General features: G+C 40.5%; 1 protein-coding gene across 3 annotated transcripts; it reads left to right on the forward strand.

Annotated features, from left to right (window-relative positions):
- The first annotated feature begins 23,107 nt into the window (after positions 1–23,107).
- Positions 23,108–77,012, forward strand: VRK1 (VRK serine/threonine kinase 1). 3 transcript variants are annotated; one of them, XM_048855202.2, is made up of 15 exons: positions 23,135–23,242; positions 24,002–24,232; positions 30,397–30,558; positions 32,452–32,507; positions 39,229–39,298; positions 40,086–40,173; positions 44,737–44,845; positions 44,979–45,071; positions 46,125–46,257; positions 47,824–47,944; positions 50,545–50,603; positions 52,187–52,365; positions 62,068–62,173; positions 62,464–62,539; positions 75,595–77,012. In XM_048855202.2, exons 3-15 carry the CDS (start codon positions 30,402–30,404, stop codon positions 75,680–75,682), a joined length of 1,335 nt encoding a protein of 444 aa, XP_048711159.1. In that variant the 5' UTR covers positions 23,135–23,242; positions 24,002–24,232; positions 30,397–30,401; the 3' UTR covers positions 75,683–77,012. The 3 variants fall into 3 exon arrangements, with proteins under 3 accessions (XP_048711158.1, XP_048711159.1, XP_048711160.1); XM_048855201.2 differs by lacking the exon at positions 24,002–24,232 and having other exon boundaries at positions 23,108–23,242; XM_048855203.2 differs by lacking the exons at positions 23,135–23,242; positions 24,002–24,232; positions 62,464–62,539.
- The last annotated feature ends 67,167 nt before the right edge of the window (positions 77,013–144,179 follow it).

Below are 144,179 nucleotides of genomic sequence, written 5' to 3' on the forward strand. Positions count from 1 at the left end.
TTGTGTGTGTTATGGTACATCCGTCCCCTATACATCTGCATCAATGCCCACCTAGCATGCTAGGTTTACCCTGCACTCAGAGGCAAGTGCTGTAGATGGGCCATGCACTAGGCTCTTCAGGCTCCAGCCATCACTTCCAAGAACATTTGCACATTTCAGATGAGAAAAAGGGTTCCTTTACAAGGGCTGCTGCTACAAAAATTGCAAGTACTCTACACAGAGTGCCTTTAATGGTGATAAATTAAAATGATAAACCCAACAATTCCCATCCCTGTCCCTGGGGCCCAGCCAATCTAGGGGTGTAAAAGGTAACAACAACCTCATGTAACTCTTCTGCAGTGACCTCTCATCTGCAGGATGCAGCCCTGTATCTTCCTGCTGTGGCTACCGCTGCCCGCTGCCAGCAACGGGTGTGTCTCCATCCAGCTCTCAGGCCCTATAGCCCCAGCTCTCAGGTCTCCTACTTTCCATCCTCAACTAGCTGCTTCTAGCCTGTTGCTGCCGCACCACCACTTTTGCACTGGCAAGTGTCATGCGTGTTAAGTCTCTCTGCCTTCTTGCTGGAGTATGGTTTGGGGTTTAAGATGACAATCAGAAGCCAGGACCAGAATGGATTTCCTCACTCATGTTGCAGCACTGTGCTGTTTGTTAAGGGTATTATGGAGGGTTGTCAACTTCCTTCAAAGTATCAGCAGCAACATTAACCATAGGTCATAAAAAGACACTATAATACAGTGGTTTTCAACCAGAAGTCCAGGGGCCCTGAGGGGCTGCAAGCAGGTTTCAGGGGGTCCACCAAGCAGGGCCAGCATTAGAGTTGCTGTGGCCCAGGGCAGAAAGCCAAAGCTCCACTACATGGGGCTGAAGCTCTGGGCCCTGAGCCTTGCCACCCGGGGCTGAAGCCAAATCCTGAGCACTGTAGCTTCTCTGGGGGTCCCACACAATTGCCCTGCTTGCTACCCCCTAACATCGGCCCTGGCTTTTATATGCAAAAAACAGTTATGGCACTGGCGGGCCATGGAGTTTTTGTAGCACATTGGGGGGGGGGGGTTCAAAGACAAAGGTTAAGAACCCCTGCTATAGTAGATGAGGAGGGCTGGTCCAGTAGTTAGGCTCCTAGGCTAGGCCTTAAGTAGAGCTAGGTTCAAGTCCCTACTCAACCACAGACATCCTGTGTGAAGTTGGACAAGTCACTGAACCCATCTTGCCTCAGTTCCCCATCTTAAAATGAGGTTGATAGTGCTTCCCACCTCACTGGGTTGTGAAGATAAATGCATTAAACATTCTGAGGGACTCAGATAGTATGCTCATGGGGGCCATCAGTACCTTAGATAGACAGGCCAATAATCTAAGATGGCATGATAATTTCCCATAGTGTTGGGAACACTGGGGCATGGCCACTAGGTAACTCGAGGGGATGGAAGACCACGAGTGTCGATGAAGCCCCCTCGCACTAGGCCCCGGTGTCCTTGCACCCCCCCCCCTCCTGCCTGGAGGCACTCGCAGCAGCTCTGCGTGCTAGGCCCAAGTGTCCTTGGCCCCCCTGCCTGGAGGCACACACAGCAGTTATGCTGAGAATCTGCAACAGTATGTTGCAGAGTCAGACTGCCTGAAACTAAGCAAGGCCAAACAGGGGAGATATGGAAGAACAATGCTGAATAAAGCAGCTTTATGTATAGTTTAACAAATGATACAGAGAATCAAGGAACTAGCTGGGAACTGGATTGGCTGGCTATATGGATACTTGGAGCAGCTTGCTGTTGGATAAGTATGCTGGGAAAAAGGATGTATAAAAGCCTGTGTAACTTCCTGCTCTGTTGTACAGGATTTGAGATTCAAATCTCCCTGTACCTTTTTGAAGCTTCAAATAAACTTTTCTGCTTCTCCACCCTGTTGTGATTATTGGGTGTAGCACACCGGGTAACGAACCAACTCAAGCTGTTGTTCAGCCTCTTGGCACTGGGTGCCGGCAACAATAGGTATTGGCAGGTGTGTAGATTTAGCTACATTCTGTAGTAGTTAGGCACAATGGTTATACACACGATAAAAGGTGTCTGATTATTTGACAAAGTAAATAACACTGCAGGCCCCATGGAACAATTTACCAAGGGACATGCTGGATTCTCCATCACGGATTTGTTAAATCAAGATTTGATGTTTTTCTAAAAGATCTGGTTGAGGAATTATTTTGGGGAAGTTCTCTGGCCTGTGTTATACAGCAGGTCAGACTGGATGAACACAATGGTCCCTTCTGGCCTTGGAATCTATGAATATATCACCAGTGAAACTCTAACAGCAGAGATGAACTTGGCCTCAAATATTTACACAGCCATTCTGAACCTATAAGTAATAAACAGATATTTCAAAAGACTAATCGCTTTTATTTTGTGGAGGACAAAATCTACAGTTTCAATATTGGCCTCACTCATTGTCATGTTGCCATTGTTTTTATGGAAGCAGTCATTAATTAGTAGTTAAACAATGGGATAGAAAACAGAACTGCTTGGCTCCATTACCCACATTGCCACCTTAAACAAACACCAATTCTGCAACTGTCTGGGCAGACGATTGCACCCACAGGGTGCCCCACTGAAGTTAATGAGGGTCCATGCACACAGAGGGGGCTACCCACAGAGATTGTCACAGCAATAGTTACTGTAGGTGAAATCCTGGCCCCACGGAATTCAATGGGACCACGATTAATTTCACTGTGTGCTTAAATGTTACTACTTCTAAAATGGAAAGCTCAGTTAATTAGGGCTGGGGTCTGCAAATAATATTCCCCTTAAGCAGTTCCTGGCACTGCTCACAGAGTAAGGATCTACTCAGGCCAAGTTATATTGGCAAAATTTAGCCCTTAATATATATAAGGCAGTTCAACATGAAAGATTTTCCTGGGGTCTGTTAGCTAAAGAGTATCCAGAATTAAGGTTTACAAATGAAGTTATTTTAATAACTCTCAAATTGGTTATCACCATTTAGTCATCACCAAATTAGAAAGGCCATTAAAACATTGTTAGCACAGTGAGGTGAAAGAAAACAATGATAACTAGCTCAGTGATTTGAGCATTGGCCTGCTAAACCCAGGGTTGTGAGTTCAATCCTTGAGGGGCCCATTTTGGGATATGGGGCAAAAATTGGGGATTGGTCCTGCTTTGAGCAGGGGGTTGGACTAGATGACCTCCTGAGGTCCCTTCCAACCCTGATAGTCTAACCCTTTGCCCTACACTAGCACTTTTTATTATTCTAACATGTACCTCACACCCCAAGAAACAAGACTTTACTTAGGCACTTGCTTTTTATAGTACCTCTCCAGGAAAAGGTGGGCCCTGTTGTGATCTGGATGGAGCAATAACTCTAGTCCTCCCTGGACACTCCCTTATATAAATGGAAAGTCAAGCAACACCTGCCCCTAAAGGGAGCTTTATGTAGTGTTTTAGTTATACCACTCCCCAAACACACCCATACCTTCCCTCTATAGGGAAGTTCTACTAGAGCACCTGAACTTTTTCTTTGTCTGAGATAAGATATTAAGTGCTGTAACTTATCAAGCACAAAGTGTTATTGTTATTTGCTTATGTGTTTAAGTGAAGGATTTAATATTTCTCCCAGTGTAGCAGTGATGAAGTAATTCTTGGCACCAGAAGTGGTTTCTTTTGATAGATAATAGACTTGTTGTTTGTAACTAGAAAACATTTCCTTTCTGGTGATTGTTAAAATTTTCTTTCTCAGGGTAATGGGTAAGGGGATAGCGGTTCTGTTATACATTTGTCTGTGGAAGCTGATGCACGCTGAGGCCACTCAAAGGGGTTAATTTTATTTAAGCATTCAGAAATTAATATCTAATTAAACTTTGAAATGGAATGTTAAAAGCAGTGGGTGACAGACTGTCTGTAGGCGTGTCCCCTGAGGTGCTCCCTGTTTCGTGCTAACAGTCTCTTCTTTGCCTGTACACAGTCTGGCTCTAGCCAATATCCTCACTATTACAATGATTATTTTGCTCACAATAATTTTTTTTAATCTCTGCTCAGTTCTTACCCTGTTCAAACTCTCACTTGTTGCATCTCTGCTTCTGGTGTGTGTATCTGGGGAGATGTATCTCTTACTATTCTATCTGACCAGATGCTTTACAGTAGCAAGATAGGAACTTTGACAAAAGCGAGGTGACTTGGAGGTACAACAGCCACTCCAGACTTAACTCAAGCTGTCGTGAAATGGACTTCTAGGAATCACAGAATAGTATATGATGCCACCTATCATATGTCTAGAAATACCTAGCCCTAATGGAGTGAGTTAAAGACAGAGTGACAGCTTAAACTTTGATTTCCTTTTGGTATCTTATGTTGAAACCCAGGGCTTAATACTACTTTTTGATACAGATCCCATCTACCTTTGTGATAGGCACTTTCAAAATGCCTGTGGATGAATAAACGGCTGTGCAGAGCTGTATCTTGTAAAATCATTTCGGTCTCAATCCTGTGAGGGACTCAGTGTGGGCAGGCTCCTGTTAAAGCTAATGGGCATCTGCATATATAGGAGTCTGCCAGCATGCAGTCACTTGCAGGACTGTGGCCTTAGTGAGCTTGTTTTAATCACAAGTGCCTCTGACATTTCCCTTATTGTAATTTGATCATACATGATCAGTCACCAGTGGTGAGTTCCTTAATTTTTCTTTTGCACTTGATCAGCTTGCATCAGTATTGTTTCCATTTGCTTGTTGTTTTGTTTTAAACTGTGCTCTGTATGATATCACGAGGAAAATCACAGGCACATTAAGAATACTGTAGAGATAACAATGAAGGGGTGGCCATAAAAGCTGCTTTGACATCAGGCCAGAGGATTCCAAAATGAAGCTGAGGAGTGATATCCCAATGTTAGAGCAGTGAATAAAGCACTTTTGATTCTGGCAGAAGTGAACCTCAGAGGCATTAGGAAGCATGACAGAATAAGGCAATGAGAAGCTCAGAATATGAATTTTATTACCTTTTGAAGAGAAGGGAATTCATTTCAGTTAACAGAATGGACCAGGATGCTGCTTGCAATCATCATTGTGAGTTAAAAGCTTGTTCTTTTCTATTAACACAGTGTCATGAGTCACCCTTTAGGATTAGGAAAGTTCAGCCAGTACTAGTGCTCTGTTCAGCTGTCCACTAAGTATTTTATGATGCAAAACAGACAATGATGTGAATCTTTTATATAAGGGACAGGACTGGATAATTGTGTTTTAACATATACACGCAATGGCCTGTTCATTACAGTGTATATACCACTAGCTATCCTGCTAATGGAGATTCTCTGGTACCCCAGGCCATTAGGAGACTCTATGTCAGGCAGAGATCTGCATTCTCTCCTGGTGTTTATATGAAATTCCAAGTTGCTCAGGGAAGCCCTAACTGCCCGTAGGTTTGTTACGAAGTTCAAAAAAAAAAATCATGTGAATTTACTCTTTATGAACAGTTTTACTGACAACCCTGTATAATGAGGTCCTCTCTCCAGAAAGTCGGTACAGCGTTGTGAAGCAGCAGTGCTATTCTGCAGTGTGCCTTGCCTCTTGACATGGGGAACAGCCTTTTGCGATGAGAGGGTAATTCACTCATTGCCCACTAAGGGTTTGTCTACACAGAATTATTCAGGAACAGCTCCATGTGTAGATGATTCTGGAATAAAAGCACCTTGTTCCTGTTTAGTTTAACCCAGTGACCTACAATAGGAAGGAGAGTTTCTATCTTCTTGAGCCATCCAGTCCCTTTGGTCTTTGGACAGTAGTATAAAAAACCCGCCACCCTCCCCTTTGTTTCCATTAACAGGCCCTTCAGGTCCACAGACCAAGAACAATGTGAGCTGGATTGTTCTGGTGTCATCCTCTAGTCAGGATGCAGTATCCATACTGTGTAATGACATGAGATTCCATTTGCAGGGAGTCTCCTGTTGAATGCATAATGAAAATAATAAGCATTAGTGCCCTGCATCGTAAAGACACTTTTGGAGCTTTTGTAGTGCATTGTGTTAATATCACTTTGGATCTGAATAATAACAATATGAAGCCTTTATAGAATAGATTTCATTCCACTACACAAGTTCAGCACCATCTTTTCGCCCCCCTGCAGAGAGAGATGACACTGAAATGTTGTAACAGACAATAGTAAGTCAAGCTTGAAGTACACTGGCAGAGTGGTGTGGTAGCCAGAACAATCCCCGCCTACAATATACCTGGCCATTAGTTTATTTTCATAGACTACAAATTCACACCTTAATTTTCTAAAATATATATTAGCCATTGTTTATCATTTAATGCATAAAGAACTAAAACATCACAATAACAAGAGGCAGATTTAGCTGGTGCCAAGTTTGGCACATACTGCCTGGTCTCCAAATAAGCTAAACAAATTTCGCTGAAGAACACCTCTGACCCTGGAGCTGGTGAATGTCTCCTACTCTTCTTTGTCAGCTGGGAAGTGCTTAGATACTACAGTGGTAGTAGTAGAAAGTCCTTGGAAAAGATATTGCCTCCTCTTCCTGGTGGCACCAATCTCTTCCCCTCCAGTGATGATTGAAAGAGCCTCCTCTCTGTTGATCTGTTCTTGTCTCCAGTAATTGTGGATCTGCTCTCCTTGTCCTCTCTGGATCCTGTTCCATCTTTCTGCTTTATGGCTTCCCATTGGGTCTCTCATGCCCAGGGAGACTAAGTGCAACTCTTCTCTCTCTGACACCAGACTGATTCCCTCAGCTGCCCACTCCTACCACCTGTCTTTTCTTTCACTCAGCTGCTCAAGAGACCCAACCCAGACCTGCCTTTGGTGTTCTGTTTTTGTACAGTGCCTAGCACAGTAGGGTCCTGGTCTCTGACCTCAGCACTACGGTAGTCTAAATATGAAATAATAATAGGCAGATCTCTTTTGGTTCTTTTTGTGGAGCTTCTCCCATGAGTTTTGTGAGTGTTTTTCATATGTATTTACAATGTTGGTTTTGGACTTTGTGTGTTCTTCTGTGACTTTATATTTCTGAGGGTTGGAATTTATGCATGTTTTTACAAGTATTTTACAGGGTTGATTCTCGTTATGTGCTTGCTTTTATCCTATTTTTTGCATTTTTTACAAAAGATACCCTGTATCTTGAGTAGAAATTTACAATAGGTCAAAATGGAAGTAATATGTTACTAAATCAATGGTAACAATTTACACTCGCTGGGTAATCACTTTGTCTTGGTTTAAAGGACCACACAACGTACAGCTAAATAGAGAATTAGGCCTTGTTTCTTTAAGCCATGTTGTTAATTTGAAAAAGATTCACTGAATCCAGTGTGGTGCATTGCAAGTAATTTGCCAAATGCCATGTAATACAAACGGTGAGAAATGTCTTTCATATCCACTGCTGAGTGGCTTACACTCAGTGGAGGGATCAGAACTTTTTTTGGGTAAACAGAGCTGAGAGTTACACATTCTGCTCTATTGAGCAAACAGAAAAGATCTGCAAGTATTTCCTGAAAATTCTCCATTTTGAGGTTTTGGTAACTAAGACGATATATCAAATATAAAATGTTTCCGAATCCACAGCACAGTCCAGTTGCTGGGAGGTTTAGTGGCCCTCAGACCACAGGCGTGTTTGAAAGATTGTTCTTGGAAACATTTTGAACTGTCAACTATGCCCAGCCAAACAGGCACTGCCAGAGCTACCTACACTGACACACATCTGCAGCCTCCTTCCCTCCCCACGTAAGATAGGCAGCTCCTTTTCCTTCACACTCCTGGAAAATATGAGCTGAGTATCACAGCCTTTCTAAGGGACAATACTCAGCATTCTGCTCTGGGCAGCTGCAGAACTGGGCTTAAAATACTGCCTGTGTAAAAAAATAACTTGGTAAAACATAAGTAAACACCAAACATTTAGAAAGAGTTGTCAGCTTTAAGTGAATAAAATGTTTTATTTAAAATACCCAGGAAAGGTGAGGTAATCTAATCTTTTTCCAAGTAATTGTTTCCTCTAGAGCCTTCTGAAGCTATCAAAACAGGTGCACTGCAGGCACTAATTTGAGGGCTTTGCTGGTAAAATATCCATTAAAATATTGTTATTACTTTAATGGTCATTCTCAAAAGGCCCCAAAAAATCAGAAGCAAAAGCAGAATTTACATTGGTCAAGGGTAAAGGATATAATTACGACAGAAATCTTCAAGAATAAGTTATCTAAAAGTCATGAAACAGGAAAAATTTACTTTTACACATCAACTTCAGGCTGGTTAAGTTAAAAGCCTGGTTAAGTTACTTTTATCAGGAGAGACGGAATACTTTTATACTCATAGCCTCTCTAGCAGTGAATATACTATTGACTATATTGCAGACAATGTAGTCAGTGTGGTGATGAGATACTATGATTTTTAGAAGCCTTCATTAGGTTTGCAGTGAAATGCCATATTCTCATATTAGTCATCTTCACTGCTTTATATGTTAGAAGATACATTTCAAACTGTTTTTAAAGTACATTATTATTATGCTGTTCACCAATATAGACCAATATACATTATAATATGTTTACAAAGTGGCAGTCTTACAAATTCAACATTTTAAAGCTTACATTCCATTCCAAGATCACTGCAAAATTGTTTCAAATGGCTGTGCTCACTTTTTGGAGCAAGTATTTTTAAATGAAAAGGTTGATGGCTGAAATTTGATTATTAACTTGGACCTAGAAGGACCTAGACAAATTGGAGGATTGGGCCAAAAGAAATCTGATGAGGTTCAATAAGGATAAGTGCAGGGTCCTGCACTTAGGACGGAAGAACCCAATGCACAGCTACAGACTAGGGACCGAATGGCTAGGCAGCAGTTCTGCGGAAAAGGACCTAGGGGTGACAGTGGACGAGAAGCTGGATATGAGTCAGCAGTGTGCCCTTGTTGCCAAGAAGGCCAATGGCATTTTGGGATGTATAAGTAGGGGCATAGCAAGCAGATCGAGGGACGTGATCGTTCCCCTCTATTCGACATTGGTGAGGCCTCATCTGGAGTACTGTGTCCAGTTTTGGGCCCCACACTTCAAGAAGGATGTGGATAATTTGGAGAGAGTCCAGCGAAGGGCAACAAAAATGATTAGGGGTCTGGAACATATGAGTTATGAGGAGAGGCTGAGGGAGCTGGGATTGTTTAGCCTGCAGAAGAGAAGAATGAGGGGGGATTTGATAGCTGTTTTCAACTACCTGAAAGGGGGTTCCAAAGAGGATGGCTCTAGACTGTTCTCAATGGTATCAGATGACAGAACGAGGAGTAATGGCCTCAAGTTACAGTGGGGGAGGTTTAGATTGGCTATTAGGAAAAACTTTTTCACTATGAGGGTGGTGAAACACTGGAATGCGTTACCTAGGGAGGTGGTAGAATCTCCTTCCTTAGAGGTTTTTAAGGTCAGGCTTGACAAAGCCCTGGCTGGGATGATTTAACTGGGAATTGGTCCTGCTTTGAGCAGGGGGTTGGACTAGATGACCTTCTGGGGTCCCTTCCAACCCTTATATTCTATGATTCTATGATTCTATGATTAACAAGTGAAAGAACACAGATAGGAATGATATTAAATTCAGTATGTTGATATTCCATGGCGGATGAAAAATGGTTAGTGGACAGTTTCAGTGTATTGCCAGTGAGTACTGTGTCATAAAAACTGCAGAACTCACTTTTTTATTTATTTCATTATGGTGGGCTTAGTCATTTTAATGCCCTCTAGGACCTTGTCCTTATCAAGAAAATTAACTATTTTAATAGTGAGTGTCAAACTGCTTCCTCCTTGCCCTTCAAGTGGATGTAGACAAGGTCAATAGAGTTTGACACCTTCTGTAACAAAAGGTGCCCGATACCTATTCTACCAGGTATGTAACATGCTTTGCTAGAATGCACGTAGAACTCTTGACCTTGTACAGCGCAGAAGGGCAATTGTTTTCAATAAACATGGGAGGGAGGGAGATTGGAGCAGTTCTGTACACCCGTTCTCACAAACTACTCATTTCCTAGTGTAGACACCATCAGAATCTCTACATGCACTTTCAGTGAGTAGCAGTCGCACTGTGGCAAAGAGCAAAGTTGATTGATCCTTGCTTCCTCATTTGCTATTCATGTATTAATTCATTAAATGCCTCAAGCAGATGTCTGTACACACGGTATGGACAGGGCTGGCTCTAGGTTTTTTGCCGTCCCAAGCAAAAATTTGCTGCTCCAAGAGCACAACTGCCCAAGCAAAAACAAACAAACAAACAAAAAAAATAAGGTGGCCGGAATGCTGCCCCTGTAATTGTGCCTCCCCAAGCATGTGTTTACTTTGCTGGTGCCTAAAGCTGGTCCTGGGTATGGAAACTCGACAAGCAATAACAGAGTTTACAAATAGGGTTCTCAGGAGGTGAGATAATTGCCAAATAGCACTGCCAGCAGATCGAGGGAAGTGCTTATTTCCCTCTATTTGGCACTGGTGAGGCCACATCTGGAGTACTGCATCCAGTTTTGGGGCCCCCGCTACAGAAAGGATGTGGACAAATTGGAGACAGTCCAGCGGAGGGCAACGAAAATGATTAGGGGGCTGGGGCACACGTCTTACGAGGAGAGGCTGAGGGAACTGGGCTTATTTAGTCTCCAGAAGAGAAGAGTGAGGGGGGATTTGATAGCTGCTTTCAACTACTTGAAGTGGGGTTCCAAAGAAGATGGAGCTAGGCTGTTCCCAGTGGTGGCAGATGACAGAACAAGGAGCAATGGTCTCAAGTTGCAATGGGGGAGGTCTAGGTTGGATATTAGGAAACACTATTTCATGAGGAGAGTAGAGAAGCACTGGAATGGGTTACCTAGGAAGGTGGTGGAATCTCCATCCTTAGAGGTTTTTAAGGCCCGGCTTGACAACCCCTGGCTGGGATGATTTAGGTGGGGGTTCGTCCTGCTTTGAGCAGGGGGTTGGACTAGATGACCTCCTGAGGTCTCTTTCAACCCTAATCGTCTATGATTCTATGAAAACATTAATTTTCTGAATTGTGCCAGCATCAGTTTTAGTTAAAAGCAAATGTCCACAACATAAAAGCTACCACTATAGTTGGCAAAAAGGGGCTTCCACGTGTTGACAGTCTCATCTGAGATGCTAAGAATGTAATGGATGTTGACAGGAGACTGATCACAACTACAAGAGGTCTCCCCAGGTAAGGGATGGTACAGTATGGGGAAGGCCTGCAAAGTTTTATGCCTATTCTATGGCTTGATAGAGGACTGTCAATCTAGCACCTCTCTAGCACTAAAGTCACTTAGTTTAAAAGAAAAAAAAAATGTAAAGAGAAGATAATTTAGCCTTACATAAGAGATGAAATTATTCATATACAATTAGATTAAATGATTTTGTTGAAATACTTCTCTGGAACTACCTAGATAAATTGGTTTATTAAAGTGAATTGCATTGCTCATGTGAAAGGTGCTACGGCTGACAGTGTTGCGAACTGAAATCTTCTGTTCTTGTAGAAAACTTTTTCAAGCAACCTCCAATGCCTCAACAATGTACCTCAACCCTGATTTTAGGAATAAGAGAGTACTTCACTCTCCAATCTGATCAGTCCCTGGCCTCATTGCTGAGTCTGCCTACAAGTGTGATGACCAATGCCCATTGTGACAGTTGTTTCTGGGAAGGGAGACATCTGTCCGCATAGAAAGTGGACTGGGACCACAGACTCATTTCACAGAGCCCACCAAAGAATCATTAGATGGTAACAATTTCTGGTCATTACTGACTTATTCAGGTATGAATTAATATCCAGCAATTAAGACTCCATATCTTGTTACCAGTCACCTGAGCCAGAGACATTTAATTTGGAATTAAATGAAAAAGTTTCCAATCCCTAACAGATGGGTATCCTTCATCAAGCACCTCCTACCTCTATATATAGTTTATGTGTTTGGAAGTGTAATTTGAAACATAAAAAAGTGACCTCTACTGGACCCCAAAACAAATTAGTATTCCTGAAAAGAATGATCAGCACATGTTATGTGAGTTTCATATTGAGCACAAGACATTTGCAAATCTCTGATCTGTCTGTTCCAGTATAGATGTCCAATTTTTCAGTGTAAGGACCACCTCAAAAGAGTTCCCCTCCTTAGCCAAGTCCTTTCCCAGCATCCCATTTCCTTGCTGCTAGGTTCTTTAAATGTTTTCTTCATCTGCTAGGCTATAAACCCAGTCCATCTAAAGCAGGAGCTCCCTACACAAATCATGCTAATTAAACAAAATATAGCCACAGAGGCCTTTTAAAAAATTGACATGGACAATGTTTAGGCATTTAAAGAATGACAGGAATAAGTATGTCCTTCAGTGAGTGGGCAGGCAGTTATATTAACTCTTGACAGTCTACCTAATGTAACATATTTGCAGGGCAAAACCATTAGCAGTTCAATGTTTCTTTAATTTCTGTGCAGAAGCATCAATTTTTTTTGTCAGATCGCATTTTGCAACACAATATCAGTCTTGCCATATCCATGATTTAGACGGGCTGCAGTGATTCTACAGTAATTATGTCAAAAAAATGAAATATTTCAAAATGTGATTGACAGGTTGATTACAATAATGCATGTGATTAAACTCAGGGTGTGCTTGTGTAATGAAGGAGAGAATGTCAGTGGTAATTAACTGCATTTTTGTTAAATTTTGTTGAGAATTTCTTACTCTTAGGTTGAAGTATATTGTAACCAATGGGCCACATAGTGGTGGGGCTACGTATAGTTCCTTAGAAAAAAGTGGTGCTATTGGGGACTGAGAGGGAGACAGTTTTTATGTAAATTGTAGATTTTTATTAACATTATGTAAATTAGTATGGCCATGAACGCCAGAAGTATGCTGTAGATTGGTGTAACAATGACAGCTTGTTAGGTTTGAGTACAGGAGAGCAGCAAGGAGTGTTGCTGTTCTCCTGGCAGTTCTACTTAAGGTCTGCCAGGGTCCAGTAAAGTGGGGATTCCAATAGCAACAGGGTATAATGTTACCATCAAGGTGAATGTTTTTGCCATTGTATGGGTAATATCAGGAATATCTTAAATGGAAGATGACTTTTTCACTAAATGGAAAGTTTGCATGGTCAGCCAGTCTGTCAAACATGCTATTTGGTTGTATATTGTATTGTGCATCTATACTGCATCTACCTACCCTCCATCTGTTTTTCTTCTTGGATAGTAAGCTCTTTGGGACAGGAACTATTATGTCCTGTGTCTTTACAGTGCCTTGCTCATTTTAGGGTGCTACTTTGACATAAATGAGAGGGGGAAAGTTGCCTTTACATAGATTTGTCTGCTCTGGAGTTCTGCTTTTTCTTCCTAGCTTTTATTAAGCAATCTGATAATACTGTGATGTGAGCATGAGATTTCTTGAACACAACTATAATGTGTCCTGCCACAGTCCTAGGGGCATGATATAACACAGGATCAAAACAAAGATGTCTCTTATTGTGTTCCCTCCTCTATCTGCCAATGATTAATAGCCTTGATGTTCTGTTTGTCTACTTCTCCCACAGTGGTTGCTGTGCTTTTCCATATGTGCGCCCTACAACTGGAACATCCTTTCCAGGCCAATACTCTCCCCTCTTTCAGCCCTTACTTCTGTTGTCATGAAAATAAAAAACGGAGTAAACAGAAATATTCATTTACAGTACTTTTATTTATAGGTGGGAAGGGGAGGAATCGCAGAAAGTCTTGGAGCTCTTCATCTGGTTTCTCAGGGACTATGTCTTCTTATCTGTGATGTACCTACCACACTACTATTTATATTATGGTACCAGCATAAAACAACAGTAATAAGCATAATATAATAAACATAATGAAGTGGATATACATTAAAAATGAGGCAGGGGTGGTGGTGGTGGTCTGATTTTACTAAAGGGAACCTCAAAGGGATTGGAAGGGAAGGTAACTGTACTTAAACAGACTTTTAAAAACTGGGAAAGAACAAGATTCAGATTTCAGGCAGAGAAATAAGGTCTGTACTGTAAAACCCACCATGGCAAAACCATGATCGCCTGCTGACCTCAGATGTGATCGAGAGATCCTTAAACAGCAGGCAGTGTGGGAGTGCAGATACCAGTCTATTTACATAAGGTCCTGCAAAGCCTGGGGCTCTGCTTGTTTCTATTAAATGAGGGTTTAAAAAAAATATACATCTTTATTCTTCGCTGCATTTTGCTTGAGCCTATTTACCTCAAGAAGTCACTATTTGATCAGTCAGTGTACCACTAAAACCAAACTCACTTCATTCAAGAGATCTGTGTCCTCTAAGCTACAAAGCATGGTAAACACAAAGTTTATAGATTCTTGGTTTCTTGTTTAAATAACATGTATTGAAAACACTGCTACCATTTAGTAGAGAACTGTTTAGAGGTATGCTAATGGCCACAAGAAAATTTCAAACCTCCATAATGTGCTTTAATCACCAGCTGGAGATCAAAAGCCACCATGTGATTTTATACATCATGGGCAGCTTCCAGAACTGCCTTACATGGAAAGAGATCAATGGTAAAATTGGTAGATACAGCAAAGCTTTTGCAATAAAAGCGTTTTATGTATCTTGTTCAAAGCATTTAAGTGCCTTTTAGATCACTGATTGAACCATAGACATTATAAAGTGGAACCTTTTAATACCAAAATAAATTTCCAGAGAAAATTCCATTATAGGAAAAAGTGTTTCACTGCAACAGGATAGATAATAATTCTTTCACATGTAATGGGATATATGAAATGTTTGATGATAAACAGAAGTTCTTTTTACGATTGCAGTAAGACCCCATGTATTGTTTGTGTGTATACTATAACACATCTATTGCATATGGTATTCCAGAGAGAGAGAGAGAGAGAGAGAGATAGTGTGTGTGTGTGTGTACACACACATGCACCCTATAAAAACATGTCCAAACTAAGGTGACTGAAACACTTCACTTTAAGGTAGCTAAATGAAAGTAAAAAGTGTTGCCACCCATATAAACTTTGGACTGCAACCAAAGTAAACATACAAGCTCTTAAAAATAAAAAAAATCACGAAAGCCGATTAATTTAGTGCACTTCAAACAGACTCTAGTCTTAGAAGCCTCATGGTAGTTAAAATGAGTCACTAACAACTTCAAATCATCTGTCTGTTAGCATCACAAACAGGAAAAGAGAAACTTTCCAAATGGTCTTTCTTTAGCAGCTTTTCCACACCAGCATGGTGGTAATGCAGTAATGTTCTCCCTCCAGCACCCCAACCCCTTTTCCCCCTTCTTTATTCACTTGCTGTATGTATCCTAGGCCATACTCTGACTTCAGTCATCCTAGTGTAATTCCACTCAAGTCAGTGAAGTTAGTCCCCATCTTTACATATACTCTTCCCACTTAATTTCTCCCCAGAAGAGATTCACCTCAGTGCATGCTACACAAGCCTCACATAGTACTTCAGCCCAGAAGGTGTAGGGTGAATTTCATTCACTGTTTAAATACTGACTCAGAATATTTTAATGACCTACTTAGTATTTTATTTATATCTACAGAAGTGGTATATATTTATATTTCCCCAACCATTTAAGAATAATTTGATGTTATAATCATTAAAATTAATCATGTTATTGTTTTGTAAGGTTTTTGTAAGAAGTAAAAACATATTTTTGAAGTAGTGTACCAACAATGCTGCAGAAGAACCAAATCACAGAAAAAAGGGTAATGCCCCCTGCCCCAAAAAAATAAAAATAAAATCATTTCAAATGTATGTGAGGAAAATTGATTCAATTTTCTGCTCAATATTTTTGGAGATTGCTGGCAATTCCTGACTGTGTGTATTTGCTTCAGATAGCAGAATGAAAAACTTAACAGGTCACTGAGGACTATGATTTTTGTATGACTTTAGTCTAAAACTGAAGATTTATAGAATTTTCCAGGAGATTATTCTTGATTTTTCAAACTGACTTTTGACTCATCCATATCTTTACTCAGTTTTTTACTTTTCATTTTCAGAAAATTTTACTTGATCATAATAAAATAAACACTCTGTTTTTAGCATCCATGTGCAGTTTTGCCAGGAATAATAAGCTGTGTGCGAAGAACAAAAAGGAATTTGGATATTAATTTTTTTAATGTAAATTGTGCTTGGATGACTGGCTCGAGTTGGAGAGACATTCCTTCTTACCAGAATATGATACGTTTTTTGGATACATTGTTTGTTATATAATCTCTTTTAAGCAGATCCTAAAAAGAAGCCAATTAAGAATAGCTGAAGTCAGCATCAAGGCAAAACTATCATTAGTACTAATATTGGAGCCTCATGCTGCCTACCTGCAGATAAACCCACAGAAGGAAGAAACATGCTCCCCGGTTTGATACTGGTGGATATAAACTGCAACATCTCCTTGGGCAAGGCGTTTAGTCCTGTGTGGAAAGGGAATACATGTAGTCTTTTAGAAATCCATGCAGAACAGCAATGAGATACGATGGGTGCGATATAAAAATTTAGATGGAGGTGTGGATAGAGGGAGTGATATGGAAACACTAGCCTGTCCCCATGAAGGGCTCTATTCTCTTCAGAAAAGGAATATGGCTCCTTTAATTCTGCCCCCTGTCCAACAGCAGGGCTACTGCTGGAGCCAACCTGCTGCTTGCTATGGCCCTTGCAGTCTGCCCTCCTTTTTGAGAGGAGTCATCTCTGTGGAAGGGATTCATTACTGGTTCTAGAGTAGCAGCCGTGTTAATCTGTATTCGTAAAAAGGAGTACTTGTGGCACCTTAGAGACGAACATTTATTTGAGCATAAGCTTTCGTGAGCTACAGCTCACTTCATTGGATGCATTCAGTGGAAAATACAGTGGGGAGATTTATATACATAGAGAACTTGAAACAATGGGTGTTACCATACACTCTGTAAGGAGAGTGATCACTTAAGGTGAGCTATTACCAGCAGGAGAGCGTGGGGGGGAGGACCTTTTGTAGTGATAATCAAGGTGGGCCATTTCCAGCAGTTGACAAGAACGTCTGAGGAACAGTGGGGGGTGGGGAGGTGGAATAAACAAGGGGAAATAGTTTTACTTTGTGTAATGACCCATCCACTCCCAGTTTTTATTCAAGCCTAAATTAATTGTATCCAGTTTGCAAATTAATTCCAATTCAGCAGTCTCTCGTTGGAGTCTGTTTTTGAAGTTTTTTTGTTGAAAAATTGCAACTTTTAGGTCTGTAATCGAATGACCAAAGAGATGGAAGTGTTCTCCAACTGGTTTTTGAATGTTATAATTCTTGACGTCTGATTTGTATCCATTTATTCTTTTACGGAGAGACTGTCCAGTTTGACCAATGTACATGGCAGAGGAGCACTGCTGGCACGTGATGGCATATATCACATTGGTAGGCGTGCAGGTGAACGAGCCTCACCAGCCTTAATTTTTGCATGGATTTCTGGTGGGAAACCAGTTTCTGTGGAGGAGAGTATGACTGGTGTTCTTTCATTGCCTGACCCCGAGAACACTTTTCTTGACCTGTGGAGTCACAAGCTTGCAAATCTCACAGAGAGTTTTCAGTGTTTGAAGGAGACAAAAAGTATGCTGCAGGGGTACAGCTCCCTACCTGCAGATTTAGGGGTTCCCCCCCATTTTGCTTCCCTGCCCCCAGTTCACCTAGCAGAGTAGAATATGTGACCCAGAGGAAAGCATTTGAAAAACTCATTTAATTTGTAGTGGGATGAAGTCCTGCAGAACATTTTCAAACAGTTATAAGAGCTGTCTTCCTCCCTCCATTAGCATTTTAATTGTAAACTCAATACACTTAGAGTTGAGCTATTAGAATGGTCTTGTAATTAGGATATAGGATTGGGAGTCAGGAAATTTGTTCTTTTCCCTGTTCTGTTGCAGATTTCCTCTGTGAACTGTGGCAAATGTCTGAACTGTTCTGTACCTCAGTTTCTTCATCTGTAAAATGGGGATAAGTGACTTAAGCTTCAGCAGGATGTTGAAGCTTAAGCCACTATTTGTAAACTGCTTGGAGGAGCTTGAGTCGGTGGTGTTAGAGACATGAAAATTATTCATTTCCATCATTCACTTTCCTTTGAAGGAAAATATCTTTCATTATGGGTTAAGGGCATTAGCACTCTCACCCTACATTTTTTTTTTTTTTTGGTAGAGTTGGATAAAAACGTTAAACTGTTGTCTAACATCTGTTTACACATCAATTATCTTCATCCTCTGCACAACGTTTTCAGTTTCCTCTGGCTTCTCAATCACTGGAAACAGTGTTCTTCACCTTGTAAAAACTTTAAGTTCAGATATAATCAAATGCAATAATTTGTCTACTTCACTAGCTGCAGCTAATGAAAGGAAACATGGGGAAATCCTTAAACATGTGGCAGGAATAATTTTGTTTCTAACTAGTTGTTAATAGCATTCAGACACAATAGGATATTGTACTGACCTATTAATATATACCTTGGATGCATCATGAGGGCTGAGGTTACTGGGCAAACTGCCTTACATACTCTTAAATTGTATACTAATGAAACAACAAAAAGTCTTTGGAGTGTCCTGTTGCTATTATACTATATTTAGTCTTGGAAGAATTAGATTTATCGGTAAATGTCTATTTTACCGTACACACACAAACTGAAGAAAAAATATTTAATCTAATATTGAAATTTTGGATAGGCAAAGTAGTAAGTTCTCAAGCAGCATTTATTCTTAGTTTGCTTTAAGGATGTTTACTTTGTATATTTTGTGTATTGACAGTTTGTGTTTTAACAGTTAAAGCTTTATAACTTTTTGAACCACAATTTCAACTGTGATTAAATTGTCTGATTCCTCCATCATTTCCAACAACTGTGAAAATTTAAATAAGAATATTTTCTATTTTTATTTCAATAATTTTGCACAACTGTGAAAATTTAAATAGATAAATCTAAAAAAGCTTAAAAATAAACATTGATATTATGTCAGAATTATAATTTTAAAAAATCCATTGAATTCTGCCAAGCCTAAATATAGTATGATTATTATTCTTTTAAAAATAAAAATTAAAGTAACTGCTTCTTGTATACATTCTTTTCACTGAGGAAAACAGTATAAAATGGAAAGGTGAGAAAAAAGTAGAAAAAGAGTGCAGTAAGTGCATTTTTATAGCATTAACAAAACCTATCATAGCTATGAATGGAAGCATCATATCCTGAAATGCAGTTTGAATGCTCACAAGTGAGCTTGAAAAGCCTGGATCTACATGCACGGGTACACGGATCTGCATACACTATGCAGTGCAGACATACCCAAAGTAGCAGTGCACTTATTGGAAAACTCTCTGGGTGTGAATGGCAGTGCTGTGTTGTATTTGGCAGTTAAGATTCACTATCACTGTCTTCTCACAAGCCTTGCTCGCACCTCTGAGCTAGTTTTTCGGCCAGGATTATAATCCTATCTGATCCAAGCCATTTTAACAACATATTAATAATATCTTTATAGTACCGTACAGATGTCATTCTAGCATCCCTGTGAGATATGTAAGAACTGTTCCCATTACGAAGATGGGGAAAGTGAGGCAGAAAAGTTAAGGGAATGGTCCCAGGTGACAGAGGAGTCCAATGGAACCAGTGTCAGGAGTTTCCAGCTCGCAGTCCTGTGCTCAGACCGTAAGACCACATGTTTCGCAAGAACTTTCTCAAATTCAGTTATGCAAAAATTAGAGATGGACCAAAATTTGCATTTGAGGTGCCACACCTTTGAATTTCAGGAGGAACAGGATTTGGGGTCAAAATGCCACTCACTGAGATTTGGCCCATCCACCCCTCCGTCATAACCATAAGAATGATCTTATGGGCACAGTGCTACAGTGTGTAGCATCTTCTGCTTTCTTTACCTTTATTTTTCTGATTTTTCTATGAGCAGGTTGTAAGATATAGAATTTAAAGCAGTAAAGGTTATTGAAAAGCAGCAGAAATATATTATATGGGAGCAACTGAGTATGTGGGGTCAACCTAGGTTTTCAAAGGGAACAGGTATCTAGGTACTATAATGATGGGCATATTACAGTTTGATTGGTCTTAACACATTCTAATCTTTGCTTGGCATCCCTAAGAAAGGAACCTCTTAAGAGCACCCATCAAATCATCTCTCTGTTTAAGAAATCATTGAGCTGAACCCCCATGCCCCCCCAAACAAAGCAGTTTCTTCCTCCCCCTCTTGGCTTTCCTTACATTCCAATCTTCCTGCTATGTGTCTCTCTAAGTTCACAGCTTGAGAGAAGCAAGTGTGGGTGTGTTTTGATTTGTCTCTGACAACAAAAGAATGAAATGTAGTGATATCTGCTGACACCTGGATCAGAGCTCCCAGGTGATCAAGATTTGACTCCCACAAAACCAATATGTGGTGAGGAGGACAAATCTGCTTTGACCCTATAGAAGGTCTGAAAGGGGGCAAACTAAAATGTTTCCTTTGCAATTTATCCCTTTATCTCATTCTGTAACTGTATAATTAATTCTATAAAGTGATTTGACATATATGAAAAATATTATGTAGAATTGGTATTTTTTTAACACGAACTGACTTTAAGATTGAATGAAAAGGTTCCTCAGCCCAGCAAACAAATGAAACAATTTACCATAATTATTTTTTGTGAAATTCTTAGAATCACAGGAGCTAAAAAGATCTGTTTAGATTAACTAGTGTCCAGTTATGTCATGAAATTCATCCATGTGCCACTGCAGAGCCTGGTATTGGCATGGAAGGAGAGGAGAGTGGCATTTGGCCTTGACATGGGTTAGGGCAGCCCTGGTTGGTAGCCTAACTTGTTTCCTGCTGCCTAAGGCCCTAATGGGGGGAATAATCAGGGTGCAGTACTGCCTTACTTCCTTCTATCTCCCCTGACCGTACCTGACTTGCTCTGTAATGTGTCCTGTGCTGGAGTCCAGTGGCTCTGCACCTGACTGGCAAAAACTGTATGCTGGGAGATAATCCTTGTGGAAGCACTGTGTTCTGCAGCCACTCTGCACCAGCATAGCTGACACAAATGGCACAGAGCAGCCATGACTTGAGCATATAGTTTAGCTCAGCCCAGTTTTAACACGTTTCAAGGATGTGTCTTCCACTACCTTTCTGTTTCAGCCCGAAAGCTCTTGCTGTAAGAATAAGGATGGCAGTGTTGCCAGCTCTTGCAGGTATTTCCTGGTAACTGGTGCTTTTTTTTTTTTTTTTTTTTAAAGTTCTGGCTCCAGGAATCACATGATTACATGAAAACAAACAAGGAGTACTTGTGGCACCTTAGAGACTAACATATTTATTTGGGCATAAGCTTTTGTGGGCTAAAACCCACTTCATTGGATGCATGCAATGGAAAATACAGTAGGAAGATATATATACACATAGAACATGAAAAAACCTACATGCCTCCAGCTTTACCAGAAACCTGCTGACCGCTATACTTACCTACATGCCTCCAGCTTTCATCCAGACCACATCACATGATCCATTGTCTACAGCCAAGCTCTAAGATACAACCACATTACTCGAATCCTTCAAACAGAGACAAATGCCTACAAGATCTCTATCAAACGTTCTTAAAACTACAATACCCACCTGATGAAGGGAAGAAACAGATTGACAGAGCCAGAAGAATACTTAGAAGTCACCTACAACAGGACACGCCCAACAAAGAAAGTAACAGAACACCACTAGCTTTCACCTTCAGCCCCCAACTAAAACCTCTCCAGTGCATCATCAAGGATCTACAACCTATCCTGACGGACGATCCCTCACTCACAGATCTTGGGAGACAGGCCAGTCCTTGCTTACTCACAGCCCCCCAACCTGAAGCAAATACTTACGAGCAACCACACACCACACAACAAAAACACTAACCCCGAAACCTATCCTTGCAACAAAGCCCACTGCCAACTCTATCCACATATCTATTCAAGGGACACCATCATAGGACTTAATCACATCAGCCATACCATCAGAGGCTCGTTCACCTGTACATCTACCAATGTGATATATGCCATCATGTGCCAGCAATGCCCCTCTGCCGTGTACATTGGCCAAACCGGACAATCTCTACGCAAAAGAATAAATGGACACAAATCAGACATCAAAAATTATAATATTCAAAAACCAGTTGGAGAACACTTCAAACTCCCTGGTCACTCAGTTACAGACCTAAAAGTTGCAATTCTCCAACCAAAAAAACCTTCAAAAACAGACTCCAAGAAACTGCAGAATTGGAATTAATTTGAAAACTGGACACCATTAAATTAGGCTAGACTAAAGACTCGGAGTGGATGGGTCATTACACAAAGTAAAAACTATTTCCCCATGATATTTTTCCCCCTTACTGTTACTCACACCTTCTTGTCAACTGTTTGAAATGGGCCATCCTGATTAGCACTAGAAAAGTTTTTTTTCCTCCTCCTGATAATAGCCCACCTTAATTAATTGGTCTCGTTACAGTTGGTATGGCAACACCCATTTTTTCATGTTGTCTGTGTATATATATATTCCTACTGTATTTTCCACTGCATGCATCCGATGAAGGGGGTTTTAGCCCACGAAAGCTTATGCCCAAATAAATTTGTTCCTCTTGAAGGTGCCACAAGTACTCCTTGTTTTTTTTTTTGCTGATACAGACTAACAGGGCTACTACTCTGAAACATGATTACATGAGACTCTCAGCATTCTTCTTTAGAAAAGTTTCCAGCCCTCATTCTTCCGGAAAATCTTAAAACGTGATCTTTAAATGCTCAAACACCAGCGTGGGTGGGGGGAACCTCCCATTCAGTGTTTAAAATCTCATGCTTTTAAGCCAGTCCCAGGATTTGTGAGTGGGGGGGGGGGGGTTCGGCAATTCTGCAGATGCATCCTCCCTGGCTGTATTTTCCACTTGCCTCCTGAGGTTTTACTCATTAGGTGGATGGTGGCCGAACTGGCGTTCCTGAACACGGCTGCTCCTTTGCACGGCTGCCTTCGCGCCCCCCACCGTGCGGCTCGTGGTCCTTTCGCTCTGGGACAGCACAGGCTGGCGCTGCCAAGCCAGCAAAAACTACAACTCCCAGGGTGCACCGGGCTCGGGGGTGGGGCGGGAGCGACGGTGGCCGGGGAGGTGCGCGGCTGGCGCTGTTCTCTTGTAGGCGGGCTCTGTCGGGTAGGTAGCCAATAGGCTAGGGCGATAGTGGGATATGCGTAGTCCGGCGGGCGGGCTGCCTGAGGGTTTTATGCAGTGCGGGAATTTCGGACGGGGAAGAAGGAGCGGCTGGGTCGGGCCCGGCTCCTGAGACCCAGCAGGTATTTGAAGCTGGGGCTCTGAGGAGGCGGGCTCGGCCGGCTGGAACCGGCCTCAGCCCGCCCCCTCCCCGCGGCGCAGGGCTCCGGCCCGGGAAAGGGGCGGGAGAAGCTGCTGTGTCGCGCTTTGCCCCGCGAGCCCCCGCGGAGAGAAGGGGTTTGGCTCCACTCGCTCCCCGCCGAGGAACGGTCCCGCCAACCCCCCCCCCCCGCCCGCGGGCAGATCACGGCTCGCTCGGCGCGGGGCTCACTCCTTCTTCGAGGGCTGCCCGGGTTCCCCAGGGGCCCGTTTCTACCCGGGGAGACGTTACGGAAAGGTCTCGAGGTTCATCCCGGCCCCTTAACCTCGGGCGGGGCCTGCCCAGCTGTGGAGCCCACAACCCCGCAGTGCCCGGCTTCTGAACCTGCCCCCTCCCCCCGCCGCCGTCAAGCGGCTTTTGATGGCCGTGGGGTTGGACGCGGGTAATGCTGTTTACTCCAAGGTGTGAGTCATGGGTGGGGGAAGCCAGCCCAGCCCGTGCAGAAAAGAGTGAAGTGTATTTCTCATCTCTTGGGGAGGAGAAGTGTCACGGGGAGGTGGAGGGCAGGGACCATTTGAAATCCATCCTCACTTAGGAGGATGAAGATGCGAGAGAAAATAAGTTTTACCTTAAAAAAATGTATCCTTAAAATCCTGCCTAAATGGGTTAGGCTCGGGCAGGTCCATCCTATTGTGACCGGGATTGTGGAGATGAGTTGGCTCCATTTTTCTACTGTTTATAGGACTCAACTTGCACAGGTGTAGCCTCAAACCTGTTGTCTCCATGGATTTCGAAGGAGAGCACTTCAAGGCATGCCTCACGTTCTCTATCATTCATCAGGAATTTTTGAGTCTCTTCTGCTGGTGATAAAGGTTTTTGTGATGTTTGGAGACTTAGTCTTGGTCCTGATTAAGTTTCCCACATTAAAGTCATCGCTGTTTGACACGGACTTTGAGATACCACTTAATTCTTGGTGAGAATCAGCATTGACTCCCCAGGTCATAGAGTGCCCCAAATGAATATCAAAACAGCAGTCCTCACCCTCTGCAAAATCACTTCAAATACCTCAAACTTAAGGACTTCCTGGTTGTCTTGTAGGTGTCTATTGCTGGTCCAGAGATGTAGAGATTTGGGGGTTATATCTGGTCTGGCTTTTGGACATGTTCCCAGATAATAGAAATATATGAAGGGCTTTATCAGTCTGAGAATTGTATGAATGAAAGTTAGAAAGTTGAAGAAGATTTTAAATATAATTGAAGTACAAAGTGTTAATGATGGCTGGAGAAGATAGTTTAAACTGGTTTAAAATTAATCCAGAATCGGGGAGGTTGCCTCTAGAAAGAACTAGGCTTGGCAGGTCTAATTCATTCTGCACTGAGGGATTCAAAAATAAAATCTCTTTCCCTCTATGTGAAGAGGTCTGTGTCCAGTTTTCCCAGCTTTCTGCTTGCTTGACAAAACATTATAAAATCCACCAATATAGGTTCATCCTGTCTAGTTTGAACATAAATACTGAAAGGAAAGAACTTTTTAAATAGCTGTAACTAAAGCAATTACTTTGCTACCTATTGATTTTTAATAACTCCAGTTAATCTGAGATGTGTGGTGTTATTCTAAACATGTAACAGAAGGCCTGAAGGAGGGAAAAGACTTTCTCGCATAAATTGCTGTAGAAACTACCTGTTTTGACACTAGAAATATCTGAAATATCAATGGCCATTTTGGTGCCTTTCTCTCTGAAATGAGCAAAATTGTGTCCATTGTTTTGAATAAAACCAAAACCCAAACCTGCAAACAGTTTAAAATATTTTTAAAGAAAGTCTTTTTGTGGAGAGGAGGAAGGTATTTTTTTCTTCTTTGCTGGCAGACTTGGAGAGTTCTGCTATGAGTAAGGATTATTAATGACACACAGATTTCATGTTTAGCTGGAACTGCCTATTGACTGAAAGGATCACAGGTCAGCAGCACTGTCCTCTCTCTTCTGAAAAATAAAAAGCAATCCTATTGAGATAAACAATCTAAAAATGACAGTTTGTAGAAAATAAGAAAAGAACCAGGAAGGAATTCAACAGCGTAGTCATTCTAGAATATCAGGGTTGGAAGGGACCTCAGGAGATCATCTAGTCCAACCCCCTGCTCCAAGCAGGACCAATCCCCAATTTTTGCCCCAGATCCCTAAATGGCCCCCTCAAGGATTGAACTCACATCCCTGGGTTTAGCAGGCCAATGCTCATTCTGAATGGCCCCATACAGAAATACTTCCTTAAAATGAATTTGATTTATATTCATGTGACTTTTATTGAGAATGGAAGAAAAAACAAACTGGGAAATGTCTACTCAAGCTTATTTAAGAGTACAACAGCAGTAACCAGAATACTGTTTCAGATTGCATTTATAAAGATCGCTGATGGGGAAACTGAATTGCTAAATTGTGTGCATACCTCAAGCATAGCATGTGGAGAAGCAGACAGTCACCTTGTACTCACTAAAGAGGTTTTGGAGAAGAGTTCAGACAAATAAACCTCTACTTCTGTTGTAATTTTTCTCTTTGTTAGGAGCAAAATCTAAACTATTCAGTCTATGCAAATTCTGAGTAAACAGCCCTATAAAGTGGTGCAACCATGCACCTTAAAAATATGTTCCTGTCAGTAAGCAGGGTCAAATCTTTTCAGTACTTAAGAGAGAGTATATTATTTGACATCTACATAGCACCCTACATTCAAGGATTTCAAACCAGTTTGTGAGCACTAATTCAATTAAGCTTCACAATACTGTGAGATAGAAAATATTTCCATTTACTGATTGGGGTGAAGTGGGGAGTGGTAACACACACACAATGATGAAGTTGCAATGACTTATGATGGAGAGGGAGAGAGACTCTAGCATCTCCAGGCGATAGACCATCTCTCCTCTCAAAAGGTATGTCTACGCTAGAATAAAAGGCCCGTGGCGCAGCTGTGGCTGGCTCAGGCTCACTGGGCTCAATCTGTAAGGCTAAAAATTGCTGTATAGATGTTTGGGCCCAGGCTCTGGGACCATCCCCCCTGATGGGAGAGTTCAGAAACTATAAAAAATGCTACGATGTAGGTAATTTGAAGTCTTCTAAAGCTGTACTAAATGTATGCCCAAGTGTGGTGTTAGTGGGTATTGTGGTTTTTGGATGAGAGATAAAACTGATGTTCTGTCCTTAGTATGTATTGTGCAAGAGGAATACTGTTAGTGCTGGTATTCTGGCAAACTTCTAATCTGAGTAAATTGTATTTGATTATATCTAAACACTCCCCCATCACTTTCATTTTGTTATAATCTTAACTTCCTGCCCTATAAATTCTGTTGGTACTATATTGTAAAATAGCTGCAGCATTCCTTCCTAGAGATGAATGATTTTTGTGTATCATTTTGTAAAGCATTTTAAGATCAGATGGAATGAATGTTTATTTTTTAATATGAAAATATTAGCTGGTGGTTAGTAGTATCCCAGTGAGAAGTAGGTGCTTTGAAACAAGGGACATCCTCCAGATATGGAGAGGGTAATAGTCTAGTCATATATCTAAATTAAAAGGTAGTGGTCTACAAGGTTTAACAGACCATTCAATCTTTGGGTGGCAAATTATGTACAGTAACAAAAGTAGCAATAAAAGGTTGTCTTTTCCTTCCTTTTTTTGCTGTTTACCTTCTCTTCAAATTTCATTGTCTTAAAAATGTGTTTCTTGTGGGCAGCTACAACTGCTTCCAATCCCAAAATCTTCCTGTTCTTATACTGTGTGGCTTCTGAGAAGGTACATATCTGAACATATGATCTCAAATGTGAAAGCATGGGGAGCCAGAGCTTCAGTACTTCCAGAGGACAGGTTTTCTGCAAAAGAATGCTTAGCCTTGAGCATGCTGCCCTTTTAAAACTATAATTGCTTAGCACCTATGGCCTAGTGATAGCTTGACCAACTTGTGGCACAATGCCATCCTAACAGATGGGTATAATGTAGACAGTCAAGAAACCATGTATGTGTATCTAGTGTATTTGTTAAGGGCAGGATTCTCAGCTGGGAACAGTCAAACCTCTGCCCATTCTGAGCTTTCACTTTTATGGTTAAGGGTATGTCATAATTAATTCATTTATTGACTGAGTGTCTGCAGGAGTGTAACTTTTGACCATGTTGGATAAAGAAAACTGTGGGAGGGGGGAGCACTCTTCACTAACCCCTCTTGTGGAGTTAGTTGAAATGAGCTGGTTTGTTCCCTGTAAACAGGTTTGTCAGCAGCAGATCTAATGGTGAGGTTACCAGGGTGAAGTATATCCATAACTCTTCATTAATAAAACTAATATATATGTTGAATATAAACAGTTCAAGTCTTGTCTCTGGTTGATAGCATTTTACAAAGAATAATCCCAGGAGATGATGTGGCAGCACAGGTCAGTATAGCATTTTCTGAAGTCAGATATATAGTGGTGGGGAAGAAGCAGTAGTTCCTGGTGTCTGTGGACCTCTCTCTCGCTCGCTGACTCACTCAAGCTAGCCAGGCTAGTTCAAGGAACATTTGAATTTGTACAAACCACACAAGTCAGATTTCTCCGCAGTTATAAATGGAGGAAAAACTTTAACCTGAACCTGATGCTATTGTATCTCATTAAGAAAAACCTGAAGTGTGAAGAGAAACATTTCAAGGGGACCAAGTGCAAATTATGGGTAAACTTTGTTTCATAAATTTAGATGAAGTGTCTCAAAGCTGTGTCTGGATTTTATATATATAAAAAGAAATTTTTATCTTACAGTAATAGCTAGAAATATTGGAAAACAATTCAGAGTTAAAATAAATCTTTTTGCGTTTTGGATACTGGAAGGTTCAGATGTGATCGGTGTGGGTAATAGTATTTTAGAAATTTTAAAGGTACCTTTCTCTTGAGGTGGTGATTTCATATTTGTTCTGCTGCTGGTGTGCCTACATCTGCTATGAGTATTCAAGTGTAGTTCTACCATCTTATGAAACTTTGCACATTTAGGAGGCTCTTGAAGAGAGGAACAACATATTATTTCTTTTACTTTGGGGGTGGGTGGGGAATGAAAGCATTTTTTTTTTTTTTTTAATATTTTATTTTTCATTCAGGTGACGCATTCCCTGGCTGCAGACTTATTAGATAGGGGGCACATTTGCCAGGAAGTGGTGCTGGCAGCTGGTGGGAACATGATACCTGTTGTCATGTCTTCCAGGAGAGTGTTGCAGACTCTGGCATGGCAGGGGGCTGCTTGGGGGAAAAGCAGTGGCTATTCAGACCAGGGAGCTGCGGGGAGGGGGCGCAGTGATTGCGGCTGCTGCTAAAAAGTTGCAAGGCCCTCTATCTCTCAGATAGAGGGAGCTGGAGAGGGTCCCAAAAGTGGATAGCTGCTAGGAGGGGAAGCTGATAAGTAGGGAACAGAAGTTCAGCAAGACCAAGAAAGGAAAATACAAGGAAAAGGGGGGCACTGGGGAGCCAGAGAGGAAACTGCAGAGGGGTGGGGCAGAAGGGAGCAGAAACAGGCCAATTCAAGCAATTGTTTCAAGCCTTGCTTCCCCCACCCTCTCACTGCTCCTTCTTTGTAGTCTTCACTGTGTGTTTGCCTTTCTCTGGTCTTGCTGAGTTCCCACTTACAAGCTTTTCCACTCAGTGGCGTATTGTCCTAGCTTTAGTGCATATTAGGGACCTCTTCAGTCCTTTTCTCCATCTCCTCCCATAAAAATACGGAAGTGAGCAGTAGCTCTGGCATCCCTTTTAATTCAGCGGTGCCTAGTTTGAATGGCGATCAGTATCCATTTGCAGAGGCCCACCAGATGAGTCCTGGAGAAGGGCAATAGGTCGCAGTTTCTCCCCATTTGCTGATCATCTTCAAAGGTGTCACTTTCCACTTCCTGGCAAACAGTATATGGCTCCTACATCATGGGAATAGTCAGGAACTGTGATTACATAGAAGAAATAAAAATAATTATTCTGCTGTTCAGGAACCTCCCAGATTGAGCATTGTTAGGATTAGAAGACTCAAGGCTAACTGTACTTTTATAAAAGTAAGCTCTGTGTATGGTTATATGGTTTTCTTTTTCTTAGGGAAGAGACAAAGCTCAAGTTCTATGTAAAACAAATTAAGAAGGCCTTTCACATGAAAGATGTATATGCATTCCTTGACATATCATGCCCAAACAATCTAGATAGAAAGAATTGATTCAGTGAAAATTTGGTTCCTGTCCCTGTGTTGGCGAACCCAAAGGGGCTTATTATCTAGTGAAGATCTCAAGTCATTCTGGAGGGTGACATATTTATTTGACTGTGATGAAGCCATTAAGTTATTAGTTTCAAAGTGTTCTCTTCGCAAGCTGGAATTTGAAGGTCAAGAGGCAGAAATAAGATATTTATTCAGCACCTTGAAACAGGAGGTTATTTATTGTGCTGTTGCGGTTTCTGGATTATTTTAAATGCTGTCCTGGGATACAGTAAATCCACTGTTGCATTTCTGTTACATACAGATTTGTGGGAGAACATTCTATGACTACTTGAACGGTTCTGATAGGTGTTTGATCTTTTTGTGGCATCATGCCAATCACAAACTTAACTACTGCAAACATGATTAAAGAGAAAGTTGAGAGTTCTTTTTCAGATATATCTAGCTTCAGGACTCCAGTTTTTAAAGACATAGACTATATGAAACATTTGTAAATTTAACAGGCTTGATAAAGCTTATTGTATCACAGCTAAATATATTTTTCATATTGTCAGATCATAATTAATTATCAAATGGAATAGATTCTGTAATTCTCCAGTATGTATTAAATTATGCAAAGCCTTCTAATACAAAATCTTTTGTTCTGAAGCTTCCTTTTTTGCTTTTTATCAGATTTTTCTTATAATCAGCTGAGAAGTTTTTTTTTTTTTTTTTGATCCCTGAAGAAATATGTATTGCTTTTCACCTAGGATTCATGCCAACAGGATTACCTTGCAAATTTCTTACAAAGTATTTTTGTAGTAACAATTTGGCAATTTAAACAACCCATGGTTGCTGTGTAGAAGTCTGTCATGAGCAAAAGAAAGCATAAAAAACTGGCATATGGAGTAGAATAAGGATGTGAAAGAAAATCTGCTCAGTTTATAACCCTGGCATTTACTTCTTATAGTGAAAATGCCATATATAAAGAAGACATCTGGAAAAAGAGGTCCTGTGAAGAGGAAGCTTGCGGAAGAGTTTGCTCCTGGAGAGGTGTTAACAGACACATCAAAAAAAGAGTGGAAATTAGGCATGCCTATAGGGCAAGGTGGCTTTGGATGCCTATATCTTGGTAAGTTTGTGTGACCCAAACTACAACTTTTTTAAATGAGTCTTGAAGTGTCTGTCCTTCCCCGCCCCCCAATAAATAAATTGGGGGTCCTGTTGTCTTCAAATTAACAACAGTTTGGTTAGAGCTGCTGTTTAGTATTTTTCTTTCTTGAAGAATTGAGAAGTGTAGGTAGAAAATAGTTATTAAAGGCATTTAAGATACAGTCCTCAATACGCTGTATTTGGAAGCCCCTCCTGGTTCTTACTCTAACCCCAACTACTTCATATGACCGATCATATTTTTTCTTAGCTGAAGTGACATTCTTTATTCCCATATAAATCATCCATCATCTTTATAATAGCCCTCAAATGTTTGTAGACAGATTTCATAATTCCCCCTTTCTCATATTTAATTAGTTTATCATCTTAAAGGTCATTCATGCACTTTTTAAATTTAAATTTAGTACTTGTGAGAGATGCCAGATTGTTGGTGTGCCCACCAGCACTTCAGGCATCATCCCCACATTGCCTTGCCATGGTATTTCAACTCTGACTTTGGAGGACCTACCTGTAGAGGTGAGAGGATAGCTCAGTCTCCATGCTAATTTGATCTTTGGTCTCTGTTCTGATGGTATTATTTGTCATGAGGATACTTGGCACCTAAATTCTAAACTGAGACTATTGACTCATTTGATATAGGATGCTGATCAGATGACAGCTCTCCATATCGTCTCTGCTGGGTTGCATTTGAACTGACATAGTCAAGTGCTCGATATTATATAACAAATTCCTTGCAATATCTATCAAGTCCAAGAATTTCATTGTCAGGATATCATTACATTTCATTTTGTAGTACTATCTATTGAGTGTGAGAAAACGTGTGAAAAATAGTGCATTTTTTCTTTAATACGGCACCTAATCCTTAAATGTATCTGTGATCTGAATAAATGGGCAGTGTGAAGGTGGTCCTATCATAGCTATCATTCTACACACCAATGTTGAGGGGATGGAACTTTAGATGAACATTCTAGCTAAGAGCCCTTTTGACTATGTGGTGCCTTCATCCAAACTGTGTGACAAGATGTCCTCCCTCTCCTCCCAATCTGTGGCATGATTGCATTGAATTCTGTGGCATGCAGTCACTTACTGATTACAAAATCATTAGGTAAGCCTTAGTGCTCTTAAAATGAGCTAGCAACAGTAGGAGGGGATTAAGCATTGTACTGAAAGAAGGTAGCTACCAAGTGGGGTTTCTAGCCTTGCCATGGTAGCCCTCCACTCCTTCATGTTTTTGCCCATTCAACTTGTAACCCCACCGGAGGTGGAACTCTGCTCATGTTATGCACCTGTGCATATTAGTAGTTACCTTTTCAGGAAAGACTAACCTTGTTCCCGCTCAGAGAGTGCTTAAGTGCCTTCTCCCACTGGTACAGATGTGTGCCCTGGCTCTCTGAGTATCTGGTATTTTAAAACTGCCTGCCATGGAATCCCCCCTTAACACATCTCCTGTGGAGTTTCTAAAATGGCAGTCAGACAAGCTGAGAGCTGAAAGATAGAAAAATATTTTTTGGATATATATGGTATCTTCGTAAAAAGGTAAATGATGTCCTCCTGTGTGTAAGCCATGTTGTAAATTAGGCCTTCTCTTTAAGTCACTTGAGAAGGTACTGTTGAATGGCAAGAGGGTGGGGGACTCTTTTATCATTTAGTAAATGGCCCCATTCGGAGAAATCAAGACTGGAAATTTAACTTGGTTTTCTGCATAATTCTGCCACCAAGCTACTGAACGTTATATTCATTTTAATATTTAATTACTTTGTAGAGTAGCTAACCAAGTGACATAACAAGTAGTAGCTGTATGTGTTTTACAATAGTTGCCTCTCATTCTACTGATAAATGCTTCATATTTTAACAGCTGATGTTAATTCTTCAAAATCGGTTGGCAGCGATGCACCCTACGTTATAAAAGTGGTAAGAGAAATTTTGAATCTGTTTATTTCAAGATATCAAATGACTTCTCTCATATAGCATGTATAACGTTGAACATCCCCTCAGCTAGAATTAATAGACATATAGTGCGAGCTTCATTAATGTACATTAAATAATAATTGTGATAATACCTAAAAGCCCCAATGTGGCTCAAGACCCCATTTTGCTAGGTACTGTACAAACATGTAAGACACGATCCTTGTCCCAAACAGTTTACATGCCAAACACACAAAGCGATATATGAAGAGAGGAAAAGAGAAACAATCACATTTGTGCTGTAGGGAGACTAGAGAAGGCTAGGTTTCTGTAACAAGACAAGAGATGTCAGAATCTGAACTAGAGTTTTGGCTGTCTGGACAGAAAAGTTGGAATTGAAAATATTGGATAGGAAGGAATGATAAGATCTGAACACAGCCTGGGTGTATGGGGCAGTTGATGAGAAGGAATTGAAAATGACCTGGAGGTTATGGTTCTGAATGACACTCAGAACGATGGTGTTATTAAAAGCGACAGAAAGGAGGGAGAAATGAGTATTGCAGAGGGAAGATCAGAAATTTAGTTTTGGCCATGTTAAATTTAAGTTAATGGCAAGACATCAAGAGAGGCTGAGACATGAGTCTAGATGAAAGGCGACAGATCAGAAGTGGAAAGGCAGATCTGAGAGTCACCAGCATAAAGTTGGTAGTTGATGCAGTGACTCGGATCATGCAGCACAGTTGTTACTTTACACCACTCAGGCAGCACAAACTGGATTAAATGGCTATTGGAGAACTTCTTTCTGGTGTAAGACTGATATAGGCAGTTCCTGTGCCAGTTAGCCTCTTCCTCCTCCTGGTGGCAGGAGTAGACTGGGTGAAGGCCAGGGACATGGCAGAGCACAGCTTTTCTACACCAATTATCCACTAGTGTAAAGTCCTTTAGGAATTTTATGGTGGGTGTAAATTAGAGTAGCCCCCTGTCTGCACCAACTAATGTTAGGGCAGAACTGATGCTGAATCAGAGCTTTAACTGACTCCCCTATGGGTCCCTGCCCTATGCCACGATGAAACTCAGACATAGGAGAACTGAGCCTAGTATGAGCATGTAACAACAAAACACCTTAGTTTAAATACTGAAGTTTAAGTGTACATCTAAGCTTTGTTGAATCAGGAAATTGTTGCCACTTAGTTTTTTACCTAGCGATGGGAAGGTAAAAGAAAAAGTATACATTTAATTACATTTGTTTTAATTGCTTGCACTAGAGAAAATAGGCTATATATTAGTTAATGATAATAAATTCATGCAACTATTGGCCAGACTTTGTAATATGTATTGCATTTTAAATTTTTTCCAGTTTAACATGTTCTTTTCCCAACCTTGTTGATATGTAGGTTACATTTGATTACTTTGAATGTGGCCCCTAATTTGGGTACTGACTTTGAAAAGTAGCTCCAGGAACTACTTGAGAAATTGGGAACATAGTAATGGACATACTAGATCAGACCAGTGGCCCATTTGGTAAAATATCTTGTCCATGGCAATGGCCAGGACCAGATGCTTCAGAGAAAGGTGCATGACCTTTTAGTGGAAAATTTTGCAATAACTTGTTAGTATGGACTTTTGTTCCTGAGTCTAGCTCTGAAGCATGAAGGTTTATATCATGCTTTTTCCTCTATCTGCTCATTTGTTCAGCAGCAGTGAAATCTACTGCACTAATAGTTGGTCCTCTGTGAAAAATATAAATGTTACAGTAGATTTTTATTCCAGTTTAAAGATCCAATTAATTTAGAATAAAACAGTCTGCTCAGTGTATCACTTTGGAAACTGACAGTTTCACATCATATGAACTATAAAATATACTTGTTTTTTTGACAATTGGTGGTGAGCCTGTTGTTGGAAATGATCATTTGCTGTGAAGTGACCTTTTACATAAGAAATAGAAGGTATTGTAACAGATTTTTGTCGTTCTGTAATAATGGAATTGCCTTTTTACTGCATTTTGTAGTACCTCTATTGCTAAGCTCCCTGAAAGTTAATTCATCTTTTATTCCTGTCTATGTATTCAGGATGTCTTTGCACCAGTATGAAGTGCTTTGCATGCCAGTTTTTGTACTGCTGTTTTCTTCTCTACTTGTTAAGCAGTTAGTGCTCTTCTTTCTGCTCTCCCAGTCCATGCATTTTGACTTCCTCTTCAACAGATATGTTATACCTACGTGAATGACCCATGACTTGTTGCTTCCCCTCTCAACTGGATGCAACTTCTAATAAGGGTCTGTTTTTGATGCTCTGAGAGCCAAGTTAACTCACAGCAGAGATAAAGAGGTTAATAGGTGAAGGATTATTAATGTTCAATAGTTAAACAAAACGTTTGTTCATCCAGCAATGTTCTTCAAATTGTTAGACTATTAAAGCAGGATAGAAATTGGCTTAGTCTTCTGGCATAGAGTTCTTATGGTTTTGGTATCTAATCAGTATAAAATGAATAATTGTAAAGTTTTTCACAATTTTTTCCGAATGAAGAAATGCTTCTTAATGTATGAACTTTCAGATGCCTCTGGGCAAATGTGGGTGCAAAGTTTATTTAATGACATTTCTTATCTTTTTTAGATGGGACAATTTTAACAATATTTGAAGAATTAATGAAAGAAAAGAGTGGCAGATATGTCTTGAGTTTTGGCATATATAGTGTAATGGAGGAGAGTGGTATTTCCTCTCGTCACATTTTAGTTTCAGTTTCTTAAAGCTTGGGCATGAACTTCTAGAGTATGTCAGGTTTGAAATCTAAGTATTTTAAAAGGTGCCAATCACTGTGGTATTGAACATTGTTATTATAATACAACATCATGTGCTTTCATCTGTGTTTAGAACACTGGTCATCAACCAGTAGATCGCGATCAAGTAGTTGATCCTGGAGCCTCTTACAGTCGATTGTGATCCGGCGGCACTTTAGCGGGGCTAAAGCAAACTCCCTGCCCCACGCCACTCCCAGAAGCGGCCAGCATGCCCCTGCGGCCCTGGGAGTGGAGGGAGATGTGTGTCTCCACGCACTGCTGCTGCCTGCAAGCACCGCCCTGCAGCTCCCATTGGCTGGGAATGGGGAACTGCGGCCAATGGGAGCAGTGGGGACAGTGCTTGCAGGCAGGAGCAGTGTGCAGAGCCACGTCCCTGCCCCTTCCCGGGGCCATAAGGGCATGCTGGCCGCTTTTGGGAGTGGCGTGGGGCCGGGGCAGGCAGGGAGCTGCTTGCAAGCAGCTCCACTGCCTGCAAGCACGGCCCGAGGTAAGTGCTGCCCGGTGGGAGCCCGCACTCCAGCCCTGAGTCACCTCCCGGAGCCAGCAACCCATACCCCCTTCTGCACCCTGAACCCTGTCCCATGCCCCAGCCCTCAGCCCCCTACTGGAGTTAGCACCCTGTACTCCCTCCTGCACCCCAACACTCTGCCCCAGCCCATAGCCCGCTCCTGCACCCAAACTCCCTCCCAGAGCCCGCACCGCACACCCCCTTCTGCACCCCAATGCTCTGCCCCAGCCCCGAGCCCCCTCTTGCACCCCAACACACTGCTCCAGCCTGGAGCCCCCTCGTGCACCCAAACTCCCTCCCAGAGTTTGCACCCCTTACCCCCTCCTACACCCCTGCCCCAGGCTCAGCCCAGAGCCCTCTCCCACACTCTGAAACCCTCAGCCACAGCCCGATGAAAGTGAGAGAAGGTGGGGGAGAGCGGGCGACAGAGGGAGTGGGGGGATGGAGTGAGCGGGGCAGGGCTTCGGGGAAGGGGCGGGGTAGATCCTGGGTTGCACTTAAATTAAAAAAGTGATCTTGTGCGTAAAAAGATTGGAGACTACTTGTTTAGAATTAACTTTATTATGGACGCAGCTCCATAGTTAAGGCTGAATTCTGCTTTACACTTAAAGCATGAATCAACCTCTGTTATGAAAAAACACAGTGTATGCTTAGCAAATTCATGGCACTTACTCTGTACAGAATATATTTTCTGAGAACTTATAGGTAAATCTGTTAGTTTGGGTTAAAATGAATTTTAAAATGTGTGCTTTTAAAGAATTTAGCATCAGTCAGCCTTTTTTGTTCCAAATGATCTTAGTAACAGAATAAGACTCTCTTCAAGCTTCCTATATAGTTGCAGTTAATTGAAATCTTGTACATAGGCTATATTTGAAGAAATTGTTATAATTAAGCTTAATTATTGTATTTAATAGTTATGATTATATAGGCAAATATGTGGTCAGGTCAGCAGCTCAGGTGACTGGGGCTGCTGCGATATCCTAGATAACTCAACCAATCACCACTCTTATTCTACAGCAAATTTGCATGTCACTGTTCTGTTGGTTATAATGAGCATGATGTAAAGAAGACTGGATGAGTGCAAAAGTTCTCAGTAGTAGATTACTTGGCCCAGCTGTCATTGCTCTTTAAAAGTTCCGCAATCACCTGCTAGCCTGGGTATCAGTACTTGAAAAGCTACCCATAGCACTACTGCTTTGGCTCTACTGTAAACCAAGGCAGTACTACTGGAGGAACTGAGTTAAGGACCATTCGAGAAACCCTGAAAGTGCAGGAGTATTAGGACTTGGGAACAGGACTACTCCTGTCCCATTCTTCACATAATGACGATCTTAACAGAGCTCTAAATCAATAAATAGTTGCAAATTAAGGATCTGATGAAATTCATCCTAGGGTACTTAAGGAGCTAACAGAAGCAATCTCAAAATTGTTAGCAATTATCTTGAAGCACTCGTGGAAGATGGGTGAGGTCCTGGAGGACTGGAGAAGAGCAAACATAGTATCTATCTTTAAAAAGGGGAAACAAAGAGGAACTGGGAAATTGTAGACCAATCAGCCTAACTTCAGTACCTGAATAGATACCGGAATAAATTATTAATCCTTTTGTAAGCATCTCAAGGCGTATCTAGTGGGGACCCATAAGGGCCCATCTTGGGTTGAGTACAAGTCAGTATTTTCATTAATGACTTGGATAATGGAGTGGAGAATGTGCTTAAAAATCTGTGGATGACACCAAACTGGGAGGGGCTGCAAGCACTTTGGAGGACAGGATTAGAATTTAAAATGACACTGACGAATTGGAGAATTGATCTTAATTCAACAAGGTAAAGTTCAATAAAGATAAGGACAAAATACTACATTTAGGAAGGAAAAGTCAAATGCACAACTACAAGATGGGGAATAACTTGCTGGATAGTTGTACTGCTGAGAAGGATCTGGGGGTTATAGTAGATCACAAATGGAATGAGTTGTCAATGTGAAAAAGCCTAATATAATCTGGAGTGTATTAACAAGAGTGTTGTGTGTAAGAGTGGGAGGTAATTATCGTGCAGTACTTGGCACTGGGTGAGGCCTCAGTTGGAGTATTGTCTCCAATTCTGGGTGCCAGACTTTCAGAAAGATGTAGGCAGTTGGAGAGAGTCTGGAGGAGAGCAACAAAAATAAAAGGTTTAGAAAACCTGACTTATGAGGAAAGGTTATAAAAAAAAAAAATGTAAGCATATTTAGTCTTGAGAAAAGATGATTGGGGTTGGGGACCCAGTAACAGTCTTCAAATATAGTAAGGGCTATTATAAAGAGGACTCTGATCAATTGCTCTCCATGTCTGCTGAAGAAAGGACAAGAAGTAATGGGCATAATTTGCAGTAAGTTAGATTTGGGTTAGATATTAAGAAAAATTTTCTAACTATAAGGTTAGTTAAGATCTGGAATAGGCTTCCAAGGGATGCTGGGGAATCCCCAATATTGGAGGTTTTAAGAACAGATTGAACAAATACCCATCCCAGATGGTCTAGGTCTGCTTGGTCCTGCCTCAGTGCAGGGGGCTAGACTAGAAGACTTTTTGAAGTATCATAATTTAAGGGTAAAACACATTACATGTAGGCATACCTGAGCTACGTGTGTTTGAGCTAGCTTGTTAAAAATTGCAGTGTAGTTGCAGCAGCATAGGCTAGCCACCCAAGTTTATTCCCAGGATCCTGGATGGGATTGTACTTGGGTGGCTAGCTTGTGCCGCTGTCTATGCCACCATGGCTACACTGCTGTTTTTGTGAGCTAGTTTGGATAGGCTTACATGTGTTGCTGTCACACCGCCAGATGGCAGGATGGACATACCCTAAATATCTTATTCAATAGGAAGAGCTAATACTAACAGGCATTATCTTGTAAGGACATACAATTGTAATAACCCAGGGCTTCAAGACTTCTAAGGGGGATATACTCTAAGCAAGAATATTTAGAGATCAGTTCTGTATACTTTTCAGTCCAACCATTTCAAGAGTTGAGATTTTTATTAAGAGGACAATCTGTTGTAACGTTGGGGTTCATAATACAATACCCTTAATTCAGAGAACCTAAAGATGATGACAGAAGTGTATTTAATAATGCCTGCTAAAGCATTGCTGTAAACAGTTCATCATATTTTCCGTTAACTTATTCTTTAATTGGTATTGGCTGTGGTGGAGGGATACTTTCCTGATACTCCCAACACTAAGTACTTTCTAAACAGTCTCTGGACTTAAAGCCATTTTTAGTACAGAGGGAATGAATTCTTTTTGAAGTATTAAACTGTCCAGAGTTGGGTGGTAAAGAGTGATATGCTTGTTATGTGGGTGTATATCAGCTTATATGGATTTTTAGAGCTATACTTCTTGATAGCTAAAAAACGGCAGCTAAAGCTAACTAATTTTAAATTACTGTTTTAAAGGAACCCAGCCAGAATGGACCTCTTTTTACTGAATTAAAGTTCTACATGCGAGCTGCTAAACCAGAGCAAAGTAAGCAGTCTATCAAAATGAACTAAAAGACCATGTTTCCTTATAAATAATAATTTGTTGAGTTTTTAATAAAATAAAGGCTAAGTGGTAGCCTTTAATGTTAAATGTGTTGGTTGGTTCATCAAGTCTGTTTAGATCAGTTTTTTAAAAAATGACCTTATGTTCATTTACATTTCTTAATTTTATTCCTTAATCATAAGTTTCTTTTTACAATGACACAATTTTTTTTTCTAAATGGATAGTTACTGAAGCTAATTGTTTATAAACAAGAGTCACTGAAGTAGAACCATTGCTCTTGTCCTTTCTCACACCTAAGGTCATAAACCTTTGAGGGCTCAGCCTGTAATGTCACCGGAACAAATAGGATTTTCTTAGTGTTTAAAGCCAAACAAGATTTTAATGAGATTAGAAGAAAAATTAGTAATTTGAAATAAATTAAATATAGTTGAGGCATTATTTGGAAAAAAACTGAATCTGCTGTATTAAAATGTAGTCTTGCAGTTACATTTTTTGGTATGTAGTTTTCTATCAGTAGTATTAGTATCAGGATTCATTACAGTTGGATCTCCTTTATCAAATAACTGTTCATGTTAGGATATATTTCATTATCAGATTTAGCCATAGATAGAAGAGCCTACTTGTTGTCTGGTATACTTGGTTCATGGTTTCTCACTATCAGATAATGATCAGATCTTTCATGCATAAATTTTAAATGATTTATAAGTAATCTTTTCCACAAGACTCCTGCAGTACAAACTCAAAACCTTGTTTTTATTTATATTTTTAGTTCAGAAATGGACTAGTTCCCATAAACTGAAGTACCTAGGTGTACCGAAGTACTGGGGCTCTGGCTTGCATCAAAAAAATGGAAACAGGTAAAATACAACTTGTTTAAGACATATTAATATTTTCCCACCCACAACCACTACTTCTTTTATATCCATCTCAGAGTCCAGCTCTTAATTTATAAATCTTGACCATTATGAGCTGAATTTTTGTTTTAATTCTCCTGAACATATGTGCAGAATTAGTCTTTTAATTCACATATATAAAGAAGGAAATGCACTTTTTTACTATACTTTGCCGCCTTAACTTCAGTTTGTTTACTCTTGGGAGAGAGTCTTTTTATTTAATCTGAGAGCTGGTATAGACAGTCGAATTCTTATTTTATTTCAAAAGTTCAAGGCTAGGTTTTTATACAGTTTCGTGTGAGATTGAGAAATCCATTAGCTCAGAGATATACTGACTTTACATGCATTTATGGCTGGTCTGTAATAGCACAGAATCAGTTCTGTATGCCGTCCCTTTCCCCCACACCAGAGCTTTGGGGGTGTTCTGGATGTGGGAAGGCGCAATAGCTTGGGTGATTTTGTGTCCTGGCTATTTCCAGCTGCTGCAATACCCATAGGGTATTTAATATAGCTGCCTGAAAGTATACCCTTTCCCAAAAGTGGAGTCACAGGTGTCAAATCAAGTCCATAGAAATAATGATGTGGGATATACTAAGCAGCTGCTGTATCTCTCTGACTGTCCTTCCTAGCATCCCAGTATTAGAATTGGAAGAAAAGGTGGGAGAGTTCAACCAGGAAACCATCTTAAAGGGGTTATGTGGCCATTGCAGTTGTATGTGGCTTACAGAACAGAGCCTCTCAAATAAGGAGAAAAGAGGAGGCCCATTAAGCAGAAGACTATCTTTCCACTTCTATATCCATGCCAGTTGTGATGAATGGACAAGAAAGGGACAGCTTATACATTGATCTACCCCCCCCCCCCCCGAACTGATGATCAGGGACAGAACCCCCGCCCAGCACAAAAAAAAAAATTCCATCTGTGATCTTCCCTTCAGCGAAAGCTTAGTCTTGGAAATTTTGGAATTACAAATGGGGACCTAGCTGAGAGCTAATGGAGGTGGGATGGGGATGGCTAACTCTTTGGCAAAACAGTAATGGTTACTCCAGCAGGTTATATGACATCAGCAGGGAAAGGTGGTAGAGGAAGAGAGATCCATGCTAAGCGTGGAACTTGTAGAATCAAAACAAAAAGGAGTACTTGTGGCACCTTAGAGACTAAGCAATTTATTTGAGCATAAGCTTTCGTGAGCTACAGCTCACTTCATTGGATGCCTACTGTGGAAAGTATAGAAGATCTTTTTACACACACAGCGTGAAAAAATGGGTGTTTACCACAACAAAAGGTTTTCTCTCCCCCCACCCCACTCTCCTGCTGGTAATAGCTTATCTAAAGTGACCACTCTCCTTACAATGTGTATGATAATGAAGGTGGGCCATTTCCAGCACAAATCCAGGATTTAACAAGAACGTCTGAGGAGGGGGCGGGGGGTGGTAGGAAAAAACAAGGGGGAATAGGTTACCTTGCATAATGACTTAGCCACTCCCAGTCTCTGTTCAAGCCTAAGTTAATTGTATCCAATTTGCAAATGAATTCCAATTCAACGGTCTCTCGCTGGAGTCTGGTTTTGAAGTTTTTTTTGTAATATCACAACTTTCATGTCTGTAATCGCGTGACCAGAGAGATTGAAGTGTTCTCCGACTGGTTTATGAATGTTATAATTCTTGACATCTGATTTGTGTCCATTTATTCTTTTACGAGGAGACTGTCCAGTTTGACCAATGTACATGGCAGAGGGGCATTGCTGGCACATGATGGCATATATCACATTGGTGGATGTGCAGGTGAACGAGCCTCTGATAGTGTGGCTGATGTTATTAGGCCCTGTGATGGTGTCCCCTGAATAGATATGTGGGCACAGTTGGCAACGGGCTTTGTTGCAAGGATAGGTTCCTGGGTTAATGGTTCTGTTGTGTGGTATGTGGTTGCTGGTGAGTATTTGCTTCAGGTTGGGGGGCTGTCTGTAGGCAAGGACTGGCCTGTCTCCCAAGATTTGTGAGAGTGTTGGGTCATCCTTCAGGATAGGTTGTAGATCCTTAATAATGCGTTGGAGAGGTTTTAGTTGGGGGCTGAAGGTGACGGTTAGTGGCGTTCTGTTATTTTCTTTGTTAGGCCTGTCCTGTAGTAGGTGACTTCTGGGAACTCTTCTGGCTCTATCAATCTGTTTCTTCACTTCCGCAGGTGGGTATTGTAGTTGTAAGAATGCTTCCCTCCGCAGGCCCTACGCTACCAGCACTCCCAGCTACCTTCGAGACACCACTGACTTCCTGAGGAAACTACAATCCATTGGTGATCTTCCTGATAACACCATCCTGGCCACTATGGATGTAGAAGCCCCCTACACCAACATTCCACACAAAGATGGACTACAAACCGTCAAGAACACTATCCCCGATAATGTCACAGCTAACCTGGTGGCTGAACTTTGTGACTTTGTCCTTACCCATAACTATTTTACATTTGGGGACAATGTATACCTTCAAATCAGCGGCACTGCTATGGGTACCCGCATGGCCCCACAGTATGCCAACATTTTTATGGCTGACGTAGAACAACACTTCCTCAGCTCTTGTCCCCTAACGCCCCTACTTACTTGCGCTATATTGATGACATCCTCATCATCTGGACCCATGGAAAAGGAGCCCTTGAGGAATTCCACCATGATTTCAACAATTCCCATCCCACCATCAACCTCAGCCTGGTCCAGTCCACACAAGAGATCCACTTCCTGGACACTACAGTGCTAATAAACAATGGTCACGTAAACACCACCCTATACTGGAAACCTACTGACTGCTATTCCTACCTGCATGCCTCTAGCTTTCACCCTGACCACACCACACAATCCATTGTCTGCAGCCAAGCTCTGCGATACAACCGCATTTACTCCAACCCCTCAGACAGGGGCAAACACCTACAAGATCTCTATCAAGCATTCTTACAACTACAATGCCCACCTGCGGAAGTGAAGAAACAGATAGGCAGAAGTCACCTACTACAGGACAGGCCTAACAAAGAAAATAACGCCACTAGCAGTCACCTTCAGCCCCCAACTAAAACCCCTCCAACGCATTATTAAGGATCTACAACCTATCCTGAAGGATGACCCAACTCTCTCACAAATCTTGGGAGACAGGCCAGTCTTTGCCTACAGACAGCCCCCCAACCTGAAGCAAATACTCACCAGCAACCACATACCACACAACAGAACCACTAACCCAGGAACCTATTCATGTACATTGGTCAAACTGGACAGTCTCCTCGTAAAAGAATAAATGGACACAAATCAGATGTCAAGAATTATAACATTCATAAACCAGTCGGAGGACACTTCAATCTCTCTGGTCACGTGATTACAGACATGAAAGTTGCGATATTACAAAAAAAAACTTCAAAACCAGACTCCAGTGAGAGACTGTTGAATTGGAATTCATTTGCAAATTGGATACAATTAACTTAGGCTTGAATAGAGACTGGGAGTGGCTAAGTCATTATGCAAGGTAACCTATTCCTCCTTGTTTTTTCCTACCCCCCCCCCGCCCCTTCCTCAGACGTTCTTGTTAAACCCTGGATTTGTGCTGGAAATGGCCCACCTTCATTATCATACACATTGTAAGAAGAGTGATCACTTTAGATAAGCTATTACCAGCAGGAGAGTGGGGTGGGGGGAGAGAGAACCTTTTGTAGTGGTAAACACCCATTTTTTTCATGCTTTGTGTGTATAAAAAGATCTTCTACACTTTCCACAGTATGCATCCGATGAAGTGAGCTGTAGCGCACGAAAGCTTATGCTCAAATAAATTGCTTAGTCTCTAAGGTGCCACAAGTACTCCTTTTCTTTTTGCGAATACAGACTAACACGGCTGTTACTGTGAAACTTGTAGAATCAGGTATCTTGTAGATCTTGCAAAGTAGTACTAACTTTCCCTGACAAAATGTAACTGTCTCAATCCAAATGAGCTTTCCAGAATTCATGTGCAGAGCTTTTATGGGAATGAGCTTTTATACCAAAGTCAAACTTTGGTGACCTTAGAGATGAATATTAAAACATATTTGATAGGGGAGCTTCATTTCAATAAGTAGAATGCTCATTTAAATCTTAGTAATATTACTTTTAAAGCAGCCAAGTTGTGAAAGTAACCACTTAATTAAAATATAAACGACTTTTGGGAAAAAAATATTGGTCTTAACCAGCAGTTAATACTTGCTCTTTCCTGTTGTGAATGAAACACCATAGTACTTTCTGAGATGGGCGCTTGTTTTACTGCATAACTAGCTGGATCTCAGGAACATACCTTTGATGGAGGACGTTTGCTTTAGGTGATACAAAGCAAACAAAACAATAGGGTTGAAGTACAGTACAAAAAATTCTAGTGTTCATAAATATTTGTTTGCCTGCATAACTGATTTTTATTCTAAAAATAAACATGCTTGAATTCAGTAATTAGTGCAATGGGATAAAATACATGGGTAAAATACTGTATGCATTTTAGTTCAGTAACTTTTTTCCCCCCTGATTTGAATTTCAGCTATAGGTTTATGGTAATGGACCGATTTGGGAGAGATCTTCAGAAAATTTATGAAGAGAATGCAAAGCAGTTTGAACACAAAACTGTCTTAATATTAAGCTTGAGAATAGTAAGTAATAGTAATTCCTGAAACATTTTTAAAATGTAACCTTTTGCTAAAAGGCAGTTTATGCTGAATAGTGGTCCTCTGCTGGCTGGAGTTGAGTACTACGCTGATACTCCTGTATATTGTGTTTTGTTAGCTTGATATTCTGGAATATATCCATGAGCATGAATATGTGCATGGAGACATCAAGGCCTCAAACCTTCTCCTGAGCTACAAGAATCTTAATCAGGTATTTGTGATATCTCTGCTTCATTTCTCCTATTTTAATCCTCTTTGACAACAAACTGAGGTGCTTTGAACCTGTGAACATTAGCAGAAGTCTTTTATTTTTAAGAATGAATACAGTGATATTTCTGCTTGACATTTATATTTAATATTCTACATTTTTGATGCAATTTCCTGGCAGTTTATCAAGTTGGCTTTCTGCCCTAAATAATATTCAGGAGGAGTGCTTGTGATACAAAATGAATTTCAAATAGCTATTTGGGGGTGGAAGCTTAAAATTATATAGTACACCAGTAAATTATGTTTGCCTGTCTGCTTTGTCACTTTTTGTATTTCCTTTGTTCAAGGATCCATCAAATACAAGTGTTCTGTTACTTGGAAAATTTGGTTTCTTCACATGTTGATTGTTCAAATCAATTGATTTACAGAAATATATTTAGTTTTCTAATTTTTTTAAACCCTTTAGAGTTTGGAAAATGTGCATTTCATTTCCATAATTCTACAGATTCCCTGTCCAAATAGTTTACCTTACAAAGTAGATTAACTATTGCCAGTATATTTAGAATTAGCCAGGGGATAATGAAGACTACTACCTGGCATCTATTCTTTTGCAGTACTCCTTTTGTGGTAATAGGACAACAACACTAGCTTTACATGAATACTCAAGAAATACAGTATGGTAAATTTATTCTAATCTCTGATATCAATACTGTGAGCCTCTTTTGCTGTTGTCTGATAGACCATTGTAATCCAGTCTGCTCCTAGATAAGAACTGAACATTTTACTTGGCACTACCACTAGATCAGCAGTAAATGATTTCTAAAACTGGTTGTCATTTTTCATAGTGCATTAAGTGACTGAAAACTTGTTGCAGTTTTCAAAATTTTATATATATGTCTTATGTTTAAGAATGAATAAATGAACTTTTTAATCCAAAGAGCTGACCTTTTTAGACTTTTTCTTCTGAAGAAGTTCTGAGTCACTCATATTTATTTTTATATGAATTCTTCTGTATGAATAGTCCTTTGATCTTTGCCTGGTATATGGGATTTAATAGGTGTACTTGGTTGATTATGGCCTTGCATATCGATACTGTCCAGAAGGAGTGCACAAAAAATATAAAGAAGACCCCAAAAGATGTCATGATGGTACAATTGAATATACTAGTATTGATGCTCATAAGGGTGTGGGTAAGTAGTCAAAACTTTAATTCACTTTGTTCCATACAAGACTGTTTTTATTATAATCACGAACATTTTATAGCGGACATATTTTAAAATTCCTATTTACTGAGGAGTCCTAACACTGTTTAGAAAACTAAATGTTCCAACTGTATAGCAGAAGTTCAGCTCTGTTTTTTCTGAAATTTGCTGGGCAACAGAATTAGAGCATTTACTAATTTTTTCAGCTGTTACTTTGCTGTAGTGTTGGAAATCATTTGTATTTCTTTTCATATAGACATGATTAGATCTACTTTATCTAAGAAATCCACCTAATTTAAGATTGATCATGTGTATCCGTTAGTATGAGACATATTTATTGAATTGGTACTAACTGTGTAAGTAGACTGGTGTGTGATGATTCATAGATATTTAGGTCAGAAGGGACAATTATGATGATTCTGGGGTGATTCTGGTTATTTGAGGGAGTTAATGGTCCCTAAATTCAATTTGAAGCATACTTTTTCCATATCTGGCCAAGGCTGAGCCTTAAATCCTGTTTGATGTAAACTACCATCCTTTAAATCTAATCTGTGTCCACTGAAAATAATAAACAGTGAAAAATATTAAACATTATAGTAACATGACTTTATAAAGAGCAAATCTTGCCAGACCAAGTTTGTTGCTTGTTTTGATAAAATTATAGAATTAGTGGATGAAGAACGTAAGAACTGCTATAATGGGTCAGATCAATGGTTCATCTAGCCCTGTATCCTGTCTTCTGACAGTGGCCAATGCCAGGTGCTTCAGAGGGTACAAACAGAACAGGTAATCATCAAGTGATCCATTCCCTGTTGCCCATTTCTAGTTTCTGGCAAACAGAGGGTAGGGACGCTTCAAAGCGTGGTTTTGCAATAGAAATGCAGTAGAAGTGTTATATTTGAATGTTTAGGAAAGTTCTTGATGTCTTGCACAAATTTTAATTTAAAAATTAAAATCCGCTTGGATGTAAACTCTCATCTGGGCTAAAAATTGACTAACAGACCTTAAAGGGGATTTTCCTGTTGATACGTTTAATACAATTTTAATCGGTATCTTGTGGAACATGTGAAAGCAAATATGTTATATCCCTTGTCTTGTCAACATATAGGATTTCAGAATCTTCTGCAAGCAATGTTTCAGTATTCAGGAAATCTGAAATATTTCCATTTGTGGAATAATTTGAAGAGCTCACGTTTCAACTCTATTCGCTGTTTTTGGGGAAAGGGGAAGTAAAAATGTTATGAACATTAAGTCAGTCAGTTCACTCACTCTATTTTGTCCATAATGTGAGGACTTAAAGTGTTTCAGATATTGGGATAACTGCAGCATGTCATATTCGTGAGCGGAAGAAAGAGAGATTAATTTCAAATTCCTTCATAAGTCTTCCAGCCATTTGAGCAATAATTCTAGTTTCCTTTCCTTCCTGCTTCCCTCTGAAATAAACTCCAAAGCATACTGTAGTTGTTAATTACTGTTAACTTTGGCTTCCAGTTGTCTTACTATGTTTACAAACTTTAACTTCAAATGCGTGTATGTATTTATATATATTTGTAGCTCCATCAAGACGTGGTGACTTGGAAATTCTAGGTTACTGTATGATTCATTGGCTCAGTGGCCATCTACCATGGGAGGACAATTTAAAAGACCCCAACTATGTCAGAGATTCAAAAATTAGGTAAGGAACTTATTATATTTTCTCATTTGAAATTGAACCTAGGAATAAAAATATTTTCAGTGTAGCAATACTATGTACTCATAAACAATGATTCCTCTTCTGTTAGGAGCTGGATAATACTATGTCTACTCTTGCAGGCTGGAATGGAGATTCCAGAGTTATAATGAAGTCCAAAACTGTAGGTTATATTCTCCTTCAACCTCCCCCTTGATTTTCTCTTGAGTATATTCCCTTTCTTTTATTCCTATCCCACCATTTAAGATAATAATTAAACCTTCTGTAATGATACCCCCTTAACTTTTGTACTTGTCAACACCATGTCCCTCTATGTTAAGTATCTTTATAGTAGCTTCTTTTACTCTGAACACCTCACAATCTTTAATGTATTTATCCTCACAGCACCCATGTGAGGTAGACAAAGCATTACCACCCCCATTTTACAGATGGGGAACTGAGGCACAGAAACTAAATAGCCTACACAAAGTCACACTGGAAGTCTGTGGCAGATTAAGGAACTGAACTTGGATCTCCTGAGTTCGTGACTACTGCCCTAAACACTGAATCGTCCTCCCTCATTTCCTCTGCCCACTGTTTGCCATCTTAGCAGAGAGTAAGTTCTGTCATGTGCCTGCAGTACTGCTTTTGCCACCGCTACCTGACAGTCATTGCTCAGAGCAACTTCTTGTCCCTCCTGCTAACGCTGCTGCCTCAACGTTTCTCGGAGCAGCAACTTCTCTGCTCTTTTAGTTGCTGAACTGATAAAAGGCATCAGTGCAAGGAGGAGTGAGGGGGAGTAGTAATAGCTCTGAGCAGGAAAGGCTAGAGCAGAAATTGTCCTTGCATGGATGGAAGAAGGAATTGGCATATGAGGGTTTAAAGTGGAACATCTTCTTCTGAGCCACAGTTTTCTACATCTATGTAGTTTGGAAAGGTTGGTGAGAGAGCCGAAGTCTTTTACATTGACTGACTGATATATTCACCCATGACCACAAAGGTTCTGGGCTCCCGTTGCTTATTGAATGAAGTGCATCTCAGTATCTTTTGTTAAATTTTATTAAAATAATTCAACAAAAACAAAATAAAAATCACCAAAGCTCTCCACTATTATTATTAAGAATAAAGCAGTACAACTATCAAATCAATGAATTAGTCTCTGCATTGGATTGAAGTTAAGTCATAAAATGAGTTAAATCATCTAATTAGTCCTAGAAATAATCCTTATAAATGCTAAAGAGAATTATAGGAAGGTGCCGGTCTGAATTCTTTAGTTGGGAGTTATAACCAAAGACAATCAAATTTGGGACTTAGAGCTGGTTAAAAACTCAGTACTGAAATGAAAATATCTAATAACTGACACATAGCTCAGAGCTAATTGTTTCCTCCTTAGAATTCTGTTCTTGTGTGGTGCCTAATCCTTGATGGTTTCTTGGACTTCCCCTTGATTATTATAGTTTTCAAACTTTGCTTAGTCATCCTTGCATCATCTCCCTCCAACGTATATGGACAAATCAGGTGTAAGACCTACCTTGGAGCCATGCAGCAATGTGATCCACTCAGGTTTGAATTAGGTCATTAGCTTGTGTCAATTCTGGGAAAGTCCTTTTTTTAAACTAGTAATTTTAGTTGTGGACATGAAACCACTTGAAGAAGCTGGCATGGTCTTATCTAGGCAAAAGGTCTTTGTGACATGCCATAAATTTATGGAAAATTTATTATGAAAAATGCTATAAAAGTAGCTCATTTTAAAAAAAACCAACAGCTTAGCAACTAAATTAAAAATAAATATAAAAATCTTATGACCAATATTGCCACTGTTTTCACAAACAAGACAATTTACAGTAATACTTGGAACTGGGCTATAGGTCATGCAGCTTGCCTTTTGAAAGTTTCATCTTGACACAGGGAAGTTACTTTAAAGCATCTCAAGATGAAACTCACTTTAAATATAAGATGTTCAATTTTATATAGGGCCTGCATTCTTATATTTCTTATTCTGTTTCTCTCACACCTGGAGCTCAAGCCTCTTCCTTTGCTTATCAAGTCAGGTGCTTGGGAACAGCACAGTGCTGCGACTCTGTTTTCTTAAACAGGGATTTAGCTGGCCCTGCAGAGGGAATTTTCTTTTCTAGGTGAAGTGAAGAGTATGTGATCACAAGGATCCTGCAGAATTTAAAGTGCTTACATTGCACTTTTTTATCCAAAGATCTCAAAGCCCTTTACAAATGTGGATAAGTATTCCCCTTTCACAGAAAGTAAGACTTTGATATTGTAAGAACAGATATTGTCATACAAGGAGCCAGTTACCTAGATAGAAACAAAATTAAGCTTTCCAATTTTCCGATTTCTTTCTGTAATCACTAATAAATATAAAAGGTAACAGAATCAAAACAAAAGGACTGTAAGAAAAGGATTATACAATATTAGAACTATTTTTATTTACATGTCAATATTTACATTTTTTCTTAACTTTTAATGTTTTAACGATATATGTTTTGAAAGAAATACAGATCAGCTGTGAATGAACAAGCTGTTTCACAATTATTATTAAATATAATTTATCTGCAATCTAAACTATTGATTCTTCCGCTTTTATTTCTCAGATATAGTGAGAATATTACAGATTTGATGAACAAGTGCTTTCCTGAGAAAGAAAAACCAGGTAGGAAGAGCCTTTTTTTTTAATATTAGTACTTGGGGTTTTATTTTATTAGACAAACAGTTAATCCTTAGTCTCTCAAAAAAGATAAAGCACATTGAAATAAAGCATTAATGATTCATTCTTCAAAGAAACCTGACTGGCCACCTCTACCATACTACTACTAACTTTAATAGGGTTTAGGTAGATTATTCAGTTAGGCCCAGGAATGCACTCACAGCATATCTGAAATTCCCATTTTCATGTGGCAGTAACTACTTTAATATTTGGGTATGTGTAGTAATTTCTATTCTTGAGTTGAATACAAACACTGACAGATGACAATTCAGCTGCTTGGAAAGATTGAGTGGGTGTCAGATTGTTGTCAGCATGTAGTCCATCTGGGAGAGGTGTCTCTGATCTTCTGTTCCTCCTATCGCCTCTTCGGCTATATCTGCACTTGCAGCTATGAGGTGTGATTCCTAGCATGGATGGACAGACTCATGTTAGCTCAGCTTGAGCTAGCATGCTAAAAATAGTAGTGTGGATGTTGCAGCACCCACAGTGGCTTGGGCTGGGCCTCAGCGGTTGGCTAGGTTGCACCTAGGTGGCAGTGTTCTCACTGCTATTTTTAGCATGCTAACACGAGTCCATCTACTCTGTCATACCTCCCAGCTGCTGTGTAGACATACCCTTTAAGTTCTCCCCAGTGACTAGAGCCAGTACCTGCCTCTGCTTCTGCCTTCCCAAACAGCAGTAAAGTGAAACTGATCAATATTTTGAATAGCAGTAATTAAATTTACAAGACAGGTAAGTTTTCTTTCTGTTATAGGAAAGGTGTGAACAGTAGCAGTCACTAGTTTAATCTGCAGACTAGAAGATATTGCACTGGCTCACGCTCATTTCATATTTGGAAATATCTTCACAACTGTAAGGGTTAGAAATTAATTTTTGTTAAGCTTAGATTCTAAAGAAGCACTTGTCTGGGAAAGCTTGTGTCTCGCCATATGAGAGTTGGCTAGCAGATTTTCAAAGTCCTGACATTAACTATACATGCTTTTTTGCAGAAATTAGAAATGGAAAAATTTTCTTGGGTCACCCAATCCTAATTGTCAATACAGGATTGTTTCATGCTTATTAGTATTTTAGCAACTATAGTTTTAAAGGTGAAATGATGAAAATTCCCTGCCTTTGATTAAAATAAAATGCTCGAAAAATAGTTTCTCCTTGACTTACCTGGCAAAGTTCTGGGTTCAGGCTCTTATTTCACCTGTAGTGGATCATCTTAAATGCAGGGAAGAAATATCAGTTGAATAAAAGGCTCACTGTAGAGGAGATAAGCATATTGAAAAATAGTTTTTAAGGGCTGAGTATTTCCTTCAGTGTAATGAATGTAAAAAAGTGGTGCTGTGATAATTTATTAATGAGCCCTGGGATGATTTTTTTTCTTTCTAAAATATGCTGTATTAAACCGCTATAATTATGTTTAAATATCCATATCAAAGAACCCCAAAAAGGGTGTATACATAATTCTCACATTTTTAGGTAAAACCTATTGATTACCAACTGCTTTAAATAGAAATTAATTTTATGTACCATTCCCTCAGATGAAATAGCCAAGTACATGGAAAAGGTGAAGTTATTGAGCTATGAAGAGAAACCTCTTTATCAGCATTTCCGAGAAATACTTTTGCAAGGTCTTAAGGCTATTGGGCAAAAGGATGATGGCGTACTGGACTTCCGTTTTTCAGAGAATGGAGATTTGCGAACCAAGCCTGTGCAAAAGGTTTCTTCTTTTTACATTTAAAATCAGCTTTTAATGGATCTTGTTTTAAACTAAATAAAAGAATTAAATAAAATGATATGGAAAACGGATGTCATAATTAGCCCAAATTGGAAAGTAAGGAAATAGGAAAGTTAGTCACAAACGTTTGTTAGCTTTACAGCATATTTCATAAGCAGACACATGGGCTAATTTTAATTTAAGTAATTGCTCTGAAAGTTTTTAATATAGCACTATTTTAGCAGGTATACTTTCACATGCAGTAAATAATACCTTGGGAAAGAAAATGTATATTTAGTTGTAATGACATTTGAACAGATGAACATTGCAGTTAATTTACACATTTTTTTTTTTCAAGAGTCTAAAAAATTCCAGATGGGCCAAAGTGTGAGGTAAAATCATAAGTCTAGTTACCTTTTGGTTTCATTTCAGGTTTCTTACCTTACATATCTAGACCTAAATACTTACTTTTAAATGAACATCCTTATGTCATCAATTTGCTATTGGAATTCAGGTATTGTGTACAGTATTATTATTTGTATTATTGCAGCACCTAGGAGACCCAGCCTTGGACCAGGACCCCGTTGTGCTAGGCACTGAACAAAAAGGTGTTCTTTATGTACAATTAGTATAGTACTAGATTAGGGGTATATTAATCTTTTTATTTTGGCTTGGTATATTTTTATTTTTTTTATAATTTTGATGTATAATATCAATGTTTGTTTTTAAGTATTTTATCAATTTAAATTTTCACAGTTGGGAAATTGGGTGGGGCAGACAATTATTTAATGAAGTAGATATTGAGATTCAGCAAGTTAGCTTTGTAAGTATTAAAATACAAATTGTCAGCATCACATCGGAAGATACAAAGTAAATATCAGTTAATCAAACTCTTAAGTTCTCGAGCAACATTTTTCTTTGCTTATCTGTACATTTAGATTATTAGTAACGAAAATATTTTTTGTTGGTTTATATGTGTATGATGAAATCCATGTTTACTGACAAAAATCTAATACTTCCAGAGGTACTTGTATTTAAGTAGACTGAACTCTAAATTTTCTCTTGCATATGGAATCTTTTGTTGTGCAGAACATTTGCACAAGTAGCTCTTTCCAATTAGTAAAATGTACAATCCTACTTGCACAATGGAGGAGATTTTATAATTCACACATTTCAGCAAAGGATCCTAGCATATTAACCCTACAGGTAAATACTGATTTCCTATTGTCAGTATGCAACTGCTTGTGTGGGATCTATGTGGATGTTTATACAGAAGAAACGTATGCTAGTGGGGCCAGTTCTTAATGAAAGCTATAGAACTATTCATGTGCAGAAAACCCTCTAGCAAATTTATTTACAGATGTAAATTTAATCATTTCATGAAAACTGCCCCCTAATTTTTTGGGGAAAAGTTAAAATGTGGAATAGGTTATGAAGAATGATACTGAGGCAGTCATATAACTAAAATTGAATCTGCATTATCAAACAAGCATTACTGTTGTTGCCTGTATAGGACAAAACTTGATAGACAAAGGTAAGTAACTGGGAGACAGACATTTTAGACTTGGTCCTCACTAACAGGGAGGAATAGGTTGCAAAGCTGAAGGTTGAAGGCAATGTGGGTGAAACTGATCATGAAATAATAGATATCATAATTCTAAGAAAAGAAAGGAGTGAGAGAAGCAGAATAAGGGACAATGAACTTCAAAAAAGCAGACTTTCACAACTCCGAGGTATGTAAGCTCCTATGGGAAGAAAATCTGAGGGATAAAGTAGTTAAGAGCTGGCAGTTTCTCAAGGAGATTAAATGTGCAACAGTAAACTATCCCAAGACAAAGAAAGATAAGAATAATAAGAAGCCAATATGGCTCCTTTAGGAACTCTTTAATCACCAGAAAATCAGAAAGGAGTCCTACAAAATGTGGAAACATGGACAAATTGCTTAGCAATATAAAAGAATAGCACAAGCATGTAGCGATAAAATCAGAAAGGCAGAGGCTCAAAATGAGTTACATCAGACAAGAAGAAGAGGGTCTATAAATATATTAGGAGCAAGGGAAAGACAGGAAAGTGTAGGTCCTCTATTTAGTGGGGAAGGAGAGCTAAGGGATGACATCATGAAAGCTGAGGGATTTAAAGCCTATTTTACTTCTGTTTTCACTAAAAAGGCAAGTGGTGGCCAGATACTCAACACATTACTAACAACAACGGGGAAGGAATTCAAACCAAAATACGGAACTAACAGGTTTAAGTGCATTGAGATAAATGAGAGATACTGAAGTTGGCAGGGCCTGATGAAAATCACCCTATGATACTTAAGGAACAAGCTGAAACAATATTGAGAACTCATGGAGTATAGTTAAGATCCCAGAGGACTGGAGAAGAGCATACATAATACCTCTCTTTAAAAGGGGGAACAAAGAAGGCCCAGGGAATTATAAGACAGTCATCCTAACTTTGGTACCTGGCAAAATACTGGAACAGATTATATGCTTACAGATTGATTGTTTAATAGAAGATAATTGGGTTATATCTAATAGCCAACATGGATTTGTCAAGAATGAATCATACCAAACCAACCTAATTTCCTTCTTTGACAGGGTTATAGCCTGGGTGGGGGGAGCAGTAGACATATATCTTGATTTAATAAGGCTTTTGACACAGTCCCATGTGACATTCTTATAGCCAATGTGGTGTAGATGAAATTACTGAAAGGCGAGTGCACAACTGGTTGAAAGACTGTATTCAAAGAGTAGTTATCAATGGTTTGCTGTCAGACTGGAGAGATGTAGCAGGTTGGGTCCATCCTTGGTCCGGTACTAGTCAATATTTTCATTAAGACTTGGATAATGGAGTGGAGAGTATGTTTATAATATTTACGAATGACACAAAACTGGGAGAGGTTGTTAGCACTTGTGAGGATAGGATTAGAATTCAAAATAAGCCTGACAAACTGGAGAATTAGTCTGAATTCAACAAGATGAAGTTTAATAAATACAAGTTGAAAGTACTACACTTAGAAAGGAAAATTCATATGCACAGTTACAAAAAGGGGAATAACTAGTTAGGTGGTAGTACTGAAAAGGACCTGCGGATTATCATGGATCACCAATTGCATAAGAGTCAATGTGATGCAGTTGCGGAAAAAGCTAATATTCTGGGGAGTATTAACAAGAGTGCTGCATGTAAGACCTGGCTTTTAAATGTCCTGTTTTTATTCTGTACTGGTGAGGCTTCAGCTGGAGTACTGCATCTAGTTCTGGGTGCCATACTTTAGGAGAGATGTGGATAAATTGGAGAGAGTACAGAAGAGAGCAACAAGAATGATAGGCCAGGTTTTCTAATCCTTTTATGAGGAAAGGTTTTAAACAAACAAAACAAAAACCTGGGCATATTTTAGTCTTGAGAAAAGAAGACTTGGGATGGGGACCTGGTAACAGTCTTCAAATATAGTAAGGGCTGTTATAAAGAGGACTGTAGTCAATTGTTCTCCGTGTCTGCTGAAGATAGGACAAGAAGTAATGGGTTTAATCTGCAGCTAGGGTGATTTAGGTTAGATATGAGGAAAATCTTTCTAACTCGAAGGGTAGTTAAGTAGTGGAATAGACTTCCAAGGGATGCTGGGGAATCCCCGTCATTGGAGGTTTTTAAGAACAGGTTGGACAAACACCTGTCACGGATGGTCTAGGTTTACTTGGTCCTGCCTCGGTGCAAGAGCCTGGACTAGATGACCCGTCAAGTCCCTTTCAGCCCTACATTTCTGTGATTGAGAGATGGGCCTAGGTATTGAAACGTCCTTCTTTGTATGTATTTTGTACAGCCTATGTCATACAAAGTAATTTTAATCAGTAACATATTTCTAAACCAACTTACAGCAAAAGTGTAAGAATTTTTCACTTTATTGTAGTGAAATAGTATGTTAAAGCTTCATTTAATCTAATAACAAAACAGTGACTTATAAACAAATTGATAAAAACGTTGACTCCACCGATGACAATAAGATCAAGGGTAGTCCACTCTGTTTTGCAGGTGGGATATTTTGGCTGCTCTAACAGCAACAGAATTAATGTGCACAAATGCTTCTCTACAAGTATTGATTGAAAAGATAGTGTCTAATAACTGCTCAGTCAGCCATACATTAAAGATCTCATGCAGAAAGTATGAAACCAAACCAAAAACTACAGGAGATTGAAGTCCTCTGAAGTACTACCTCAAGCTTTTCTAAGGGCTTGTCTACGCTTACATGCTAAATCGCAGCCACTGCATGGATTGCAGCGGCATCGATTTAGCAGTTCTGGTGAAGACACAGTAAGTTGATGACAGAGTGCTCTCCCATCGACTTCAGTATTCCACCTCCCTGAGAGGTGGAAGGTAAGTTGGCAGGAGAGCGTCTCCTGCCAACATAGGGCAATGTAGGCACCGCGTTAGGTCGGTGTAAGCTACTTTGCTAAGGAGGGTAATTTTTTTTCACACCCCTGAGCAACATAACTTACATCAACTTAAGTGGCAATGTAGACCAGGCCTAAGTTATGATTTTGCACTGGAACTAGTCCCCTGGTTAAAAATTGCATTACCATAGTTTCATTGTTAATATTCTGCTGAATCAGGTGTAAAGATCTGCCCAGCAAGGAGAGCTCATTAACATGAGTTCTCCTCCCCCTGTGAATCAATGTGGTTTGGATCTGTGTGCTGAACGAAATCTGTTTCTGTTGTTTTGCTGACTTTGCTGTATTAGGTTGGCCTGCTGCAGAGCCGACATCTGTGACCTTCTGAGTCTTTTGTGTCCTTGTCCAGCACAGAAGACTGTATACATTTCCTATTGAATCAGGCCCTAGGTTTTTAAAACCTAATGTACTGTACTTAAGCCAGGTCCAATCACTTTCATTCCCTAGATGGCGACATTACTTACCTATAGGTGTTTTTGTTTGCATGCATTGAGGTTTTTATTTATTGTGCCCCTTTTTCTGTTTTCTTCTGGTGGGGTGCCATAGGCCTAGTCAGCTTTCATTCATTTGCAGTGGTTTTGTTGAAGTGTTTAAACTGAGAGCAGAATATGGGTCTCATAGGTTAGTGGTTCTTAACTTTTTACTAATGTGACCCACCAACTGCATTTTGTCAGGTTTTTTTGCAACCCACCCCGGGGCCAGATTCATGTGTGTGGCCCAAAATGGTAGGCCAGCATCCTTCTCTTCTGCCATCACCTCCTCACCCTACTAAGAGGGCACCAGCCACCCACAGCAGCCCAGCACGACAATTCTAATCCTGGCCCAGCCCAGAGAGGAGGCCCTACAGGGACACGGGGGAGAGTTGGAAAGCAAGCCTGCCTCGCTCACCCTGCAGTAGCAGGAGCTCCTGACCTGCAGGGCTGGGCCTGCTCCCTTCATTGCAACCTGACGCATAAGGTCACACCGCCACTCAGGTTTGACCTGGCTGTGGCAAAGGGTACTTTCTGTTTCAGTAACATACCATGCCAGAAAGCCCTTGCATCTATGCTAGATTTTGTAGGTCCAGTATTTCAGTTGTGGCTTCAGGATAGAATGGAAGGGACTGTGCTACTCCTACTGCCAAGGGCCTGTCTTAAACCACTCTGGAAGGCTTGCTGGATGGAAAGAGAGGGTTGGTTCTCACCAAGCAAGTCCCCCTTTCCTAAAAGTTGTGTGTTTTGATGGTTGGTAGAACCACATGGTGAATTGCCTGCTGAGTGCAAAGGTAGCAGATCTCCTGATACATCTAGATAGCTTGTAGTGCTTCGGAGGAACCAGTGGTCATGGTACATGTAGATACCAGTGACATAGGGAAAGGTAAGAGAGACGTGTTGGAGGCCAAATTTAGGCTGCGAAGTAAGAGATTAAAAGTCCAGGATATCTATGGTAGCATCCTCTGCAACGCTTCCAGTTCCATGCGCAGAGCTAGGAAGACAGACTGTAATGCAAGGTCTAAATGCGTGGATAAGATGACAGTGTAGGGGGAAGGGATTTAGGTTTATTTGGAAGTGGGGAACCTTTTGGGGAAGGAAGAGCCTATACAGGAAGGATGAGTGCGTTCCATCTTAATCAAAATGGACCCACGCTGCTGGCACATAAATTTAAAATGCTTGTAGAGGATTTTTTTTAAACTGGTGGCCAAGGGAAAACCAAAAAGTGCAGAGGAGCCCAACGTTTCAGGTGAAGACATCCTTTGATGAATTTATTGAAGAGGGAACTCTGTGTCCTGGCATAGAAGTTGATGGTACAGGTAGGAGCTAGTGAGCAACAGTCACATAAGTCTCATTTAAACATAACACATGAAGGCAAGCAACTAACTATTGACAAAATGTACAAGTACTTATATACAAAGGCTAGAAGCTTAAATAATAAGATGGGTGAACTAGCACGCCTCGCATTAAATGAGGATATTGATATAATAGGCATCACAGAAACTTGATGAAATGAGGATAATCAATGGGACATAATGATACCAGGGTACAAAATATATAGGAATTACAGGGTATGTTATGTTGATAGACCAGTGGCACTGTTCTTTTTTTGTGTTTTTTGTTTTAAAAGTATATTCAAATAAGGTGAAAATCTTAAATGAATCAAACTGTACTGTAGAATTTCAATGGATACAAATTCCATACTTTAATAATTAATAGAGCAATAGGAATATGTTACCGACCACCTGACCAGGATGGTGATCGTGACTATGAAATGCTAAGGGAAAACACAATAACAGATTATTTCAACTATCCTTATATTGTCACCTCAGGCTGTGATAGAGTCATAAAGTTTGTAGACACCATAAAGGGCTGCTTCTTGGAGTACTCTACTCCTGGAACCCACATTGTTGATTTAGTCCTAAGTGGAACACAAGATATGGTCCAAGAGGTAATTGTAGCTGAACCGCTTGGAAATCGTGACCGTAATGTAATTAAATTTAACATCCTTCTAGGGAGGAAGGTACCAAAAACAAATAGTGAAATGTAACTTTAAAAATGGAACCTACACAGGAAGGACGCTGCTTAAATGGAGATTAAAAATAGCAGTCACAAGGGTAAAATGCCTTCAAACAGTATGGAGACTACTAAAAACATAATAGAGGCTCAGATTAAATGTATATCCCAAATCAAAAAAGATGGTAGGACCACCAAAAGAATGCCACAGTTGCTGAACAGCCCAGTGGAGGCCGTTGGAGGCTAAAAGGCATCCTTTAAAATTTGGAAGTCAAATCCTAATGAGGAAAATAGGAAGGACCACAAACTCTGGCAAGTAAAATGTAAAAGTATATAATAAGGCAGGAAAAGAGAGAATTTGAGAAGCAGTTTGCTAAAGACACAAAAACTAACAAGATATTTAAGTCCAAAGCAGACTGCAAGGTGTTGGAGGGATCTCACAAAACTGGGTGACTGGGCAACAAAATACAGATGAAATTCAGTGTTGATAAGTTTAAAGTTATGCACATTGGGGGGAAAAAAATAATCCCATCTGTACATACCCAATGATGGGTTCTAAATTAGCTGTTACCATCCAAGAAAGAAGTCTTGGCACTACCCTGGATGGTTCTCTCAAAAATTCTGCTCCATGTGTAGCAGCAGTCAAAAAAGACTAACAATATATTAGGAACTATTGGGAAAGGAATAGAAAATATTGTAATGCACTATATAAATCCATGATGTGCTCACAGCTTAGAAAAGAGACAACTAAAGCAGGATAGGATAGGTGTATAAAATCATGAATGGTATGGAAAAAATGAACGGAGAAGTTATTTACCCTTTCACACAATACAAAAACCCGAGGACACCCAATGAAATAAATAGGTTAATACACATAAGAGGAAGTACTTTTCATGCAATGCACAACTAACCTGTGGAACTCATTGCTGTGGGATGTGATGGTCAAAAGTATAACTGGTTCAAAAGAGAACTGGATAAATTCATGCAGGATAGATCCATCAATGTTTGTTTGTCAAAATAGCCAGGGGTGCAAGCCCATGCTCGGGGTGACCCTCAGTCTTGGACTACCAGAAGCTCGGAGTGGAAGATCGAGGCAGATCACTGCATAATAGCTCTGTTCTGTGCACAAGCTCTAGCATAACAAGAAGATACCAACATTTTATTCCAGAGGAAGCCTCCATAACTGTTAAACTAAACTCCCTGGAGTAAGGGCCATGTCTTATGTTTTTTCAGTGCTTAGCATGCTGACAGCACTCCCTAATTGTTAGAAAATAAACAGGGAAATATGGGTTACAGTGATTCATACTTCCTTCTCACATTCTGTTTCAAACACAAGTGTTGCTTTTGTGAGATGAATACCGCCTGATTTCTGTTGCCATGTGATTCACCTGCATCAAGATTGAGATCCTTTTTTTATTAAATAATCTTGGAAACAAGATAAATGTACTTTCCTTTTGTGTAGAACGTAATTGATATCTGTTTTTACGAAGAGCGTTTAAAATCTCTCACAGGAGGAATGCATTATCTCCTGTATAAAGGCAATACAGTGCTGAGATATTCCTCCTTAATTTTGGTCAGAACGAACAAAAGTGTCTGTGTTTGTTCCTGCCTAATGCATCACAAATCTGCTGACATGCTAACCTTGGAGTCTTGGCTGGCGTTAATCAGGCCTGTGCACCGGCAGGAAAGATGTACCTAATGCACTCCATCAGTGCAGTTTGCATATGGAAGTTCTCACAGGGGAGCTGCCCTGTGCCAGCTGAGGGTTACCTGCCCACTGCAGTTATTGTATGTAATTATCGAACCAATCTGTTCAGCCCAGCAGGGTTTAGATGGTAATCATGAAGCAACACTTTGGAAAGGAAAGATGTAATGTGCTCTCCCCTTCTCCTATCAGCTATGTGAAGTTGTAACGCTTTTAAAGATATTTTAGGAAAGCAGTACATTCTTATTCAGTTACTAGAAAAGCAAGTTAAACTTTCCCAATGTTTAGCAAAGTTATGTATGTGGGCCAACACATCCTTTACAAAATGATGTGACTTTAAAAAAAAAAAAAAGTTTCCATAGCCACCTTAAGAATACTTTGCAACAATGGGATTAATTGTAATACACAGATAACAGTGCTATATATTCAGAAGTTTTAAGATTGTGTCTTGAATAGAGTTCAGCATTACCTTGTAGCTCTCTTTGGAAGAGACCCTGTAGTTGCCATTAGGAAAAAAGAATGTGCTGTCTCTGGGTGTTAGATACTTTTTAGCTGTGCAAAAACAGGCCTTAAGCCTTTGGATTCAGATAAAGTTTGACTTAATACAGTATATGTTAATTACTAAAAATGAAATTAATTTTAATGTTGGGTAAGAACATTTTCTATATTATTTTAGGGTAGTCAGATTGATCCTTTGATGATTAATTTTAAATTATTACTAAAATTAGAGAGGCCTTGATTTAGAAATGTGGATTGTTATAATTTAAAATAAAACATTCTTAAAATACGAATAGCTTTTTGTGGAAAGGTAAAACTGAACTGTTTACAATTGTATATTGTAATCAGTACTGTGTCTAACTTTTAGATTAATATTTTGAGTCAATTGCCTTCTGCATATAGGGTATAGTGAATGTTCAGATCAGGTGTTGTGGAGATTGTGGGACAAATGAGGTTAGATGACTTAGAATCACAGAGTAACACATGTAAATAGCTTCTACCTCACTCTTATTTAGTCAGTCTACTTGGAATTTCTGCTGTTGTCTTAACCACTTTCTTATCTTTTTAACAGAAGAAAAGAAAGGCAGCGGCAGCAGCAGCAGCCACAACAGAGGAAAGCACTGGAACAGACATGGAAGATGTGGAAAGTCCACGAAAGAAGAGACCTGCTCGTTGTAGTAAGTCAAGAGCCAGACTTCCATTAGTCTGTGCTATTCACCCCCATGCTGATGAGAATTAGTCCGACCTTTACATTTTTGGCTTTCATGGCAGATAACTTTAGGAAAATTGAGATTTAGATGTCTGTCTTGCGTACAGCAATTTATATGAATATGTTTGCATGTCATATACAGCTGATGGGACTATTCGTTGATAAACATTGGTAGTTGCTCCCTGCCCCTTTTGCCATTGGTCTTTCTCCCCCTTCGTTTTCATTTTTCTCTTCCTGTCTTGTCCAATTCGCTGTCAGGAAACGCTGACTCCTCAGGACCAATTCATCACAGCATGTTACAGCCAGAGGCTAGCAGCAGCAGCAGCTTACAACAGTGAGTGATGTAAAGGAAAGGAGTAGTTTTAAGGATAGAGAATTATGAAAATAGAATTAAAATAATTTGGTACAGTTTGGCATAATTGCTTTTCTTAGAAAAAACTATAGACCAGTACAGGGATCTCAAACTCAAATTACCAGGAAGGCCGCACAAAGACTAATACATTGGCCTGAGGGCCGCATCACTGATGCTGCCCCCCCCACCACTCCACCCCTTCCATGAGGCCATGCCCCTGCCCCGCCTCTTTCCAACCCCTTCCCCAAAGTCCCCACCCCAACTCCGCCCCCTCCCTGCCCCTATTCCAACCCGTTCCCCAAATCCCCATCTTTGCCCCACCTCTTCTCTGCCTCCTCTTCCCCGAAGCATGTGGCTCCCCGCTCCTCCCCTCTCCCTCCTGGAAACCTCTAAGTCCTGCCAAACAGCTGTTTGGTGGCAGGAAGCGCCTGGAGGTAGGTAGAGGAGCAGGGATGTGGTGCGCTGCCGGGGGAGGGGCAACGCGCGGGAGCTTGTCAGGCCAAAGCAAATAGCTCCGCGGGTTGTGTGTTTATGACCCCTGGACTAGTACAATAGGGTTACTGTAAATCAAGATTAAGATTCATTGGTAGAGCTGTCTGAGAAAATGTGTGTAGTGCATATTCATGCTATTTCTGGCTTTAGCCTACGCTATCTATCCCTCACACTGATGAGAAAAAAAATTCAACGAATTAGAAAAAATGATTCTGAAGAATTTTTGTTCCAGATGATATTTTTCAAATAAAAGTGCAAAGCAGTGTCCAGGGTTAAGCACTATAAAAATAACAAAACAGTGGAAGTCAGAGGCACTTGAGATTTTAGCAAGCAAAACTGATTTTATGGCAAATGCAGAAGGGAAGGAAGGCAGGCAGGGGAAAAAGTGATGCTACACTTCAAAGTAGAATTATTTGTAATTTATGAATTGAGCCTGGTATAAATATCTAGATAGCATGACATGAACTACAGGGATCAGACTAGTTTCATACCCGAGTTTGACATTGTCCCTTCATGTTTCAGTTGTTTACATTACAGAGAAGTCTGACCATGAAAAAATGATTTGTGCAGTTTTAATATGAATGTTTCCGTATTGTTGACTTCCATTTATTTATAACTTTTTTTCAGTCCTTTAGTGCCTGGAAGGTTGTTAATTAAGTAGATTACACATTATGCAGGCAACAGAGGGATTTAGTTTTATGCTGAATTTTATGCTATAGTTTAAACAGATTTTAATTAAGACCATATAACACAATGTTTTATGATTTTTGTGACCACCAAATCTGTACACTAGCATTGGTTTGGCCACTAATCTGAACCCCAGGTACTGGCCTAAACCTGATCCAAATCTAAAAACTGCATTCTTCGTTCTTCCTAGTTAAAATATTTATGATATCTTCTCTGATGCATATCCTTATTTCATTGCATTGCCTTCTAAAATTTGAGTTCAGTATTAAACAGTTCTTTGTATCAGTTTGGCTCTCTCTGAAGGTGCACATGAGCTTGGAATCTTTTCGGAGTAACCGTGTCTGTCTGGGCCATACATGTCCTGTTTCACTTCATGCTTTCATGTGCGGGCTTAAAGGGCAGATTGGCTGCAACACTCCCTCAGTTCCATCTTACCATGTATGCCAGCAAGACAGAACCTGGCAAATGTCTGGCCTGCTATTCTTCCTTGAGCTTCAAACTCACTTCAAATTATATTATGAAGAAAACCCTCTTCAATTCCATGTTTCTAACTGATTTGGATGTTCCAAAAAATTTAAAACAAAACCCAGGTGGTGCCCCACTGTGGGTTGAGGGATTTCGTGCTAGCAGTCGTCATGGGGGATTTTTAACACCCTATGGGTTTAGCTCTGTCCACTGTGAAATGATCTTGTGTCCTTAATTGGCAGGCACAGCCGATGACTTTTCTGTTTTGGGGAGGGACACATCCCCAATCTGTCATTCCTTCTTGGCCCACACTTGAAAATTCTGAGACGAGGCTCAGATTAGACCTCTTTGAGCAAGCCATGAAAGTCATGTCTGATCCATGGAGTCTGAATAGAGCAGACTATCCACAGCAAGTGCTGTAGAAAGCATGCACCTGACCACTTGTTCCAGTCAGAAGTCATCAAAAAGGGCACCAAGACCACTGGCATCAAGACTTAAGACAGTGACTACCCTGACACCTGTACTCTGGCATTGATGACCTGTGAACTGAGTGCTTTGGCACAGACTCCAGGACCAGGAGATTCATGTCATCTGCTTCACAAAGTGCCAAGCAGCAGACCCACACCAAGTGCAAATGCAGCTCAGAGTGTGTAGTGGGGTCATCCTTCAGGAGGACTTAAAACATTCCTCAAAGATGCATCTTCCAAGCCCTCTTTGATGTTGAGGGCTGGGAGCATGGTACTGACTTTGAAGAACATGCAAGAGATGGCGGTACTTGTGCTGATTTTGACACGGGAACCAGTATGGGTACCGAGATATGCCTTGGAGGTGCTGCCATCTCCTGTCTCCTTAGTACCAGGACAGACACCTCACCGGAGGCCCCAGCACTGGATTTACCCCAGCAGGACCACTGTTCCCAGAGGATGTATTTCTCTTCACCATTTCCAACTCACTTCTTCTCCCCTACATCATGCAAGGAACCCTCTCCTGTCAGACCATAAAAGGATCTGAGAAGGAGTTCCAGAAATGTTCAATTCTGGGCACTTGTGTGACTGGCAGGGGACAAGTCAACAGCGATCTGGCCAGTATCCTTAATGTTCCACATTGGCCTTTGTGGGCCTACTGATGTTCACCTTCCTGTGTGTCAAGGAGCAGACTATGGTCGCATGTGTCCAGGAAAAGGAGGAGGTTTTGATCATCATCGACCTGAATGGCCAGGCCCCTCACCAGAAATGGAGGAAGCCCCTCAGAAGCAAGTGGAGACTGCCCTCCCCACTGAAGGAGTCTTCAAGTTCTCCTAAAAAGACAGTCATTTCAGCCTCTACACCAGCTGTTGATGAGTCTAGAGCCTTCCAAGACCTGCTCTCAAGAATAGCTGAAACTTTGGATTTGGAGACACTGTTCCAAGAGAACACACACAAGTTGTTCATCATTCACAGCTACTTAGTGCTATCAAGAATTTCTCTCCCAATTAATGAGGATGTTCTGGACACAGCAAAGTAGAAAGGTACCAACTACCACCTAAGGACTTTTGAACACTTTTATGTGCATCCCGCACCAGGATCATTAGCGGTATTTGTGGTCCAGGAAAAAGAAAACAGGTCCACTAAGGGGATTCTGAAAGATAAGGATTTCGAGAAATTGAACCTTTTTGGTCATAAATTGTATTCATCTGCCGTGCTCCAGTTCTGTATGGGATTCTGAGAAGTCCAGGTAACTATAGAGGACTTAGTCTTCAAGGGAATGGAGCTGTTCTGCAATAAGACAAATGAGGCACTCCATTCCTTCAAGGATTTGAGGGCAGTGCTGAGGTTCCTAGGGATTTCAAGCCATTTCAGTACCAGCTACTGCAGTGGCATAGAACTCTGTTGTACCTTACAGTCACCAACCCGAATATGCACACTGATATACCAGGAGATGGGATGGTAGTCATCCGTTATCTTTCTCCATTGCACACCAGGCTCCATCCCAAAGGCAGCAGGTTGGATGGGAGCATCAAAAGCCATGTCCGGATCCAACCCAGAGATGACCATCAGAAATTGCTTTTGCCCCTTTCCGTTGAGTGTGGTCAGAGATAAAGCCAGCAAATAGGTGGTGGACATTTTAGCCGAGAGGCACTCTATCCATTTTCATTCTTTGCTTGCTCCCCACTATCCTCCCAGTCCCTCTTCAAGGACCCTTCTCATGAGAAGCTATTACTAAAAGAAGTGGCCTTGTTGTTTCATCTGTGAGCATGGGAGAAGTTTCTTAGGAGTACAGGGTAAGAGGCTTCTACTCCCTGTGTTTCTTTATTCCAAAGAAAGGGTTCTTCATTCTATTCTAGACCTGAGGAGACTGAATATGTGTGTTGCCTCAGATTCAGCATGGTAACGCTTGCCTCCATCATTCCATATCTTCAGGCTCAAGCCTGGTTTGTGGCTTTTGACTTATAGGACCTGTACTTCCATGTTGCCATCCACCCACCCTATAGGAAGTACCTGAAATTTGCAGCAGAGCCAAATCACTTCCTGAACAAGGTACTGCCTTTTGGACTCTACAGCATGAAGGATCTTTATGAAATGCCTTGCAATGGTGGCAGCATGTCTGAGAAAGAAGAACATCCACATCAATCCATACGTACATGGCTGAGTGAACGGAGAGAGGTCATATCAGGAAGCTCTGACATGCTTCAGTTGTGTCTTATCCTTGTTTCCCCAGCTGGGCCTCCTGATACATTATGAAAAATCATTAATTATCCCATCTGAGATATCAGCATTCATAGGGGCCAAGGTCAGTTCCAGGACAGTGAGACAGCTTACCTGCCAGAGGACAGATTCTCTAATCCCTTTAGGAGCTGTTAACTGTTACATAGGGGTGGGGCTACTCAGGGAGAATGGGGGTTTAAAAAGTCAGCTCCTAAGCAACTAGAGGAGCTAACGAACAGGAGCAGCTAATGGGGGGGTTTTGTGAGAGAGTTCTCCAGCGGAAGGAGGAGCAAATATGTGACCCTTGGAGTGAGTTTGTTGTTTATTTTGTGCTTGCTGCTTGATTAAAGTGTAGAGTGTGGTCTGTTTTGGGGGGCCATTTGCTGAGCCTAACAGCCTGCTAGGCAAGGCTGAGAGCGTCTAAATGAGTCTTTGATCCCTCAGCGCTTCAGGATCCATTAATCAGGGGGCAGAGCTACTTGGACTACAAGGGGTTTAAAAAAACAGCTCCTAAGCAACGGGAGCAGTTAATGGCACATGAGCAGTTACTAGGAGTTTTGTGAGGGGGTTTTAGAGAGGGAGTAGGAGAACCAGATGACACCTGATTAACAATCTCTGAATTTAGGCAATAAACGCCCCCTCCCCTCCCAAAAACCCCAAGAAAAACCAAAAAGCTGCAGAAGTGTAAAGAATGCATGTAGAAGTACAGCAGCAGAGTGGGGGTATCCAGTTCATTGCACTGAATGCAGCATGTGTGATTACCTCTTTTGTAGGCAGTTGGCATATGTGTGCATTCGGTGCAGGGCACTTATGGCCCTCAGAGACCAAGTACGGGCTCTGGAGACCAGAGTGGCTGAACTGGAAGAGCTAAGGGAGACAGAGGTACATATGAGACTTTGTCGTACACCCCTAATCTGACAACCTCTGTGCTGTTGAGGAGGATGAAAGTCTTGGGGAAGGAGAACATCAAACTAGAGCAAAGGGAAACTATCCCATAATTGAGACTCTCCTTCCAGATGAAGTCATGCTGTCCTTTTTCACTGAGGACTCCTCTCTGGGTAAGGAATCCCAGTTATTAGGAAGAGACAGATAATAGTAATGGGAGATTGTATCATTAGAAATATAGATAGTTGAGTTTGTGATGACCAGGAGAAGCGCATGGTGAATTGCCTGCCACGTGTGAACGTTGCAAATCTCTCGAGACATCTAGACAGGCTTATGTGCAGTGCTGGGAAGGAACTGGTGGTCGTGGTACATGTAGGTACCAATGTCATAGGGAAAGGTAGGGGAGAGGTCCTGGAGGCCAAATTTAGGCTGCTAAGTAAGACATTAAAGCCCAGGACCTTCATGGCTGCTTCTAGTTCCATGCGCAGGGCTGGTTAGACAGGCAGAACTGCAGGGTCTCAATGCATGGATGAGACGATGTAGGGATGAGTGTTTAGGTTTATTAGGTGGTCGGGAACCTTTTGGGAAAGGAGGAGACTATACAGGAAGGACAGGCTCCACCTAAACCGAAACGGAACCAGATTGCTGGCATGCAGAACTTAAAAGGTCGTAGAGGAGGTTTTTTAACTAAGGGCAGGGGGAAGCTGATAGTTGCGGAGGAGCACATGTATTTGTGTGGGGGGTGGAGGGTGAGAAAACCTGGATTTGTGCTGGAAATGGCCCACCTGTTGATCACTTTAGATAAGCTATTACCAGCAGGACAGTGGGGTGGGAGGAGGTATTGTTTCATATTCTCTGTGTGTATATAAAGTCTGCTGCAGTTTCCACGGTAAACATCTGATGAAGTGAGCTGTAGCTCACGAAAGCTCATGCTCAAATAAATTGGTTAGTCTCTAAGGTGCCACAAGTACTCCTTTTCTTTTTATGTATTATAACAGAGGCTCTATTAATGGGGATTTTCTGTATCCTAGTAAAGAGGAGAGGGTAGAAGTTTATAAAGTACAGGAAGGAACTGAAGAAACAGTCAAATGAAAGAGTCCCATTCAGTTTCAAAAGTGACAAATGTAATAAATGCTTATATACAAATGCTAGAAGTCTAAATAATAAGTTAGGCAAACTTAAGTGCCTGCTATTAAATGAGGATATTGATCTAATAGACATCACAGAAACTTGGTGGAATGATGATAATCAATGGGACATGGTAATAGCAGGGTACAAAATACATTGGAATGACAGAGTAGGTTATGGTGGTCGGGGAGTGCCACTATCTATGAAGAAAAGCATAGTCAAACATAGCAAAAATCCTTACATAAATCAAATAGTACCACAGAATCTCTCTAGATAAAAATTCCATCCTTAAATAATAAGAGTATAACAATAGGAATATACTACCAACCCCACCTGACCCAGGATGATAATGGTGATTGTGAAATGTTCCAGGAGATTAGAAAGGTTGTAAGGAGAGAGAACTCAATAATAATCGTGGATTTATATTGTCTCCATATTGACTGGCTACATGTCACCTCAGGAAGGGATGCAGAGTTAAAGGTTCTAGACCACATTAATGACTGCTTCTTGGAGTAGCTAGTTCTGGTACCCAAAAGAGGAGAGGCAATTATTTGATTTAGTCCGAAGTGCAGCACAGGATCTCGTCCAAGATGTGACTATAGCTGAACTGCTCAGTAATAGTGACCCTAATGTAATTAAATTTAATGTCCTTGTGGGAGGGAAAGTACCAAAGAAGCCCACCACAATGGCATTTAACTTCAGAAAGAGGAACTACACAAAAATGAGGGAACTAGTTAAATGGAAATTAAAAGGTTGTCACAAGTGAAATGGCTGCAAGCTGCATGTAAACTTTTTAAAAACACCATAATAGAGGCTCAAATTAAATGAATACCCAAATTAAAAACATAGTAGGAGCACCCAGAAAGTGCCACCATGGCTAAAGAGAGTAAAAGAGGCAATTAGAGGCAAAAAGACATCCTTTAAAAATTGGAAGTCATATCCTACTGAGGAAAATAGAAAGGAACGTAAACTCTGGCAAGTTGAGCATAAAAGTATAATTAAACAGGCCAAAAAAGAATTTGAAGAGCAACCTGCAAAAGTCAAAAAACTAACAGCAAAATTTTTTTAAAGTGCAGTCAGTGGGGCCACTTGAATGATTGAGGTGCTAAAAGTGCACTCAAGGAAGACAAGGCCATTGTGGAGAAGCTAAAAAAATTCTTAGCATTTTCAACTGCCTCTTTCAATTAAAAGGAACTTAGCTTTTGGTTTCTTTGTGAAGCATAGCTCTACATAAAATAGGTACTAGATTATTGTTTTACGGCTCTTTAGGTTAGTTTTTCTTCATTCAGCCAAGACTTACTTATCCAACATTAAGTAATGTGGACATGGATTTTGGAGACTATTGGTGACCCACAAGGTACTGTGGAAGGCAGATCATGTGATCCTCTTCTCTCTTCGGTCTGTCTTTGGCTCTACTTGCTTTCTTTTTGAAAAATAGCAATATAAATCTATATCAGGGCATGTTCCAACTGTTAACTCATGGGCTGTGGGAAGAAATTCCTTAAAAGGACAAGTTTTTTCCATAATTATGTTTTACTGGGTTTCTTGCTGCTTCCTTTGAAACACTTGGTATTGGTCACTGTCAGAGACAGGATACAGGAGTAGTAGACATTCCATTGTCCTGATCAGTATAGCAGTTTCTATGACTGTTGTCCAAAAGATTGAGCTCCCCAGCATCCATTTTGTCCTTACCTTCGCTCTCCTCAAAAAGGCTTTGAGAACAAAAGGGCCTTGCAGCATGGCCTGATAATCAATTTTGTTTTTGGCAAAATGAAGCAGGAAGCAAAGTTTACAGTCAAGGGATTTTAACTCAGAATGCTCCATCTCCAGCATCCTCACAGTTAAACCTGTTAAACCTGTGGGGTTGTAGTCTGTAGTGCCTCAAATGATCTGGCTTTGTAGGTTAAAACCAGCACATTCTAATTACATTTGGAAATTAATAGAAAGCCAGTGCAAGTTGCAGAGCACAGAAATATTGTGCTCACTGCACGAAATAGTTTCTAACAAACTGTCTGCCGTATTCTGCACCAACTGTATTTAAATGTGATAGGAAGCAATTGTCTTTCTTTTTATGACCTGACCTGAATTTATCTGAGGAGTTTAAAGAGTGGTTCGAATAGAGAAAAAAGCCCCTGGTGTAAGAGGTGTCTTACATTAAAGACCCTTGTAAGTGGAGGAAGGTTGTTTAACTCACTTGAGTCAGTATAAAACTCAACACTTCTTTGTAGTTTGTCCTGGTTAATGTCTTCCCTACACATTTTTAAAAGTGGTAAATATATTTATTGAAAACTGGTTTTAATATACTGTTATAGGAAAAAATTAGACAATAGTTATTTCCAGTATATGAAATATAGGAGTCTTTTTACTCTGTATGTTTGGGAAAATAGGTTTTCTATCAGTCCCCTTATTCTAAGAGCTCTCTGAGACACTAATGGCTTAATTCAGTTTAATTTAGAACAGAGAACAGAGCTAGCTCTTGTTGGACCTAATAAAATGTGGAAACCGTTTTGTATTTACCTTCTATTCCAAATTAATAAGGGTAGCATTTTGCATATGATCTGATCCTGTAACCAAGTGCAAAACTTCTGGGGAAAATCTTCCATTGGTCAATATTTTGTGTAATAGAAATTTATGTTCAGCTGAATTGTTTCATAATAATAAATTAATAGTGATTTCTCTTTTGTTAAACCATAGTTAGATATATTGCAGAATGCTGAGTGGGTGTTGCAGTACTTGCAGTCCAAACCTGGGTTTAAGGACCTGGAAGTGAAATGTACTGCTAGTGATGGAAGAGGGGAGGGATACTGTACTGACCCACTGAAGCACTTACAGTGAAATGAAATCTTCTCAAGATTTTATTAAGAACTATATTTAAATAAAATAATTTTTCTGATTGAGTTCACTGCCTAATGGAACGGTTGATTTAAAAAAAAAAACACCATACTATATATGGTTATTGACATATGTGAGTATGTCGAATTGGTTGTTGGGATGACTTCAACAAAATAATTGAAATACAGGTTTTCCTTTACAATTGTAAAAGTAGCTTGATTTAAGCTACTTAATATTTTTATTTCATTTTGTAATAAAACACTCGAAACCCCAACCTCGGTCCTATGGCATGTACAGCATAGGATCATGGAATCATACATTGTTTATGTCCTGCTCCTTTTCCCTTGATATCCTCACCTTGTGAAAATTCCAGACTACCTGTGTTATGGTGTCTTCTACCAGGAAACACAGAAGCAAAGAACAATGAAAAGCAGAGTGTGTAAAAACAGACTCTATTCCTCAGTCCTTTTAGTTTTTCTTTGCTTCTTCCTTCCTGGAATCATGGAGTTCATTTTTCCACTCTCTTTTTAATTCAATTCCTCCTTTTCCTTTAATGATTTGTGTCAAGGTTCCTCCCCCACTCTGAACTCTAGGGTACAGATGTGGGGACCTGCATGAAAAACCTCCTAAGCTTATCTTTACCAGCTTAGGTCAAAACTTCCCCAAGGTACAAAATATTCCACCCGTTGTCCTTGGACTGGCCGCTACCACCACCAAACTAATACTGGTTACTGGGGAAGAGCTGTTTGGACGCGTCCTTCCCCTCAAAATACTTCCCAAAACCTTGCACCCCACTTCCTGGACAAGGTTTGGTAAAAAGCCTCACCAATTTGCCTAGATGACTACAGACCCAGACCCTTGGATCTTAAGAACAATGAACAATCCTCCCAACACTTGCACCCCCCCTTTCCTGGGAAATGTTGGATAAAAAGCCTCACCAATTTGCATAGGTGACCACAGACCCAAACCCTTGGATCTGAGAACAATGAAAAAGCATTCAGTTTTTTACAAGAAGACTTTTAATAAAAAATAGAAGTAAATAGAAATAAAGAAATCCCCCCTGTAAAATCAGGATGGTAGATATCTTACAGGGTAATTAGATTCAAAAACATAGAGAACCCCTCTAGGCAAAACCTTAAGTTACAAAAAGATACACAGACAGAAATAGTTATTCTATTCAGCACAATTCTTTTCTCAGCCATTTAAAGAAATCATAATCTAACACATACCTAGCTAGATTACTTACTAAAAGTTCTAAGACTCCATTCCTGGTCTATCCCCGGCAAAGACCCAGCATACAGACAGACACAGACCCTTTGTTTCTCTCCCTCCTCCCAGCTTTTGAAAGTATCTTGTCTCCTCATTGGTCATTTTGGTCAGGTGCCAGCGAGGTTACCTTTAGCTTCTTAACCCTTTACAGGTGAGAGGAGCTTTCCCCTGGCCAGGAGGGGTTTCAAAGGGGTTTACTCTTCCCTTTATATTTGACAATTTGTGAAAAGCATTAGATGACCACAAGAGAAGATGACTAAATATGGTCTCTTGATCCTACTTTGATTGTATAGGTTTCCAGTGCCTCAACAATCTTGGAGAAACATCGCACTCCAATGCTTCCTATATTAATTGTGCAGGCTCTCCTTGCAGGAAATTTTTTGGGGAGAACGCTTCAGGGGAACATATAACTTTTGTACTCCCATTCTTTAAAGGAAAAAGGGCTCTATCACAGATCTTTATTCCTTCTGCCCTATTAATTTGGTTGCAGCTGGTCAGTCTTAATGATATGTCTAGTTCTGGTGCTGTTTTTAGGTCCAGTGCTGCTTTGGCTTTAGCTCTCCCTCAGTCTTTGCTGCTTGACTCCAGGTGCCCTCAGTGCCCGCTGCCTCTGTGTCAGAGAGAACAGAATGTGTGGTGATATGCACATCTGGCCTTCTCTTGCACATAAAATGGCTCCTCTTGTAAGATTGCGTGTCTCAGGCCTGTTCAGTTCAATCTACCTTCTAGACACCTTGCCCCTGATTGGGAGCAGCTTTCATTACACCACTGAGTCGTTACTGTCAATGCAGGGAGTTTCCCTATGGTGTATTTTCAGGAAAAGTGTTGCAGTTTGTTCAACAATATTACAGCAAGATGCTTGGATGTTAAATTTCTTAATCTGTTATGACAGTGAGGTTTACGCTTATGTCAATAGTGTTCCCCTCCCCTCTGTCCCCTTTTAGGCTCTTAGAAGATAGGTGTTTAGGACTTCATGACAAAGAAACTTCTTCCCACCTCTTTGTTTTGCTTGATTTAAAAATCCTTGAGAAATGAACTCATGAATGGGGAGCTTGAGAACTCCTGTATCTTTTCCCCACAACCAAAAAGTTTATTTTTCCACTTAACAGCTTCATGCTGGGAGGCCCTCTCTAATATTCAGGTATGGATGAATGGATTCTCTTTACAGCATTCCATCCATCCAGCCCTTCCTTTGAGCAGAAGAAAATATCCCATTTCTCTGCCTTCTTTCTGTGTATGGGGCTCATTGAATAATGGAGTGTTGCACGTTAAGGAAACGGCTCAGCTAAATCTGGGATGGGATTTTAGTATCTGTCACTGAAAGGGTGAAGATTAGTTTATTTTTCCCTCCAGAAGGGGTGGGTTACTCAGACACTGCTGTTTACCCTTCATCAAAATACAAGAGTAAGAAGAACCTCAGTGAAACTGAAAGGTAATAAACCGATAAAAAGTGTTTTTTTAATAGAACACTCATCCTGTGTAACTCATTGCCACAAGATTATCATTAAGTTTAAGAGCTTTGTAGGCTTCAAAAAAAATTACACGTTTTAATGAGAACATCGACAATTACATGAGATATATTTTTTAAAGTTTGGAAGAAATATATACTGTCAGTTAGCAGACGGGCTACTGAAATAGATGGCCACTATTCTGATCCAGTATGGCAGTCCATTTGGTTAATTCACGGGCTGACAAAGCCACCTTACTTGGTAACACTGGCTTCTTCTGGTGAGCAATCAGCCATTCTCTTAAAATGACTTCCAATGAAGAACACAAGCCCAGCTCGACTTAGGTTAGTCACACACACAACAGTAAGCAGTCAGAGGAACTGAGACAAAGTGGATAATTCTGCTTTTTTAAAAAGATCCAGAGGTACACAGTTCATTTCTTGTAGGCGCTCCAGGGAAGAAGTCAAGACCATGTTCGATAAGGCATTAGTAGAGACTGAAGAACTGAAACAATATAGATTTTGGTTGGTCTCTGTTTTTGAAAAAGGTAACCTATGTTTATTCTTCTATTTTATTTTCCTGTCATGTGACTACCACTGGTACACACAAGTGTGTGGGCATGACCTTAGTCCATGAGGAAGAAAGGTGTCAGAAGTGATTCTGCATCAATTTCCGCTCCTTTTACACCTGGCAGGCAGGTTATCCAGTTTGCTTCCTGCTTTACTTCAAATAGGAGCTGGAGTCTCTGCCTGAGAAAACATCTTGGCCCGTTTTGTCATATAAGACTGAGCTTTTTATGAAGGAAAAAATGAAACTAAAGAATTTTGTCAGGAAATTTAAATCCTGTTCAGATGGCAATGTTTACCTTTGCTGTTACCGAAGGATTGTGAAGTAACTGATGGAGTCAGGGAGTAAGTGTGGGAGTTGTATTTAATTGTATATTGTGTATTTTTAAAGAGCTTATCAAGGATTCCCACAGCCTCGGATTGGGAGCTCCTCTTTAGTTGTAGAGTAGATACAAACTAACTTGAGGTATTATGCTTTTAAAATGCTAATAATATAAACTATCTTCTCATAAAACTTTCCTGCTATCTTTACTGTGTAAAGATAATTTACTTTAATTTTATTCTATTTTAACAAACTACAGATTCAGAAGCCATGAAAACACGGAAGAAGAGTTCGCCGAAAGGCACAAGAACCAGACAGAGAGTCCAGAAGTAGAAGAACTAGAATAATGTGCCCTTGTTCTTTGCTTCGCTTTGTTTGGCTACTGTAGCGCTGGAATCTTTGCTTCTCTTTTTAATGTTTATTTTTACAGGATTTGAAAAATGGCTGTGCTGCAGTTTGTATCTTGTTTGGCGGAATAAATGTTTTATTAAAGTGTATTTGTGTACTCATGTACAAAAATACTATTCATAAATGCAGAAATTTCAGGTTTTGAAGTGAGGTTGTTTTTAATATTTGCATATTTTTTATGCTTTTTGAAGAAACCTGAAGAGAAAATTGTGCCTCTTTTGCTCCTTTAGGATGTAGCAAGAAAACCTGAAACTAGACAAATGATTTTTTTTCTGCTTGTTGTTACCTTAAAAAAAGCAATGTCACATCCGGTCTTCCTTGTTTTTGCATGAAGACTTTTTGGAGGCATGAAATATAGACTTAGCATTAACTGAAGGGGAGGGAAAGGGATTTTTGATCATTGCATAGACATCTCTTTTTTTCAGGTATTTCTCAAGTGTTTGAATTAAATAAACATTAACCAAAACAGATTTAAACAGTAAATAAAAATCACTTTCGTTCTCAAGTGTGGCGTACACAACAAAATTTAACAGCGTGAACATAGTTTTGAGCAATCATGTTAGCTGTTTCATCTTGCAACTAAGCTGTGTTCAGTTAGTGTGCATTGCTGAAACCATTTTTTGACATGTCTAAATTTCATAAGATATTTACTTAATCAAGTTTCATTTGAATGGTATTTGTCTTTGTATCAGTTCTCCAGTTATTCATTATCTTCCAGGAGGGTGAGTAGGCAAGACCAGAATTTCTGCCCCCAGGAATCAAACACACCTCAGGTTTTCTTTTTATATCCTAGGGAAGCAAGAAAGGGTACAAAATTCAATTTGTCCTCTACTTGGACACCTTTTTCCAATAAAAACTTGGCTCTCATGCTTGTCACATTAGAATGATGCTTTACCTTTGCTTATAGGTGAGATGACATTCTCATTTGAAATTCCAATTTTTTAAAAAAGCACTACTTCTATGCTGAACTTCCTCATGGTAATTCTTAGCCCCAACAGGCATTTTTTGGAAAAATGGAATAAATGGGTATGCTTCATACTGAAAACTAACACTTTTTTGCATTTAGGTAATTCAAAAAAGACCTCTTAATTTGGCATGGACATAGTTCTCAAGAAGGAAATGGTGGTGTGATAAACTGCTTAAGTAGTAGTAATGAACAAATGAAATACTGTACTGTACATCGCCAATTTTTTCTTGCTGATTTAAATACTTGTATAAAGTAGTTATCCAGGTATCCCACACACTGAAATAAATGGGTATGTTAACACACACAGGTCAAAGTGTTCCTTGATTAGGTGATGCACCAGTTTTTCTTCTAAAACAAGGAAATTAATGTTTAAAATTGTAAGATTTTTAAATAGACCAGTGGAAGAACACCTACTGCCTTCTCACTTCTGGCATTATCAATGCGTGAGGGAAGAAATAAACATGAGGCTTTCCTTGGACTCTACTGTTAATAGAATTATGGGAACATGGCTAGATATTTCCAAGTATAGTATCACCATGTGTTAACACTTTGGCTACCTCAGATTTTACCCCTCAATGTCTGTCTAGTGAGCACCTTTCCAGAAGTGAAGGTAAGAGGCTGTGGCAGCCTTTACATTTCAGTCTTTTTTCCAATTAAAGTTTACTGTCAAAAGTTAAAGTCGAAAATCCTGCCAGAGAAATATTACAGGCAAGCAAATATAAATTATAATATCTGAATGTGCAAAGCTAGCTTTATTCATGTGTGTGTTCTTTATTGATTATTGAACATTTAAAAAAATTGAATGAAACACCTGTGAATTTTACTGGTATGCCAGATCTCTCTTCCATACCTTCCCAGTCGTCAAATACTGTGCTTCCATTTGATGATAACCAAGACCAAACTTACATTCACAGAGACATTTTATGAAGATATTTTAGTTTGTGCTAATTTCTTGATAACAAAAAAGAATGGTCTCTGAGGTGAGGTGTTTATTTCAAAGTGTTCTAGGAAGTGAAGGTGCTTTAGACCCTAGGTGAATGACTTCTTAGGCCCTCTCTGCTCTTGTTTGGTCACAAAAAAGCTAGATTGCAAAAGCACGACCAGAGGTCAAGAATCTCCCTAGGTGCTCCATGTGAATTTACATGATGCTTAAAGTGTGGGCAACAGCAGTGGAAAGCTAAGTGGAAGATTGTGATGAAATAGTGTGATAGTTACACTTGGATGGCAAAAAGGTGGGGAAAATATACCACTTAGTTGAAGGAGTGGGGTGGTAGTTTTTGTTGACATCCCATTTGAGTGTAAAACCGGTAACACAAAGGAAGCAAGCTGCCTTTAGACTGCATTTAACTGCTCTTGATGACTCCAGTTGTGTGTAAATATTAGAAAACAGCAGGGTCCTACATTCCAAGAATCACTTGAGCAATGCCATGAAGACAAGTGTCCTTACTGGCATTGTAGTCATACTCCCAAGCTCTCCTGCTGTTTCTAATCTGTGCGCACAGCCGTGAAAAAACTGGACTGACATTTACAGGCACAGCAGGGAGACACTTGAGTAGGGAATGTTAAAGACTCCACTACCTACGTTTCAAAGTGGCCACCATACATGATAAATCTTCACGGGAGAACTAGTGTGCTCTTCAGCTGATGGTGTAATGAGGATATCGATAATGAAGCGGAGAACTCTTCTTTTAGTGCTGAACATTTAGCAGACAGATCGTTGGGGTTTTTTTTTTTTTTGTAATGTAAAATATCTGGAGGGAGAATCTAATTTGGGTGCAGGATTTTTTTAGATTTTGCTAGCTTGATGGTCTTACCTTTTCCTGGCTGTTTTACAGGAATATTTCCCAGTAAGGTCCGACATCCCAGAATGAAATCGTTCCTGGAATCTGCTGGTATGTAAAAAAAGAGTCAGTTGCTTTCGTGAGTAGAGTTTGACAGACTTTATTCACTGTTTTGTCCTAGTGAGCTGCCAGATTTGGGATGCCATAATACCAGTAATGCAATTAGGTTTTCTGCACATTGTCTGGTTGACTTCTCAGTTAAGAGTTTCTTTCCCTTTGGGAATAAGACTAGACAGACTGTCATTTGCTATTACTAATTCTGCTTAGCATTATCACTGGAGCTTTTTTTTGTAATTAGCTATCTTAGTTGGCTCTTAAATTTTAATAGCCAATTGAAGCTACGTTTTAGCCAAGTTCCATATCTAAATTGCATTCAGTCCATTAACAAAGTTGGTTAAAAGGCTATTAAAACAAAAGCCAATATATGGTGGTTAGCACTTACATGTTTGCAGTAGAAGCAATGCCAGCTTTCAATGAATTTTCTGAAGAATCATGTTGTTCCTTCTAGTGAGGGAAATGCACAAAGAATGACCAAACTTAGTTTTGGAAACAAAGGCTGATTTTACAAACTACTTTTGAGGCCAGGAAAAAAAAAAGGTGTTTTTATCTTGGGTGGAGGGGGCATTCAGGAGGGGGCAGTTAATGGTCCTGCTTAGATTTGACAGTTTTTTTTGAAAAGCCAAATAAATGAAATGTTCCCCCCCCCCCCACCGCCCCGCCCCATTTTAGCTGATCAAAATTATTAGCAAAACCATCTGAAGCACCTTCTGGTAGAATTGTAAGCTTGCTGAGTTTAGTTTGTAAAACATCCTGCCAGACATTTAAAAAAACTGTAGGCATGCCAGCACATAGGCTCAGAGTGCCACTTCTCTAATTGAGAGACCCTATTATATTTTTTTATTCTGAAGACCTTTGCTGGATACCTTACCTCCCTTAGCAATTTAATGTAACATGTTTCTAGATTTTTATCCATTGTAGCAGTAGTTTAAATTGAAGAAGATTTTGCTTTTTCGAGTTTATAACTTGCGATTAGGACATGGTAGGAGATGAACAGCTTTTGGATCATTCCGTAACCAGTAACTGTTTCTTGGCCATTACCACTAAAAAAAAGTGGAAGGATGGTTGGGCTAGTGTGAAATTAAGGCCTTGGTCCCCACTATAACTTAACACTGAGTTTATCAGTTACTGGCATGGTTGTCTTAAAATATGATTTGACCACACTGTACATGTATAATGCTAGGTTAGTAACCATGACATTTAAGTTTTGCTTTTGCCAGAGGTTGTATTCCATTGGCACAGTATTTGGTTTTTTTGCAGTGTGGGCAGAACCCCTTAACTCTTCTTTGAGTCTTTGCTCATGTCCATTACAGTGTAGGTGTGTGCGTGCCATGTGCACTGCTGCTGGAAAGATTTTCCCTCAGTGGTATCCATCGGGTCGGCTCTGTTGTCCCTTGAAGATGCCCCCTCTTGGCGCTGTATATAGGGGCCTGCTATTCCCATGTAACCATTTTGGCTGATTCTTCAATCTGTTATGGTTCCTTTCAATGGCTGTGGCCCTCAAAGGGACAGATTAACTAGCCATCTGTGGAGGAATCCCTGGCTGGCTCTGCTGCTCTGGACCACCTTGTCTCTCAGACATTTTTGTCCTTTGGTTTATTGCAAAATGCCACCACTATGACCATGTATTTATTTATTTTGCTTGATGAGAGGTGCTAAAAAGGAGTTGCACCTTCACTGTGAACTAAACTGAGCTATACTAGGATGTGAGGTACGCTGATGTCCCGTCAGAAGAAACAAAAACTTTCATCGGATGTCACTGAACAGCTGAGGGTTTTCTCTGTTCACTTTACAACGTGTTAAGTTTGATGTCACCAGCTATGTGACCACAATTGTGCTCTTTCATTGTTGCCCATTTATTACCCTGCCTTCACCAGGAACTGTCCTTTCACAAGGAAATAATTCATACCCATGCAGGTTTCAGAGTAACAGCCGTGTTAGTTTGTATTTGCAAAAAGAAAAGGAGTACTTGTGGCACCTTAGAGACTAACCAATTTATTTGAGCATAAGCTTTCGTGAGCTACAGCTCACTTCATCGGATACCCATGCAGTTCATCAACCCAAATGTTTAAACTTTTTATGAATCCAACACCTTAAGGCTTATGGCCAATATACAAAAAATAATGTAAGTATTTTCAAAATGGATAATAAGTTCCACAAATTCCAAAGCCACTAGAAAGTGAAACAAAAAGCCCTGAATTTTTGCCTTAACCTTCCAGGAAATTGTGGAAGATACTATGCAAGTCTTGAGCACTCTAATGGGTGCTCCAGGTGGACTCTGGCATATATAGAGAAGGGAAGAGAATTTTGGAGTAGGTGGTCTTTGATGGAAAAGGCTCTGCCTTTCATATTTTTGTCCTCTCTCTACCTTGGGAAGTCAGCAATTCCAGTTCTGCAGACCTCAGGTGTTGTAACAGATTTTTTGTAAGTAATGCTAGAAGAAAAAGTAGCGAGAATACACTAAGACAGTACTGAAGTACAGTAGAAGCAAAAATAAAGTATGTATTTTATTTATTTAACTCATAACTTTATTCCATTTTTCCGTCCACTCCAGACTGGACAGAAGTTGCACAATAATAATCCATATCCAGAATTTTTAAAATGGGGATAAATGCTACAATTACAAACTAAGCAAAAGAACTAGGGATTAATATGTTCATTAAATAGAACCAGTGCATACACAATAATGTGAGACACATCCAGGAAGGATACATTTAGAAGACAAAACAGCCCTGGAAGGGAAAGTACTTAGCTTTGTTCAGAGAGCATACTACAACATGCAGCTTTGGGAATTAATGAATTGCACTGCAGAATATTAAAAGAAATTGCTTTATACCACAAGGAATGCATGATCTATGTCTTGAAAAACAAAAGGTACTCTCCTATCTCTCTGCAGGTAGAGGAGTGGAATGCTAGATGTGCTTCAAAGCAACAGTCTGCCTCCAGCAAACTTTTAGCTCCTGCCCATGCTAAACCCCAACAAAAGTAGTTTTACCAATAAAACCAAATCCCTGCCTGAAAGCAGAAAAATCAATATAAAATAAAAGGACCTTTTCTTAATACAGCATGCCTACCGATCTGTCATAAAAAATTGTGTCCTTCTGAACTTTGAGGACTCTACACTGGGAAGAATGAGAACCATAATTTATCACCAACACCCCCTGGTAGTACCAGTGATAGAAATTACAATGTAGGCTAAGTTCAGGTATAGAGCAGAAGAGTTGTGTAAATTAACTGGTTCACTGGCAGTTCTGAAAAATGTGGAATACAAATTATTTCAGGTCAACTGAAAATTTTCAGAATCTTAAGCAAATGAAAAACTCTGACAATTTCATTTTGGGTCGAACAAAACATTCTTGTGTTGATTTCAGACATTTTTTACTTTTCAGTAAAAGCCATGGAAATCTAGACACAAAGGGGGATTTAAGGCCTCATTAACAAAACAAATGCTGGTGGCGGTGCTATGAAAACTTCCTTTTATGCCCATAACTCAGTGATTAGGGCAATTATCTGGCATGTGGGGAACCCAGGTTTGAATCCCCATTCTGGAGAAGGAACTTGAACCAAGGTTATATGGGTAAAATGATCTAGTTACTTTGCTGTAACATGCAAATCCATACCCTATTTATGTATTCTCCAGTTCCTGTTACGGTGTTCCCCATTCTCCTTTTATCACCTCTTCCAAAATTAAAATCCAGAGGTATTGGCCTACTCCTTCTGATTTATCAGATGGCAGTCCTGACATCTTATATCATTCTTGCAGGAATAGAGGGTCTTTCAAGGAATTCTGCTTTTGATTTTTCAGAAGTGCTGAACATCTGCGGCTGCTATTGACTTAAAATGAAGTGCTGGGAGCTCAGCAGTTCTGAAAATCAGGCATTCTGTGTCATTCAGTGGAATTCACCCTGAAGAGTAAAACTTCCTTTACACGGCGTTCAGAACCACAAAGATCCAAGAATGCATTCTGGTCTGGATATATTCACATACTCCTGTTTACATTAATGAGAGTTCTGCACATCTGTTGAGGGAATACAAGAACTTTTAAATATTTTAATAACTTTATAGTATGATATGAAAACTCTGCAGGAACAAAAATTGTATCCTCATCTTGCAGAGACACCCAGTAGATCCACCGCCACATTCTTTTGTTCAACAGCAAAGTCCTAAAAACAAATGGATATTTAATTAAAATCCCCCCCTTCAATACAAGGCTATACATGAGTCTTGTATGTAGCACAGCAGTAAACTGAACTTCATGATACAGTTTTTAGTATTTTCTACCACATTAAATATTGCCCTGTAAGGTTAAGAGAAAATTCTGTTCTGTAGTCATGACAGGAAATGGCTGACATATTCAAAATTGTCCTTTTTTGCAATGAGGAATAGAATTTTCAGATGACTGTTCATGTGCACTGCAGTGAAATTAAGTTAAGACGGCACAAATAAGAGTGTTTTTTTGCCATGAAGCAAGTATGTCAATGGACTGTTGGCCTGGATGGTTAGGTAAACTTTGATCCCGCTACTTCCCAGGCCTTATTTACACTTAAAAAAAAAATAGGACCTGTAATTCACCACTGATCAGCTCCACCAGTGTTAGCAATGCTATACTAGACCGGCATCACGGATGTGGTTCTGTGAATGGTGCCTAAATACCCTTGTGAGTGTAGCCCAAAAAATCAAAATGTTTTCTATCAAAATGAACTGTTTTGACATTTCCAATTTTCTTTTCAACTAAAACAGTTTTTCAAAATCAACACGAATACACAAAATATTTTCAGTCAACCCGAATCAGCATTCTTCAGTGAAAAATGTTTTGTCCCCCCCCCCCCCCCCCCCCAAAAAAAAAATTCACCTAGCTCTATATAGGAGACAACACTGGTAAAAATGTCTGAACCAGGCATACCATTAAATATTGTAGTTAAATTTTCAATAGCGCAGAAACTGGAACCCAGGTATTCTCTCTCTCTCGCTCCAGGAGAGACAGAATGTCCCACTTAGAATAGCCGCCTGGTTAGGGCAGTCACTGTGGTTGGAGGAGACCTTATATTTCAAAAAGATAATGGTAATTCATACAAGGGTAATTTTGTTCCCCCAAGGAACAGGCTTTCTTGGAAACTGGAAGTAATTATACTTTATTTGAAAAAATTTGGAAATGTAAATGGGTATAAAACTATATATATTTGATTGTATCCTCTTCCCATCTCATGTATGTACTTTATGCTATAAGCTCTTTAGGGCAGGGACTGTCTAACACATTTGTATAGCACCTAGCAAAATGGTGTCTTGTTCCTGACTGGGACTTCTTAGTGCCCCTGTAAGTCAAATATTAAAATAATTGCTTTATCTAATTCCAAGTCTGTATTTCTTCCTCCTGTTTTTCTAAGGCAATCCTCATCTGTTCCAACAAACAGTTACAGAAGCCCCTACAAAAAACTCTTTGGTCTTATTAACTAACATTTTCATTGTGGGTGGTTCTGTAGATAATTTAAAATGACAACAATGCATCAAATGCAGTAACTAAAAAGTATGATTAAGACAGCACAGCACAAAATCAGAAAAAAACAACTTTTAATTGCTGCAGTTCACAGAACATGCTTAGAATCTGCCAGAAAATCTACAGCGCTCTCTCTACAGCAGTACAGTTTTGTCATTGTGCAGTTCTGGATTCCCCGAGAAAACTTCAAGTCACCCTGTAACCCCACTGCCGTAGCAAAAGAGAATTTTGCTGGTGTTATGACAGCTCTTTACCAAGTCTGTTAGCCACAAACTTCTTAGGACCGACAGTCCTAACTTTACCTTCTTAGGACCGACAGTCCTAACTTTACCTGGGTGTGTACTTCAGTTTCCAAACTCTCCAGAAGAGTGTCTCTGCAGCATCCAGCTCCTGTCATTGGATGCCCACAGAAATACCAAATCTGTCTCCAAAGAGACAGAATATGCAGCCTGTTGGCTCAGCCGGTGATGCTCACCTCGCTTTAATATACTGGCCCAGAGATGAATTTATAATAAAACAATAATAAGTTTGATATTAAGCAGAGATAATAGAAACAGAAAAATGGCTACAAACAAAACAAAAATATAATCACGCTTTCTAGTGACTAAATCTTAACAGGTTACAATCCTCGTCCAAGGAAGTTCTCTCACCTTCAACCACTTCTTAGCATCAACAACTCTCTCAGCCTGGGATCCACTGTTTATGGAATGCAAAGAGCAGTACCTCTTTGTTCCCTCCGTAATGGATAACCAAAATGTCTTTTTGCTTCTCCTTATATTCCCCAGGCTTATTGTCTTTGTCACCACAGTGAACATGACCCCTTGGGGTTCAGACTCCAGTGTCTTCCCATCCTGATTTCACATCCTCATGTTAATTTTCTCCTCCTGTTTCACTCCAATACAAATGAACTGTCCATTGTCTTTGGCATCACCATGCTAAATTTACATTAGAGACAAGGAGATAACTGTCATCCCTCTTGTCTGGAAGAAAACCTGTTTCTCCCTTTGTTTAGTTAGACTTTAAAGCATAATATCACTATGAATCCATAATTCCTTCTACAGTGCTAAATACCTACATTTCAGAACGATATTAATGACCGGTGTGTCACTGGCTTTCATTTGATATCTTACATGACATTCTTTATAAATGGCATGACAACAATGTGTTAGGTGTAGTGAGTTTGTCAGGTTGATAGAAGTTGCTATTACATGGCAGTGAACCCTTTGCCAGTGGGCACGGAGGGGTTCTTCGGGACACAGTCATGGACAAAATTGAAAGGATACCATTATTGTTTTAAAGGGTCATCCAGTTGTGAATGAAGGTACTACTGAGGAAGCTGTTGCTTTTGGGAGACTTATGTCAAGATACAGAGTGCCATTTCAATATCGTGTTTAACTGCCAGAGAATTTCTTCACTTGCTAGGAATGATGGTTTTGTTACTAGAGTATTGACCTGATTATGGTTTCTCATGAGTGTTTCAGAGATTCTCTGTGCTGGTTCCTGAGAGAGAGAATGTCTAGATTACATACCCCTGATTATCTCATCAGTTCTCTAGCATCTAGATTGGTGGGCGGACAAAGGTATTATGTTGTGTCTCCTCTCAAATTCCATTGAAAATTTCTTTATTGTGGAAGCTAGTCTGAAAGGCTGGGTAATCTCCTCAGGTCATCAGTCAGTCTGGAGAAGTGGTTAGGACTGGAGAGCATTCAACTTTTTAAAATTAAAAGCTTTATCTATAAGGCTAGGTCTACACTACGTACCTTTGAGCAACACAGCTCTGCCACTAAAAGGTGCGCCGTGTAGCCACTGTTTGTCGGCAGGAGAGAACTCTGCCGCTGACAAAAAAAAAACTTCCACCCCCAACAAGCAGCAGTAGCCGCTTCTGCTGGCAAAGCGCTGTTTGCAGTGGGCTTTTTGTCAGCAAAACTTTCATTGTTCCGAGGGGTGAACAAAGCCAGTCAGTGACAGGTTGTGACATACCAGGGTACAATCCAGACTAATGAGTAGCTGTGTCACCCCTGCCCTGTAACATGGGGTGCCCTTTACAGTGCCTTGCTTCTGTAGCCTCCAATCTGAACTGCTCACAAACAGCTTTTGGCATGTGTCACTCCCAGCTATGTTTGTGTATGCTGCAGCCAGCTAGCCACACCTTGGCTCTTATCAACCTTAAAAATTACCATATTTCCCCCCAGAAATGTACGTCCTATACTTCCCAGCCCTCTCCTGGCCAGTACGAATATACTGAATCCGTTATTCCTTTAAGGGAATAATATGCAAACAACTTGTTACCCCAAATGGAGTTACCCAGATACTTGAGCACACTGGATTAGATAAAACAATACAACTAGTTTATTAATTGCAAAAAGATTTTGAGAGTACAAGTAGCGAGGCATAAAAGTCAGAAATGCTTACAAGAAAAAATAAAACACTTTACTGGTGCCTACCTTAACAAACTATATTAGATTCAAAGCAATTTTCTGACCACATGCGCTTTAGGTCAGGACCCCTCCCTCAGCATCCAACGGCTGCTTCCCTCGTCTCTTCAGGTGCTGTAAATGCGATGGGGGTGTCTTGGGGTGTCTGCCCCTTATTTTTACAGTCTTGTCCCCCTTTGAGAAGAATTTCCAGCTGGAAGCAAGGTGACAAGCAGTCTGTGTGAAAGGAAACTCCATGATGTTTCTTTGCTAAAATGTGGATTTTTCACCCATGCTGTCTTTCCTGCCAAAGAACGGCCATTTAGCAAGTAGTGGCCCACTGGCCTTGTTTACACCTGGCTGAGGCATCAGCTTGTCCCTGAGCAACTGGTTTAGCCACTCCCCAGACTTATCTGGAAAAAATACTTGTAGACCTGATTTTAGCTTACATTCATAACTTCAGCTATAACACTGCTACACGCATTTTGCCATATTATTAATCAGCAAATTATGAATTTTTAAATGATATCTCACAAGACATGCGTTGTACAAAAACTATTACACTAGTGTGCAGGGCATACGGGTATATTCTGTCACACAGGTGAAGGCAGAAGCCTGTCATTTCTTCATTGTGGTGAGAATGGACAAGTGGATGGATCAAATATCCAAGACTTATACCTGGAATTCATTCACATCTTTTGTATTAAGCATTGCATAGTGGTAGGTAGTTGACTCTCTAAACTTTTGTGCCCTTGGCATAAGAGTGCTCTGTGTTGTAATTTATTGCTACTATTTTTAGAATTAATCCCCATTTCAAAGTTAAGGTTGAACCCATTATCTATGTAAATTCTATGTCCTTATCAATAATCCTCATATTTCATTGATGAGATGTAGATATGAAAGGGAAGAATCTGCAAGTTAAAACTCTGAGAACTCCTTTAAAATGTCTTGAATAATAGCTGTTCTGTCCTCACTAGCCTGCAAAAACTAAGCAAGCATCAGGAGAAGGGACTCAATCAACAGCAAACTAAATGATATAAAGAGAGATTATTTTTCACCTGTTTTTTCTGGAAGGGTAATTGAAAGAGACCGAAGTCAACTAAACTGAGTATATTAAAACAATGCTCCCAACCTAATGGATCAAATCTATTGCTTTAAACTGGGGCTGGGCAAACTACGGCCCAGGGGCCTCATCCGGCCCTCCAGACGTTTTAATCCAGCGCTCAAACTTCCACGGGGGAGCAGGGTCCAGGGCTTGCCCTGCTCCGGAACTCCTGCCGGGGAGTGGATTCCAGGGCTTTCCCCGCTCCAAGCGGCTCCCGGAAGCAGTGGCATGTCCCCTCTCTGGCTCCTATGCATGGGGCAGCCAAGGGGCTCTGCATGCTGCGCTGCCCCAGAGCTCCCATTGGCTGGGAACTGCGGCCAATAGGAGCTGCAGTGGTGGTACCTGCAGATAGGGCAATGCACAGAGCTGCCTGGCTGTGCTTCTGCATAGGAACAAGAGAGGGGACATGCCGCTGCTTCTGGGAGCTGCTTGAGGTAAGTGCTGCTTGGAGCTTGCACCCCTGCCCCTCTCCTGTACCCCTGCCCCAGTGCTGATCCCCCTCCTCCTGCCCTCTGAACCTCTTGGTCCCAGCCTGGAGCACCCTCCTGAACCCCCAACCCCTCATCCCCAGTCCCACCCCAGAGCCCGCACCCCCCAGCTGGAGCTCTCTTCCTCCCCCCGCACCCTTGCCCTGGAGCCCCCTTCCACATCCTGAACAATCATGGAGCTCATTAAGAGTATCTGGCAATCATGGACCCCTTCGTCCCTTCCTGCCATGTCAAAAAGGGCCAAATGTAAATATTATGTCCCATCCAAGGGATTTAAATATCTCAACTCTCATCTTCCCTCTCCCTGGGCTCTCTGTTGGTGTTGGTGGCCAAGGAAAGGAAATGACAGGGGCAACAAGGGCTGACTCCCAAATCAAAGGATGCGCGACAAAAAAAAAAAGTGGTAGAAAAGTTGCAAGTCAGGACTGCCAGCCAAAAAATGCTTTTGGGTCATTAGGAGTTTAATGTTTGGGACTCTCCTACATTGGGGACATACTGCCAGAGAATGCTTGACAGGAGTTCTCCTTTTTAGTTGATGAGGGGAAATCTGTAGCCAGATCTTCACTGCCAGCTGCACTGGATCCAGTGGTCTTGGTGTCTTGTTAAATAGTAGAAAGCTCTCTACCAAGTCTATTTTCTTGTCAAAGTGGCGTGTTTTTTCTATATGGTCTCATCAATCTAGGGTCTTGCCAATGCAATCCCTTATCCAGCGTATCCTGGATTTTCTATTGCACCAGGGTTGGCAATTACTTCTATCAAGGTCCACCTAGCAGCAATATCAAGTTTTCATCCTTACATGGATACTGTTCCATATTTTCAAATATGACAATCAGATTTTTGAAGGGCCTGGAAAGGTTGTACCCTCAGATAAGGGAACCTATTCCATCTTGGGACTTGAACCTAGTTTTGTTGGTGCTCATGGGGCTACTATTTGAGCCTCTAGCAATATGTTCCTTACTACACTTATCACTGAAGGTAAGCTTTTCCAGTAGCTATTACTTCATCTAGGAAGGTGGTTGTGCTGCGTGCGCTGACATCCGAACTGCCTCATGCAATCTTCTTGAAGGATGAAGTATACTTATGCCCTCATCCAAGATTTCTCTCTAAAGTGGTGTCTAATGCTCATATTAACCACTCAGTTTACTTACCCATGTTTTATCCAAAACCACACACCAATACAGAGGAGCACCGCCTGTACACCTTAGATGTTCCTCATAGACAGGACTAAATAATTCTGATTGTCAGCCCAACTATTCACAGCCATCACAGACGGGATGAAAAGTCTCCTGGTCTCTTCACAAAGAATTTCACCTCTGATAACTTCCTGCTTTCATGGATGTTACGATCTGCAGCCATTTCCTTGCCAAACAAACTGACAGCACATTCCACAAGATCTCAAGCAGCCGTGTTGGCATTCCTTGTGCAAGTCCTTGTCAAGGAAATTTGCAGAGCAACAACCTAGTCTTCAATTCACACCTTTGCATGCCACATTATGCCATCACTCAGTACTCTAGAGATGATCCTAAATTTGGACAAGTTGCACTCTGGTCTGTGCATACAAGAACTCTGATCCCTCCTCCTACTTCATGGCTTGTGAGTCACCAAGAGTGGAATGCACTCAAAGAAAAAAGTGTTACTAACCTTCTATAACTTGTTCTTCAAGATGTTGAACATGTCCATTCCATGACCCACCCTCCTAGCCCTTTGCATCAGTGTTGTCTGGCAGAAAGGAACTGATGTGGCTGGGCCCTTTTTACTGATACACAGCGGCGTGCAGCAGCAGAGGGCACTTGAGCTGCCCTACTGGACACCACTGAGGGAAATATTTCGGACTGTGCACCCAGTGCACGCAAACCAAGAAATGGAATGGGCATGTACAAAACATCTCGGAGAATGGTTACAGAAGGTTAGTAACCCTTTTTTCTGGAAATTCTAGTCACCAATCACTTTCCCCTCCTGATTCAGTGATTTATATCCAGTCCCTTTTTGCCTTTGGTGAAGAAAAGACCCCTGCTATCCCAGTACATCAAGAGACAACCTGGTGACCCTAGCTCCCTCAACCACATTCTCTGGCCATTAATTGTCACTCCCTCCTTTTAACAAACACTTTCAGTAGCTAGCATGAGTCCTGGCCTCGCCCAGATAGGTTTCCAATACAAGCAGAATACAAGCTTTCTCCATCATCCTTAAAAAGAAAAGGAGTACTTGTGGCACCTTAGAGACTAACAAATTTATTTGAGCATAAACTTTCATGAGCTACAGCTCACTTCATCGGATTCATGCAGTGGAAAATCCGATGAAGTGAGCTGTAGCTCCTGAAAGCTTATGCTCAAATAAATTTTTTAGTCTCTTAGGTGCCACAGGTACTCCTTTTCTTTTTAAGGCTACAGACTAACACGGCTGCTACTCTGAAACTTCCATCATCCTTACATCCTTAGAAATATCTTCTCCCCAATATTTCTAGGCTTTCTGTTTTAAGAACCAGTATCTCCCCCCCTGCCCCCCAATCTGGGCAACTAAGAAACTTATAGAAGGGAGAAAAAAAGCCATATTCGGAGAGAAGCCAGGATGATCCTTAATGCCAGTAAGTGGTTATTACTGGGAAACTTTGGGGCACCAATGTACGCTGTACCCCCCTCTACTCAATCACCCCAACTGTTGCATAATACTAACACAAAGGGAACAACTTCCTCTTCCTCCAGCCTATTTTCCCCCTCATAACTAGAAAAGTAGCAGACATCTGGCTTATCCTTTTCAGCCTGAAGGAAAGTGTGGGGAAAAAGGAAGCCCCCTTCCTAGCCACATAATTTACAAGGATTAAACTCCAGGGCGACCCTCAAAAACAAAATTAGGTTTTATCTGGCTGGAGAAAACTGCCTTCCCCCAAAACCCAAACCTTCCTGAGAGAATCCTTCCTTTCTCCAAAATATCTTTTTGCAACAAATGATGGGGAAGGTAACATAGTATAAGACCAAACTACATCATATGGTCCAACACTGATTTTTTTTCCTACTGAAAAATGTACATAGTAAGTAGCATGTGCAAGTTAATTACTGAAAGAAAACCTTTGCAGGCTAAAAGGAAACTGGCAAATGAAAAAAGCTGCAGTTAACTACATTTCATAGGTTTCAGAGTAACAGCCGTGTTAGTCTGTATTCGCAAAAAGAAAAGGAGTACTTGTGGCACCTTAGAGACTAACCAATTTATTTGAGCATGAGCTTTCGTGAGCTACAGCTCACTTCATCGGATGCACACCGTGGAAACTGCAGAAGACATTATATACACACAGAGACCATGAAACAATACCTCCTCCCACCCCACTGTCCTGCTGGTAATAGCTTATCTAAAGTGATCATCAAGTTGGTATGCATCCGATGAAGTGAGCTGTAGCTCACGAAAGCTCATGCTCAAATAAATTGGTTAGTCTCTAGAGCATGAGCTTTCGTGAGCTACAGCTCACTTCATCGGATGCATACCAACTTGATTATCACTTTAGATAAGCTATTACCAGCAGGACAGTGGGGTGGGAGGAGGTATTGTTTCATGGTCTCTGTGTGTATATAATGTCTTCTGCAGTTTCCACGGTGTGCATCCGATGAAGTGAGCTGTAGCTCACGAAAGCTCATGCTCAAATAAATTGGTTAGTCTCTAAGGTGCCACAAGTACTCCTTTTCTTTTTACATTTCATAGCTTTGCTTGTAGTAGTAAAACTTAGTGTCATTTGAAGCAGTCATTCTCAGCCTGGCATTTATGCTATACTTTGTGTCGCCAATTACACAGTGATGGCGATCAATGGAGAATGCCCATTTGCAGATGTTTTTAACTTTGCAATCATGAAAGATGATGATTTGATTTGGAATAAATTCCCAGGGCGGCCAATAGGCATGCTCGGACCCTCTGACTCCAGGGGCCCCTCAATGGAAGCTCAGCTTGAAGTGGGTGTAAGCTTTCAAATATTAAATGGGAGGGAGAAGCTGAGGGTGATTGCATTTGACCTTTAGATTATCACTGGCTAATTCCTGTGCTGCTATAACTATGCTCAGAATCCAAGATTTTGACTGTGCACTGTGCTGGGTTACTGGTAAAATCATTCATGGAGTTGTGACATCCTTCTGCGTATATTGTTAGAGGGGAGCAGAGATGTCCTAAGTACATATCCCATTATACATCAGGAGTTCCCACAAAATTATTCTTTGGTTTAAGGATAGAAGCATCCCTCAAAATGTCATGCCTTCATTTGGGAGTCTGCACCCCAAATTAATACTTACAGTTAATATTTCACACAAACACAAAAAGAGCATGTATGTACTGCCTGTTGGAGAGAGAAACCACAGGGAATGAGAAGGACGAATTTATCTCTAGAGTTAGTCTTAATATTGAAAATAATATTGTAAAGAATCTAAATATTACCATGGATTGCTTTGTAAAATAGATGACAGGATTTCTGCATAAAGGCTTTGCATAAATGTGTTCTATATTTGATTTTTAACAAAACAAATATTGGCATACACAGTGATCATTGGCCACTATGGAGGTCAGCAGCATAATATGCAAAACACTCAGGTCTCAAAAATATAGTGTAAATCTAATGCCCCTTTCATCCAAGGATCTTAGTGCTTTATAAATATTAAGCCTCCCAATATGCCTGCGAGTTAGGTACTATCACCATTTTACAATGGGAAAACCGAGGTACAGAAAGGCTGTGTTTTTTTCAAAGTCAGATGCTAAAATGGATACAAAATCCAACAGAGGACTGTCTCCTGCTCTATCCATTACATAACACTTTCTCTCTTGGTGCACCACACAAGCCCTGGAATTTAATAGTTCTTGGCTGAGTGACAGCCTTAATTATTTTCAAGTGATGTTGGCCTCCTATAGTTGCCCCGTGGAATAAAACAGTTTAGCTCTGTAGCCAAGACTGAGACAAATATAGCAGAGTTTGGGGTAAAGGGGGATTCCAATTTTTTAACCCTTCAAATTCTTTTATACATGGCACATGGGAGTTTATCCAGATCTGTGCTGGATCAAGTCTCCTTTGCAGCTGCACATGGATGAACTAATAGGTTCAGCATCCAGTACTCTGCTGGACCAGGAATTAGGTTTATCCTTTTAAAGCTGGCAAACATGTATTTTCTGGACAGTCTCAACATTCACTTGACTGCTAGTCCAGAGTCTCCTTTTTTTTTTTCTTTTGAGTGTTAAAATTGAATTAGCTGGAAGTATGAGGAAAAGGACCGTGACCTGGTCTACACTACAACATTTTGCAGGCATAATGCTATGGCTCTGTAGTGTGAGAGAGTGCTTTGGAGAGCTTTCCACCCACCCTTCAGATCAACAAAATGTGAAGTGTGGAGATTCTCTTTTGATTATCATACAAAACTGAATTGACTCTTAGCTACATCAATGGAACCACACTGATGTTGATGAAGGTAGACTGTAGCCATCTTATTTAGAAAAGGTCGAAACAACAGACTGGACTTCTACATAGTGTTTCCTCCAACATGCATGGGCTGAAATTGTGGAAAAGCAGCATCACTTGTCCCATAACCTCAGCTGTGCAGAACACAGTGCCATCCACAGCCTCAGAAACAACTCTGACATCATAATCAAAAAGGCTGACAAAGGAGGTGCTGTCGTCATCATGAATAGGTTGGAATATGAACAAGAGGCTGCTAGGTAGCTCTCCAACACCAAATTCTACAAGCCATTACCCTCTGATCCCGCTGAGGGTTACCAAAAGAAACTACACCATTTGCTCAAGAAACTCCCTGAAAAAGCACAGGAATAAATCCGCACAGACATGCCCCTGGAATCCTAACCTGGGGTATTCTATCTGCTACCCAAGATCCATAAACCTGGAAATCCTGGATGCCCCATCATCTCAAGCATTGACACCCTGACAGCAGGATTTTCTGGCTATGTAGACTCCCTCCTCAGGCCCTATGCTACCAGCACTCCCAGCTATCTTTGAGACACCACTGACTTCCTGAGGAAACGACAATCGATTGGTGATCTTCCTGTAAACACCATCCTAGCCGCTATGGATATAGAAGCCCTCTACACCAACATTCCACACAAAGATGGACTACAAACAGTCAGGAACAGTATCCCCGATAATGTCACGGCAAACCTGGTGGCTGAACGTTGTGACTTTGTCCTCACCCATAACTATTACACATTTGGGGACAATGTATACCTTCAAATCAGTGTCACTGCTATGGGTACCCGCATGGCCCCACAGTATGCCAACATTTTTATGGCTGACTTAGAACAATGCTTCCTCAGCTCTCGTCCCCTAATGCCCCTACTCTACTTGTGCTACATTGATGACATCTTCATCATCTGGATCCATGGAAAAGAAGCCTTTGAGGAATTCCACTATGATTTCAACAATTTCCATCCCACCATCAACCTCAGCCTGGACCAGTCAACACAAGAGATCCACTTTCTGGACACTATGGTGCTAATAAGTGATGGTCACATAAACACCACCCTATACCGGAAACCTACTGACTGCTATTCCTACCTACGTGCCTCCAGCTTTCACCCAGACCACACCACACGATCCATTGTCTACAGCCAAGCTCTACGATACAACCGCATTTGCTCCAACCCCTCAGACAGAGACAAACACCTGCAAGATCTCTATCAAGCTTTCTTACAACTACAACACCCACCTGCTGAAGTGAAGAAACAGATTGACAGAGCCAGAAGAGTACCCAGAAGTTACCTGCTACAGGACAGGCCCTACAGAGAAAATAACAGAAGGCCACTAGCCATCACCTTTAGCCCCCAACTAAAACCTCTCCAGTGCATCATCAAGGATCTACAACCTATCCCTCACTCTCTCAGATCTTGGGACACAGGCCAGTCCTTGCTTACAGACAGCCCCCCAAACCTGAAGCAAATATTCACCAGCAACCACACACCACACAACAAAAACACTAACTCAGGAACCTATCCTTGCAACAAAGCCAGTTGCCAATTGTGCCCACATATCTATTCAGGGGACACCATCATACGGCCTAATCACATCAGCCACACTATCAGAGGCTCGTTCACCTGCACATCCACCAATGTGATATATGCCATCATGTGCCAGCAATGCCCCTCTGCCATGTACATTGGCCAAATCGGACAGTCTTTATGTAAAAGAATAAATGGACACATCAGATGTCAGGAATTATAACATTCAAAAACCAGTTGGAGAACACTTCAATCTCTCTGGTCACTCGATTACAGACCTAAAAGTCGCAATTCTTCAACCAAAAAACTTCAGAAACAGACTCCAACGAGAAATTGCTGAATTGGAATTAATTTGCAAACTGGACACCATTACATTAGGCTTGAATAAAGACTGGGAGTGGATGTGTCATTACACAAAGTAAAACTATTTCCCCATGTTTATTTCCCCCCCTCTACTGTTCCTCAAACGTTCTTGTCAACTACTGGAAATGGCCCACCTTGATTATCACTACAAAAGGTTTTCTTTTCTCTCCTGCTGGTAATAGCTCACCTTAACTGATCACTCTTGTGACAGTGTGTATGGTAACACCCATTGTTTCATGTTCTCTATGTATATAAAATCTCCCCACTGTATTTTCCACTGCATGCATCCGATGAAGTGAGCTGTAGCTCATGAAAGCTTATGCTCAAATTTGTTAGTCTCTAAGGTGCCACAAGAATTCCTTTTCTTTTTGCAGATACAGACTAACACGGCTGCTACTCTGAAACCTTCCCAAAACATGTGGCTCTGCTCTGGGTGCTGGGTTAGGAACTAGAACTCTCCTAGGTTCTGTTCCTTGCTTTATCATTGAGTCTCTGGTCCTCAGTTTCCCCCTTCTGTAAAAGCTGGGGATAAATAGCACCAACCCACCTTTGTGAAGTGCTCTGAGGTCTATGGATGAAAAGCTCTATATAAAAGTAAATTATTGTTAAATTAGTTGCCTCCCATCTTTCCACTCCTTGTATTCCTCACCACGCAGTGAAACGAACTAATACAACTTTCCCTTGGTTTTTAATGAATTGCATTCTTTTCAAGAGGATGCCTGTTTTAATGCGAAGAAAAAGTTGATAATATATCACCAGAACTGCTATAATTTTTCAGTGTGTGTATTTTGAAGTAGTATTCTGAGTACAACAAATTCATCAGTTGTTTGGGGGGGAAATAAAAAGTATATATTGATAGAAAATACATTACTAAAATAAAAGGAATAACAAATAGTATAATAGCAAAACGTGTACAACAATCTTCAGTTGTTTATGCAAGTTGGTTTTAAATGAAAGACGTTTTGTAATGCTAACAAAATAGCTGTATTTTACTTTCAAGGTAAAACAAAACAAAACCAACATTGTAGTACATTTTCTTCAAATTGCGAGGGGAAAAATTAGTTCGGAGGAAAATAGCTTCAAATAGATGTAGAAGCATTGTTAGGAAAGCAAACTACAACCTTCAGCATTCCTACATCTATCAATGTTAAACATAACCTCTATGAGCATACATTCTATGGTCCTGGGTAGGGTGAGCATACATTCCATGGTCCTGGGTAACCTGAATAACTACTGTTCATGCGAAAGTATTCCATCTTTATCTTTCCATTGCTTACCATAGCAGAGTAGAATAAAGTTGACCTTGTTGGCCTGAACTTTATTACTGTGATTTTTTTCTTAATCTTAAATGTGTGTTTTATATGAAAACACTCCACTGTATATTACATTATCCTTTTGAAGCCGAATATTTTGCATACTGTGAAAAGCTACTTTGCAGGGTTCAAGAGAGTGTGGTACAGTAAGGTGGTTAAGAACAGGAGTCTTCAGAACAAATGTTTTGTTGGCAGTTGTGACAGGTGTCTTGGCGGGGCCATGTACATATAATGGAAGAAAATTTTAAATCTGTTTTTTTTTTTTTTAAATGTTTCTGTGGATTCCATGTTGCCTCTACAGCAAGGTTCAAGGCAGTGACAGTGCGCTTTTCGGTTCAACAACATTGCAGAAGAAGATTGTTAACTAACAGTCATGATTCCAGACTAGAGGATTCATTGTGTGTATGTGGGAAAACAATGTCCATAAGGCCACAAAGGCAGCTAAAACTTCCCGCTTTTCTGGTGCCCAAACTGCTCCCCATACATAAGCTCTGGAATTGCATCACAGCCCTGAGATACTGCCAAAGCCTGTTAAATTGTAGAAAACTGTAAACATATACAAATGATTTGTCTGCTTGGGGAAAAATTCCAGCCTAGAGAATTCCAGTGTTATGAAAAGACACAGGATAAATACAAAATCTTTTTTTTTTCTTTAAATGAGCATCCAGGTAAAAGATACACATTTGCTTGTTGAAAGTTGCAGGCACAGCATCATGTAAACACACCCCTGCCTCCCAGGATGGGAGGCTGAACAGTTTAGGGCAGAACTAGTTTTATGTTGGAAGTTGATTTCATTTGTGGTGGGGAGTTTTTGAGCTGGATGCAGGAGGGTACTCCTATTAGCAGTGTGGCTCCAATTATCTGAGCACCTCATTCATCCAACCCCAATCAGGTATATATTCCAAGAGGTTATTCTCCAGATTCTGAATCAGGTTACTGAGTCAGTCTGACCTGGGTCCATAGATTTATACTCATTTTCCTGATGTTATAATCTCTCCAGTTTATATTTTTAATTATTTCTCCTTATACACTCATATTCTATGGCTGTTTGTAAGAGCTGCCAGAGTCAAACTACCTTCTCCTGGAGGGACAAGCACCCAAACAGTGAGTCAACAGTGTGCCCTTATTGCCAAGAAGGCCAATGGCATTTTGGGCTGTATAAGTAGGGGCACTGCCAGCAGATCGAGGGACGTGATTGTTCCCCTTTATTCGACATTGGTGAGGCCTCATCTGGAGTACTGTGTCCAGTTTTGGGCCCCACACTACAGGAAGGATGTGGAAAAATTGGAAAACGTCCCGCGGAGGGCAACAAAAATGATTAGGGGGCTGGAGCACATGACTTTTGAGGAGAGGCTGAGGGAACTGGGGTTATTTGGTCTGCGGAAGAGAAGAGTGAGGGGGGATTTGATAGCTGCTTTCAACTACCTGAAAGGGGGTTCCAAAAAGGATGAATCTAGACTGTTCTCAGTGGTAGCAGATGACAGAACAAGGAGTAATGGTCTCAAGTTGCAGTGGGGGAGGTTTAGGTTGGATATTAGGAAAAACTTTTTCACCAGAAGGGTGGTGAAGCACTGGAATGGGTTACCTAGGAAGGTGGTGAAATCTCCTTCCTTAGAGGTTTTTAAGTTCAGTCTTGACAAAGCCCTGGCTGGGATGATTTAGTTGGGGATTGGTCCTGCTTTGAGCAGGGGGTTGGAGTAGATGAACTCCTGAGGTCCCTTCCAACCCTGATATCCTATGATTCTAAACGTCTATGCTGTTGTTTACCCCTACTAACCTCAGCTACAGGCATCCCCAGCAGAACTGGTCCAAACTTGGAATTCCATGTTTCTCAGGAAATTTCAGCATTTCAAAATTTGTTTTTTGTTTCAAATTGGGATGAAAATAAATATAGTTTTTTAAAATTTGCAATGGAATGAAAATTCTAAAAAAAATTCTGTTTTGGACATTTTTGCTTGGAATTTTGAACTTTCATTTTGAATTTTTAATGTGGGTTTTTAAATTTTTGTTTATATTTTTTACATTAGTTCATGACATCAGTAATAGTAATGCATACTTTGACAATAGTTGAAATATCCTATTTTTATTTAATTAAAAAAAAATGAAGGGCAGCTTCTAGTTAGTACAGAAAGAAAAGTCTTTTCTAGATTCATGTCTCCTGTTTGTGTTGAAACAGTTTGAACTTTGATATATTTGACTGACTGTTACTGCTGACAAGTCATGAAATATAACAACAATATAAAAATGAAAAAATAATTTAAATTTTCAAAACAATGTTTCCTGAAATGAAATTTCAGAATTTTGTGAAATAAACTTTTCTTTAGATTTTTTTTCCCCATGGAAAATTTTGTCAAAAGTGGTATGACAGATAGTAATAGGCTTAATCTGCAGCAAGGGAGATTTAGGTTGGCTGTGCGGGAAAAAAATTCTGATTTAGGGGTAGTTAAACTCTGGAATAGGCTCCCAAGGGAGGTTGTGGAATCCCACCTATCAGGGATGGTCTGAGTTTACTTATCAGCCTCAGCACAGGGGTCTGGATTTGATGACTTCTCAATGTCCCTTCCCACCATACATTTCTGATTTCACCCCCCCAAAAATGGTTTAATCAAAAGGTTTTTTTCTGCCAAAAAAAAAAGATTTTGATGAAAATTTTCTGACCAGGTCTTAATTCACAGATTATTTGAAAACACAGGTACCCTTTTTGTTGATGACTACCTGAACTCTAATCTAGAATCATAGGACTGGAAGAGTGGGATCAGCTTTTCCATTTTTGCAGGATTAATTTTCTAGTGACCAAAGCTGCACCCTGGAGCCACACTGCCTTGTTCCTCCATGTTCTTTGTATTTCAGTACTGTCTTGTCTGGGCAAGGGAGAAGGATCTGACATGGTTAGGATGCACTCCCTTTTAGTGGCTGACTTGATCTGTCTCTAGCTGTCTAAATAGACCACATGCAGTTGAAGGCATTGATGTAAATTGAGACTGAATATCCCTAAAAGATTTTCTGTAATTCAATGATATTATTGGACTCAGTAGTGTTCACTTACATACTAGTGAAGAGTAATTCCCTCCAGTGTTTTCCCCAGGAATTGAAATTAGGAGGGGTGTTTGAATTTATAGTGGGGGGGTCAGGGCTGATGAGGGGTGAGACCATGAGGGTGAAGGTGGCTGTATGGCACTATAGTAAAAACTGAAAAATGTTTCATGACCATTTAATTAGATTTAACTCCATGTTTTAAAATCATCACAAAAATTAAAGTTGGCTACTCAAGCCTTCTGTGAAGTACTACATCTTCATCCTTCTTGGTTTCTTGTTATAATTTTGCACAACTCTGTTAATGAACTTCTTGAATGCAATGCGTTCATCTTTGGTGGCTTCTCGTGTGTCCAGTACTTCCATTCCTTCAATTGATATGTTCATTAGATCATTCACATGATCAGGCAGAAGGCGACTTCTTTCAGAACACAAAATTCTATTCAATGAGGCAAAAGAACGCTCAACTGTAGCTGTTGTGACTGGGAGTAACAAGAGATGAATTCCTACTTCTTTCATCCCGGGAAATGTAGTACAAAGATTGGGTCAAGCCACCAGTGACGATAAAAAAGAAGTTGAAATCAAATCTTCATTCATTCATTCATCGTGTGATATTCCACTGTGTGTTCAAATTCTTTATTCTGTCCTGAGCACATGGCAGCCCCATTGCTGGTAGTGCTTCACTCCACTCAGCTGTCAGTGTTTTATAAGGACAGAGATCTGTAAAAGCTACGTAGAGGTTGAGTAGAATCTATAAGTCGCTGTTGTAGATTTTTAAGAATCAAGTCTGTGTACTTTTTCAGTTGTCTTAACAAACGCTTCTTGTCCCCTTCACTTAAGGATTCCATATAAATGCCTTCATTACTCAACTTCTGGACTGAAGTCTTTGCTTCTTCCAGTACTTTTTCAATGGATAGCTCTCTGATTGATCCAAATGTAGCTTCTACTGCTGGACAAAGATCTACTACTGTTGTAGCAGATGCCTGGATGGCATTGTTTAATGACCCAAGTGGTTTCAACAGTAGACTTATAAGGGAGAGAATGGCAATAGTTTTCTCTGAAAGTAGTAGCAAAAGTAATCCACCAGCCTCACTACTTAGATCCATCCCATCTTGGTAGATACTTTCCAAAGACAGTAATAATGGCTGGAGTAATTTTAAGACAACAGCCAAGGATCGCTCATGAGAAAGCCAGAGGGTTTTCCCAGGTTGGACTAATTTGAACCTCAGTCCCAGTGTATCTTCTATATTTTCCAAGATATTCAGTCCTTTTGGACTCTTTGCTGAAAAAAGAATATAATGAAGACATTACATTTATAGCTTTTTAAATGTCTTTTGAAGAGTCTGCAGCTCATACTAGCACTAGTTGTAGTAGATGGCCTCTACAGTGTGTATAGCAGAGATTAGGGTTGCACTTTTCACTGAGCAAAGCTTGTACTCCACCATGTCTTCTAGAGAAGTTTGCAGCTCCATCAAATTCACAAGCAGCCATCTGTTTGGGGTCCAATTGACAAGAATTCAACTCTTCTAAGATGTGGGTTGTCACAGATGCAGCCAATGTGTCTTCTATAATTTTAACATCTAGAAATGCATCTACTGGCCTACCACTGACGTCAAGATAACATATACAATGACTTAATACTTGATGCCCATTTGCATTGGTGCATTCATCACTTTTTCAACTGTTGAGTCTTTCACTGTTGCACCATATGCTTCTAGCCCAGGGGTCCCTAACGCGGTGCCCGTGGACGCAGTGGTGCCTGCCGGGGAAGTTGTGTGCACCCGCAGGACACCACACTGATGAAATGACACCGTCAAGTGCGGCCACCTGAGAACCACCCACCAAAATGCCACCAAGAAGCGTTGCCATTTCTCTGCAGTATTTTGGCGGCGAGGCTTCTTTCCACTGCCGCTTTTCGGCAGCGGGGTGTTTGGGAATAGGAATGTGCTATTCCCACAGAAAAGTTGGGGACCACTGTTCTAGCCAGTCAGCTGAGTTTCTTGCAGAAAGATAGTGAGCATTTGCTGGTCTTGTTCAGAACCAGTGTTCAACTTCAGGATGAACAAGTGACAATGCACTTAACATTGGTCTCCAGTTTGTAGTGTGTGGTATCTCTTGCTTAAATAGAAAGTATGGTGCCACAGCCATGTTTGTTCGTATGAACTGTGTTGTGTCTCCAGCATTCTTAACAGCCTCGTTAACACTCACCGGTGTTGTCCTTGGTCAGTGGAGACTCAGAGTTCAGAGGTGCTTTCACATGAGTTCACTTCCCAGGTGGGGGGCAAGAAGGCACCTTGCTCGTTCCTCCAGCTGCTCACTGTTTGCTCTGGCCACTGTTGTTCGTTGTGCCGCTGTTCATTCCATCGCTCTGTTGCCAATGGCCCTGCACCGTCACCTTCTGCTGCCACCTGCCACTGTGACCTCTGCTAGTTGGTCTCTTGAGGTTCCACCCAGCTTTCAGTGATTTCAGCTGAGCTCTCAGTGGGGGAACCTCACTGCTAGTGTAGACTGGGCTGTGTCTTCCATAGAACATTGTCCCACAATAGGTCTAAGCACTAAGACCTGATTTCAACTGTAGTGGTCTCTTAACCAAACAAAAGACTGACTATGGAGCCTAATCAGCTCTGTCTTTAAATAGTGGAGAGGGGCAGGTCAAATAGTACTTGTGACTCAGGCAGACCATCAAGCAAAACACCTGTCCCCATCCTCTCTCTTGATGCCTTCAATCAGCACAGGCTAAGTACAGTTCTACTGCCCTTTACTCCTACAGTGAGAATAACAGCAGTTCATTACGCCCCCCCAACCCCGCCTTGCCGCATTCAAGTGATTTGTAACCCAACCTCAGCCAAAATCTATCACTTGGGCGATGCAGCTCTGTTTGCTGGATACCTAGGTAGATTAGGTATGAATGTAAATACAATCTGGTCCTGAAGCCTTTTCCCCCCAGCTGTCAGGGAGAGCTCATTTAGACTTTGCTTACAAATCATAATTTGTAATTGGACTTGAACTGAGCTTTTGGTGGGCTCACCCCACATTTCTTAGTATCACTTTTAAGGCATCCAGATGGGGTGACAGAATGGAATAAGACACTAGCCTTCCATCTGTTAAAAAGAAATTAAATACGAGGTTTCATTGTTCTTTAAGTAAGAACAGATACAGTCTGTATGTCAAGGCCAAGCTATATGCTATTAAATCTACCCTTTGAAGTCTTCCACTGGGCTGACCAAGGACAGATGGTAAACTGTTATCATTTGATATGGGATTAGGTCAAGTCGAAGTTCAAGTTTAAAGGTAACAGTCAGTCTCCACTCAGCCGTCAAATGAATTAGTTTATATAACGAATGGCATATAGTCAGCATCTTTGCTACTGTTCTGCTGATTTAAAAATGTGCGGATTTATTTAGCCACATATTTCTACATGCTTTAGAAGTTTAAAATGGTAACGAGTTAGTTGCTGTGATTTAATATTTGAATATAATTTTTTTGAGCAGTGGGAGATGATTTCCAGAATTGTGATGTATAATGCATATTTTTATGACTAGCCCATTCATTTTCATCATTTCCCCTTTTGTTTCTATTTTCCTTGCATATCTACCATCACTTGAGAATATAATATCGTCATTATAGGGGGTGATTGGTAGTCGGTCAGATGTAGTTCAGATTGTGAAACAGTTTCTTTTTTGAACACCTTGTTTTCACAAACAAATTACGTCCCCAGACATTCGCCTTTTAGGTTAAAATGCTCCATACTTGACCTCAGTCCTTTTCCCAGCAAAGGATTTTTTTCAGAAAATGTTAGCACAAGCCCTTCAGCTGTTGTGTTTTGTTTGTTTTTTAACTTTGGCAGAGGATGGGAAAAAAGACTTTATGTATAGAAAGCTAGAGCAAAATTGGCTGATGTTTCCCATCTTACACTTAGCATAGATGGAGCATGCTGAAGTTTGAAGCAAAAAGAGCCTTAAGCGTGCACCAAGTGAATGATGCAGCAGAAAGGAACATAAGAGATCTGGCCCTGAGGTCTTTAACCCTTAACTCAAGCTGAATAGCACTCATACAAGTAATCCTGTTACAGCCAAAGGCTCTAATTGTGTGTGCTACTAATGTAAGGGCTGCAAAATCCTCTTCTGGCAAAGTTGGAGCTATATGCCGCTCAAGACAATTTTCTAGATTTTCTTTTCCTTCTGTATACCTCCTTACTCCCTTTTTGCTTAAACCTCTCCCTAAGAAACGAACTGGGGAAATGTTATTCTTTAAACTCAGGATAGCTGAGGAGAATGGGGTGAAAGGTGACTTAGAGCACCTTTCTGCTCCTTTGACCGTTGGCTGGCCAAGGGCATAATTGAAAAAAGCCTATGGGCTGCTTTAAATTACACTGGATCCAGCATTTCCACGTGACTGCTGTACAGCTGGTGATCAGATGGAACAGTGTATAGTCTGCTGTGTCCCTCCTACTCCAGCATGTTCCTTCCCTCCCCCTTCGGACAGCTTTCCTTGTAATTTACACTGGTGAGGTGGCCCAAGGAGGGCAGAATGAGGGAATCTAGCCCACAAGGAGGTACAGGACAGATGACAGACAAGAAGTGACGTTAAAGCTTTTTCTTGAGATGTACACTGGATTTGTACCTTCTTCCCTGAAGTCCTGCATCTTGGCAGGAGGTTAGATTAAATGACCCTTGTGGTCACTTCTAACCCTATGGTTCTAAGATTCTACCACACAAAACCTCATGTCAAGTTCCTTAACCCAGTCATCAGTGTCTAGATTGAGAAATATGGAGGAAATTTCAATTTTACAAACTAGTACTATAGATTTCTGAGATGGAGTAAAAACACCATAAATATAGGTTATTTGGGGGGAATATGCCACAAAGAAAAGATGCAATGAACATATTGATTATTTATATATCTCCAAGAAAGAGAAGTGCATCTTTGAGCACTGACTCGCCTGTCCAGTGAGGAGGACTTTAAATTAGGTTGAAAAGGGGTGTGGTGCTTGCCAAGCAGGTGCCAGCTCATGCCAAGGCCATAGGCTTCAACTTAACACTGACAAATGCATAGGTGGAACACAGTCCGGCTTACCTATGTGTTACTATTGTTAAAATAGGCATTAGGTTTATGAAAATGTTTAGTGTTTAGGCTTTATGAAATGCTTGTAAGTTGATGCATGCAATAATCTGATTTATAGTGTATTTATCTAATGTTACAAGGTAATTAAGGGTTTGCTCTCTAATCATAAATGTTTGCTCTGAAACTGTAAACCCCACAGTCAGGAAAGAAGAAGTATCAAGTGTGAAACACTAGTTTACTACAGGAGGTGTTCTCTCCTACCACCCAAAAGAAGGCCCATAGACAGTAGACAAACCATTGTGGAATACTGTGTGTGCTCCTGCCCACACCCAGGAAGAGATGTGCATGGGACTCATCACATCAGCTTGAACTCTGGGGGAAGGGAATAAAAATCCCTGACCGGAAGAAATTGCATCTCTACGCTGCTTGGACTTTGAGAGGGCAAAATTTCTAAGCATAAGAAAGGGATCCCCAGCTGGTTAGCTTGGGTTAGCCATAGAGGACATACAGAGCTTGCATATTACAGAAACTTCTATTACCTTTTGGAACCTAAGACTGTAACATATTTGTGTGTGTATGTTTACCTGCTTCAACCTTGTAAATAACTCTCATTTCTTTGTCTTAATTAATAAATCTTTAGTTAATTTATTATAGGATTTGCTCTCAGGATTGTCTTTGGTGTGCAACTGAGGTGCAGTTGACCTGGGGTAAGTGACCAGTCCAGTGGGATTCAGAGTAACCTGAATATTATTGTGATTTTTGGTATAAGGGATCATCTATCACAAAGGTAAGCTTACCTGAGTGGCAAGATGAATTGGAGTATCCAATGGGACTATCTGTGACTCCTTTTTGAGGCTGTTACAGTGCCAGAGGAGTTCACTCTTGATACTTGGTTGGTGAAATCTAAGTATGGTGCTCACAGCCAATTTGGAATGTGTGCCCTGCTTTTTAAAAGTCTGCCCTGAGGTTGGTACTCTAGACAGTGTGACAAGGGGCAAGTGCAAAAGCCCACAGGTAAGCATTAAAAAAAGCAGCCTTAATAGAGAGCTAAATGTTGGGGGAAGGGAAGACATGGAAAATTACAATAAGGTCATAGGAGCAACAAGAGTGAAATCACTGGGGGAATCTACTTGATATATTAGATGTCTGGACACAATTTCAAGGAGCATGGAGAATAAAAAAGAATTGGACGTGTTAGTACATAAACTTAATTATTGATTGATTGGTGTCACAGAGATGTGGTGGCAAAAATCTCATGACTGGAATATAGCTTCTACAGGAAGGATAGGCAGGGGAAAAAGAGTGGAGGTGATGCATTATACATCTAAAATACATACACTTGTTCTGAGATGCTGTAGGGGGTGAGAGGCAGACCAATTGAAAGTCTCTGGATAGAGATAAAAGGGGAAAAATATGGGTAATGTCCAGGTAGTGGTCTACTATAAACCACTGAATCAGGAAGAGGAGGTGGATAAGGCATTTCTAGAACAAATAACAAAAATACCCAAAACACAAGACTTGGTAATAATGGGAGACTTTAACAACCCAGATATCTGTTAGAAAAGTAATATGGTAAAACACAAAATTCCCAGTAAGTTCTTGGAATGTTTTGGAGACTTTTTGTTTCAGAAAATGGAGGAAGTTAGCCAGAGGGACAGCCATTTTAGACTTGATTCTTACTAATGGGGAGGAATTGGTTGCAAATCTGAAGATGGAAGGCATTTTGGATGAAAATGATCGTGAAATGATAGATTTTATGGTTCTAAGGAAAGGAGAGAGTGAGAATAAGGACAATGGACTTCAAAATAGCAGACTTTAACAAATTGCAAGAAGTGGTAGGTAAGATCCTATGGAAAGGAAACCTAAGGGATAAAGTAGTTCAGGACAGATGGCAGTTGCTCAAGGAGACAATATTAAATGTACAACTGAAAACTAAAAAAGATAGGAAGAACAGTAAGCCAATATTGCTGCTTCATGAGATCTTTAATGACCAGAAAATCAAAAAGGAATCCTACAAAATGTGGAAACATAGACAAATTGCTAAGCAGGCATTCCAAAAATAGTACAATCCTGTAGGGACAAAATCAGAAAGGTTAAGGCACAGAATGAGTTATATCTAGCAAGGAACATAGAAGACATTATGAGGAAGGTCTATAAATATATTCAGAGCAAGAGAGAGACAAAGTAAAGTGTAGGCCCTTGGAACAGTTATCTTTGAGAACTCATGGAGGATGGGTGAGATTGCAGAGGACTGGAGAAGGGCAAACATAGTACCTATCTTTAAAAAGAGGAACAAAGAGGACCTGGGAAATTATAGACCAGCCAGTCGAACTACAAAACCTGGAAAGATACTGGGATCAAATGATTAAACAACCAGGCTGGAAGCACCTAAAGGATAATAGGTTCATAAGGAATAGCCAATATGGATTTCCCAAGAACAAATTATGTCAAACCAACCCGATTTCCTTCTTTGACACGGTTATGGCCTAGGGGGTATGGAAGCAGTAGATACAATATATCTTGATTTTTAGTAAGGCTCTTGACACAGTCCCACATGGCATTCTCATAAGCAAACTAGGAAAATGTGTGATGAAATTACTCTAAATTGGGCACACAACCGGTTGAAAGGCCATACTCAGAGTAGTAATCAATGATTTGCTAATAAAATGGGAATGGACTTGTTCTTTGGGAAGTTATGTGGAGAAACCAAACTTTGTTTTTGTCCCTTCTTTCTGTAACAAGCTGAATCTAAACCTAGACCCAAACTTACAGAATTTTGGGTTTGTGCCTCATGCTCATCCCTGCTAACTGGTATGCGTCAACTGTTCAAATGATTACTAAAGATATTGTGTCATGTCTTGGAAAATGTAAGGGCTAGTCATGATGTTGAGGACAATAGTGGGAGGCACTATGGGCTAGTGGGTAGGGCATTGGACTGGAAATCTAAAATTTTGACTCTGCCACTGACCTATGTGACCGAGGGCCAGGGGTGGGTAAACTACGGCCCCCGGGCCACATCCGGCCTGCCAGCCGCTTTAAGCCAGCCCTCGAGCTCCTGCTGGGGAGTGGGGTCTGGTGCTTGCGCTCCAGCCAGGGCACAGGGGCAGGGGACGCCCCCTCCGGCTCCTGCGTGCTCCAATGACTCCGCTCCAATGTCCCCCTCTGGTGCTCCAATGGGAGCTGCAGGGTGGTGCCTGCAGACAGGACAGCATGCAGAGCCGCCTGGCCACAACTCCATGTAGGAGCTGGAGAAAGGACATGCTGCGCCTTCCGGGAGCCACTTGAGGTAAGCACCGCCCAGAGCCTGCACCCTGCACCCACCCCTGAGTCTCTCCCCATGGTCCAACCCCCTGCCCCAGCCCTGATCCCTCTGCTGCTCTCCAAACCCCTCGATCCAGCCCAGAGCACCTTCCTACACCCCAAGCTCCTCATCCCCAGCCCCACCCTAAAGCCCCCACCCCCAGCCGGAGCCCCCACCCCACCTGCACCCCAACCCCAATTTTGTGAGCATTCATGGTGCGCCATACAATTTCTATTCCCAGATGTGGCCCTCGGGCCAAAAAGTTTGCCCACCCCTGCCTTGGGCAAATCGTTTTTCTTTCCCTTCTCCCTTGTCTGTCTTGTCATTTTTAGACTGCAAGCTCTTTGAGGCATGGATGTTCTTTCACTGTTTGTTTGCATAGCACTTTATACAATGGGGCTCTAATTTCAATTGGGGCATCTAGATGGGGCTACCGTATGACAAATAATAAATATAGGAAATCAAATCAACATCCAAGGGTGCATGTGACCCACTGGGCACCTCAAAGCTTCTTTATACACTTAAATAGCAGCAGTGAATTTGTTACTTTGTAGAATGTTGTGATACAATAAGTATAAATAGTACTATAAAAAAAAAAAAAAAACTCTGTTCCACAATATCCAGGGGCCATGGCTGTGAAGGGCCAACACAGCCATCAGGGAAGTCTAAAATTAAAATAGACATGTTGCCAAAGCATAACAATTGCCAACATTGTGTTCGCTTCCCTCTTTGTTTCAGTGATCACCGCATCTGTGAAACATATTTCTGTGGGACACTTAAAGTGCCGGGTATGAAATGGGCCATTCCCATAAATGCTACAACCTAGGTGTCATTCTGGTTTTAAAAACCTCATGGATGGCCCCATCGCCAGAGAAAAAAACACAAATAATATGGTCTGGGAATATCCCGCAGAAGCATTCAGTAATTGAAATTTACATACTTACATAACTCATTTACTGCAGGGAGAAGTGACTACAAGGTTTACAGCTCTAGCCATAGGGGTGGTGCCACGATCCAATAGGCCTGTGACTTAATTGTTTGAATGGGATAGCTGAGGCCCAGGGCTGGCACTGGTATTTAGAGGATGGTGTGCATGGTTGGGTAAGTGCTAGATGAGAGTTAAGATCACATTCTGCTATCCTGGCAGGAAGGAAAATGCCACAATGGGAGTTTGCTTGAGCAAAGAGGTTGAGTAAACAAATGGGGGGCCTTAGGCCAATCTGATGGGCTCTACATATTTCCCACGTACATTTCCTCTGAATTCCCCAGGTCTTGGTAATAAATTAGGTGACTCTGAATCATAGAATCATAGAATATAAGGGTTGGAAGGGACCCCAGAAGGTCATCTAGTCCAACCCCCTGCTCAAAGCAGGACCAATTCCCAGTTAAATCATCCCAGCCAGGGCTTTGTCAAGCCTGACCTTAAAAACCTCTAAGGAAGGAGATTCTACCACCTCCCTAGGTAACGCATTCCAGTGTTTCACCACCCTCATAGTGAAAAAGTTTTTCCTAATATCCAATCTAAACCTCCCCCACTGTAACTTGAGACCATTACTCCTCGTTCTGTCATCTGATACCATTGAGAACAGTCTAGAGCCATCCTCTTTGGAACCCCCTTTCAGGTAGTTGAAAACAGCTATCAAATCCCCCCTCATTCTTCTCTTCTGCAGGCTAAACAATCCCAGCTCCCTCAGCCTCTCCTCATAACTCATGTGTTCCAGACCCCTAATCATTTTTGTTGCCCTTCGCTGGACTCTCTCCAATTTATCCACATCCTTCTTGAAGTGTGGGGCCCAAAACTGGACACAGTACTCCAGATGAGGCCTCACCAATGTCGAATAGAGGGGAACGATCACGTCCCTCGATCTGCTCGCTATGCCCCTACTTATACATCCCAAAATGCCATTGGCCTTCTTGGCAACAAGGGCACACTGCTGACTCATATCCAGCTTCTCGTCCACTGTCACCCCTAGGTCCTTTTCCGCAGAACTGCTGCCTAGCCATTCGGTCCCTAGTCTGTAGCTGTGCATTGGGTTCTTCCGTCCTAAGTGCAGGACCCTGCACTTATCCTTATTGAACCTCATCAGATTTCTTTTGGCCCAATCCTCCAATTTGTCTAGGTCCCTCTGTATCCTATCCCTCCCCTCCAGCGTATCTACCACTCCTCCCAGTTTAGTATCATCCGCAAATTTGCTGAGAGTGCAATCCACACCATCCTCCAGATCATTTATGAAGATATTGAACAAAACCGGCCCCAGGACCGACCCTTGGGGCACACCACTTGACTCTGATATCTGTAAGTTCCTTTTATTCCGAATCAGAAATTAAAGGTTTTCGGGGCTATGTCTGGTTCCACACATCCCTGAGACAAGTGTTTACAAAATGAGTTCTGCATATCTGGAAGCACTCCCTGGTGGGAAAAGCGCCGGCTCTGGGAGATTTGTGGTTTTTCGTTTCCTGCTCTGCTACAGACTTGAGCAAGTCACTTAACTTCTCTGTGCCTCTGTAACCTATCGCATGGCAGGTAAGTGAAGTGTAATTCACTGGGTTTGGTAACATGCTGGGAAGGCTTCAGACAGCAGGTGCTATGGAAGTGTAAAGTATTATTAGAATAAGAAGATCACTTTGCTTCCTTAATTTTGTTTAACTGGCAGCAGCTTCCTTTCCAGGCATGACTTCAAGCCTTTGCTTTTGGGAGCTGCCTTCTTCCCACCCCCGCCAACCAGTCCGATTTGACTGGCTCTTAAGGTATCAAAGTCTGCTGAAAAAATTCCCAAGTGCCAAAATATGCTGTGAATTTCAGGGCTGTTTCCTGAATTTTCAGGAATGGGGTGGCCACTCCAGTGATGATGTTATAGTGCTTTCCTGTTTTGCAAAGCAAAATGAACACATTGCATTTATTGGGACTGGGGGAGGAGAGGGAAGTCTGCCTTTCATTTATGGTCAAAAAGGAACTGAGCAATTGTGGAGGCCTTTTGTTTTTCTGTTTAACAATTTTAGCAAATTGGCAACTGTTGCTTTTGGTGACAAACTTTTCATGAGTCAAAGTTAATAGTGCTAATAGTGCTTTACATTTGTAGTCTTTATGACGGCCCCTTCCATCCACAAAGATTAATGAATGACACTGCCCAATACAAGGGAAGGAAGTATTATCCTTATTTTATAGATGAGGAAACAGAGGCAAAGAAAGGTTAAGTGACTTGCCCAAGTTCAGACAGGAAGTCTGTGGCAGAACGAGGACTTGAACCCATCTCTGTCTCTCTGACTTGGGATTTTGTAAAACGCCCATCACCATACTATCTGAGATCTACCCACATCAATTCGATCTGCAGCATAAGGCCTGTAATGGACTCCATAGCATCATTTTCTACTCTTCTCCTTTACCTGACTTCAAAAGGCTCTGCTTGGGTTGAATATATATTTGACTTCTAGTCCCCTTAACCACAGGATTGACTTTTTTCCCAAAAACTGCCCACTTTGCGACAGTCTCCCCAGGTTTTAGAAGTGTATTTATAATTCATTGTTTATAATTAGTCAAAAGATACTAAGTTTAAAATCATTAGGAACCAAATCCTAAAGATGAAATTGAAAGCCTTTCCACTAGAGCAGTGTTTCCCAAACTTGGGATGCCGCTTGTTCAGAGAGAGCCCCTGGCGGGCCGGGCCGGGCCGGTTTGTTTACCTGCCGTGCTAGGGATGTGGCAGGTAAACAAACCGGCCCGGCCCGCCAGGGGCTTTCCCTGAACAAGCGGCATCCCAAGTTTGGGAAACACTGCTCTATAAGAATGACACAACACTGCCATATCCCCTTCTACCTTTAATCCCTACCAACGAAAAAGATAAATTAATAAAATCTTTATATACCTACAGAGAGAGAGAGAGAAAGTAACATCCCCAAAGCAGAGTTTACGCAAAAAGAGACTCCATGATGATCCCTCATGACCTTGGTATTGCTATTGATTCTATGTAGAAGGCACTCAGATGGTGGTGGCTGGCAACATAAAATGCTAAGAGATAGATAAATGATCCATTTCCCCAGCCTTTATAACTCAAACCCAACTTTTTGTAAATAAATAAAAATAAAACTTGTTCCTGTGTTTTATTCATTCAAATATATATTTAATGTCTAAAACCCCATTCCAGTGCATGGAGTCTTAATGAGACCTAGCAACATTGGGAGTGCTGAGAGCACTCGCCCTTCAGCCTCATGCCTCCAAACGCTCTTGAGGCATGCATATATTTCATTATGACCGCACACCCTGTCATGTGTCATTCCTTACTTATTGACAATTTGTCACTGTCACCCTTGACATGTCACTCCACTGCAGAAGAATTGGACTTCAGTGTGAAATGTGACAATCAGATGAGAGAATTTTGTAATCTGAACTGAAATACTGGACTGAGAGAGACTAATTTCATTCGAACACAAATCTAATGTAACATAAAGGGGAGAGATGTTTGCATTTAAAGAGGGTTTTTTAAAAGATTCTTCCCCCTATCTAGTATTTATTCTTCAGCATAACGCTTTTATTTTTTGAAGGATGGAGCCTTGCATTTTAATACCATGCATTTTCAATTAAGTGCACTAAGATCCATGGATATAACTATTACTTAAACTGTAAGTAATGGTTACATGTAAAAATTAGGAAACATATTGTGCTTTAGATAAATTACATTCAAATTACTTCTTATTATAAATGGGATAGAAAATGGATTTTTAGCTCTAGCTGGCCAAAGAGGCAACATTTGTATCTACTTCATTTGTTTAAATATATTTCAAGCCAGATTGAAATCCATATTGCCTGACGTTAATTGAGTACTTGAAGCATCAGTGTACTCAAGTTTCATAAACCACTGATGAGCAAGTTTTTACAGGCTTGATTTTAAAAATATACCATCCCTTTTATATGAAAATCATATTCTGTTTATGGAATAATTCTTAAAACGCATTCAATGGTATAAAGCTTAATAATGAAATTAATGTACATATAACATTTGTACTGTTGAGCTGATGTCTTGTTTGCTTAGAAAACTATATTTTCCCCACTTGATTTGTTTTCTAAAAAGATCTTTCTACACCATATTCTAAGCAAACTTTTTTTACTTCTCAATAGAGAGAACTAGTATCAGGAAATAATCAGCTATAATATTGAAGTTTTCCCATACAGTCTGTCTGCGTACTTCAGTCTGGATGTGATATTCCAGTCCTGGGCCCATCTTGAGCAGAGACTATCAATCATACCAAATTAGCTAGTAGTTTACTAGCTTTGTGGCACTGACAAATAATTATCCAGTCGTTTCACTAGTGATCTATAGGAAGTCAGGTCTGACCTAAGTTCAGAGGTGAAAGGCCAGGGCATTAACCCATCTTTTCATAACCAGATAATTCTTCTGACAAAAACAGAGAATTGAAAATCATTAATTGGACTAGAAAGCACTACATTAAAGTTAACATTCTGGCCTTAGTAACACTTGAAAGCAAAGAATTTGAAGGCCATGATTTTTGCCCCAAGCCTCATTAAATTTTCTAGCATTAAATAAATAAATAAATTTTAAAAAACAAACTAATCTCTCAGTCAAACAGCTTTTACTGGCTGAACTGAACTGAATGTCCCATGGCTTTCTGCACGTCACGTTCTATCTGAGGAGACTGACTATAGTTAGGCTAAAGCATTATGACGTATCATCTGCACTGTGTCGTTGGTTTATTGGACCAATAAAAGGTATTACCTCACCCACCTTGTCTCTCTAATAACCTGGGACCAACACAGCTACAACACCACTACATACAAGTTCTCCTATATGGCTTTTAACAGTACTAACAAAATTGTCCGGATGTCATACAATGAACATCAGATAATTTGTACACTTGATTTTTTTTCTAGATTCTCCATGCTGTAATTTCTGAGGAGGGAACGGTGGCTTTGCACTGTACAAACCTTTTGCTGTTTTCTTATTGTATTTACTGAATTTTATTTAAAATCTGTAATGATAAAATTATGTTTAATAATAAAAGCCCTTCTCTGAGGGAAAGCAGCATATGTCGAATACCCAAGCCCTCTGAGAGGAAATCTGCATGATTGGATTCTTTGATGCCGAATTGTACCATTATTCTTTGATGCCTCATTAGCAGCTCCATTGGGGGTTCAAGAGTTAGGAGGAGCGACTTTTTCTGTTTATTGTTTGACTACAGGCATTCCTATTTATTGTTTGTATTACAGTAGCTCCCAGACGAAGGACGAGTCCAGTGGTTTGAGTGCTAGCTTAGGGCTTGGAAGAGCTACATTCAAGTCCCTGCTTTGTCACAGACTTCCCATGTGACCTTGGGTAAGTCACTTAGCCTGCCTGTCCATTCTCATGGGAGTGTTGTCAGGATAAATATATGAAAGACTGAGATGCTCAGATAATATAGTGAAGGGGACCCTGTAAATACCTTAGATGGAGGCCCCCAACCAAGATCAGCATTCAGCAGTTTAGTAAGAGAAGCTCACAATATAAACAAGACAGACAAAGGCAGTATTATCAAAGGTTAACATAACAGAGGGAGTAAGTGCATAGGGTATCTCTCATTGCTAAAAACAAGAAAGCTCCTCTCCCCCATTGGGATAGCAGTGCTCCCACACAGCTTTCCCTCTTCAGTTAATGTTTCAACCTATGCTAACAACTGAGTATTACTCCCATTTCACAGATAGGGAACTAGGCACAGAGCAGGTCTAGATTAAAGCACCCATGGGCCCAAGGAAACCCCTCCATGGCTCTCCCTCCCCCCCCCCCCATGAGCTGGAATTTTCCAGCCATCTGCATGAGCCATTTTTTGGGTTGGTGGAGGAGCCACTACCACTTCTCATTGGTGAAGCTGTGCATTCCCCTCCCAGCCCCAGAACTACTTGTTTTCAGGCAGGCTGCACTTTGCACAGGGTCCCTGCTGACACCTCCCAGCAAAGCTGTAACAGGAGTGGTGACGTTGAGCCCCTGAGCGCTTTACTGGCATGCTGGCATCTCAGAGCAGTGGATTTCAGAGTTAACCCGTTCAGATGAATGGGGACAGTCACAGCTGAGAACTATTGTTTCAGGCCGTCTGCAGACTCAGGACGGCACCCTGCAGCAAGTTATGCTTGGGATGTGTTTTCAAGCTTTTTCTTCACCATGGTGGGATGTAAAAACAGATATACACCCCACACATAGATTCTGAAGTCACCATATGTCTCCAGGAGCAGAGCCCTGTGCACAATAGTACCACGTACTGCCAATTCCTTAAACTGGCCCTGGCAAAGAGAGATTGAGTGACTTGCCCAAAATTGCACAGGAAGCTTGTGGAATTGAACTGAGATCTCCTGAGTCCTAGGCTATTGCCTCAGCCAGAATGCCATTCTTCCCCTCTCCTTAATGTAGGACAGGTAGAGCTAATCAAACATTTTTTTGCCTAAAAATCTCTCTAACAATCAAAAATTTGGTTTAATTTTTTGACTAAAGTATTCTACACAAAACACATGTTCATTTTCTCTAAAATGTTTAATGGGAACTAATTTGGATTTTTCAAGTGGTTCTAAGAATGGGTGAAATGCCAATTTCCCTGTGCAGTGGGAACTGCTAGGGTGATCTTAGAGGCACAGCTGCAGAGGCTGTCTTCTTCCCTGGCTCTAGTATCACTGTGATATGTGATCAGTGATAGCGCTGAATTTGCTGGTCCCCCATGTTTCAGAGTAACAGCCGTGTTAGTCTGTCTTTGCAAAAAAAAAAAAAAGGAGTACTTGTGGCACCTCAGAGACTAACCAATTTATTTGAGCATGAGCTTTCGTGAGCTACAGCTCACTTCATCGGATACATACCGTGGAAACTGCAGTAGACGTTATATACACACAGAGACCATGAAACAATACCTCCTCCCACCCCACTGTCCTGCTGGTAATAGCTTATCTAAAGTGATCATCAAGTTGGGCCATTTCCAGCACAAATCCAGGTTTTCTCACCCTCCGCTGCCCCACACACAAACTCACTCTCCTGCTGGTAATAGCCCATCCAAAGTGACCACTCTCTTCACAGTGTGTATGATAATCAAGGTGGGTCATTTCCAGCACAAATCCAGGTTCTCTCACTCCCTCACCCCCCTCCAAAAACCACACACACAAACTCACTCTCCTGCTGGTAATAGCTTATCGAAAGTGACCACTCTCCGTACAATGTGCATGATAATCAAGGTGGGCCATTTCCAGCACAAATCCAGGTTTTTCACCCCACCCACCCCCATACACACACAAACTCACTCTCCTGCTGGTAATAGCTTATCTAAAGTGATCATTAATCAATTAATATTAGTGAGTAATCAACCTTGATTATCATACACATTGTGAAGAGAGTGGTCACTTTGGATGGGCTATTACCAGCAGGAGAGTGAGTTTGTGTGTGGGGCAGCGGAGGGTGAGAAAACCTGGATTTGTGCTGGAAATGGCCCAACTTGATGATCACTTTAGATAAGCTATTACCAGCAGGACAGTGGGGTGGGAGGGGGTATTGTTTCATGGTCTCTGTGTGTATATGTCTACTGCAGTTTCCACGGTATGCATCCGATGAAGTGAGCTGTAGCTCACGAAAGCTCATGCTCAAATAAATTGGTTAGTCTCTAAGGTGCCACAAGTACTCCTTCTCTTTCTGGTCCCCCATGTACTTCGCTTTCATATGGGACTTTTCAAACGTTTCCTGAGGAAGGGAGTTCTCATTATCATTTTACATATGGGGAAGTTGAGGCACAGAGCAGTGATGGGGCTACCCCAACATCACACTGCAGTGGCAGGGCTGGGATTAGAAGGCATCGAGGAAACCGATTTATCCTAGTCCATGGGATCTTGAATCTGATCCCAATCAAAATTTTTCAGCATTCTGTCTTGCGGGGAAAATCCATATGCAGTGCTCTCCAAAGCCAGTAAATCACTGCATGACATCTCCTTTACAGGCAATTCTGGCTGCAAGGGAGGGCTTTCTACTTCTGCGCTCCCCTGCACGTGTGGTCCATGTTCCATCCATAGACTAGTCCCATATGTGGAGTTAGGTCTGTGTATGTGTGCTGCTGTGACAAGGGGCCATATTTCAATCAGCAAATGCAGACCTCACTTCTTTGTTCTTCGCTTTCTTGAGTACAGTTGGAACATGAGCCTATCTGGCAAAAACTGACTCTGTGACACACACGTGTGAGTGTGTCGGGGGGGGGATTTAAATAATTGGTCTATAGGGATAGTCCAATACGAGGTGGATGATCTCATTCAAAAACAAACTCACCCTAATCCTAGTCCCCCAATATTGAGTGGGAGACCCCCTTGCACAGTGGTAATGCTGCAAGGTGAGAATGGACAGTGAACTAGACATGAAGCTGCAATGCAAGAGGGCAGCAAATTTTGGTCTTTGTGTACAGAGGGATCATATCACAGAGCTGGGAACTAATAATACTTATATATATGAGCCTGATATGGACACATCTCTTTGGTTCCGGGCACAGCATTGCACCAAAGATACTGGGAAATTGGTGAAAATTCAAAAACGAAGAAAAGTAACTGGGAAGCTGGAGGAATTTGATTTCTGAGGAGAGATGAAAAGAGCCAAATATACTTTGATTGAATGACTTAAAGGGCTGACCAAATGTGGTTTTAAAATAGTTTCGAGGGGAGTATCTGTATGAATGTTGCAGGCCGAAAATGCTCCTTTGGGGCTTTACCACCATCCCTTTTGGAAATCCCCTGGGGTGGCACAAATGTGTTGTGCAAGCTTCAGAAATCCCTTTCTTGAACATGAAAACATGTCAGTGCCATCTCTCCACACTGCAGCTGAGATAAGAGAATTTATCATCTGCTTATCTCACAGCCACCCTACAGACTCATGGGAAGAGCTGTACTCTGTTACTATTGCAATTACTCAAACTTCATAAGAACTCGTGTATTCTCTTTAAAATTGCCAATAATATGAACTCCGTGATACAATCAAGGTCAATTTCAGTATCCTAATGCCTTGAAACTGATGCTTGTGGGTATAGAAATCTGTTAGCCTGGTCACAGCAGTGCATAAAGTCAACTATTAGTATTACATGCAAGCTGGTCTTTGCATATGGACATATTTGCATTAGGGGACAATTAAATCATATCAGTTTAGACCAGGGACCTTCCTAAGGAGATAGCCTTTAAAGCTATCATGCCACTATGTTTTTTAAACATCAGGTTAATTGAGGACTGCTGTATACTTAATAGGGGGGGCCTCTGGGACAAGACTACAAGGACTCTTTGTTGTTCAGCAGTCCATTAGGCAGTAACTGCAGTGCTGAAATGGTCATATAAATCCCAGGAGATGCAATCATTAATGGGACACTAAGCTCCAATTAAGGACATGGCCCAAAAGACCAAGGTGAAAAACATGGTCCTTAGCACCTATCCCAGAGGATCTTTCTAATCCAGTTGCTTGATTTCAGCTTCAGAAACACACCTGCAAACAACAAAATATTTACTCTGGAAAATCCTATTCCTTGTTGTCCAAAATGTAAATAGGAAAACAAATCACACCCAAGCTATTGAGGGGGTAAAAAACAACTTGTTCTCCTTTTAAATTAATTTTATCCTCTTCCAAAAACACCAACAAAAAACCTCCTGAGCGCCTTAGCGGCATTTCTCAGTTCCTTTCCACATATTTAAGAGTGAGGATTTCATATGCACATGTTGTCCACTCCCTCCAAACCTGAGATTAAGGTTGTATAATGCTAAATTATGCAGTGGAGAACTGCCATCATCCCACCTTTATGTTCTCAGGATGCAAAAGCCTTTTTACTATGAACCCCTTAATGTTATGACCCTATTCTTTCTATTCAGAGTTTCATGACTCAAAGGTTTACCCAATGCTGTTTAATACACTGAACTATTGTGATATTTGTTTTCTAAATCATCTAGCAGCTAAATAAATTATTTTTGGTTGTATAATGGCAAAAGTTCTGCTGTTCTCCATCAAGCTAAAATTAAATAGACATCCCTGGAAGTTCTAGGAGCTTAACATCTCAGAAAACTGGGTGTTAAATGTCTCAAGCTGGGCACCCAAACTTTGTGGAGACTTTTGGAAATTCTAGCTTTTAACTTTGAAGAGACTGGGATTCTAGGAGATAAATTGGCAAATGATTTGCTACAGCATTTAAATATACTCTATTCTCCTTCTTTGCTTGTGATATAATACTTTCTATCATGCTCTCAGATATAACCTCACTGTCTCCCAACTACATAACCCTCAGGGCGGACAGTGAATTCCAGTGTGTCATATTAATATTATGTTTAGTGAGGAGGCACCAGAAAAAGAAAATTAATTTCACTCATTGACAAGTTTGTCAATTTACTGATATTGACTTTTTGATGCCTATAGTGCACATGGCAAAGTTCATATGCTATAAAATACATCATTATTATTAGTTCAATATATATATTGGCTCTAAAAGAGGGCTGTTTAATTTTTGAATAAAATGACATTCCTTAAGTGTATAAAAATGCAAAATTATGTAAGTGGCTTTCATTATTACTTTCAAAACAATATCATTTTACTTGTCTTTAGTGGTGGTTTTCAACCAGTGAGTTATTCCTAAGCAGTAGAAGCTAGCAGGATGTTGGATCAATCTGAAAATGCAATTTCTTGTCTTGACAAAGTTAAATGGAAGAAAAGCTGGCTAAGCCACCCTTAACAAACTTGGCCTTGATCTTGCGATCGGATACATGTAGATGGACCCTTGTGTGAAGCTAGGACTCTGGCCCTGGGTCCACTAACATGGATCTGATTGCAGGATCAGGGCCCTTGAATAAAAATTTTTGCTCATAGCTAGTGTTAAACTCTCTGCAATCTTCATCTTTAATGCTGTGGTATTAAATAAACAAGCAGGCCACTGTTTAAAAAACACAGACTCATTCACACAGTGCCGACTCAAAATAGTGTTAGAGATGGGCCTAGAAATCTGTGTTGTGTTTTGTTTTGTTTTCAGGTTTTCCTGTGCCCTGCTTTATCAAAAATGCTGAAGTTTGTGGTTTGGCTAAAAGGTTCTGATTTTGGTCTTTCTTTACATAGCACACAGTGCAATAAAAGTCCACATTTGGATTCATTCCTTGAGTTTCTTGCTTTTTAAATGCAATACTCTCATATTCCCACCTGAGGTCATTAGCCACAAGGTAGGTTTAAAAACAAACAAACAAGCATTTACCTCCATCCTTCAATTGTGCAAAAAATCTCATCAAATCCTCATTACTGTTTAGGCTAATTATTTTGATATCTAGCATGTTACCTTGTTAAATAATTCTCAGTTCTACAGAATGTAATGTTGACTTGTTTACAACTTGCAGATAAAGCCCTTATACTGAGGGCAGCTTGTGATGCTTGGTAAGGAAAGCATATCTTTCTGATGAGGTTTAATCACTGTGAACTTTAACGTACAACACAGATAGCAGCAGCTGAATTATTTTCTTTGGAACCCTATTGTTTTAAAGTCAGTAATATGCACAGCCACATCTCGGACAGACAATAATATATAGAAGAAGAGTCCATTAAAGAAGTGGATTCTAAATATCAAAGACTAAACAAGAAGTTTTTTCCAGCATGAAATATTTAACTGAATTGATAAACATAGGCACATACAATTAGGTGCTGATTAGAGCTGTTCACAAAACAGAATTTTTATCCTGGAGTAAAAGTGGGAGAGCGTCTCCTGCCGACAAAGTGCTGTCTACATCGGTGCTTTTTGTCAGTATAATTTTTGTCGGTCGGGGTGTGTTTTTCACACCCCTGACCAACAAAAGTTTTATGGACAAAAGTGCAGTGTAGACATAGCCTTAGTTTTTCCATTTTACTTTTGGAGAAACTGAAATAGAGAGGTAAAGTGAATTATGTAGAGAGTGTCAGCACTAGGATCAGAACTGGAGTTTCTGCTCTTGGTCCTTTGCTCAGGTGTTTCTTTTCCAAGCAAGCTGAAAGAATAAAACCCTAAATTTTAACCTCAGTAATGGTAAAATATTTTGTGTCTGATCTGTAAGGGTGTATTCCATCCAGGAAACCATTGCATCAATGTCTACAGGCATTGGATTGGGCCCCAAGTCAAGTTTTATTAACTATTTACCTCGGTTTCCCCATCTGGAAAATGGGGCTAATAACATCTACCTCTCAGGGTTATTGTGAGAATTAATTAGTTAAATATTTGCACAGAGCCTTGCATGTGTTAAACACGATATAAGCACTAAGTACTAGTATTCACTAGCTATGCATTCTTCAGTGATGTAAGCTCAGAATATGTAACACATTGGTTCAGAGTCTTTTCATATGGATGTCTACTAATCTGTCCTTAAATATTGTATGACACCCTTTTAGAGTGACAAAAGACTATATTTTGTGCTCCTTTTCTGCACTAACAACAAAATAAAATGAAAAGACTGAAATGTGGTGAAATTCTATGTTACCCCAGCCATAAATAAAAGTAGACTTTGGCCATAATGTCTAGATGATGCTTTAAAAACGTTAATTTTATTATCAAGATCTGTGCTCCATTGTGCTAAGTACTGTATTAACACAAGGGCATAGTCCTCATCCTGGACAGCTTTTCAGTCTCAGACCTCAATATACTGCAAGTGGCTCCTCAGAGATGGATCCATGTGCAGCCCCAATGAAGTTTGCACCAAGTAGCTTGCAGGATCGGGGCCTAAGGTGACTGACATAAGAAAGGGGAGGGGATGGAAAGGGATGCAATCAGATATAGACCACATATATATGCGCAATTGTTTGATAGTAATTATAAATATTGAAAGTTAGTGCTAGCTACCCCATTTGCCTTCCAGCTATTATTACATATTGCCATAAAATAAAGAAAAATCTGGTCATCTAGCCCACTCTGACGCAATGGCATTGTGCAGTTATCAGGGAATGAAGGACTTCCTAAAAGCACATGTTCAATAGACGGTGCTTTGTCAGACGGTTTTTGTACTGTAGCAAGGATTTTTTTTTAAAAGGAGCATTACATTAATTTTGTGCCAGTGCATATTATATATGGACAAGGGATTAGATGAAATGATTAGAATAATAGCCTAAGAAAAGATCACATCTCCCTACTGTGCTAATGTATTTGACTACATATAGCAACCCTTTTAGGCCACTGTTCACAGTGAATTGTAACAACTTCCTGCAAAGATCTAAGTTCTGCATCTTTTGAATGGCAAATTATTAGAACTAGGTCAGGTCTAAGAAGAAATAACCATTTGAAAGCCACTTTTGGTAGTTCACATTAATAAAGCTCTGCAAGTAATATATATATTCCCTGGTTCTAATTACAAACCCACAACAAAGGCATAACACATCCTATTCCATTGCCTTATATTACAGGTAAACTAGCTCCTGGCCTCAGGAAGTCTCCCAGGGATTTTCTCAAAGGCTCTTCATTAATTCTACACTTTGAACTGAGCAAAGGAAAGTACAAAATACCGAACTAAACCAGAACATTTCACAACGTTTACATAGCAATTTTCACATGTAAACCTCAAAGAATTTTTGCAAAGGAGGGTGGTAAGTATCATCGTGACAAGATAGGGCAACTGAGACAGAGATTAAGTGCCTGATTCAGCTCCCATTACAGTCCCACAGGAGTCTGTCTGTCCGTTGACTTCAATGGGAATGGGATCAGGCAGTACAGGACTTGCCCCAGATTATAAAGCTGGCTAATGGCGCAGAGTCAGGACTAGCATGCAGGTCTCCTGGCTCAAAGGCCTGTTCCCTGACCGCTGGACCACACTGGCTTCCTGGTATCTTTCACTTTTTAATTACCTTTCTATAGTACTGTTAATCCCCAAGGACCTGAAAGCAATGTGTAAACTATGGGACTAGTCCTGAGAGGCACTGTATATTGGCCTTGTTGTTTTTTAAAGCTCCTAAACATTTTAGGCTATGGCTACATTTTGACATCACCACCTTTTCCTTCTCCTACTGGGTATTGGTCCTTGGATGCCTCTAGCATTTAGAGATTGGGTTGCAACCTTTACGCTGCTCTGTATTACATTTTAGTTCAGAAGTGCTTTTGCTGTCATGAGCATTGGGGAGCGGGCCTCATGTTTAACATCCATCTCAGCTCACCAAGGGATTTTTATTTCAGGGTTTATTATAGTGATCTCATTTATTACTTTCTCCGTTTCCCTCCCCCACCAAATACTTTCCCTTCTGTTTCTCCCGGATTGCCTTTATATGGATAAGTGTGGAGTGAGTTGTCACCCACTCTGCCTGAGCTGTACAATCTGAGTGCCTTGGTTGGGGCGTGCTTGATTAGGAAAAACTACAATTTTCAAAGGAGCCTGAGAAAATGAGAGGCTCAACTCTCATTGCATTTCAATGGGCTCTGGGTACCTAACTCCCTTAGACACCTTTGAAAATCCAAGCCAACATTATTATTGGAGCCTTCAGAAGGTCAGTCTGTGTTATATGCAATTCATACGATTTGAAAGGCTGCCTACCATATTTTGGCTCCCAGCTACAAGAGTGTCTGCTGTAACTCATTGTCCTTTGTAAAATGCCAGTGCTGTTGGAAACTTGCAGTAGCTTCCTTGTTAGAGCTATGATGAAACACAGTGTAAATGCACTGAATTCTTTGTGGGTTATGTGGAATTCTATGACTAACCGATCCAACTAACCTTTTTATAAGATTGCCTATCTCTCTGGTATCTGATCAGTGGCAAAAGACTGAGCTGCGTATCTAAATAGTCAAATGTTTTTGTTTTAGACAAGGAAGGAATAGTCTTCTACTATACGTGAATGGAGAGAGCAGCTGTAGCAGCAAAATGGGTAGGAAATACTTGTATATTCACTTAGACTCTCCAGCCAAACGGAAGGGTCAAACTGTATTGAGGTACAGTAAATATATATACACCAAAAAAAGATTTTTGTTTCAAAATAATCTTCATTACATGAGGATTATCATAATTGTCATTTCAATTATGACTTATTCTAGTCTTTTAAAGGGGGTATAATAGCATTCACTGTCTGAGACTGAATTACTGTCATATGTTAAAGGTGCACTTTATCACTTAGCTTTCCTCCTTCATAAATGCTCCTAGATGCACGCCATTTTTTTCGCCATTACAAAATTTTAAAACATAACGTGACAAAGTTTTGTATCGAGACTCCTTGTCACTAAAACTGTTCAGAGCAAAGGAGTACAGAAGACAATCTACTATTGCTAATCCTGCTCTTTAGCAAAAGCAAGAGAAGATATTACGCAATTGCAAATCCCTATATTCCAGTGGAGGAGCGCACATTGTGGCCACCAAAAAGGTAATTTTGAAAAGATGTGCGCTATTATGTGATTGTTAGTAATTACAACAAGGTTTAAAAGAGGCAGAGATTGTAGTTACCAAACAATGCAAAATTATGTCAGGTAGAAATAGTTCTCCCACACAACAGCACAAATGAGGGAAGTGGTCATTCCAAACTAATGATGTGGGTAAAAATCTGGAACTCTTCTTGATAAAAATCAATGAGTGTTTGGATAACATTTGGATAACATTTTGTTCTATATTTTAAAGCATGTTATAAGCATTAGTTAATTAGACACCCAATACCTCTGGGAGGTCAATAGATGTTGGGTCCATTTTACTAATTGGAAAGTATAGGCACAGAGGGATCAATTCTGATACCTTTACACAGTATAGCACCTTACTCCAGAAGTCCCACTGACATCAGTGCGACTACACCCGGAGTAAGGTGCTATAAAACATGAATAAGGATATCAGAATCTGGCGCAGAGATATTGAGACCAATATTTTCAAAAGGGGCTAAAGTTTTCAGGTTCACAATTAGAGAATTTAAAGAGGTCTGGTTTTCAGAGGATGGGTCCTCAGTACTTTCTGAAAGGCAGGCCCCATTAAGGTATCTAGTGCTGGGCACCTAAAATACTGAGGCACTTAAAACCACTTTTGAAAATCTCATCCGAAGTGACTTGTCCAAAGGCAAAGCAGGGAATGGAACCTCTGAGTGCTGATTCTTAGTCTACTGCTCTAACCTTGACAGGATTATAGAGCCATTTTTTCAAAAGCTATTCCCTAGTGATTTTGAATATCTTAGTTTTTGAGTGTCCAACTTTGAGATAAGTTAAAACGCCAGATTTTGAGGCCGTAATGAGCACCCACCTCTGAAAATGAGGCCACCATAGGGTGCTTCAGCAAGAAAAATGGCTACTCACTTCTGAAAATCAAAGCCTAGATTATCCCACTCCATTCAGAGATATTTTTATTCTTGTTTATTTCCTCTCCTCCTCCTCCTCCTAAATCTCAATTACCACCATCAAGTTTTTTAAGCCTGAAAGATTAGTAAGAGGCCGCCTCATGCCAGCACCACTGCACTTTGGCCAGGCAACCAGCAGCAACTCTGATCGTGTGTGTGTTGACTTCTTCCCTTGTTTGCACATAGAGAAGTCCTTAAGAAACCTAAGGATGGGCTTAGATCTAGTTTAATCACTGATTCATGGACTGATGAGTAGATTCTGGGCTAGACAGATTTATTGCACAAAGATTTTGGAGATTCCCCTATTTCATTAATTTTTTTAATCAAAGGACCTAAATTAGAATATTGCAAGAATTAATGGGCACTTTGAAATATTCATCTCATAAAAAGAGTTTGTGGCATAATATGAAATGTTTCTCCAGTGATCTCTTTTTTTTTTTTTAATGCTTCATAATGGGACCGTAAAAATGCCAACAGCCAAAATCAATAGTTTCCCCTTACAGAAGGCTCTCAGAAAAAGACTACAGTGGGTGTTGGGCTCACAGGTAGTCAGTTCTGTCTGAATGCAAATGAATGAAATAGAGAAATGATGTCATTGATTCGGCATTGTTTCCATCATTCCATGGTGTACCCCAGCACAACACATTTAACTCATCTAAACTTAAGCCAACTTTGCAAGGTGTAAAAAGAAAAGGAGTACTTGTGGCACCTTAGAGACTAACCAATTTATTTGAGCATGAGCTTTCGTGAGCTACAGCTCACTTCATCAGATGTTTACCGTGGAAACTGCAGCAGACTTTATATACACACAGAGAATATGAAACAATACCTCCTCCCACCCCACTGTCCTGCTGGTAATAGCTTGGAGTTAGTTCAGTTCAGACGAATATCTAAGGGTTGGGATGCTGAACTAATCTATCTGTACTCCCTGAAACTGAAAAAGTGGACTCATTTCACAAGAACAGACTCTCCTGTGTAATTTTTGACATTTTCAGTTCTGGGTAGAAATTCTGTAAACGCAATCTGTTTTGTGGTATTTGGGCATTTCTGGTGCTAGTCCTAGAAGTAATGGGGGATGAGTGAGAACCTTCAAACAACCTTCTCTTTTCTCTGACAATTTTGAGGCTCCAAGAGAAGATTTTATTCAAGTTCCGTTATTAAAGGTCCAATGGTTCATGGGGATTCTTATTTAATCTAAATCAGTTCCACTATCCCCAGTCTGGAACTCTAACAGCTTTATTCAAGAATCTTGTTTTGGTGATGTAAGAATGGCCAAATCCTCTGTGTGTTTGCTTCTAACAAGTCGAATTCCACTTTAAGGGTGAAATCCTGCTCTTTTTTCTCAGTTCTTCTGTTCTTACTCAGGGAAAATACACATTGACTTAAAATAAGTAAGTACTTGGGTTCTTGACCCTAAATGTGGGCCTATGTGTAGTATGAAAATTATGGGAATGTGCGAGCACATCTGGTAATTGAAAAGATGAAAAAAGGTAATAATAAAATGCTCATTCTGAGGCAACAGTGATGAAGATAATGGATGATAGCTAAGCAAGCCATATGCACTTGGCTAACAGAATTAATCATGGACTGTACAATGCAAAACAAGAAAGAGAAGAACAATAAAACATTTAAAGACAAGAATGGATTTTAATTTTAGGAGGAGTATAAAACAATATGATAATGATGATAGCCAAGTTAGCCCTGTGCATGTATAATCCAAACAGGACACAAATTAAAGCTATAAATAATATTTAATTTGCAATACCAGTATAGTCTAAAAAGTAATATTGACTAAAAAAAATTATCAGAATGAATCAAATGAAGAACCCTACATGTCTGGAATATTCAGAAGGGTTTAGGCAAAGCTGAAAAAAATCTCTCTGATAGGAGGCAGGGGTGGGAAATTGGAATAGCATGTTGTGATTTCCCAACCTGTGTTTAACAAAGGAAACCTTTGAAAACACTTACAGAGCCACTTAGCTGGATTGGAACTAATAAGGTAGGACTTAGACTTGTGATGAACGGCACAAAATTCTTGTAAAGTAGGTTTGTAAATACTCCATCTTGAAGACATTTTGCAGTATCATCTGCCATTAAGCTTCTAGCTATGGTACCTAAGGGATCATCTTTGCTGTCTCTCACTGTCATATTTATTTGCTTTGTTTTTATAGCCTTGTATTTTAAATATACAGTTGGTGTACATTGTGCCCAACACTAAAGCATTCACTTTGTCTGCTCTGGAATTTCATGCAGCTCCCCAAAGTTGTGAGCAGGCCAGGCTAGCAAATGGATGTATTTGTCCAACGGCATTAGGGCCTGGTTGGTTCACTGAGTTTTTTCTGACTATTTCTGTGGCTTTGAGGAAGCGGGGGCTGGAGGCTTGGTTACTCTGACTCTTGAAGTTTAACATTACATATACTGTACTTAAGGACTGGTGAGATAGTTGGTTGTGCTGCTTTGGAGCCTGATGCTGTGAAATGCTACGCGCTCACAAGTCACATTAAAATCACTAGGAGTTCTGGGCGTTCAGCACATCACAAAACCGGGCCCTTTAACACAACAGCTTGAAACAAAACTTGAGAGGCCGTGTGTATATTGAAGGATAGGCTGATGCTAGCTTGATAGAGCAAACATTCCTGTGGGTTCTGTGTTGAATCAAAGTGGTGTGAATCTTGCCTTAGGCGAAGTTATCCAGTGAGTTTCAGAGTGACCTCTGTTCCCACTGTATCAAGGGTACTCTTCGGCCTTTATGGAGACTAACGAGTTCTACAGAGTAACTAGAGAATTCTCTGTTGGGAAGACAAAATGCTGAAAGCCTTTTTGTATTGGGTTGGCAAGGTTTGTTACATTGGCAATAAAAGGTGCAAAAGAAGTAATAATCACAAGTGAGTGACTATTAATTTGAACAATATTAGGTATGATTATGGCTATATTCTGAGCAGTCAGATGCATTTATAAAGGAGACTGAATGCATAAATGTAAGAACAAAGAAATCACAAAAAAGTGAAAGTGGAGAGTAATTACTGATTTGAATAAAAATAATAACAAAAAGTAATAACCCTAAATAATGGAGGGGGAAGATGACAGTCAAGTTAAATCAATGTGCTTGCATGACAGGGTAACACCATTTCAGATGTAAGAACAAGGAGGGAACACAAGTGCTTCTAAAAATATTGTTTTCTGTCTCTACAAACGGAATAATACTGTACTTAATACAATGGTGGAATATGACAGTACAAAAGGTACTTCTGTTCTGAGTGCTTTCTTTGCCTTAAAGCTTTGTCTAATCACACTGTGCACAAACATCGCCAAAAGCTACAGCTTAACAACCTGCATTTTGCAAGCATGAAGGGTCATAATAAAAATGTTATATATTCTTATCTTTTTTTGGGGGGTGGAGATGGGGGTGGGGAGAACATTTAGCAAGGTTTACATTAAATAGTGGTAGTGTGTTTTTTTTTTTAAATGGACAAGTTTGTTGTAGTTTATCTTTTAATTTGATATGGCCAACTTACTTTTGTATTCCTAACTATTTCCTTTGCTTGCAGTAGCATCTCCTGATCATGGTAAGGGCAAAGCAGATCAGCTGGAGATAGCTCATAGTTGAACTTGGGCAATAAGCCAGCCATGTTGCCAGCAGATGTTTCATGGTATGTGGGTCACTGGGAATATTATTAGCCATTTCCCCCCTCTTCAGCACAGTCAAAACTCTCAAGCTGACAATTTGATACTTGGAGCACAACTCTTCCACCCGAAAACTATTTGTTATAAAAATATACTTAATTGTTTGGTTCCCTTGGGATTGATGTAGCAGACTGAGTGAGCCACTGTTTTGTTGGAAAGGTGCACATCATATATTTTCCTCTAGCGTTCCCTTGCTAGCACACTGACCTGGATTGAAACCATGTTTATGCTTCTGTGAGAGAGGCTGATTTATATCAAACAAAGTGGTAACACATTTACATAGAACTGAAACCTTCACTTGAGATCTCATGATCACAGCCCATAATACTGGGGAAAGGACACCGTTTGGAACAAGTCATTTGTTCTACAAGAGCTATTGCAATTGTTTGCAAATGGGAGACAAGTGATGTGATGCCAGAATTTTAACCACCACCCCTTCCACGAATTATCCACCTCAGTCAGAGATATGTGACATTCTCTGGGTAAGACGATTGCTTATACAACCACTAGTTGTGGTGGTTGGAAGACGCGAGAGAGGACCTCCCTGTGCAGCTGCTGCCTCAGGCTGTGATTCAGGAAGTGCTTAAGTCCATTCCTATATAAAGCCACTTCTGCACCCCTCCCTCTCCCGATGAGCTAAAAGCACAAGCTGCTTCAGCAAGCTGTAATAACTCATATCCTCTGTGGATCGGCACAGAGGCGAACCACACAGTTACCAGTGGGTTACTCAAGCAGTTTGTCCAGGAAGCACTGTGGCCGGAGGCATTAGGTACTGTCTTGGAGGCAACCTGTGTTCTTCTCAAATGGTACCCTACTTTTCCTCTATGCAAAGGGGGCTGTGCTGCAGTTTCCTTGTGCTGACTGAGTAGCTCAGCCATCTGGGTAAACCAAAAACTGCCCTTTCTGGAGTAAACAAAAGTCCAAGTCCTTTATCCAGTCTCTTCCCTGGTCACAGCCCTCCCTCAAGGATCTGTCGGTTTCTGCCCCCTGCTGGTCTCTTGGAGTTAGATGGGAGCTCCAGCCTGGAAGTCTTAAAGTCTGTCTACACTGCATTTTAAAACCTAGGGCAACAATTCTCAGAGCCTGGGTATACAGAATTGGGCTCACATTATGGTGCTAAAAACAGCCATGTAGACATTGTGGCTCAGGGTCTGAAACCCACATCCTTCCTGGGCTTTAGAGCATCTATACTGCTGTGGGCCCTAAGATTCCCTGCTGCAGGATTTAAAATGCAGTGTAGATGTACTCTTCGACAAGAAAGCCACCATCGTTCTGATCAACAACTTTCCCTGTTTCTCTTCCACTAAGACTACTTCCTGTGCTCTGTCAAAGTCCACTGATTTCCCCTCTTGGAACCTGGCTCTCTCAAGCAAAAGCAACATCCCCTCTTTGGACTCCCTTTATCCAGCCATCTGGCTCTCTTTTTAGGCCTCTTTCTAGACCCTTTCTCTAGCTTCTTTAAAAGCTTTCCCAGGTTTTCTGAGGTCCTTGTCCTGAAGAGTCCCAGAGCTCTTATCCTTTTTCTTAGCCCCGCTGCCTCTCTCTGTTCTGATGGAATAGCTGCTTGTATACCCTGGCAGTCTTTCTCAGCATCCCTTGCTGAAAGGCCTTCCACGCCCATCAGTCTGGGGAACTACACCTCCCAGAATTCCCCTGTTCTGGATTGAAACCTGGAACAGAGCCATGCTAGGTTAATGCCTCTCTTAAAGGATCAGAATATCCTGTTCAGCAAGTCACTTAACACCCCCACTCTGTTTCTTCATCTGTAAAATTCAGCAGCTGCAATTGTCCTACTTAAAAACTAATTAATGAACATAAGTACCAAGCAGCATTAGGGCCAGACAGAGCTTAGGATCTCCTGGCACCTAACATTATTCACTTTCCTCATCTAGTGTAGCATTTTGGAGAACCCACCTGTCTCTCCTCAACTCCCTCTCAAGTTTGATATTTTTTTCAATAGAAGGGCTTTTCAAGTTGCAGCAAGCGATCTGCTACTTTGAAATTTTGTACAAATTGCTTTCCTTTTGCAGCTGTTCCCCCACCTCTAGGACAGGTACACCGAGTCTAGCACCATCCTCCACAATTTTCATAGTGGATTTGCTCAGCTCTTATAGCTCCCCATTTTCCCATTCACTAAGATAAGAAAAATAAATGAAAAAAATGAGGTTTAAAGTGGTAATGGTTACATGCAGGACAGGTGCCTGTGACTGGGGGAGGGGAAATAATTTCCATCTGATGGAGAGAGGACTGTGCAATATGCACTGAAATACTCTTGTAAGGTAGGGAATCCTACCTTGAAGGCAATCTGACTTCTTGCAGGGTTTTTCACAGGCTCCTCCCTTGCACAGCATTATTCCGACTGCAGTTTTATCACCATAAACTGTTTAGACTGATACTGTGGGCATTTAGTTGAGAAACAGGCTTTAGTGTCAACAGTAGCATGATCCTGTATATCCTGTACCTTGAAATTGATGGGAGATGGCAGCAGGTTCAGCAGCATCATGCTATCAAAGCGCAGGGATCAGGCAAGCTTTCCCAACACTTACATGACTCAGCCCGAGGTGGTAACACTTATTAAGAGGACTGCGAAACACTCATGTGCAGGTTTCTGTGGTAACCATGGTGCTCTGTGTATAAAACTTGCCTTGGCAATAGAAAGAGTTGAAAATTAAACTCCCCTATTGCCATGAAAAAAAGGAGAGAGAGAGAATTTACTTCCTTAAGAACTTTGGATAACACTCCATTACTTCTCCTTCCCACCTCACCTCTTCTCAGTGGATCCTTCTCCTAATGCCCCATACTTCCAAACAGGCGTAAAGCTGAATTATCAGCAGGCTCTGCCAAATTTAACACGTTCAGACCGAGACAGCACTTCCCTGACTGGGTCAAATTCTATTCTTTGTTTAACTCCAGGGAAATTCCATTTGACTTCAGAGTTTGATCCACTTTTTCTTACCAAAAAATGCCACTTTTTATTCTGTTGTGTTGCAGATCTAGCCATTTTCTGTTTGGGGAATGTGGAATCTATTTGGGTCATGGAAGATGGGGTGGGAGGAATACTCGGACATACCTGTTTCAGCACAATCTTGTTTCTTGGCCATGATAACATGAGAGAGATGATGTTGAACACTGGCTGCTCATGGTGCATTCCTTCCTGGTTGTTTTTCTTATTAAGTGGGAGTTGTGCTGAGTTACAGAAGCCTGGCCTACATCTAAAATTTAGGTCAACCTAGCTAAGTTGCTTAGGGTTATAGAAAATTTCCCACCCTGAGCACTGTAGTTAGGCCACTCTAACTGCTGGTGTAGATGTGGGTAGGTAGATGGAAGGATTGTTCCATTGACCTAGATTCTGCCTCCGAGAGAGGCGGGTTACTTGCTTCAATGGAAATACCCCTTCTGTTAACGTAGGAAGTGTTACAACAGTGCTACAGCAGCCCAGCTGCCATGTTATTGGTGTGCTGCTTTAGTGGTTGTAGTGTAGATGTACCCTCAGAGGACCCTGGATAAGGGGAAGGGAGAAAGAAGGGGCCTCTTCGCTTAAGGTGGTAGAGGGTGCTAGTGTAGGGATCAGCACTGGATATGAAGATGAAGGTTCTGGGTTGCATTTTATTTCTTCTGTTTGCTCATTTCTTCTCACCTCCACCTACTATCACAGTGAGAATTAATCTCAGGGAAGGTGACACAGGAGCAGGCAAGCTGCTCCCCGTTCTGCATAAAAAATAAAACCCAGAGATGAATAATCTGGAGATGTAGCATTTTTATCAGAGTTAAAGGTGTTTCTCCCCCCACCTCTTCCCCTTTTAGTGTGTGCGCAGGCTGTAAGAATAAAAATTTCAGATGTTATGGTGCTGTGTAGCCTCTCTGTGTATGTAGAAAAATTGGAGAATTAGGGGAGAGAATGAGCGAGTGGTGAAGCCTTGTATAAAAATGACAGATGCCCTGGTTTGAAAGGTGACAATTTACCTACTCAGTGAAATGGTTCTGTCAAGGCATCAGGAAATTTGGGGACTTGAATTCAGAAGGGATGCATTTAAAAATTCTTGCTGCCTTGAGCTCCTGAAGTAGCCTCTGAGCTCCAGAACTGACGTTTTGTAATTTTGCCTTATCTGCTTGGGTTTATCATGGTGGTAATAGGGATAATGACAGAGAGTCAGTCATTTCCACTTAGATGCCAGTTTTTAAGTAATAATAAGCTCACAGCAGGTTCGATTTGGTCTGCGCTGAGAGTACCTGGGGTTATTTTCCCTTTGCTTTCTTATGGTAAATTATCTCAGTCCACCAGGGCCAAGCTGATTTTCTAGCTGTAAAAACAGAGGAGACGAGCATGCAGCACGGCACTGCACACTTAGCTGCTTCCCCCTTTGTTGTTTTCTATATGATATTTAGGAAGAGAAAATTCCCTAAACTGCCCATTGCAGTTGGAAGCCAGGTCATAACAAAAAATGTAAACTCATAGTGGACTATCTCCCCCATACCCTTACCCCACACAGCCCTCCTCTGTAGTGCAGTCCCTAATGGGGACATTTAAAACCAGTGCTTATGATAATGCCCTTGTTCCCATGGACACCACAGCACTGCAGAACCAAGATTAATGGAGGACCATTGAGACCGGTCCTAAAAGATTGTCCCTCTTGTGTATTATGGTCTGTCATGCTGCATCCATTAGCAGAGGAGCAGAGGGGTCCTCATCGTGTTGGTATCTCTGGGACCAAATCGAGCTACTGCAAGATGGCATTTCCGTAGCACATCAACAGATCATTTCACCACTGCTTAAGGCATCGTAAATTGGACTTATAGCTCAGCTGTTGGCATAAATAAGTCCCTTTGATAATTAGTGGAAGACGTTATGACACTCCAGGGTACAGGAGGGGACATTGGTACTGTCATTTTTTTCTCCAGCCCTGGCACCCTGGTGCCTCTGATCTTTCTGAAGATTCAGGGCACGCGCTCTTCATTACGGTTTGGGCACCAGGGACTTGTTTTTTTTGCAAGATTAATGAGCGCCACGGAAATTCTCCAGCGCATCTCGATAATTAAGTCTTTGTTTATCAAAAAACAAGTTATATTAGGAGCAGAAAATTCGCAGTAATTATTCATAATTCTAACAATTCAAGTATAGCTACCTCATTTGCCTGGGTAATTCTGCTTTTTAATTTCTTGCATACATTTGCATATTAATTTTGCCCGTCGGCTGCAGCAGGCTTTGACAGTTTGTTACTATGTGATGGTTTTCGCAGGGGTGCGACTCAGTTGGGTGGCATTTCGACTGGGTGCAATGATAAATTATGAATTTTCTAATTTGCTGCATAATGAAGTAACCCTTTCCAACCCAATTAAAAATAAAAAAGCACAGACAGTATCTTTTAAAAAATATTTCCCAGGTATTTCATCTCTCCTTTTGTTGTTGTTGTTCTGAAGGCTGCTGCTGCTTTTTTTTTTTTTTTTTTACTTAAAAAGCAGATGACTGCATTTGCAGCCTTTCAGAATGACTGTGCCTTTCCATACATCAAACATGATTCATGTATCCCCAGACTGTATGCATGCTTTAAATTGGCCACTCCTCAACCCGCAGGGCAATCAGGGATGATAGGAAAGAAGTCCACGCTTCTTTTCTGAAGTCCAATTTGGGCTGGAGTGATCTGTGTCTGTGTGTCTGTCTGTGTGTCAGGGAACAGGGATTTCAAATGAGGGAAATAAATGCTGTGTATTTCTGTTACATACTTACTCAAGAGGCTATGCTCGTATCAATTAACTGCTGAACTATAGTGTGGGCTCCTTCCTCATTTCTTAAAATGGTTATTGAAATAAAAGATCTATATTTATTACCTCAGCATTGTAAAAAAGAAAACAATCTGTAGTGTCTTAATTTGTGGGTGAGAGGTAAGAGATTTTAGTTCACTGTTGGTAAGTGCATCAGTACATTTGGTAATTTTATGCCCCTAATGCGGTACTTAGAAAAACACAAGTATTGCTGGGTAGAATTTGTGGTGTTTCATTATACAACTGGAGACATGCAAAACGGTTTAGAAATACCATAGGCCTGATGCCATCCCGACTTTAAAGAATGTGAAATAACCCAGCCAATCTGTTTAGCATGATGCAAATACTGTAATTATACAATTATGCTGTATTTTTAATGTAAAGATTCCTATATATTTTGCTGTTCTTTTAAAATTCTACATTATGAAGGGCTGAAGCTGTCATTGTATCAGAGGCTACACCACAACCATACAGCAACAGATCACAGAAGATTTTGACACTAATACACCACAACCAAAAGTAGAGAGCACACATCACTAATGCAAAATAACCACAAAAGTGCAGATCACATTGCATTAATTCAGTACATTCACGCAGCACATAACCATAACGCAATACAAGCATAGAGTCGTCTGTGCTCTTACAGCACAGCCTGGCAACACGTCACACAAGAAACTGACACCACATTGCACTAATATAATAAACAGCACAGCTACTCAAGCGCAATTTAGACAACATTACTATAATACACAGCACACAATATAAATCCAGCACAACCTCTCAACACAGAGTGCACAATGATATAACATTAGCATACCAGCTGAAACCAGACAACATTAATGTAACACATCCCTACACTACAGCGCAAACGACAATAATAATGAACAACTCTACAGCACAGTCACAAAAATATGCCAAACCACTATTGTACAGTAGTGCACAATACATTTGTACAACACTGTATCCTGCCCAGTGTTCTCACAGTACATTTCATAGCTGTACAGAACAAAGGCTACAATGTTAATACAACTTACCATGATCACACAAAATCAATACAGCCCAAACACCTACAATAAAGCTAACACAGCAAAATGCAGACCATCGCACAGAGTGCACACCCTTACTATGCAATGCAGGCCAACAGTACACAATGGTGGTAATGAGTGAATAAGTGCACAAAATCAGCATCATACAACCGCAATGTGTTGAGTGGTACGACAGCAAAATCACACAACATGTTGCCACAACAGTTCACTAAAAGGAATAAATTGCAACACAAATGTGAGCACACAGTGTTGATATGTACAATTTACTAGAACTGGTCAAAAATGTTCCAGTGGATCCTTTTTCCATTGGAAAATGCTGTTTTATCAAAATCTAAACCTTCCATGTGTCAATTTCAATGAACCTTTGTGTGTTAAAAAAACCAAAATGAATAAAATTGAATGGAACATTTTGATATTATATAGCGAAATTATTTTTGTTTAGACATATATTTTATATTATAAAGAAATTAAAAAGTCAGCATTGCAAGAAAACTTAGATTTTATTGAAACAAAGCATTTTAATAGACCTGAAATATTTTTTTTGCAGAAAATTTCAAAATTTTGGTTTTTTTCCCCTGATTTGGAATATTTTTTTTAAATGTTGGAGTTTCCCATGGCACAGAAGTTCCAATTTCTGACAAGATCTTCTAATTACACTGCAAAAGGCCAGACACACTAATGCAGCACAACCCATGCTACAGCACCAGCAAAAATAATAAAGTACATCAACACAGCAAAGAATGCATGGTACTAATACAGCCCATCACAGCCTGCCCATTGCTAACACCACTCAGAGCTCGGAACGGTAAACTACAGACTTATGCAGCAGAGCACTACTACGTAAGAGTTGTACTCCATAATATAGCTATGCCAATATTCACAGCAGAAAATGTAACAATATTCATAAGGTAAAAATGTAGTAATAGTGAGTATAGCTTACCGAACATAGTAATGATACACAGATGTGCATATCCAGCATAGATAGCCCAGCCGCACTTCAGTGGGGAAACACGAATATTGAGGGGTGCTGCAGTGTGGCGCACACCACATTAATCTATAATGGTTCCATGTTGCACACAGTATACAATCCCACCACACTGAAGAGCTGATGCCAAAGTGCATGAGGTGTACAGCAATAATGCTGCACCACTGGGTGCCATACGCAGAAGCCTTCAGAGACATGACAATCACACTATACAAACTAGACACTTGGTGAAACAAGATAACAACCATATAAAGTAAGGTGAATGAGCACCAAATGCATGCTAATAATGTGAGCTTGAGACCGAAAACATCACTATAACCTGGTAAAGAGCACGCTTAGTTCAGGACATTAATATTAATTTAAGCTGATGCATGTTAGGGTTTTCTTTAGAGCCCATCACGGTAGAATCTAAAGTGCTGCTCAGGTACCATAGGTGTGCATAGCAAGGTACCCTAGCAGATTTCAGTGAGTTGTCTCTATTTCCCTGGTTTTACAAAGATCTGCTATTTATTATTCAAATGAATATAACACTAAACAAAGGAGAACTCATCCCAATCCATGGACAAGCTCTTAAAAACATATCTCATATGATAAACAGACTCCAGCAATTATCCACAGGAAAACTATCTCAGCAGCCCCAAGACTAAACCCAAATTTAATAGACTCCACTAACAAAATCACCACCACAGTCCCTACCTCACCCATTGTCCTGTGGGCTAGAGAGAAGATGTGCCTTGCAGCAAGCTTTAAAAATTGTTATACTCCAAAGGAGGAAGTGAATTTCAAAGGTACAAGGCCCAAATTGAGGAACCCCTGCCATAGCCCTTTCTTTTTTTATATTAATGGGGCTCTAGCTGAGGGGACTGCAGGCTGCAACAGTGCCAGCATCACATTGGGGAAAGGGGGGGTGGGTCTTTGTCTTTGCTGCAAGGTTAACTTGAGTTATAACTCAGTTGTTGTCCCTAACTTGGACCCTGACCACCCTTAATTTGGGTGTGGTGGTATATTTAACTCAAGTTGGCTGGCTCCTCAGAAGTATAGGCTAATGCTCAAGTGAGCACAATTTGTTAGCTGCTAACGTTACTGCTCTGTGGTGTGGATGCAGACTAGTCCTTCAATGCCTTCCCATAATTTCTCTCATGTATGCCAAAAAGACAGACCGGTTTTCCCAGGATTCACTGGGAAAGAATTCATAGAGAGGCTCATCTTAATCCATCTCAAAGAACCATGAGCTGTACCCTGTGAATTCTTAGCGCCAAACATGAGTGAATACAGTCCCAGTGTGGAGGCAGCAGCTCGAATGTTATTTTGTAGCATGGTCACACTCTCACTTGCACTATACTAACTCAAGAGAAATAACTCGAGTGTAGATAACCTGAGTTAACTCTGCAGTGAAGACATGCCCTGTGAAGCACTAGTCGCATGTCATCTAGGATCAAACCAGCAGACAGGGTGGCGCTTTTCCCCACCCCATCTATGGATAACCAAGAAGTTGCAATAATTTCTTTCAGGTGTGGCCCTTACACCTAGTCCTTTGTCACCTTGAGGTTAGATTGCTACAACAGTCTTTACATGGAGTTATTTCAACACTTGACTTGGTGCTTCCTTGTTTGGAAAAGCCTTTCACCCACCTAATTCCCTGCCTCTCTGTCTGTACTACAGCTAGGCAAAATTTTCTGTCCAAAACATTTTTGGCAAAATATGCAGATTCAATGACACTTTGTGACTTCTTGTCAGTTTTCAGCTAATTGTTTCAGCTGGAAAAAAACAAAACAAATAAAAATGAAAAACCAAAACCAAAACAACTCTGAAAATGCTGAAACATTTCATTCTGATACTTTTGAAACAAAATGTTCTGATTTTTGGGGGGCCCAGAATGACTTTGTTTATAAATTTCCTTCAATTTTATTTTTTTTAATAGAAAAATCACTAACCCCCCACCCCAGGATTGAAATCAGACTAAAACATTTTTTGTGGGGTCAAACTAAACATAGCCCCAAACTATTTTTTCAACTTTTTGATTTACCAAAATCTTGAAAAATTTAATTTTCTGGTTGACCTAAAATATTTTTTTCCCAATTTTGTGGAAATGCCAGAGAACCAAATAATAATAATAATAAAAAAAAAATCTGCTATTTGAAGAGATCTAAACTTGATTGCTATAGCAGCTTCTCTGCTCTGTGAATCAATGTGTGTGTTTCAAAGAAGCTAAGTACATCATATTCCATTCATTTGAGAGAAAACTGTAACTTCTTTTGTCATTTGTCTATTACCTCAATGCATCTGTGTTTTACCTTATATAAGAACTACATTTTAAAGTTTCATACTGGAGTCAAAACAAATGAGCTCTAGAGATGCAGTTGAAAAAAAAGCTGGCAAGAGCTTGTGTGTGCGTAAACTGAGGCATAGCATTGAAATGACTTGCCCAAGGTTGCCCAGAAAGACTGTGACAGAGCCAGGATTAGACCACAGGTCTCCTAACTCTTTCTTTCCTCCTCTAACCACAGTATGCTTGGCTTGATTCTTAACCACAAGACCATATTTCTCCTCCGGAGGGTGGGCAGTCAGTACTTATTTTCTGGCCATTCAGTAATTCACTGAAGGGGCTAGAAGGATTGACTTGCTCACCTATCAGAGTGAGCAATGGTGAGGTTTCTGATATTTTCAAATCAAGCTTTTTCCCTGTAAAAATTGCCTAGGTACATCTTAAAAATTAAAATAAATCTTTCTTTAAAGGAAAGAATCCATTTCTTGTCTAGGGAGAGGGAGATCTGCCATAACAGTCCAGGGATCTGCATGTAAGACTTCAAATCAGACATAGTTACAAGTTCTTCTCCTGACTCTCTATGGGTAAGTTCCTTAGGGCTTAGTCCTTGAGATGCTGAGTGCCTCCTGCCAAATGCTGAGCATCTTTGATGTCCACTGATTTCAATTAGAGGTGAAGTTTCCATGCAAGAGGAGCCTACCATCTTGCCCATGTGGGCATTTCACCTTCTGCCTCAGTTTAGACATCAGTAAAAGGGGGGAAATACTCACCTTTCAGGGCTGTGGGAAGGGTTAGTTAAGCAACCCCGACGAGATAATTTGTGACACAAATTAAATTTTTTGCGGTCAAAATTTTTGGGGGGTTGCTGAAAAACCAAGAATTCTTTTTTATGAAAAGAGATTTTTTTCACAAAAAAATCCATTCAGTTAAAAAAGCCATTTTCCCATCAAAAAACATTTTGATAGAAAATTTTCCACCAGCTCTATTAACTAGAGTGTGTGTTTGTAAAGCAATTTCGATATGACAAGCAATGCATACATATTAATTATTATTAATAAAAGTATCAATCCTATGAGATCATTTCAAAATGATCAGGTGAAAAATATATGAGATGGTAAGAAGTTCAGAACTTAAAACTACAAATATGCAAAAAAATATTTATTATTTAACATGGACAGTTATTTTTCACTATTTAATATTAGAGCTGCAGATTTTACATCTCAAATCTAGAATTTCTTTAGAGCTTTGGCAGTATATTGATAAAAATGGTCACTTCTACATGTTATGAAAGAGATTGTGCTGGGTTTTATAGGAAATAAGGCAGTGCATGTTATCTGTGATGTTTTTCACTTTTTGACTAGCTCTGTTTCCATAAGGAAAAAAGATGCTCTGTTTTCCTTATATTTGATAAAGACAAACTGCATTTAATTTTCTGTAATGATCTGCAAAGACTGGCAACACGCAGTAAAGTTTGTCAAAAGGATAATATGTGTTGACTTAACCCCCCTGTTAACAGGCTCAAGCCAGTTAATATGTTTGTGACACGGATGAAAATAATCATTTTATGCTGTTTAGGGGATCCATGAATAAAATATAGGGTACACAGTTAAAGGAATCAAGGAGAGGGACTGGGAAAAAAATAAAATCTGGTGTTTAAATAATTTCAGACTGAAAGCAAAGGGATTTGACTGCAGCTTCCCACTTCCCCAGCCGTATTTGTATATTGTGGTTCAAAGTTTAAGATTCAGATAACACTCAGTATTCAAATTTGTCTTAAGCCATATGTGCAGGTGAGAAATTACAACATTTTGCACTAGTTAACATTCATTTTATTTGAAACTTCAAAAGGAGAATGGGCCTGCTAACATTCTGATCTTCACTTGACTCTTTAATAATATTACTTGAGATATTTTGAGTGGAGCTGATTTTAAAGTAAAGGTAGTTAACCAGATTTCAGACACCTTCCGAAACTAAACAAAACTTGTCACCCTCATGCCAAAGTCAGTCATGGTTAGGTTCTTTTTGCGGCATCCAGAGATCTTGTGTGTAGGATCAACATTAATTTTTATTACACTGGTAATTAGAATGCAATACAAATAATTGAATAGCAAGTAGGAAATATGATGTTCTAAATGTATCTGTAACAATGCCCTGCTATGGTGATCAGATTTTGTTGATGTATTAGTGTATAAAAAGAATTGAGCACAAGGCTAGAAATAGACAATCCTATTATGCCATTTTTATATAAGATATAAACCTGAGCCTATGTACTAGCATCATGGGGCTAGCTTATTTCACGGCCTTATATTCTCAATGACCAATTCTGGAGGTAGTTATAAACCAGGGGAGTTATGTATTGAAGTTAAAGCTCAATAGGAATCTGAGCCGTTGGGAACTAGACATCCCCACGCTGTGTAACTTCAGTAAATTATCTTTTTTTCCCACCCAGTTTGCTAAAAGTTTTGGAAGCCTATTGTTTCCTAGCCACTGATGATGTATTTTGAAGTAACCCTGTAATTTAGTACCCTGTCTTTATCAGCCCACAGTGCTTTTTGTTCTCCGCAAAAGCAAACTAGTGTTACTTGTTCACTAACCTAAAAGTAGTGGCAATACTGAGAGGAGAAACCAAGACAAACAAAACTGATTAGGGAGAGACTTGCTTTCACGAAACCTTTTCCTGTCACAGGGGGATGGATAACTAAAATAATGTTTCAATAATTTATGCAGTGTGCACATGAAAAAACATTGGAATTGTGAAATGAAGACAACGTATAAAGAGCAACTGAAGTTGATAACTGCTTTAATCAGTTCAGATGATAATTCTAAAATAAATTGGGAAATCACTCTCTCAGCTCATGAATGGCGATGGGACTTGAATGTATATTCTTATATTGTTCCCCAGAATTTCACTTCAGCTCCTGTCCTGGTGAGATTAAACCCACTGATGTTGGTGCTGGCTTTCTTTGGGGGGAAACTTAGCCTGCAGAACTGGCTATATAAAGACACTTATCACCAGGAATCTATGTGGTCTAGTGGTTAAAATGGAGTTTGAGGAGTCTGAGACTCTTGTGTCCCATTCCCAGCTCTGCTACTGACTATGGGTAAGTCATTTAACCTTTCTGTGCCTCAGTTTACACATCTATAAAATGGGGATATTTAGCCACTTCACAAGAATGTCATGTGACATAAAGTGAATGTGTGTAAAGCACTTTAAAGTCTTTGGATGAAAACTGCTACATACCGTTAAATGACTTTTCAGACTTAAAGCATCAGCACCTTCTGTATCATGCTATTCTCTCTCATATTCCCATATCATCTGAATATGAAAACAAATATATTCTGTAACAAGGTAATAAAATATTGATTCTGTCCTAGGCGGCACTCGGGGGCTGGGGAGAGAGGAACAGAGCAGGGTCACTTAAGGGCTGGCTAATTTCCAGAGTCTTTTGTGTGGGAGGCTTGCTGTGCTGGGGGCAAGAGGCTGTTGGGACTTTTGAAACTGCAGTGTCTCTAATCCTCTCTTCAAGGGTTAAATTACAGATGGTTTCTGTCTCTGGAGTTCTCTCTTCAATGCAAACTCAGGGCTCCAAGATCTTGCAGGACTAATATCTGGGTCAAGAAGTGCAGTTCTTTTTTTTTTTTTTTTTTAGAAATTCTGTTCTGGCTTCTCTGTTCTGTGGTCCTGCTACGGGCAGGGGCACATCTTCTGTGTCTCGTTCCCAGTGCTTTGAAGAGATCCCAGAGCAGCAGCAGCAGGCTCTGGGCATGTTGTGGGCTTGGGGAAGACGGGGCCCCAAAGCACAGGGCCCATGGAGGGGCATGTTCTCCACTATCTTAGAGACTGCAGAGGAAGTTGAAGCTTTTCTGTTTCTCTCCTCTCTCCCTGTCCTCCTCTCTTTGCTCCCTCCCCCTCCACCAGCCCCTTTGTCGACACTTGATCATTTACATCAAGTTGACATTCGCAGAGTTTACTCAGGGGTCTGTAATTGTATTCTTTCACCGGTTCTGCATTACCAACCATGAAAATGGAATCTTATCATCCCTGACCAATTTTTAATGTACAAAATGATTTGGCCGAGGTTCAAAGGGAGTCACAATTGAAATCAGGTGAATGATACATGTAGGGTTTTTTTCAGTTTCTCCGTGCCTTGATTTGATTTTTCTCGTATGGCATACAGGGAGAAGTAGCTTATTTTTTTTGTCTCTGCAAGCTATATAAATGTATATATACTGTGTGCATTATCTATCTATCTATCTATCTATCTATCTATCTATCTATCTATCTATCTAATCATTTAAATTTACTTATTCACTGTGTGATGGATGACAGTGAAGTTTCCTATAATCTCTAAAAAGCAATCAAACAATTGGAACAAAAAGCAGGCTGATAGTGTTCTGGGATTAAGAGGACATTATTAAATGAACCTCCTTTGCCACATGAAAAGGGACCTCTAAGACAAAAATAAAAAATCAGGGCAGAGTAAATCACCAAGTTGGCACCATAAGAAATGGGGGTTGGGGGTGGCAGGGACCAATAGGGAATCCTCCTTACTGAAATACATACCATCGCCAAAGGAACAGAGCCCTCCTGCTATGAAGAGATGAAAGGGGAGTTCCTGATATCACATGTTGTTTGAATTTTTTTTTTATCCTTTGGAAGTTTAGTGTTGTGAATAATATGGACACCAATAACTCAGTCATGCCCCTTCTTTTAAGACTAGTTACTGAAGATCAGGGAATCTGTGTCCTTGCATAGCTCCTATAGCTGTATTATTGAAGTGCCTCACAAATGAATGAATTTATGCTTGTGACACCCGTCTGAGGTAGGGGAGTATTGTTGTCCCTATTTTATGGATTGCAACAGAGTGACAGAAAGATGAAAGATGAAATTTTCAGACGTGGCCACTGATTTTGAGTGTTTGAGGTGAGAAACCTTGGGCCTCTCTTTTTTGCAGGTGCTGCTCACCCACTGCTCCTGTTGAGTACAACTGGATTTGTGAGTACTCAAAATTTCTGAAAATCAAGCCCAAGAGAAGTCAA

Source organism: Caretta caretta, chromosome 6 (assembly GCF_965140235.1).
Source record: "Caretta caretta isolate rCarCar2 chromosome 6, rCarCar1.hap1, whole genome shotgun sequence".
In the NCBI taxonomy this organism is placed as follows: Eukaryota; Metazoa; Chordata; order Testudines; family Cheloniidae; genus Caretta; species Caretta caretta.

Coding starts and splice junctions, on each gene's coding strand:
- VRK1 (XM_048855201.2), top strand. CDS start 30,402: ATGCCATATATAAAGAAGACATCTGGAAAAAGAGGTCCTGTGAAGAGG. Junction 62,174..62,463: donor GAAGAGACCTGCTCGTTGTA/GTAAGTCAAGAG, acceptor ATTCGCTGTCAG/GAAACGCTGACTCCTCAGGA. Junction 62,540..75,594: donor AGCAGCAGCAGCTTACAACA/GTGAGTGATGTA, acceptor AACAAACTACAG/ATTCAGAAGCCATGAAAACA.